This window comes from Salvia splendens, chromosome 4 (assembly GCF_004379255.2).
Source record: "Salvia splendens isolate huo1 chromosome 4, SspV2, whole genome shotgun sequence".
In the NCBI taxonomy this organism is placed as follows: Eukaryota; Viridiplantae; Streptophyta; class Magnoliopsida; order Lamiales; family Lamiaceae; genus Salvia; species Salvia splendens.
The window spans coordinates 26714350-26817040 of NC_056035.1; the positions used below are offsets into that span (position 1 = coordinate 26714350).

The window sequence follows — 102691 nt, forward strand, 5'->3', positions numbered from 1 at the left end:
CGGTCTGATATCCGTTTTTGTCGTGTCTGTCCATTTATAGTAATCCCTCACTTTTCACATGCACTCAAGCAGTCCAGTTCTTTTATTCACGTAAACAGCCACGATCCGATATGATAACATCTTACCAGTCAGGATAGTGTAGGTCCCCTTTCAGTTTCGCGTCTAGATAAAACTCAATCAAGCGTGGTAGCAAACCAACCTTCCAGAATGTCATCTCAATCATATCTCTCCTACATCCATCCCTGTGGGATTCGATCGTTTACTCTATTGTACTAGCCAACAGAAGTGGGTTGAGGTTTTGATAACAGGTATTAGGTCTTCGTGCCAATGATACGACAAGGTCTGGATACCCCTGATCAGTTGAATACACGACCCTACACAAACCTCACTTGGAAATTGTGCATCAAAGCTCACTTAGAATTTAATTATTCCATGAATAATAAATAAGTGTTTCTTGCTGAGTCCACTCTTGGAATAAATAAGATGTTAATTAATTAAGTCCATAGCACACTTTAATTAAATAATGGAAATTTATATCTTAAGCGCGAGAAATAATTTTGTAAAAGAGGATACCCAGATTACTTGTAATTTCGGATATGAATGGGTAAATCAATACTATTACTGTAGTGCTGATAATAATATTCTAATTCAAGCTTATATTAAATTAAGGTTTAATTTGATTAGATAAAATCTAATTGGGTATGACATTCATCCAAACCTTCATGGATCTCTAATCTGACCCATCATAACTTTATGTAAAGGAGACTAGACAAAAGACATTTTAATGAATTCATTAATCATAATTTTCAAAAATTCCTCAACGGGAATTTCAAATTTTTCTTTCTTCTTCTGAGAGTAGCTTTTGTTTTCTTTCTAGTCTAATCCTTTCAGTTTTGATAAGGTATTCCCACCCAAAGATCATCTAATTATTTAATTTATGCTTAAAGTAATAAATATAATAATTGTTATATTTTGAATTATTAATTTATTAAAAAATCTTATTATAAACAATAATTTTAAACAATAACTTTAGTTTAATATTTAAATTAAACATAAAATTTAAGATCTTGATAATTTTTTAAACATATGAAAATAAAATTTTTAGGATTTATTTTCTCGGAAATCATTTTGTATGTTAACTTAATCCGGTCAAACAAAGATAAATAGTGATAAATGAATGAAACATATCCCTGTTAGTAAGTACTTGAGCAGCGCGGGAGTCTGTACGTAACATTGCAATTATTTATTTTCCTACTTAATTATCCCGGAAGAAGCTTGAAGATGATCACAGAGAGAGGTGATCATTATTCCCACCAAATTTGTGGAGTACAAAAGAGATCCAAAAACGATGAAAACACTGATGTAGAGAGAATTCAAGATTTTTGACAAGTCATCTTCTCACCAAATCCCATTATATGACCAATCAATTTTACATAGCTCATTAGGGATGTTTCCAGGCCAACAAACAGCTTGGTCTATATTAAATCCCAGATAATCCAATTTAATATAACGGGACTCTTCGGTTTGATAGATAAAATAATAACTCATTCATTCTGTAGTAATGGAGATGTTTCTTTTCAGTGCACGATCTAAGAAAAATTGTATTAAATTAGTTAAGTAATATAAGAATAAAGTAGGAAATGGAAAAATTAGAGAGATGAAGAACAAATAAAGTAAGAGAGAGTAAAATAAGTGAGAAGAAATATGTTGACTTTTACTAAAATGAGAAATGACCCCACTACCATGGAATGTAACAAAATTGCAAAAAGACTCCATTACTATGGAACAGAGGAAGTAATGAGATAGAGTATGGAATAATTTAAGATGGGCTTTGTCTATGATTAATTAGTACTATCTCCGTCCCACAATAAGAGTCACATTTTGTCATTTCTGTCTGTCCCACAATAAGAGTCACATTTCACTTTTACCATAAATGGCAAGTAGGCCACACATTCCACCAACTTATTGCACTCACATTTTATTATAAAACTAATACTCCCTCCGTCCCAGCCTAATTGAGACGTTTCCTTTTTTGGCAACAATCAACTTACTCCTCTCACATACTTTATCCTCTTATCTCACCTATTTTATCCTCTCTGTTACTTTATTTTCTCTTTCTCTTTCTTACTTTATCATTTCTCTTACTTTTTTTCTTTCTTTCTCTTTCTTACTTTATTTTCTCTTACTTTACTTTCAATAATTTAATACACTAAAGACTACTACCTAAATTCTTGTGCCAAAATAGAAATGTCTCGCTTAGTTAGGCTGAGACAGAGGGAGTATATATAAGTGAGACTCATGGTCCACTAACTTTTTTAACCCACTTTTCTTTACATTTTCTTAAAACTCATGCCAACACCAAATATGACTCATATTATGGGACGGAAATCATATATTTGTTTGGTAGCTAAGATTATGTCTAGGATAATTTTAGTAATGTGTTTGGTTAATGAGATTGAACTTAAGATTAGTACAAATTTAAACTTATATCTTATACTCTATCTGTCCCATAAAAATATGTGCACTTTCCATTTTTGACTGTCACACAAAAATATTTGCATTCCATTTTTGGAAAATTATATCAATTAAATAATGTAAGTCCCACTAGCCATTAACTCTACTTTAACTACCATTCTACTCTTCTCTCTTAGCGGTGGCAAGGTACGGTATACCGTACCGAAAATGTCATACCGCATACCGTACCGTAAATTGCGGTATCAGAAAATGTCATACCTATACCTTACCGAATTTTTCGGTATACCGCATTGCGGCATACCGAAAATTCGGTATGTCAATATTTGAAAACCTTTACCTTACCGACATTGCGGTATACCATACCGTGTTGCGGTATACCGCGGTATACCGCAAATCATACTTTTTTGATTTATAAATAATAAATATATTAAATATTATAATTTTATAAATAATAAATATATTAAATATATATAATTATTAACGGTATATACCGCAAAATTACGGTATATACAGTAATTGCGGTATAATGCTGTATGATGCGGTATATGCAAAATTCATACCTTTGCCTTACCTTAATCTAACGGTAAGGTATCATATCGTACCGAAAAATGCGGTATACCGAAAATGCAGTATTTTCGGTATTTTTTCGGTACGATAAGTGCGGTGTTTCGGTATTTCGGTATATTTTGCCAGCCCTACTCTCTCTTACTTTACCATACCATTCTTCCCCTCTTACTTCATTAATTAAGTAGTTACTTTTGAATTTTGAATTGGTGATTAGGTAATGGACCAAAATATATCAATTCTTTGTTAATCATGACAATCCCATTAATTTCATTAACAAAGAAGCAATAAAATAATACTGATGAATATATAAATTAATGAATAAACTATTTGTGTTGCTAAATGCTTCCTTCGTCCATGAAAGTTTGTCCAATTTTTTCATTTTCATCCGTCCCATAAAATTTGTCCCATTTAACTTTTTATCATTTTTGGTAGTGGACCTCATATTCCACTAACTCATTCCTACTCACATTTTATTATAAAACTAATATATAAAAGTAGGACCCACATTACACTAACTTTTTCAACTCACTTTTCATTAGATTTCTTAAAACCCATGCCGGGTCAAAGTGGGCTAATATTTAGGGGACGGAGGGAGTAATTGAAATTTCCAGCAATTGCGAGAACCCCAAAAATTCAAGTGAAAATTGTCACAACCTTGACTTATGGAACACAAAAATTTCAACAAAAATAGGCCGACTTCTTCTAAAATGGAACAGAGAAATTCAACGAAAATGGCTTAGATTACAACAAATTGAATTTGGCAGAGAAATCATTGTCATGGCTGCAAAGAAATTTCCTTCTGAGTTTTCCAACCAATTAACGACCACCACCCAAAATCAAATCAACAAAGCCAAAAGAGAAGAGAGATAAGACAATTTAGTTGCAGGGGTAGCGATGAGATGGAATGTCACGAGATTGAGGGGCAACCGAATGAGCCGCAACAAAATAGAAATGGGATTATCCAAGTAGAGAGAAGTCATGGCATATCGGGGAAACCGAACAGGAACAAAACATCATTCAAGCTCCAACTCGTGCTATGCACACGATAAAAGATTTTCTAATAATGAAGATATATTTACAGCTAAATAGATTAAAATAAAGAATATAAAGAAAATAATATAAAAATTTATTTAAAATGAAGAATATGAATTAATTAAAAATAGTATTAATAAGATTATAAAAATTTAAAAACATTATAAACTACATCAAACAGACATTTGTAATTCTCTCAACACATCGTAATGAAACATATTATATTCAACATACTAATGAAATATGCAATTTTAATATCAATTATAGGTATATCAAGATTAAATAAAAAATAACAAAAAGGATATGCGTGAATTAAATAGAATAAGATATAAAAATAAAGGAAAATGTATACCTAAATACAAAAGAAAAAAAAGAAAAATATTTGAACTAATAAATAGTTCATGATTTCATTCGATCAACAAATCATAGGTATTCATAAGTGAAAAAAAAGTATTTAGAAAAGCAACAACTAACCATTAGTTCATAAATTATAAAAATCTTCCTTGTAAACAACATTAACAACGGAATCATTTATTATTATTACAGACTTTTAAACTTATATTCTTGATTTTAAATATAAAATCTAATAAATTATTTAACTTTGTTAAATGAGACCTTGCATTGGAAACACATAAATTAATTGCTATTAATTTGTAGGAGTGATTTTGTATTTAATAAGCCGTCCCCCTCTCTCTTTGTCTCTCTCTCGGTATCTCTCTACCACTCTCTCACTTTGTCTTATTTTTCATGTTCTAAAACTGGAATATCATTCTCTCTTATTTTTCATGTTCTAATTATGCAATTTTATTATCTTACTATTCATATCACATGTACTTACATAAAACATAATATCAAATACATATTCCACATTATAGGTTTTACATTTAAAAACTAATATATTTTAAATCTTTGTTCATGTTTTAATTGCAATTGAAATTGCTATAAATTTGTATCTGATAAGGCTCATTTCATGCATTGGTTTAGGGGTAAAATGTACGCTACTTGATCAGTTTATCGCGCAAAGCAAGTGTTAAATGTGCAGGAATGCCGCTTGACCAAGGCAACAAGGCCAAACTGATCAAGCAAGTACAATAGGCGAAATGTCACGACCGCCCTTACTAAGGATAGTGAAGACGGGGAAAACGTGACGAGGGGAGGGACTACGGAGCGGGGAAGAAAAGGGGGACGCAAATATGAAAAACCCAGTTAACTTCAAAAAGAAATATTTTAGTTTATTGAAAAGTTAAGCAACGGATTTTAGCCTCAAAATACTTAATGTCATAAAACAGTATTAAATAGTATGGAAGACTTCTAGAAATTAATTTCAAACACGGCAATGGAAAAACAAGTATTCAAGAGAGTCAAAGGGAGACGCCTATGTATGAAGACACGACGCATCCGGAATTTCTTAAGGCTCGACTCAACATCCACCGCAACATCACCGCTCAACCTGCACATAAAGAAAACATATGCAGGGCTGAGTACTTCATATACTCAGTGGACACACGCCAAAATATTTGATAAAAGTTATGTCATCCATGCCATAGTGAACTCGAGTTTTAACATTTTAGAAAAGAAATATCATCGAGTATCACAAAAACAGTTTCATAGCCTGGCCAGACAAAACAATCTCCCCACTTTCTCAACAATCAATCATTCACATCCTCTTACCATAGTGCGACGAAAGTGTGGCCACACTATTCGCCCACGACACCGGCCGACTAGCAAGGACGGCTCACGATCCCCTCTGTGTACACAACCTGATAGGGTTTGCGGCCATACTCAGACCCGAATTTGTTTATCATAGCCCTATAGCCTAATGGAGCGAACTCACAAACTAGGCATCAAGCACAATCTAAACATAGCCCTATAGCCTAACGGAGCAAGCTCAAACGAACTAGGCATCAGGCAACAATCTCAACATCAAAACAAATATGGCATGACATAACACTTTAAACCACCCTTATAGCTCCACAATCATATTTTTGAAACGTAAAAGAGTTTTAGTAAAGAAAGCCCACCTCGCTTGCTTAGACGACACAATACACAACTCAAAAGCAACCCTCGTTCCTTGTGCTCACGTACGCACAACAACCCTTGTCAACACCACAACACAATCAACTTGTAAACACCACAACACAATCAGCCTTCCATCAATACTTAAATCCTCAAATCAAATAGGAATATGATTTAAATTTGGTAAGGTATAGTAAGATTTAATTGGATTTTAATTCAAGGAAGGAGACAAACAAGATACCAATTAAATCCACAAAATAATTCCTTCTCCTAATTACTAGGAGATTTCGAAAATCTCAAGGGATGGCCAAGGGGTTGAAAATCATGTAGAATAGCATAGGGATAATTTGGTTTGGATTTAATTTGGATAAATATCCCAAAGTAATTAATTAAATCCAAGAAAGAAAGTATTATTTCCAATAAATAGGTGGGCCGAAATTTCAAATAAAATGGCTAGAATGATTATGCATTATCCCATTTAAGTTAATTCACACATTGGAAGCTTAATCACATTAACTCACATAACTCACAACAACTAATTTCACATAATTAACTCAAACACATAGAGACTCAATTTCTACAAAAGAATTTCTTATTCAACATCCACATAAATTAAAAAAAAGCCATCAAATAAAAAATAATAATAATAAAAAGGTCACAATTTTCCGGGGTGCTACACGAAAAGAGGCCAAAAATCGGGGGAGTTGATCAAGAGGAGTAACCAAGCAGGCAAAGAGGGGACCACAGGCTTCTAGAAGAAGGACGCGAGGCTATGAGCTGGATGGTGCGCAGCATTCTGTTATGAAGGACAACGTTCTAGAAGGGGACACGTGCTGATATATGAGACGCAAGAACGGAGCTGAGACACGAATCTGTTACAGAAAAGCGTCGTCGTTCTAGAAGGAAAGCACGTAGCAATCAATGAGTCGCTCACTCTCAGAATGAGCGAATATTCCCTGCCAAGATCGTTATCCAGCTGGAGGTCGTGTCAAGCCTATAACTAGAGGATGCGCCACCACACAAAAAGAATCCAATACTTTACTTTCCGTCTCTAGTTTAGTTTAGCTTAGTTCTCTAGTTTAGTTCAGTTCTCTAGATAGCTTAGCTTAGATAAAGTAATGCTTAGTTAGAAAGGGCGATCAAAGTAGCGCTGCATAATACTTGATATCTGTCGGTGTACTCTTAAGTTTCCCGCCGAAGATCTCCTCGGTTTTACTTACTTTTGTAATTTCCGAAGAGTTAGCTTAGTTTAAATTTCACGCTGTACTGTTCCGAGTTTAAAGTTTAATCAAAGTTGCTTTCATTTTCATCATGGTGTTTATTGTTTCGCATAGTTAATTTTCATTCTAGTCTGAAATGCACTTGACCCAGTAGTTAAAATTCCCTTGATCAAGTTAGTAAGTTAAATTCTGTCTAGAGTAAAACCAGTAGTTAAAAAAAACTCCCAAAGTTAAAGCGTGGCAGCAGCCAACCTCCTGTTCACTACTCACACACTTGATACACCAACTTCTCTATGGGATTGACCCCGAACTTGCCGCTTTACTGTTAAAGTAGTGCAAAATTGGGAGTTATGAGTTACTTTGGTAGGAATCGAGTGAGAGCGAGATTGCATTGATCAAGTGGCAACGACATTTGCTAACTGATCCAACCGGTTCGGTTATCTTCCATATAGCTTGATCCATTCGCGCCACTCGTTTTGCAGCCCACCAAAATGGCGCCGTTGCCGGGGAAGCATGGTGTTATTTTATGTTTGTGTGTAGCGCATAGGTGTATATAATTTTGTTTATTTCTTTTCTCATTTGTTTTTTCTTCTGTTGATGAGAAGGTACCAACGCGGTGGACACTGGAATCATCCCTTTTTATACAAAGAAACTAACGCGCATTGGAGAGTCCAGGAAGTCGGCATTGTTACCACTCGTTACAGAGCAGCACTAGCAGAAGCAGCAGCCGCCGATCAACTGACCAGCGAAGAAGAAGGAGAGCAGAACGCGCAACCTAAACCACCACCACTTGAACAAGCAGAAGCAGAGATGGCCCTCGTCGCCGACGACTCAGGAATTGGCTCTCTGCACGCTCATGACGAGAAGAAGCCCACACATGCCATTGCCATTACTCATGGGATGCGGACCATCGCGATCAAGTCGGGAGTACTGGCCGTTTTATCTCATTTTTAAGGCCTCTCAAAGGAATGTCCGTACGCCTTCCTGGAGGAGTTTTGCCGATACTGTGATATCTAGCATGTACCGGCTGGATCTACGTCTGAGGACTATAGGCTGAAAGCTATCCCCTTCGTTTTGAAGGGTGAAGCTGGAGTTTGGCTGTCGAGACTGCCAGAAGGGTCCATCAAAACATGGGCCGAGTTCTGAATGATATTCCTTGATCGCTTCTTTCCAGCGTAAAAAATGAGTGCCCTCAAGCCGGAGATTACAGAAGCCAGACAGGAGTACGATGAGCCCCTCGGCCAATACTGGGATAGATTCCATGGGCTACTTCAAGCATGCCCCAACCACAAGCTGGGGGAGCGGGAAATCTACTCGATCTTCTATGGTGGACTGACAGTCGACAGCAAGAACGACCTCAACCTCGCAGCTCAGGGGGATTTCTCAAAAACCCCATTCAGTCAAGCCAGGAACATCCTGGAGAGGCTCATTGAGGCCAAACGCTCGTATGAGACATCCCGTGGCCAGTACAGAAGGGGTGCAGTACACGCAGCCGAGGCGCGTAGTGACGAAAAGTTGGAGGCTCGATTTGAGCAGATGGAGAAGAAGCTGCTTGAGGCAGTAGAAAAATCCAGAGCACATCCACCGTCTCCACCGAAGGAACAGCAGTATGTGCCGCCACCACCACCACAAGAAGAACATCACAATTACTATTGCGAGTTTCCCCCTGCGGTGGAGCCGCAAGCCCAAGTGAATGCCGTCGGCCACTGGAATGCGAATGGCAACTGGATCCAGGGAAAATAGAGAGACGCTCCATGGAGAGACCACCCGAACTTCAGGTGGAGTGATTCGAGTCAAAGCCAACTACCTCAACCCTCAACACAACAGATGCAACCTTCTAAAGGGAAGCCCAACTGGCCTACTCGGATCCAGGATAGACCAAATACTGGAGGGAACAGAATACATGGAAGTCAGGCAGGTTGGTCAAATGGACCTCAAGGAAACTGGTCCAGTGGAGGATAGCCCAACTGGCAAGCCAACAATAGGAAGGAAATTAGGGGTAATCAAATGGTGAATTATGGCCCACAGTACCAAAGAGGAAACCAGTACTTCCAAGGGAACCTACAGAATCATTTCCCCCAGAACCAGCCAGAACAGTATGGACCATTCGGCAACCATCAATAAGGCAATGGAGGAGGTCGTTTTAATCAGAAGTATAACAAACAGCAAAATGAAGGGCCAGGAGATATGATGATCCCACATCAGTCCCATGATGCGATGCGAGAAATACAAGAACCCCAGAGAACAGAGGGCTGCACTAGATATGCTTACAAAACAATTATCTCAGGTCGCCATGTCACTGGGCGAGCTGAAGGGAAATGAAGGAAAAATTCCGGCTACAGTGCAGCCACCACCTGAACCCTAAACCCTCAAAGCCCATCTGCGAGTTCTCCAGCACCCACAGACAGACCCGATCATGAGGAAGGCCCTGAGTCCAGCGCCGTTGACCAAGTCACAAAAGAAGGAGAGTCTAGCACCCTTGAACACTGAAGGTGTTGGCAGCGGAAGCGTGCATAACAATCGATCACATGAATTTGATCTATTTAGCAGATTATTTAGATAAATTCTATTCGCGTAATTATCACACGTATCATGCTCACAACTTGAATCATAATCATTCTTTAGAACAAACAATCCCTAAAACATGCATACCACGGAGTTAGCCAATTTACCTCGTTGATTCACTAAAGAATCGAAGATGGCTTGCGTCTTCTCCTCATGAAGATCTTCAGAACTCGACCTCGCATCTTCTGACTGGTGTCCCGGACTGTAGACTGATATTTGTGTGGGCAAATCTCACCAGAGTACTAGGACTTAAATAACGAAGACAGAAACCTACTCGCGGAAGGAGAGAATTTCGATCCTCTCTCAATAATGAGGTGGACGAAAGTTATGCTATTGAAAAGTGTATTTTCTGTCTCATTTATTCTCCTATTTATATTAAATCGCATATTGGGCCCAGTCAGGGATCTAAGGAAGAATTTGGACACGGCCTCACCCAATTAGCTTTATACTAATTAAATTGAACCCACAATTTAATACAAGCTTATATTGGAATATTACAAGCAGCCACTATAGAAGTAATATTGCACTGCCTTTCCAAATCCGAAATTACAAGTATTCCGGGTTTCCTTTTATTTGTTCAATTTATTTCCCGCGCTTAAGATAGAAACATCCATTAATTAATCAATGTCTGCTATGAACTTAATTAATTAACATATTTTAATTTCCAAGAGTGGACTTAGCAAGAAACTCTTATTTATTATTCATAGAGTCATCAAACTCCAACTAGCTAGGTTCTGAATAATAAAACCTTGTTTCGAGCTCCTCTTGTGGGCGTTATCAAACGAGACTCTCCTCGCACACGATTCAATATAATAGCAATCATAACATCGCCAGATAATGATCACCACTACCCAATATACCTGGATCGTTGGGTGACGAAAAACCCGCACCTTTGGTAAGTCAAAGTAGTAGATACTCAATATCGTATGCTCAATGCTAACGTACATTGATTAAGAAATTAATTATCAAGACCTCGTCTTTCAGTAGATAGCATAAAGGCTTGTCTAGCTGTTAGATCCATTCAGTGCTATACCACACCAACGTCATCATATTTCAATAAGTCTTAGAAATAATCGGACTGACATTGCCACCTTTCACGATAGGTAGTCTAGGCCTATCTAGGTTGTGATATTCTTATTTTTCTTTGTTCATGACTGTCCGCGTACCTTAAATTGAGCGCAGCCCACAACCGTTCTACTAAAACAAAGACTTAGACTTTGTTATGTTCACTTATACATTTAAATATGCAATAAACATCCATTAAATCTAAAACATAACAACATTACGACAAAAATAATCTGTTGCATTTATTGGAAAATAATAATTAGAGTTTTACAGTATTCAATCACTCGAAAGGTGATTTCTAGTATACAAACCCTAACAATCTCCCACTTATACTCAAAATAGCTTTCGAGTATACAAAATAGTAGTGCACACGTCTAAATTTCTCCCACTTATACTGAAATCAAGTTGAGGTCTTGAATGAGTCAAACTCCCATCCCTTCAACGTGGCTCTCGAACGGTTTCACCGCCAATGCCTTTGTAAAAGGATCTGCCAGGTTGTTCTCTGACGCAATCTTGACCACTTGTATGTCTCCTCTCTGCACTATATCCCTGATGATATGATACTTCCGCTCTATGTGTTTGCTCTCTTTGTGAGCTCTTGGTTCCTTCAAATTCGCCACAGCACCAGAATTGTCACAATAAACGGTGATGCTCTTGGGCAGATTCGTAACCACACCTAAATCCATAAGGAAGTTCTTGAACTGTACTGCCTCTTTTGCAGCCTCCGAAGCGGCTACATACTCGGCTTCCATGGTCGAGTCCACGATGCATTTCCGCTTCATACTCTTCCAAATTACGGCTCCACCTCCTAAGGTGAACACATATCCTGAAGTAGATTTTCTCGAGTCCTGATCAGCTTGAAAGTCTGAGTCAGTATATCCCAAAGGACAGAGCTCGGCTGCATTGTAAACTAGAGCATAGTCCTTAGTCCGTTTAAGGTACTTGAGTATGTTCTTTACGGTAGTCCAATGTCCTTGGCCCGGATTCGACTGATATCTTGCCACCATGCCAACAGCAAAGCAAATATCAGGCCTCGTACAAAGCATAGCATACATGAGACTTCCAACTGCCGAAGCATATGGAATCCTTCTCATTGATTGTATCTCAGATGGCGTTTTCGAGCACATCTCTTGAGATAGATGGATGCCATGTCTAAAAGGTAAGAAACCTTTCTTGGCATCCTGCATGCTAAAACGACTAAGTACTGCGTTGATGTAAGGTTCTTGAGATAAGCACAACATCTTCTTTTCTCGATTCCGAAGAACCTTGATCCCGATGATGTGTCCAGCGTCTCCCATATCCTTTATCTCGAACTGGTTTGACAACCAAGTTCGCACTGATGACAACATCTTTTTATTGTTTCCAATTAGAAGAATGCCATCTACATACAAAACTAAGAACACTACATTTCCCTTCTCAACTTTCTTATATACGTAGCATTCATTTGGGCACTTTTCGAATCCAAACTTGTGAACAGTTTGATCGAAACACTGGTTCCACGATCTAGATGCTTGCTTAAGGCCATAAATGGCCTTCTTAAGCTTCCAAACCATGTGTTTTTTTGCCCTTTATGGCATATCCTTCGGGTTGTTCCATGTAGATGGTCTCCTCAAGACCGCCGTTTAGAAACGCAGTCTTAACGTCCATCTACCATATATCCCAATCCATATAAGCTGCTATAGACAACAGTATCCGAATCGATTTGAGCATGGCCACTGGGGAGAAAGTCTCGTCGTAATCAACACCTTCCTTTTGGGTATACCCCTTAGCCACTAGTCTTGCCTTAAAGACTTTAACTCGTTCATCGGGTCCACGTTTACATTTATATATCCACTTACTCCCAATGGCAGTACAGCCTTCGGGTAGGACGGACAAATCGTAGACGTCTTTGTCTATCATAGATTGTAGTTCCGAATCCATTGCTTTCACCCATTCGCAATGATCGACGTCTGTCAGCGCCTCCGCAAAGTTCCAGGGATCTAACACATTGCTGTCCGAGGAGTGATCCATGGATTCCCCCAAACCAATGTATCTGTCGGGCTCATGCGAGACCCTCCCACTGCGGCGCGGCTCTACAATACTTGGTGTAGAAGTTGAAGTTTCGGGAATTGTTTGTACACTTGGTACTTGTTCTTGGTTAATGGAACCTGTGACAGAAGTTAGCTCTTCAAGAGCCACTTTACTGCTGGGTTTATGATTCATTACATAGTCTTCCTCTAAGAATGTGGCGTGAGTGCTCACAATAATTTTCTTATTCATAACATTTCGTCCCTTTGGGGTACCCTATAAACATACATACCTCCGTCCTAGATCCAAGCTTAGTTGGATCCTTTTCCAATACATGAGCCGGGAAACCCCAAATCTTGAGATGTGCTAGATTGGGCTTGCGCCCCGTCCACAACTCATAAGGAGGAGTAGGTACGAATTTTGATGGTAAATTGTCTAATATATGGCTTGCCGACAGCAAGGCATATCCCCAAAATGAAGTAGGTAGCCATGCATAACTCATCATCGATCAGACCATGTTTAATAAGGTTCTGTTCCTTCTTTCAGCCACGCCGTTCTGCTGGGGCGTGCCCGGCTCAGTCAGTTGGGATTGAATTCCCGACTCCGATAAGTAGTCCAAAAACTCAGCACTGAGGTATTCGCCTCCACGATCAGATCGCAGGCATTTGATACTCTTACCATGATACTTCTCCACTTGAGCCTTAAAGTCCTTGAACTTGTTAAAAGACTTTGACTTGTGGGTCATCAAATAGACGTATCCAATTTTCGAGAAGTCATCAATGAAAGTGATGAAGTATCGAAAACCACCTCTTGCTACAGTAGACATTGGTCCACATACATCGGCATGAACGAGCTCAAGTACTTCCTTGGCCCTATTGCCCTTAGCCTGAAAAAGGCCTCTTGGTCATCTTGCCTTCTAAGCATGACTCACACTTATGAAAAGGTTCCTCCTCTAGACCTTTAATAAGATCTTGTTGAATAAGAGAATATATCCTCTTTTCATTGGCATGACCAAGTCTAAGGTGCCATAAGTACGTTTCGTTCATTGAACTTGAAGGTTCTTTTCGTTTCTTTGAAATTTTCGATGTTGTATTGAGTTCTGATTTGCGATTATTAAACTGTGTAGATGTGATTGTGTACATATCGTTTTCCATGATACCACGACAGATATAAGAGCCATCTTTCTTAATAACGCAGTTGTCATTAAAAGAAATCGAATATCCATCAAAAACTAATTTAGAAATTGAAATTAATTTTCTTCTAAAAGAAGGCATCAACAAAACATTTTTCAAAATAAAAAATCTATCACTACTAAAACGCAAATAAATGTCTCCCACTGCAACGGCCGCCACTTTTGTAGTGTCGCCCAGCTGGACTTCGATTTCATGATCACGCAGCCGTCTTGTCACATGCATTAAGTCAGGATCAAAACAAATATGATCAGTAGCTCCTGTGTCAATAACCCAAGTGTAAGTAGACTTCGAAGCCTAACATGACTCGACTACTAAAGCTTGGTGCATACCTGTAGCCTTGCCATTTTTAGGGCAGTCTGGCTTCCAATGCCCCTTTTCACCACACTTGAAACACTTCCCCGTGGGCTTCTTGTTTGCCCTCTTCTTCTTCTTTCCCTTAGCCACTTTGCCCAATTTTGAGTTCGGTGCCTGCCTTTTTCCTTTGCTAGGCTTGAAGCCAGAGGAACGAGGCGCTGAAGTCATCATGGCTGCCTTAGCCTGGACCATAAGGTCCTCTGCCGACTGAAGTTCAGTCAACAGCTCTGCCAAGGTGTAGTTTCTTTTGTTCATCTCGAAGTTGAGCTTGAACTGTTGGAAGCTAGGGGGAAGACTCTGAAGGATGATTGTCACCTGGGACTCGGGATCGATCGTCCCTCCCAAGACCTCAATCTGGTTGAGGTGGCCCATCATCTCGAGGACATGGTCCCTCACAGACGAGCCTTCCTTCATAGTCTTCGACATGATACTCCGAAAGGCTTGAGACTTAGCCGTTCGATTCTGAGTACCAAAAAGATTCTTGAGATTCTGCATGATGTCGGCGGGAGTTTCCATGGCAGAATGCTGATGCTTGAGCACTGATGACATGGATGCCAACATATAGAACTTAACCATCTCATTCGCCTTATGCCACCGTCTGTGTGCATCTCTGACTCCTGCCGCTGCGTTGGCCGGCGGCACTGGAGGTCGCGGGGTTGTGAGTACGAAGTTTTACACTTCTGCTGTAAGAACGATGCCCAAGTTTTGTTTCCATTCTATGTAATTTTGGCCCTCGAGCTTGTTTTCTTTAAGAATTGCAGAAAGGGGATTGAACGACATATTGACGATTTGATTTGCACTGAAAAACCGAGTATTTACCATTTGTCATAAACTTATGTAAGAAGTTTGATTAGATTAACCATAAAACTTTTCAAAATCTTACAACTGTAAAATTAAAATGCTCATGTGCTGCTAACAAGATCAAACTATCTCATAAATCCTGTGTGAACTTCTGAATCTCGTAGTTTCTTAGGATTATTGTCCCCACAGAGCAGGTGGCGATAATATTGGAAATCACATTCTAGTTCATACTATTTATATTTGAGAAGTACGCCCTTACGAACTCGCTATTTCTTAGGATTATTGTCCCCACAGAGCAGGTGGGGATAATATTAGAAACAAGCTTCATAAATTGCAGACCAATCGATGGAGACCATATACAAACGTTGAGTTCGTAATTACAACTTAGATATTTTGTGTTATGGTTTTTATTTAATTATCCTTAGCCTTGAGGCAGATTAATGCTTGATTAAATTCTGTTGGTATTTAATATGCTGGATAATTAAATCTTTTGTTCATAATTGGGGTCTTCCTTTAGGAAAATAATATTCTAGTATTTAATTCTTATTCATGTCTACTATAAGATATATCTAAAATAATTAAGTTATTTAATTCTTAATAAGACATGAAAAATTAAATTCAAATTATTTCCATGTTCAAGATTAGGAAGATTAGATTTATTATTTAATGTATTCTTACATGTCTATCCTAATTAGGATTCTAGATATATTAGGAAACTATTAAATTATTCTCATCTATATCATCTAGGAATAATATTATTTATTTCCATAGATATAGATAATAATAAAAATATTCCTAAAATCTAAGTAAATCTTCCAAAAAGATTTTATTTCCATTAAATAATAATATTTCAATGATATACTTTAATTAAAAATTAAATAATCATTAAAATAATCTTTCATCGTTATCTCATCGCATGAGGTTCGCACGAACGATGAACGACGAAAATCCGACGAGTTCGTCGTCGGATCACGACGCATACATTGTCTCGGCCAGCAGCGCATAAGTGCGTGCATACTCTCGGCCTCCTGGCTTGACCACCGCCTCGTCTGTGTCTCGGCAACTCTCGGCCAGCGAGACGCGCATAGGCACCTCAGCTCTCGGCCAGCCGCTGAATCCGTCTCGGTGTCCTAGCTCATCGGGTGCCGCGTCTCTCGGCCAGCAGCGTGCACGACGGTGGCGCTGCTCTCGGCCAAGCGCGAAGACTCGTCTCGGCCAGGCTCGATCCTCCGCTCCCTCTGACTCAGCCAGCGTCGCGCCCGGGGTGCGTCGCTCTCGGCCTTGTCTGGAGTTGATGATCGGATCCTTCCGCCTAAGGTTGGGGTTCGGCGTCTCGGTGTCCTGGTGCGTTCACGGTCAAACCACCACACCGCGCCATCCTCCATGCATCGATCTTGGTATGCGAGCCACCTAGGGTTAGGTCTCGATTGTCGGCGCGCACGAGCCCACGCTCGTCTGCACGTCGCCCCGTGACCCTCGATCCCTCGGCTCCCACTGATTCGACCACCTTACCTCGATCGCGCGTGGTGTGATCCGTCTCGGCGCGAGCACCGACGGATCACACGTCTCGTACAATCAAACAATTCAAGTTGTTTGATTCAATTGTTATTGAGTTCAACATGCATAATAATAAACAAAAACTAACAAGAACATGCTTCGTAATCAAATAACACATGCATACATGAATTCGCGAAATTTAAATCCAAATAATCAGAGCCAAAGACTGGCTCTGATACCAATTGAAGGTGTTGGCAGCGGAAGCGTGCATAACAATCGATCACATGAATTTGATCTATTTTGCAGATTATTTAGATAAATTCTATTCGTGTAATTATCACATGTATCATGCTCACAACTTGAATCACAATCATGCTTTAGAACAAACAATCCCTAAAACATGCATACCACGGAGTTAGCCAATTTACCTCGTTGATTCACTAAAGAATCGAAGATGGCTTGCGTCGTCTCCACGTGATGATTTTCAGAACTCGACCTCGGATCTTCTGACTAGTGTCCCGGACTGTAGAATTTTGATCCTATCTCAATAATGAGGTGGACAAAAGTTTTGCTATTGAAAAGTATATTTTCTGTCTCCTTTATTCTCCTATTTATATTAAGTCACATATTTGGCCCAGTCAGGGATCTAAGGAAGAATTTGGACATGGCCTCACCCAATTAGCTTTATACTAATTAAATTGAACCCACAATTTAATACAAGCTTATATTGGAATATTACAAGCAGCCACTATAGAAGTAATATTGCACTGCCTTTCCAAATCCGAAATTACAAGTATTCCGGGTTTCCTTTTATTTATTCAATTCATTTCCCGCGCTTAAGATAGAAACATCCATTAATTAATCAATGTCTGCTATGGACTTAATTAATTAACATATTTTAATTTCCAAGAGTGGACTTAGCAAGAAACTCTTATTTATTATTCATAGAGTAATCAAACTCCAACTAGCTAGGTTCTGAATAATAAAACCTTGTTTCGAGCTCCTCTTGTGGACGTTATCAAACGAGACTCTCCTCGCGCACGATCCAATATAATAGCAATCATAGCATCGCCAGATAATGATCACCACTACCCAATATACCTGGATCGTTGGGTGACGAAAAACCCGCACCTTTGGTAAGTCAAAGTAGTAGATACTCAATATCGTATGCTCAATGCTAATGTACATTAATTAAGAAATTATTTATCATGACGTCATCTTTCAGTAGATAGCATAAAGGCTTGTCTAGCTGTTAGATCCATTCAGTGCTATACCACACCAACGTCATCATATTTCAATAAGTCTTAGAAATAATCAGACTGACATTGCCACCTTTCACGATAGATAGTCTAGGCCTATCTAGGTTGTGAAATTCTTATTTTTCTTTGTTCAGGACCGACCGTGTACCTTAAATTGAGCGCAACCCACAATCGGTCTACTAAAACAAACACTTAGACTTTGTTATGTTCACTTATACATTTAAATATGCAATAAACATCCATTAAAAGTAAAACATAATAACATTTCGATAAGAATAATCTATTGCATTCATTGGAAAGTAATAATTAGAGTTTTACAGTATTCAATCACTCGAAAGGTGATTTCTAGCACACAAACCCTAACAAATAAGTCACTGAGAAAGGAAGGATGGTCGAAGCAGAAAATGTAGCCGTGGTGATCCACCCAAGAGATCTTCGAATGGAACACGCAATGTGTGACCTAGGGGCTTCCATCAATATTATGCCGTATTTTATATACGAAAAGCTGGGAGAAGCTAAGCTCGTCAAAACCAGTATGATGATACAGCTAGCAGACGGGTCTTGCATTCACCCGAAGGGAATTCTGGAAGATGAAATCGTCAAGGTCAACAAATTCAAGTACCCCGCCGATTTTTTCATCATGAATATGACAGAGCCATGAGCGGAGGAGTCTACCGGAGTCCTTTTGGGAAGGCCATTCCTATCTACAGCCAGCACAGTCATCGACGTCCGCCATGGAACGATGAAGCTGGATTTTAATGGAGAACAACTTACATTCGACATTGATAAAGCTGCGAGAAAGCCACAGGACAGTGAGAGCATACGATCGGTGGATACTATTATGCCTTGGGAGCAAAGGTATTTAGGAAAGGAACTCTTCAAAAGACCGTCCACTGATTATACTGAAGATGAACAGCTTAAGAAGGAAGCAGCTGAATGGTTCGATGCAACAATAACTGGGGAAATGGATGATCAAGCCATTGAGGGGGCAATTATGGATTTCTGTAAGCCACCACGACCTGCTGAGCCAAAAGAGACCCCTCAACAGGCAAGGGTCGAAAAACCGCCTGACCAAGCCGCCCCATTGAGAGAAATGCTGAAGGAAAACACCTCACCTACAAGGCAACTATTGTCGTTACCTGCATCACCAGTTACCCTCAAGAATCTGTCCAACCAGACGTAACAAAAACCAATCAAACCAAATCTGCAAGGACATGGAGGACAATTGATGGAAGAACCGAGGCTGGGTCAAGAGGTGGTCAAGCGAAAAATAACAGAGATTAACCCAGATATGTGCATGCATCCCGCCGTGTTAGAAGAAGGAGAGGCACCCCACCTTGATTGACAACGGAGACTCGACCCCACTTTGAGAAATGAAGAGCTCAAAGTGGGGCAGAAAGAGCTACTCTTCCAGTGTCAACTCAAACTAATATCCAGGAGGCGGAATTCGAAACGAGCGGACCCTCGTACCATGATGGCAGTGACCCCCCAATTCGTTCTCCTTCGTGGAAAAAAGCCACCGGGTTGAGTCCTACAGAGACAAGACCGAAGCAGGCACAGTGGAAGAAATTCCACTGATCCTGTCTAATCCTATCCAGTGAGCAGGTAAAAGGAGTGATCGGGTACTCGTGGGTAGTCTGCTTGATCAAAGCAACAAATTCTTAATCTATTAAACTGATCAAGTGACATCCTAGGGGAACTCGGTCAAATCCTTTGTAGCTAGTGTAAATAATTTTCGTGTGTTAGTTTTTAATTCTTAGAAATTAAAAGTCGGAAGTGGAAGAAAGGAACTGATCAAGTGGAATTATATGAGTTAACCAGTGGCCACAGTGATTTAAGTGATCAGGGCAGGTGATGATAGGATGCATGCAGTCAATGGAGAGGTGTCAGACGGCGCCAACTGTCACAATGAAAGGACGCCCTAGAGAGAAGGAGGAAGCCTATCAAAGAAGCTAAGCCAGCTGGCACTCTGAAAAGGCGCGCCTGTACGTAAATAGTGGCAGAAATCTGAACAGTCGCAGGGATCTCAACGTCAGAGATCCCAACAGTCGTAATATCAGTATAATAGGCATAATTCAGGACCGTATTTCACTTTCACCCAAAGCGACCACAATGCATTCCATTTACTCTCCCATCTTGCTCCAAGTGCCGCACCCTTGCCCAGAAATCATCATCATCTCCACTACCTACAAGAATGTTGATTGAACAAATTCCAACTTCATCCTCAACCTCAGATGCCGGCGCCAAGAGTGGCGACCGGGAAACCTCGTTCCAGGCCCAAGTTGAAAACCCTAGCCCATCCTCTCAACCTCCACCGCAAACCAACGCCACCGCTCCACCTCCCGCGGTGGACGAAGAGACCTTACGGTGCCTCGATAAATGTAACATCCCAAATTTTTGTGACTCTTTTTATATGTTTATTTGAAATTTTCAATTATGAAACTTTTGTTTCTATGAGATTAAGTGAATTGCGTGAAATAATTGTCGTGAGTGATGTGGAATGAAGTGCTTGATATTTTATATTTTCCAATGCGGGGAAAATAATTAGTAGGATCATGCATTTATATTTTTCGAGCCAATTCATGGGAATTTTCGGCCCTTCCTAATTATTGAAATAGTATTTCATTTCTTGGATTTAATTAATTGTTTTGGGATATATATCCAAATTTAATCCAAACCAAATGATCCCTAAATGGTACTACATGAAATTCGAACTCTAGCCTATTATCCTTGGGAGTTTTGAAAATCTCCTATTTAAGATAGGAGGATGAATTATTTTCTTTGATTTAATTGGTGCTTTGTTGACTCCTTTCTTTTGAATTAAATCCAATTAAATCATGCCACCTATTATTTCTTCACCCAAAATAAATAGAGAGTTGAAATATTTCCTTGGCTATTTAAGCCTAATAATTTTCGGCCCCTTCACTAATTTTTGGAGGATAGTTTATTTGTTTCCTATTTTGTGGGATCCCTTTCTATTCAATTAAATACCATACTAATACCTATGCCAAATTAATTGGGGATGTGAACATTTCCTTATGTTGTATCCTTCATGTCACACGCCCTACACTAGTATTTTTCCTTGTAGGAATATAATTATTTGTTACCTATTTTATGGGAGCCTTTTTCCCATAAAGAAATTACCAAATTTAAATCCTATTCTATTTAATTGAGGATTTAAATAATTCTCTTGTGCAATTCCCCTTAAATTTTCTGCCCTTAATTCATTTTTCCTACTTGGAGATTTAATTTATTTTGTTCCCTTGTTTATGGAATACTCATTGTTTTATTTCCTAAATTGTGGATTTATTTCTCCCCAAGTAAAAATATAAAAAAATTCCTTGTTTAATTGCAGCCCTAATTTTCGAAAATTAGGCTTCTTATAATTGTCGAATTTTTATTCATTAGCCTATATTTATTTCTGAGTCTTGTAAAAATTTCAGCCTTATTGGACATCGTATGAATTTGTGATGAATTTTTCAAATGAACTGTGCAATGCTGCCAGAATTTTTATATTCCGACCAAAGAGTTGTATTAATATTTTGACTGATCAAATGACAAGATTTGAGTGTGAAAATTTACCTGAATGAACTTGAATGTGTCTACTATGTTGTGACAAAATTTTAGCTTCATATGAGGTCGGATGAATTTTTGGTGATTTTTACAAACCAACCGCACAGTTCTGCCAGTTTTGCTGATATGTGAAAATATCACTTATTGCTAAGTTTGGATGAATTACTCGGTGCATGTATGATTTGAGAAGGTATCCTATGATGTGATTATGTGTGACGTGTTGAGAAAATTTATGACATGTCCTCTTTGTGTTGGTGAATGATGGGATGGGTAAGAGAACGATGCAAAGGAACAATATGACATGCATGATAATACAAACTTGTGGAAGACTGATTGTGTTGTCGTAGAGAAGGGTGATTGTGTATACGTGAGCTCGAGGAACGACAGTAGCCATAAGTTGGAATTTGATTTGTTAAGCGAACGAGGTGGGCTTTCTTTTCAAACGTCTTTATTTTCTGAAAATATTATGTGGCGTCATAAGGGTGGTTTAACTATTATGTCATGCCATGTTTTTGTTTGTGAGATTGTTGCCTGATGCCTAGTTCGTCTGAGCTTGCTCCGTTAGGCAATAGGGCTGTGCTGTGAAATGAATTCGGGTCTGAGTAGGGCCGTAAACCCTATCAGGCTGTGTACACTGGTGGGATCGTGAGCCGTCCTTGCTAGTCGGCCGGTCTCGTGGGCGAATAGTGTGGCCACACTTTCGTCGCACTGTTATATGATGATTGTGATTGATGGATTGATGTGAAAGTGGGGAGATAAATTGTCTGGCCAGACTTGAAATGTTTTGTGTTCTCGTGATATTTTCTTGCTATCTAAAACTCGAGATCACTGGTATGGATGACATAATTATATTAAAAATGTTTTCGGCATGAGCCCATTGAGTACAACAAGTACTCAGCCCTGCATATTATTTTTCTTATGTGCAGGTTGAGTAGGATGTTGCGGAGGATGTTGAGCTAACCTTAGGATGCATTGTGTCTTCATACAAAGGCGTGATCCTTGACTCTCTCTTTAAACCTTATTTCCGCTGCTATGTTTTTGAACTATGTTTCACTACTTTAATTCTTTTTTTTCCGTACTGTGTTTGAGCATGTGTAGTCGTGTTAGGTTTTTAAACGTTTATTTACATTAATGTCTGAAAATGGTGTTCTTTCCCGTGAAGTAAACTAAATGTTTTTCTTAGAAGTTAATGTGGTTTTTGATACTTAATTATCTTTTTTTTTCCGCTGCTATCTTTTAAAGGTATTTATTGTGAGTCGTTTTCATCGAATAGAAAGGTTATATTTTTAAACTCCTTTAAATTAAAGTGTTTTCATTCTTTTAAGCTAGACTCGGGATTTCCCGGTCTAAAAAGCCTGCTTCGTCTTCTAAAACAAAAATCCTTCCTAGCTCTCCTATATCACCTTCACCATCTACCGTCCAACCTTCACCTCTGTCCCCCATCCAGCCGATGCACACCAACGAGGACACCTCTGACAAAGAAAGTTGGGGGGGGGGGATTATGGGCAGCCGTTTGTCATTCCGTCACCAGCAAACAGTGGCACCCCATCTTCGATCCATGAGCCACATTTGACTGGGGGCGGTGAAATCAACGACGAGGAAGTAGAGGACTTGCACCCATTGTTTGACTATAGGCAAGCTGAGAAGGAGAAAGAGCCACCACACCGGCAGACGCGCCGTATGACAACGAACCAGCTCCTGGAGGAGGTTGAAACCCTGAATACCCGAAGGGAGGAAATAGTGGTGCAGAAACCCCGCACAGTACGGCGGCTGGTTGATGAAGAAGAGCCGGAGGAACCAGAAAGCCAAGAGGCCGGTGAGGAGAGGGAGGCTGAGGATGCCAGCCGTCAAAAGAGAGAGAGAAAGAGGAAGGGGAAGGAAAGTGTTCTTCCCCCTCTAAAGAGAAGTAATCCCGCCAACAAGGGGGTCGACATTACAGATACTTCCAAACCCACTTCCCCACTGTCGAGAGAGAAAAATGAGGGCAGGATTACGGAGGAGGAGAAGTTGCGCTAGACCCAAACATCCAGGAGACAACAAGGAAGGCTTGCAACACCTCCTGCCCCCATCTACTCCCCTCAGCATGTGTCCTTGACCCCAGCTGTGCTCCAACGGATGTTGGAATTTGACGATCCCAAATGGCAGGAAGAGGTTCATCAAAGGGTAACCTCTCAGAAGAGGTTGAAGGCGGGAAAGATGCTACACCAGCCATCCCTGGAGAAGATTGATATGAAAGAGAGGTTTGCCGCCTACATTGCCGGCATCGGATTTGAATGGTTGCTAGAGGTCGATGATACCCCCGTGCCGGAGGACCTGGCCAAGGAATTTTTCACATCCTTCCGATTCACTGGAAACTCAGACCTGAACGACAGAAGTGTCTCCTTTAGAGTCTTTGGCCAGGATCAATTGATGAGCCTCAATGAAATCTCCATCCGGATGGGCATCTACACAGAAGGCCAAGTGGCGAATGGGGTTTGGGTTGGGCGTGATATCGGTTTCCCTCAGAAGAATCCTGAGTTCGATCAGCAGGCCGTCTGGAAGGCCATATGCAATGGGCGTGCCCCCACCTTTACAGCCTCTGAATCCAGAGGTCATCACATTGCCGATCCTGCCCTCCGCCTAGCCCAGATTTACCTAGCTTGCAATCTACTCGGACAAGCCAATACGCTGTCAATCTTCACCATGTCTGAACTCTACTTTATGTGGAGTATTAGAGAGCAGATGAAGGTCCATCTGGGATTCTGGTATCATACTCCATTAATCAAATTGCTACTTGCGTTGCCCGCCATCTTAACATCTGCCACCTCCTCGGAGTCTATTTGAGGAGAAACTGGATTATGGAGTGTGTCGAATGTCCCATCCTTGGCCCCAGTCCTGAATTGTTTGACCTTGATTTCTTTGTTAGAACTCAGGTACTGGAGAAGACACAAGGAGGGGGGTTTCAATTCTATGCAGCCGGTCGGCGGGAGCAACAAAGAAGGCAACCCAAAAGGAGAACGAGGCCGGATGAGACCTCAGCAACTTGCCGAAGGAGAAAAGGAGGATACACATCGAGCGCCCACTCCGAGGATGGAGCGAGAGGAGGCTGCAAGTGCTGATGACGCATGGAAGCTCCGAGTGGAGCAGACGTTGATGCAGCTGGTGGAGAATTCAAATACTCAACTGGTCCTACTGGCCAGGTTGTTGGGCATCACCCACGACCACACCCCCGCCAGGCAACCACCACCTCCCTCTACAAGCTCTCCTCCATCTCGGCGCCCATCATCCACCCGGCCACCCTCAGCATCTCCCGGTCATCCCCCAAGAAGGCATTGAGTATACCCCCCCAATCTTAGTCATTTCAAGTTTAAACAATTTTCTTTTTATTTGTATAACTGATATTTTGCTCAACCTCACACTTAGCCCTGTGTTGGGTCTAAGTGTGAGAAGTTATGCATGTTCGTTTTGCTATGTTTTGCCTACGTGTTTCGTTTGTTGTTTTTCTATTTTGATAGGCATGTTTGATTGTTGGCACTGTCTCACACTTAGCTCGGTGTCTAGTCTAAGTGTGAGAAGTTTTCCTTGTTTTTTCTGTTGTGCCGTTGCCTGTACCTAACCCTTTTTCTTCTGCATCCAGTCCCTCGAGGACGAGTTCATATGAAGTGGGAGGGGGAGGGTTAGCTCCAGAAAATAAAAGTCATACGTGTCAAAATTTTGAAAATACAAAATATCAATTAGTAATAAATAGGCAAAATGCATGAAATCGGATAAGTGGAAGATTTGATTACTTTGGGAAGATTTAGAGAAAGGAATCAGTATGTTTACATGTAGAAACTTGATTGCAAAAATTGATTAGTTTGAACGACGCAAGTATGATGGATCAATTTTAAACTTACTGTGAAGCCTCTCTATATGTGAGTTATAAGCCAAAGTAGAACACTTTCTACTATTTTTACAAAAGAAAAATATTTTTACGAGAGGCTGAATTTAAATATTTAGATGAAAATTGCACAAGTAGTAAGGATTAAAGGCATTAGGACTTAACCAATTTGAGCCTTTTCTTCTTTCGCTCCACGAACCCGCCTCGTCAAGCAAGGCACCCCTTAGTTAGCCAAGTTGAGCCCATACACTTTTACCCTTTCTTTGATAACCAAGACCTACATCCATATACTTTTTATAAACACGTGAGGAAAAGAGGTCAGAGAGATGAGTCAATTTCAAAGGAAAAGGGGGATACGATAGAAAGTAAAAATAAAAAGGTAGCCAGGTTGAGCGAGTTAGTCAATCAGGTTGATCAAGTTAGAAATCAAGTCCCAAAAAAAATGTGTTATTATTGAGAAAAAAGGGCAGGAAAAATTTGTAACCTGACCCAGCAAGTCGGAAGTTAGAAAATAAAGCCAAAAATTCAAGGCTAGAAGTCACCGCTTGACCACGAAAGATATCTTGTGGCGAAATAAATAGTTCAAATCTTTGGTTCCTTGACTCACGTGTTTTTCTTTTTACAGTTTATATTTTTAAAACTTAGAAACCCTAAGACCCTACCTTGATACACCACTACCCTTAACCCCATTACAACTGAAACAAAGACCTTAAGGAACTATCTTGTGCAATCCGATTGGAGGTATTAAATTTGTGGCAATACCAAGTGAACAGTCCTAACATCTCTGGTGAGAAATGAGCGACTGAGTGAATCCAACAGTGGTTTTTAAATTGAGCAATCTTGACGAACTGACACCTTGATCACGTAAAAGCGAAAAGGAAGAAACATAAGCGGCTAGCAAATGGATTGACCTCGACCTCGGGTATGATTGTTGTAAATTTATTCGATCTAATGCATCTATGTGAATATGTGTTTTTGTTTCTTGTCTTGTTTTCCTTTTCGTTTTCTTTTACTTTCTTGAAAATGAGTAAACCATGCCTGAAATTTGCCTTATCTTTCTCTTTTCTTTTTCTTTATATTTGGGGACAAGTATGTTTTAAGTGTGAGCAGTTTGATAAGGCTCATTTCATGCATCGGCTTAGGGGTAAAATGTACGCCACTTGATCGGTTTATCGCGCAAAGCAAGTGTTAAATGTGCAGGAATGCCGCTTGACCAAGGCAACAAGGCCAAACTGATCAAGCACGTACAATAGGCGAAAAGTGGCCAAAAATCGGGGGAATTGATCAAGGGGAGTAACCAAGCAGGCAAGGAGGGGACCACAGGCTTCTAGAAGAAGGACATGCGAGGCTATGAGCTGGATGGTGCGCAACATTCTGTTATCAAGGACAACATTCTAGAAGGGGACACGTGCTGATATATGAGACGCAAGGACTGAGCTGAGTCACGAATCTGTTACAGAAAAGCGTCCTCGTTCTAGAATGAAAGCACGTAGCAATCAATGAGTCGCTCACTCTCAGAATGAGCAAATATTCCCTGCTAAGATCGTTATCCAACTGGAGGTCGTGTCGAGCCTATAAATAGAGGATGCGCCACCACATAAAGAGAATCTGATACTTTACTTTCCGTCTCTAGTTTAGTTTAGCTTAGTTCTCTAGTTTAGTTCAGTTCTCTAGATAGCTTAGCTTAGATAAAGTAATGCTTAGTTGGAAAGGGAGATCAAAGGAGCGCTGCAGAATACTTGATATCTGTCGGCGTACTCTTAAGTTTCCCGCCGAGGATCTCCTCGGTTTTACTTGCTTTCGTATTTTCCGAAGTGTTAGCTTAGTTTAAATTTCACGCTGTAATGTTCCGAGTTTAAAGTGTAATCAAAGTTACTTTCATTTTCATCATGGTGTTTACTGTTTCGCGTAGTTAATTTTCATTCTAGTCTGAAATGCACTTGACCCAGTAGTTAAAATTCCCTTGATCAAGTTAGTAAGTTAAATTCTGTCTAGAGTAAAACCAGTAGTTAAAAAAAACTCCCAAAGTTAAAGCGTGACAACAGCAAACCCCCTATTCACTAATCACACACTTGATACACCAACTTCTCTAGTGGATTGACCCCGAACTTGCCACTTTACTGTTAAAGTAGTGCAAAATTGGGAGTTATAAATTACTTTGGTAGGAATCGAGTGAGAGCGAGATTGCATTGATCAAGTGGCAACGACATTTGCTAACTGATCCAACAGGTTCGGTTATATTCCATATAACTTGATCCATTCGCGCTTCTTGTTTCGCAGCCCACCAGTATCTCTCTCTCTTTGCAGACAAAAATGAATCTCTTGCTCTCTATCTATCTTTCCTATCTATATCTCGGTCTCGTTCTCTGTTTTATTTTTAATGTTGTAAAACTTGGATTTTATTCTCTCATCTTGACATCACCTATTCTAAATCTTGTGATTTTAGACTGCTTTTTCTATTATGTGCATAACAGTCACATGTGCAAATTGTACTTTTAGCTTATTGTGTAATAACAGTCACACGTGCAAACACTATTAGACCATCTGAAACGTCGTCCCTTAACCGTCTCTTAAATTACTATTCATGGCTCCACTATACTTTTTTACTCAATCTCTTAACTAAGGAACAGAACCTGCAACCCTCCGTCCCTTAAATTACTATTCATTCAATTTCATTTTTTATTTTTATTTCCAACCAAATTCAATTAAAAAAAACACACTTCATTAAAAATAAAATAAAATTACAACATAAAATAAAAATACAACTTAAAATTCAAAAAAATAAAAAAAACACATAATTAAAATCCTAAAAAAATAAAAATGACATAATTTAAAATACAATTTTATAGAAAAAAAAACTACTCTGTCGTCGAATCATCCGCCGAAGGCGGTGGAGGTGCACTGAAGCTGTGAGGAGGCAGAATGCCAAGTTGTGCTGCCATAAACACAATTCCGTTAAGATAGGCTTGGTATTGGGGAGGCGTCATGCGGGAAGTGTCCGCCATTGTGGCGGTCATGTACATGGACATAAGGGAGTTCGAGGGCCCCCCCGAGCCCGAGCCCTAGCCCGCCTGGCTTGATTCGGCTCGGCCCCTCCTCCCTCTAGCCGCCTTCGCCGCATTTCTCCCTTGCGGCCGACGGTGCCCACGGGAGGACCCCCCGACATCGTCTGCAGTGCCCTCAACCTCCTGCGAGGCAAACTCGCCTACGGCGCTGCCCGAACCGCCCTCACTAGACGAGTATTGGCCACCCGCCATGTGCTTCGTGCGCTTCGAGGTCGAGCCCGAGCTGGACCTCACACTGCCGGCCCACCTTTCCTCATCTTTGACGACCTCCCAAACATCGACATATTTGAATTGTTTGCCGGTGTCGTCGAAGTAGACTCGCAAAGCCGACCTCAGAATGTCGGCTCCCGTGGCTCCGCTTTGGTAATGAGCCGCTTCATTCTTGTAGATGGCACAAAAATTTTTGACCTCTCTGTCGACTCGGTCAAAGTGAGCGCGGAGCATCTTATATGTGCGGCGGCAGGAGCCCTTCGGCTTAATCTCGTGGTAGGCCTCAGTGACCTTTTCCCAGAAGCACTTCCGGGGTTGTTGATTCCAGATGATGGGATCGTACGAGATGCTAATCCAGACGTTGTACACCGCCAGCGTTTCTTTGGGGCCGTACGACCTAGATCCTCCTCCTCCTCGTCCGCCTCCGCCTCCGCCCTGGAGCTTCCACCGCCTCGGCCTACTCCACCGCCTCGGCCTTCTTCCGGAGTGGGTTCAACGAAATAATTCTCCCGAATCTGGGATAATCCCTGTGAATACCTCGGGGCGTATGCATCCACATCAAAATGGGGTGGTTGGTACCCCCCCGGCGTCGACGAACCGGAACCACCACCGAGGACATTGTACATGCCCCCCAGTCGTCGAACGCGTTGATGTCGAACCCGCCGGAGCCGCCACCGCCAGAGTTCCTGTCGCCGGACATTTTATGATGAGAGGTTAGATGAAAATTGGAGAGGAAATGGAGATGATTTGGGAAGAATAGATGTGTAGTTGTGTGTGAAATGGGGATGAATTAGGAGTATTTACAGAGTAAAAAAATAAAAAATAATAAAAAAAGGAAAAAAACGGTAATATTACTGTTTTTCATTTTTTAATTTTTTTTTTTATTTTTATTTAATTCAAATTTAAAAAAAAAAAAAATTATTGCGTCAACGTGACGATGCCCACTCGCGGGCCGGCGAGTGGGCGTCACGCATGGCGCCGGAGCGCGCCACGTCACCTCGGCGAGTGGCGAGACGTCTCGCCATTCGTCACGGCAGGACAGAATGTGGAACGAGCTGGGGACGAGACAGGGCGCTGCAACGCATCACGCTGTCGTCCCGTCCCTTAGTGACGGAATACGGGCCACCCGCGTGACGCGTTGCGGGTGGCCTTATGAATCAAAAATGTAGAGTATCTATTATGTGCATCAACAGAGCCTACAAAAATTATTAAAAAAATAATAAAAATGACATTTCCCGCCAACATTGTGTCACATGGCATCCAAAAAACTGTTCGTTTAGAGCATCTCCAATAACCGGCGTCACCACCGCGATGCCGATTTTTCGCCCACGCCGGTTTGACGCCGAACCATTGGAATCGGCGTGGGCGAAATCGGCGTCAAAATCGGCGTCGCCATGCCGATTCCCGCGCTGACGCCGGTTCCGACTCCGATCCTCACGGGCGCCATTGTGCGTCCCGGATCGGCGCCAAACCGGCGTCGGATTTAAATTTTTTTTTTTGTTTTTCGAAAACACTATATATACGCGCCTTGAACCTCATTTTCATTCGCACCACTTGTTTTAACGAGTACTCTCTCTCTACCTTACTTTCTGTACAAGATCAATAACGAGCAATGGAGAACAACTACGAAGGTACTCCAGTTAATCCCGGGGGATGGTCTCAGACTCCCCCGCCTCCCGGTGTAGGGTCTCATACGCCCCCGACTCCCGGGGCAGGGTCCCATACTTCCCCGGCTCCTGGGGGAGGTGGTTGGCCTCCGATGAGCGGGTACTACAACATGTACCCGTGGCAGCATATGATTCCGGGGTGGCACCAGGCATGCAGCCCCCTATGCAGATGATGCCGGGGTGGGCACCCGGCATGCAGCCACCGGCGCAGCAGATGATACCACCGACGCAACAGATGATTCCCCCGGCGCAGGGGACGCACGGGGGGGGACAACGCCTATCGGCCGACTTTTGATTTTTCCACCGGTTCTTCGCACACATCGACCCCAACGGATGCACAGTATACGGAGACCTTCTCCTTAGCGGACTTGGGTTTTGATATTAACGAGGTTTCAGAAACTCTCATTCAAAGCCAGGGAGTAGGGCGGGGTAAGAAGAAGGGCAAGGCGAAGAAGGTCGGCGAGTCGTCGCAGCCCCAAGCCAAAATCCGGGGCCGGAGGAAGTGGACAGACGCGGAGAACGTTGCGGTTGCCAAGGCGTGGGTGAGTGTCTGCGACGATCCTCTGGTTTCGAACAACCATAGGATCGTCAACTTGTGGGCCAAGATAGCCACAGCCTACAGGGCATTTTGCCCTGAAGGGAGACCGTGCACCGGGGAGGAGGTCCGGAAGTGCTGGGACCGAATCAGGGCTGGCGTCTCTCGATTTTCGGGTTTGTACGCCAACGCCCTCCGCATGCAGACCAGTGGCCAAACAGAGGAAGACTGCAGGAGGATTGCGGAGAGAGCCTACCCCGATCCGGATAAGAAGTACTATGAGTTCACCTATTAGAACTGCTACGTTGTGCTCAACGAGTCGGAGAAATTCCGGGCAGGCGTCGACGCTGGCTGGCCGAAGAGGCAGAGACTGAACTATACCGGAGATTATAGCGGCAGCAGCGGTGGTTCGTCAGACCTCCCTGAGACGGCCCAGGAAGTCCCGACTCCTCGGTCGTTCGGTCGCCGACCTCGCCCGGTTGGGCAAAGGCGGGCGTAGCAGGTTGCGAGGGGGGGCACCCCGAGTTCCCAGGACGTCCATTCGGCATCCCCCCTCGGCAGGTCTACCGAGGAGCTCAAATTCTTTTCGCGCCAACAAACGCGCGCTCAAATGGTGAAGACCTTAGCCGACTTCCAAGCGGCGGTGGACCCCGAGGTGAAGGATTTTCTTCGTGTATTGCTCCAGAGCCAGCGTGAAGAATTGGAGGCGATGAGGAGGGACACCGGCGGGAATAGCCGCGGCGTAGGTGGCGACGGAGGCGGCGGCGACGACGGTGAAGAAGCGCTGGGCGACGACGGAGACGAGGACGGCGGCGATGAGTGATTTTGTTTTACTTTTTTAAATTAATGTACTTTTTAATTTTTGTATTTTTTTTATGTTATTGTACTTTTTTTTAAAAGTAATGTACTTTTTAAATTTTAATATTATTATTCGAATTTTCCGTATTTGTCTCGTAAATTAAATTCCGTATGTTGATACAAGTGTAAATTAAATTATATAATTGTTATTAGTGATGTGGATAGGTAGTGTGAAGGCTATGTGAGGGCTATTTGATGTCCAGTTGATGTGGCAAGCTGATGTGGCAGGAGAATTGTAGTGTTGATGATGTGGCAGTGTGAAGGCTATTTGATGGCTATTTGACGTCCGTGCTTATTGTTGATGCTCTTATATATGTATAGATTGGGAACTCTATACACAAAAAAAAAAGTCGTGCTACGAAGTAAGCACTCCACAAATGGAAATAACAGTAGTTCCATAAAAAAACCCGTTACAACCACCATCACCATCATCTTCCAAAATCTATATTCTAAAATTAGGCACATAAAAAAACAGTAACAATTTGCATCCTAAAAAAGGCAAAGAAAAAATCAAGAGGGCGAAAGAGAAAGAAGGAAAGGATGGCTGTGTGGGCAGATGTGCCATTGCGACATCAATGCTATCTATTCGTAAATGGCCATTTTTGTCCACCTAAAATACCCTAATCTTCCTTGAAAAAGAATACAAAAATTAGAAATTTTGATCGGAATTCAATCCGACCTTGTAAAAAAAAAAGTAGTGTGTTGAAGAATCTTGAATTAATCCGCAGTTCATTTTTCGCCTATTTAGCGAGGCGAAAAATGGGCGCGTGTTGCTCCTGTCATAGGGGCGCCACCATTGGGAGGTTCGATGTGGAGGAGGAGAGGAGGTTCGAGGACGGAAGCGTTGTGTTGAGAGGCGACGCCGGGGCCCGGGTCCGGCTTGAGGGATCATCCAAATATGTATCCATGTATACACAGCAGGGTAGGAAAGGAGTCAATCAAGATGCCATGACCGTTTGGGAGGTAACGATAGAAATCCATTGGTTCTATCCTAAAACCAATTAGTTATAGGAGACGGGGCCCATGAGACTTATATATTAATTTCAGTTCTTTATTAGCATTGATGTGAAATAGTTATATTTTTATATTTTTTTGTTTCAATTGCCAACAGCGTTAATGTTGATTTGGTGTAAATGTTTGTTTCCCTCAGAGGTTTTCAGGTGAGAGAGACATGTTCTTCTGCGGCGTGTTCGACGGGCATGGGCCTGCCGGCCATAGGGTGTCTCATTACGTCCGCGATTTCCTTCCCGCTAAGATCTCTCAGCTCTACCGAGATCCCACCGCCGCTGATGATGATGAGGATAATGATGATGATGAAGGTCACAATCCGCTCTTTCGGTCGTGGAAGGCTTGCCTCACCAAGTGCTTCCACGACATGGACAATCTGCTCGAAAAGGAGAGCTCGGTTGAGTGCTATTGCAGTGGCACTACTTCAGTTTGTGTCCTAAAAAAGGTAGTATCTCTTTGATAAGGATCATATCCTTATCAAGTCGGAGAAGATAAAGAAAGTCACAGGGAAACGTTCCATTGATTCTAGACGGAAAACTAAATAAAGATAAAAGACAAAATATATTATTTCATTGATGATAGAAGAAAATAACAATAGCCCTATTTATAATACTAATACTAACTTAATGAGCAAGACAACCAACATATAAAAAAGATATTCAATCCCTAAATTATCTAACTAAATAATAATAATAATCATCATCGTATCACTCTTTCTCTTGAATTACTAATTACAACTTCAATATCATATGCATTAGCCACTTTGTGTGTTGTTTTGTAGGGAGAACACTTGATCATATCGAATCTAGGAGATTCTCGAGCTGTGCTTTGCAAGAGGGGTGATAGTAATGAGGCTGTTGCAGAGCAATTAACTGTTGATCTCAAGCCAAATGTGCCAAGTTGGAGTCTAATTTGTTTCTTCTCTTTTATGTTGGCATCATTGTGTATTTATTAATTATGTGATGAATTAATTGGTTTTTTAGGTGAAGCGAAACGGATAATAAGCCGACGAGGACGAGTGCAAGCCATGGAGGAAGAGCAGAACGTGTATAGGATTTGGATGCCGGATGAGGACTGCCCCGGCCTAGCCATGGCTAGGGCCTTCGGAGATTTCTGCTTGAAAGACTATGGCCTTATCTCCACCCCGGTCGTGTCCTATCGGAAGCTCACTGAGCGAGACGAATTTGTAGTCCTGGCGACAGATGGGGTAAGGAGATAAGACATAGTAATTAATTGTAGCTAATATACAGATAAACGCATATACCTTGGAGTTATATAATAAAAAAATGGCCTTTCTATTTTTATTATGTTTTGTTTATTTATCTTCGCGTCGCCTGACCTCCATGTTGGTTAGATATGGGATGCCTTGTCGAACGAGGAGGTGGTAGAGATAGTGGCCTCAGTAGGAGACCGGTCTATGGCAGCACAGACGTTGGTAGAGAAGGCGGTGCAGGCGTGGAGGCATAAGTACCCTCGGTCGAAGACAGACGACTGCGCCGTGGTTTGCCTATTTTTCAAGAGGGCTACGCAAATGGTACACTACAAATCAAGGTATGCGGATTTGGACACACAAAGCTTCGTTGGCAGCGTCAACAGTGTGAATGCCCCTGAGACTGTGTTGAATGTCAACCTTGATGAGCAATCAGTGAGACGACCAAGGAAAAGAAGATTGGGGAAGAGACTTGAGAGTGTCCAAGAGTGAATTTAATAAATTGTAAATATTTTTAACTACTTTTTTCATTTCAAGCAAAGAATGTATATTCATGATTTAGTGTTTTGTAGTCATCAGACTATTTTACCAAGATATTTGAACTTTTCCTATTACTAAGATAAGGAAATGTGGCATCATGTACTCCTCCATCCCATAAAAGATGTCATACTTGTGGATTTAGAAAGTTTTGTTTTGTGTGGTAAGTGGAGAGAGAAAGTATAATTTTTATATTAATGTGAGAGGGAACTTTATTCAAAAATGGAAATATGACATCTTTTGTGGGATTAACTAAAAAGAAAAGTGTGACATTTATTATGGGACAGAGGGAGTATTACGGATGATCCTTTGTCCGAAAAATATGCTTAGCATGAATTTTAAGAAAAGGCTTTGTTCGAAAAATATGCTCAACATAAATTTTAAGAAATTATTTGACGTTATAAAGAAAATGAATTAAAAAATTAATAGCAAGTGTATCCTACTTTAATATTGCTAAGTAAAAGAGTAAATAGAATCAATTTTAAGGCACTAATGAAATGGGAACTCGCATATTTTACAAACTTCAAACTATGATCTGAATCGTTAGAAAATGTCAACAGACGACAAACTAACATCAACAAAAAATATCAATACAGTGTTAGAATTTAGAATTTATACAATATTTAGAATATGCATTTGATTACATCTTATGAATCTACATGTATAGTACTCCCTCTGTTTCATAGTAGTGGAATCATTTTACCATTTTAGTACGTTCCATAGTAGTAAAGTCATTTTCATTTTTTAGTAAAACTCAAACACATTTTTCACATTTATTTTTCATTCTTTTTTACTTTATTCTCTCTACCTTTTTTCTCTCACTTACTTAACTATTTTTTTATTTAATACATTGCACACATTTTTCTTAATCTTCATGCCAAAAAAATACTTCCACTATTATAGAAAGGAGATAGTAGTAAATTTCCTAGCATAATGGATATAATAAGCGGATATATAGAAATTCATTTATTACAAACAGGAAAAAGTAAATACAATTTATGCAAGTACAAGTTACTACTCCCACTCCACGAAAATTTATCATCTCTTTCCATTTCATTCCGTCCATAAAATTTATCACATTTCACTTTTACCATTTTTTATAGTAGATCCTACATTCCACTAATTCATTCACACATATTTTATTATAAAACTATTATGTAAAAGTCGGACCCACATGCCACCAACTTTTTTAACTCACTTTCTATTACATTTCTTAAAACCTATTTGACCCGTCAATGGTGACGAATTAAATTTATCACCTATTTCCGTTTCATTCCGTCCATAAAAATTTATCACATTTCACTTTTACCATTTTTTATAGTGGACCCTACATTCCACTAACTCATTCACACATATTTTATTATAAAACTATTATGTAAAAGTATGACTCACATGCCAGGAACTTTTTCAACTCACTTACTATTACATTTCTTAAAACCTATTTGACCCGTCAATGGTGACGAATTATTAGGGATGGAGGGAGTATAAGTTAGTCAAGTATGACAGTCAATTTATTAAAAAAGGGCAAAATGTAAATAGCATTTTATTGGCGGATGTTCCAAAATAGCAAAACACATATTTTATTCACGGATGGAGCGAGTACATTCTATTGTAGGCATGCATTAGATATTCATTCCTCGTTGTCCCACACATCCACAACGCTCCTAAGAAGCCCTTCCGTCTTGTTGATGAAGAGGTCTTCACCATCCAACACTCGTTTCTACAAAATAAAATAGGAGTTGATATACAGATTAAGTTATAAGTATCTTGATGAATCGGCGAATTTTTGATGTGGTGAATGCTGGAAAACACAGATCACGACACGGTGAATTTACGTGGTTCGATTTACTGAGGTAAATCTACGTCCACGGGAAGAAAAGAGGGCAGAGTTGTATTGCTTGATCTGTTTTCTACAGCTTACAATACAGACTTGCTATTTTGTATTTTATCTCTAGAGATCGAGAGAAAAGTTAGAACGTCCCCCTATCTATCTGATCTAGGTTCTATTTATACATTGACCTAGATCGTGGCATGCAGCCATTTACTAGGTAGTGGATGTCGTGGAGATCGTGGCGATCTTGCATGGGTCCACTATCCTGCATGAGTTAATGACTGCTTGACACCACTAAATAGATCGTGGGTGTAGTGGAGGTGGAAATCCTGCATGAGTCCACTATCTCCTAGTTCGGTCGAATACTGAGACCGAACTACTGAATTATTGCCGAGCAGCTTTTGCCGATCTGAGAGTAGAGCTTGATGCCGACCTGAGAGCAAAGTTTGATTGGTTGGCTTTTACCGAGCTGTAGGCTGGGGCCGAACTCTTTGGTTGTGCCGAACTGAACTCTTTAGTCATGCCGAACTGATACTCTTTCTTGGGCTTTAGGTTGATGGGCTTTGCTGCTGTTGGGCTTGTTTAGTACGTACTCCATCACTACCCCCCCCGAAAAGTGAAGTGAATCACTTCGGCATTCTGGATAAAGGTACGGGGTAAGTTGATGTTTGTCCTCGGTCTGATGAAGTGAACTCTTTTTTGACCGGACTCGTCTTTGGTCTGATGAAATAAACATCTTTGACCGGACTCGTCTTTGGTCTGATGAAATAAACATCTTTGACCGGACTAAGCTTGTGTCCTAATTTGGCGAGTTTTATCGCTCGGATCGGACTTTCCGTTGTCCTAATTTGGGGATCGGACTTTCCCTTGTCCTAATTCGGCGAGTTTTATCGCGTGGATCGGACTTTCCCTTGTCCTAATTCAGGCAAGTTTTATCGCGAGAATCGGACTTTTGTTGCAGTTCGTTTCAGACGAAGTGCTTGATTTTTAAGCCGAATTGTGGTCTTGTATCCTCTTTAGAAGCTTGGACTTCACAATCGTTGGCTTATTGCAGCTCGTTTCAGACGAACTGCTTGTTTAAGCTGAATTGTGGTCTTGTATCTTCTGTAGAAGCTTTGACTCACAATCGTTGGCTTGTTGCAGCTCGTTTCAGACGAACTGCTTGTTTAAGCTGAATTGTGGTCTTGTATCTTCTGTAGAAGCTTTGACTCACAATCGTTGGCTTGTTGCAGCTTGTTTCAGACGAACTGCTTGTTTAAGCTGAATTGTGGTCTTGTATCTTCTGTAGAAGCTTTGACTCACAATTGTTTAGCTTGTATATGTTCTAAGAAGGGGATCAGCCTTCGAAGAACAAGATACCTCAGTAACATTTGTAAGAGACGACACGCACAGAGACAGACAAAACGCATATAGACAAAACGCACAGAGACAAATAAAGACCAAGTAAACCAAATAAAGCACATTGACTGAACAAGACTCAAGACTGACTGACCGGACTGTCTCTTACAAATGGAACTTTTTGAGGTTGGAAATGTGCCATGTTCGGGGTACCTGTTCTCCTGACATGTGAGCCAATTTGTAAGACCCTTTGCCGAGGACTTCTGACACCCGATACGGACCTTCCCATGTGGGTTCGAGCTTGCCCAGCTTTTCTGCTCGGCTCACTTCGTTGTTTCTCAAGACGAGATCTCCCACTTGAAATTGTAGCTTCTTCACCCTTTGGTTGTAATACCGGGCTACTTGCTCCTTGTACTTGGCTGCTTTTATGCAGGCCAATTCTCTTCTTTCTTCGGCAAGATCTAGCTCGGCTCTCAGTCCGTCGCCATTCATTTCTGAGGAGAAATTTAGAGTTCGGGGACTGGGTACGCCGATCTCCACCGGAATCACGGCTTCAGTGCCGTACACAAGACTGTACGGAGTTTCACCGTTGGAGGTTGTGGGTGTAGTTCGGTAGGACCATAGGACTTGAGGGAGATTTTCTACCCATTGTCCTTTGGCTTGTTCTAACCGAGCTTTTAACCCTTTCACCAGGATACGATTTGTTACCTCCGTTTGTCCGTTTGCTTGTGGATGAGAGACCGAAGTGAACCGCTGTTGAATATTCAGCTCTTGGCACCAATTCTTGAACGTCTTGTCGGTGAACTGAGTCCCGTTATCCGAGATGAGGATGTGGGGTATGCCAAATCGGCACACTATGTTCTTCCAGACGAAATCCAATGCTTTCGAGCTCGTTATCGTAGCTAATGGTTCAGCTTCCGCCCACTTCGTAAAGTAGTCCACGGCAACGATTAGGAATTTCATTTGCCGAGGAGCTTGAGGAAGTGGTCCCACTATGTCTATGCCCCATTGCATGAAAGGCCAAGGGCTTTGCATAGTGAATAGATCGGTCTGCGGCATCCTTGGGATATTTGCATGGATTTGGCACTTCGGGCATGTCTTGACGAGCTGCACTGCTTCTTGTACCAAGGTTGGCCAATAATATCCCCATCTTAGAACTTTTTTAGCTAAAGTTCTAGCTCCGATGTGGCTGCCGCACGATCCTTCATGAACTTCTCTGAGGATGTAGTCCGTCTCTTCTGGTCCTACGCACCGCAATAACGGCTGGAGGTAAGACTTTCTAAAGAGGACTCCTTCATGAAGTTCGTACCGAAGTGCTCGGCACGTGATCTTCCGAGCTTCTCTCTTATCCTCGGGCAATTGTCCTTGATCCAGATACTGCAAGATCGGCGTCATCCAGTTCGGCGAGCTGGATACTGAATGTACCTCGGCTTCATCAATGCTTCGATGCATTAATTCTTCCGCCTTTGAGCTCGGATCTGAGGCCAACTTACTTAAGGTATCTGCTCGGCTATTTTCCGCTCTGGGAATGCGGATTATCCGAAAATAGGAGAAACTTTGGCTGATGCTTTGCGCTTTGTCCAAATACTTCTTCATTCTCTCGTCACGAGCTTCACTTGTACCCAACATGTGATTTACTATGACTTGTGAATCACAATGGACTTTGAGAGATTTGACGAGTAGACTTTGCGCTAACTGGAGTCCGGCCAGGAGGGCTTCGTACTCGGCTTCATTATTAGTAGTGGGGAATAGGAACCGAAGTGAGTAGGTTACCTCGTGTCCGTCGGGAGCGACGAGTAAAATACCAGCTCCACTTCCTATCTTGTTTGAAGCTCCATCTACGAATCCGCTCCAGCAGTCTGGCGGCTCTACTTCGGATTCCAAGGGCTGTGCTAGTTCGGCATTGGTAGAATTTTTCTGTTCGGCAATGACAGGGATTGCTTGATCGAACTTGGCCTCTGCAAGAAAATCTGCCAAGGCTTGTCCCTTGATGGCTTTCCGAGGTAGGTACTCGATTGAGTGTTCTCCCAGCTCTATGGCCCATTTGGCGATTCTGCCTGATGCTTCTGGCTTGGTCAAAACTTGCCGAAGAGGCAGATCGGTTAAGACGCATACCTTGTGAGCATAGAAGTATGGCCGCAGTCTCCTTGCTGCATTTACTAACGCCAGAGCAATTTTTTCCAGAGGTTGATACCTTGTTTCTGGACCTCTTAATGCTCGGCTTGTAAAGTAGATGGGAAACTGCTTTAGGCCTTCTTCTCGTACAAGCACCGCGCTGATGGTTTGATCTGATGCCGCTAAGTATAAGAATATTACTTCGGCTTCGGTTGGAGCAGAGAGAATAGGAAGCTCGGCTAGATAACTTTTGAGCTCGTCAAAGGCCTTTTTCTGCTCGGCTCCCCACTCGAACTTTGGTGCCTTTTTCAACACCTTGAAGAACGGCAGTTGCTTTTCGGCTGCTTGAGAAAGGAATCGATTCAGTGCGGCTAGACATCCGGTTAGCCTTTGCACGTCATGTATGGACTTCGGCATTGCCATGTTCTGAACGACTTGAACTTTTGAGGGGTTTGCCTTGAGTCCGTCCTTTGAAACCCAACAACCCAGAAACTTTCCCGAATCTACCAAAAAGGTACACTTTTGGGGATTAAGTTTGAGGTTAGCTTTCTTGAGCACGCTGAGAGTGGACTTGAGGTTGTGCTCGTACTCCGAAGTGCTTTTGCTTTTGACGACTATGTCGTCGACATACACTTCAACCTGTTTTCCGATTAGGTGCCAAAAAAGCTTGTCTACCATCCTTTGATAAGTGGCTCCGGCATTCTTTAAACCGAATGGCATCTTTTTATAAGCGAAAATGCCGAAATCGGTAATGAAAGCTGTTTTCGGAGCGTCACTCTCATCCATCAACACTTGGTGATATCCTTTGTATAAATCAAGAAAACAGAAAATTTCGAAGCCGATCAAAGCTTCTACTTTTTTATCTATATTCGGAAGGGGATAGCAATCTTTGGGACAATGCTTATTTAGATCGGTGAAATCTATGCACATCCGCCATCCTCCTTCCTTTTTCTTGATCATGACAGGATTGGCCACCCACGAAGGATACTTCACTTCGAATAACACATCCGCCTTCAATAATTGACGGACTTCGTCATGGATGACTTGACTTCGTTCTGCCGCAAAGAGTCTTTGCTTCTGTTTTATCGGCCGGACCGAAGGATCAATATTTAACCGATGAGTGATTACCTCGGAGGGCACTCCGGTCATGTCCAACGGAGACCATGCAAAGACGTCTTTATACTCCTTGAGGAGCTGGATGGTTTTTTCCCGAAGTAGAGGCGTTCCCGCGAAGCCGATCTTAACCGTTCTGGATGGATCGTCTTCGTACAGCTGAACTGTCATCGAGTTCGGCTCCGGTATGACTTCGGTCATCGCCTCTGACTCCGGCTGCTGTGATTGCTATGCTTGATGGTGCCGATCTGACTGCTCGGCACTTCTAAGCGCAATTTGTAGACATTCCTTTGCTCTCTTTTGGTCACCTCGGATGACCGCTATCCCTCCTTTAGTAGGGATCTTGATGGTGAGGTGATAAGTAGAGCAAACGGCCCGAACTGTGTTGAGCCAGTCTCTCCCCAGGATGATGTTGTACGGGGACCGAGCTTTCACCACAAAGAACTCGATCATCGTATTGGAGCTTGTAGGCGCTTTTCCCACCGTGATCGGAAGGCTGATAATGCCTTCAGGGCGGGTGTCCTCCTGGGCGAAACTTTTCAGAGGAAGTGGAGCCGGACTAAGCCGAGCTGGATCCACTTCCATTTTATCGAAACATTCTTTAAAAAGAATGCTGACTGATGCTCCTGTATCCACAAATACTCTGTGGATCAGTTTGTTTGCCACTCCGGCTTGAATGACAATAGCGTCTTGGTGAGGAGAGATGGCTGGGACGGGATCGACATCTGAAAATGTAATCACTTCGTCTTTCTTCAGCCTTTTATGTGTTGGCTCCTCTTGATTGGAACCTCTGCGTTCTGCTTTTAGGGACGACTTAGTCTTCCCGGCAGGGAGAGCATCAATAGTCTGGATTACTCCATCATATTGCGGCTCGTCGTCGTCTTCGGGATCCTCATGCCTTTTCGGATCCTGAGGATTGCAGTTCGCACCTCTCTGCCTTTTGTTCTTTTTCGGCTGCTTGCTTTGGTATTTTTTTAACGTTCCTGTTTTCACAAGAACATCAATACCTGCAGCCAAATCTCGGCACTCCTCGGTATCGTGTCCGTGGGCTTGATGGAAGGAGCAATATTGATCCTGAGGTCGCCGCACGGCTGATTTCGTCATCCGCTTTGGTCTTTCGAACATATCGGAATGTAGTTCGAAAATTTCCGCTCTTGACTTGTTCAGCGGTACGAACTGAGCAGGCGGCTTCTCGGGGTTGAGACGGGGTCCCAATCTGTCTCGCACCGGAGCCCTTTGAATTCTTTCAAATGGAGTCCGGCGAGGATGCCCCTGATCGCTATGATCGGGCTTCCTTCTGTCTCCTCGGGACGATGAGCTGTCTAACGACCGTTTGCGACGGTCTGCCTCATCGGCCCGGGAGTACTGGTCCACAATGTCCCACATTTCCTGAGCTGTCTGCGGACCGCACTCAACGAGCTTCCTGTAGAGAGCTCCAGGCAGAATTCCATTTTGGAATGCCGAGATGACAAGCAGATCGTTGAGATCGTCTACTTGCAGGCATTCCTTGTGGAATCTTGTCATAAAGTCGCTGATTTTTTCGTCGCGACCTTGACGAATAGAAAGCAGCTGAGCCGAAGTGATCCGGGCTTCCGCTTTCTGAAAGAACCTCCTGTGGAAAGCATCCATTAGATCTCGGTAGGATCTAATGCTGCCTTGAGGAAGGCTGTCGAACCACCTTCTGGCGTTCCCGATGAGCAGCTCGGGGAACAGCTTGCACATGTGGACCTCGTTGAGACCCTGGTTCACCATGTTATATTGATAGCGTCCCAAGAAATCATGAGGATCCACGAGTCCGTCATAGGTTATCGACGGAGTTCGGTAGTTCCGCGGCAAAGGAGTTCGGGTGATATCGTCCGAGAACGGAGTCTTTAATGCTCCGTACATGGCGAACCCGACATCTCTTCGGTACGGAGGAGATGGAGTTCTCATGTGGTTCCGGTACCGAGGAGGAACAGGAACATGTCGGGGTTGAGGATTCTTTCTCCTGGAAGACACGTCACTACTGCGGTAGTGACTTTCATGCCTAGATGAGGAGGGAGAATCCGTCGTTGTCTTCTCCGGCTGTTGGTTCTTCTGCAGGAAGGTTAAGAACTCCTCCTGCTTCTCGGCCAAGAACAGCTTAACAGCTTCATTTAAATCGGGCTGCTGGGAAGACTCGGTGCGATGACTCCTGGAGTGGCTTGTTCCTTCTTCGTGAGAACCGGAGGTAGATGTCTCCCGAGGCCGTTTTTCAGACCTGCGAGCTGGACTAGCTTCCTCACGGTTATCACGAACGGTATTATGGGTGTTATGTGATCTGGTATGCATTTTTTTGGGGTGGAAAAAGGGTCAAAAATTCGCTTTATCACAAATTTGGTTCTCTGTTTCCCACAGACGGCGCCAGTGATGAATCGGCGAATTTTTGATGTGGTGAATGCTGGAAAACACAGATCACGACACGGTGAATTTACGTGGTTCGATTTACTGAGGTAAATCTACGTCCACGGGAAGAAAAGAGGGCAGAGTTGTATTGCTTGATCTGTTTTCTACAGCTTACAATACAGACTTGCTATTTTGTATTTTATCTCTAGAGATCGAGAGAAAAGTTAGAACGTCCCCCTATCTATCTGATCTAGGTTCTATTTATACATTGACCTAGATCGTGGCATGCAGCCATTTACTAGGTAGTGGATGTCGTGGAGATCGTGGCGATCTTGCATGGGTCCACTATCCTGCATGAGTTAATGACTGCTTGACACCACTAAATAGATCGTGGGTGTAGTGGAGGTGGAAATCCTGCATGAGTCCACTATCTCCTAGTTCGGTCGAATACTGAGACCGAACTGCTGAATTATTGCCGAGCAGCTTTTGCCGATCTGAGAGTAGAGCTTGATGCCGACCTGAGAGCAAAGTTTGATTGGTTGGCTTTTACCGAGCTGTAGGCTGGGGCCGAACTCTTTGGTTGTGCCGAACTGAACTCTTTAGTCATGCCGAACTGATACTCTTTCTTGGGCTTTAGGTTGATGGGCTTTGCTGCTGTTGGGCTTGTTTAGTACGTACTCCATCATATCTCGCACCAAAATACGAACACGAACCCGAACCTGATGAAGAATGGTAGAAAGAGCTTGGAAGTCTTCGGGTGGTATCTCCCATTGGAAAACATGGAGATTCTCTTGAATTGTATCGGATTTCGGACTAATAGTGCTAGTCCCGCTTTGAATAGCCCATTTCGCAAGCACCTGCCCCGGGCTCTTGTTTAGCTTCTTCGCCAATCTATCCACCACCGGATCATGCTCATCACCCTCCATAGCCGAGTACGCCTACACCAAACACACACACACCTTTATTAGGTCTATTAGTAAAAAAACAAATCAAACGAGCCTCCAGCATCTTGTCGTTGCGCCAACCCGGATGCATCTCCATCTGCACTCACCACCATTTCATCATTAATCTTCTAAAACAAACACCATTATTTTTTCACTCTCCCAAATCTCACCTCGCAAACTGAAGGCTTCATCTTAGCAAAACTCAATAGCTTATCCAATTTCTTAAGGGTGAAATTGCAAACCCCAATATCCCTCCACCACCAGTTTCTCCATTTCTCGCCAAACTCCAATACATCATCCCCTCTCTCTCAACCTAAACGCCCAATGTATCTTCAAAACCAACACAAATATCTATCAATTTCAATGTTACATCTCAATTATAGAAAATGGAAAAATAAGACTAGTACTATAAAGTTACAAGATAGAGATCAAGGAATTCTAGCTGCAATTCTTCCAGTGTTCGCAAAAATGCGTGCCCCACTCTTTCGGGTACTAAATCAGTACACCTACCATACCAATTAAACACGCAGTTTTGTATCAGTATTAGTTATCATATAAAGTTGAACTCGAAGATATGTATATATACCATATCTTGGATGTGATAAACAAATGTTTTCTCTCTATTCCAGCATGTATGGCTGCCTTGACTCCTTCACCCACCTATTTATCAATAGATTTTTGTGTGTCAACATTAAAATTAATACTAATATACATCATCAAGTTAGCTACCCACCTCCATTTGAACTCCATATTGGGCCGCGGTTTCAACATGCCTGCAACCAGCCTACATCCATGTAACATCCCAAAATTTTTTTGTTTGCGACTTTTATTTTAATATGTCGATTGGGAATTTCATTATGAAATAAAATTGTTGCTACGTGATTGAGTTGACTATGTGGAATAAATTGTCATGGGTGATTTGGAATGAAGTGTTATTTACTTTTTTTCAATGTGGAAAATTAATTTAAATAAGAGCATGCATTTTGTTCTAGCCAAATAAAGTGGCTATTTTCGGCCCCTCCAATTATTGGAAACTATATTCTTTTTCTTGGATTTAATTAATTGTTCTGGGATATTCATCCAAATTAAATCCAAAACAAACTATTCCAAACTTGTACTACATGAATTTCGAACCCTAGCCTACTCTTGAGTGATTTCGAAAAATCCCCTATTTTAATTAGGAGGATGGATTATTTCTTTGATTTAACTGGTACCTTGTTGATTCCCTTCATTTTTAAATCCAATTAAATCTTGTCACATTTTGTTTCCTCACCATAATTTGATTAATATTCGAATTATTCCCTTGTGGGAATAATACCCAAATTTTCGGCCCCTTTGATTAAGAAGGAAATAATACTTGTTTCCCTCCTTTGTGGAATTCCTTCTATTCAAATAAATACCAAATTAATACCTAAGTCAAATTAATTGGGGATGTGAATATTTTCCTTGTATTGTGCTCTCCATATCACACGCCCCTTATGCTTCAAATTTCTTTGTGGAAATTTATTTAATTGTTACCTATTTTATAGGAGTCTTTTCCTATAAAGAAATTACCAAATTTAAATCCTATTCTTATTTAATTGAGGATTTAAATAATTTTCCTTGTGCACCTATTAAATTTTCGCTCTTTCCCTTTTATTTTCTACTTGGAGATTTAATTTATTTTGTTCCCTTGTTTATGAAATATTCATTATTTTAATTCCTAAGTTTTGAATATATTTCTCTCCAAGTAAATACCAAATAAATTCCTTGTTAATTTAATAGCCAATTTTCGAAAATTCCCTTCTTTTAATTGTGGAATTTTATTTATTGACCTCTATTTTATTCCTCCACAATTAATTAATAAATTAATTTAGTTGGGGATTAAACCTACTATAAAATCACCTAAACCTAACCCTAGCCCCCATATTTTTTCCCCTCCCAACCGTCCACCTCTCTCTCCCTCACTCTCACACGCCTCCTCCTCCCTCTCTACATTCTCTCCAAAACTTTTTGATGAATGAGGAATTAACCCTAGAACTTTTTGAAGCATGATTGTTTGTTGGAAGCATGAATAATTGTGTTTGGATGAATGAGGAATAAACCCTAATTTAGAAATTGTGAAGCCTGAAAACTGTGGCGTTTGGACAGTGGATTCCGACGTATGTTTGACCAGCCAAACGCTCATATTTTGACACGAATTTTTAACTGAGTAAATTTTGAGGTGTTTTCTGTGTTGTGTGTGAATTTCGGCCCCCTTTGACGAAAGATGAATTTTTAATAAATTTTTGAAGTTGACTGCGCAATTCTGCCAGAAACTTGTATTCTCGCCCAGAGAGTTTCGTTTTTGATTTGACCGACCAAATGGCCTTATCTTGATGTGAATTTTTGACTGGATGAAATTTGAAGAGTCTTCTGTGTTTTGTGAAAATTTCAGCCTCATTGAACATCGGATGAAGTTTTGGTAAATTTTTCAATCGAACCGCGCAGTACTGCCAGAATTTTTATGTTCCAACCAGAGGGTTGCATTATTGTTTTGACTGACCAAATTATATGATTTCGGTGTGAAATTTTAACTGGACGTGTTAGTTCTTTCTTTTGGGGAAAATTAATTGATAAATGTAAAATGTTGTGCTTATGAATTGTTCAAAATATATATATATATATATATATATATATATATATATATATATATTATTAAATTAAATTAACTTTTTCGTTTGGAAAATTAAGCTATGGAAGTGTGATGTTATGTATGTTATGAAGTGCGAAGTATGATGCGTTATTCTATGGAGTGTTTTATACGAATGATGGAAGTTGATGCGAAAGTACGTTTTAATTTGAGTCAAAACTTTTACTTTAAAAGTGAGATGTGGAAAAAAAAAACTTTTTTTCGGAAAGTGTGAAAGTGTAAAGAAATTTTGTTTCAAAAAGTTGTGAATATAATTGTGAAGTTCAAAAGTGTGTTGCTATGGGAAGTGAAAATGTTGTGTTTATCTTGAGGTCTGAATGACGTAAATTGTGGTAGATGATGATCTATGAGATGACGAATTGTGTTGTGAACTTAGAGTACCTAAAATATAAGCCTAGTTGACCGCACGAATCGTAGTTCTAAGTTGAAAACTTAACTATTGCTGCTCTGAGCAATGAAACGTACGAGACTATGAAAGTTGAGGCAAACCCTTAAGTCAAGGTGCGAGACAAGAAGAGCTGAAGCTAAGTGATATTTTCATGCAACGACGAGCGGTCATACTCGCGATTTAAATTAGTATAGTGTAATCGTGCGTAAGCGGCAAAACGATGGAGATGATCTTCATACCTTGCTAAGGAGCACGAGGATGAAAACAATATACTATGAGGATAATCATTATGACATGCAGAGAACTTTATGAAGATATGGACTCCGACTATCATTATTAGTGGCATTGACACGAAGAATCTTAGCGTGGAATCCACAGTTCTTAGAGCGATGTTACCAGTCTCGATTTGCGAAAGATGAACGAGGTGGTGCGACTTTAATAGCTATAACAAACTATTTTAATCAACAGTTCTTACTTGGATTCTAAGAAGTTATTTTTCAGTACCTTTCAAATAACCGTGAGCCCTTGTCTATTTAACATCTTGTTTCATTCACCCCTTGCAAGTGATGCATATTATTTCTTTTCCTCCATTGAGTCATAACTCACTTTCAATTCTTGGAAATTGGTGTTGCCTTCATAACTTTGGACACTTGGATTGATTGTAGTCTTCTTTGACTTATTATATATACAAACAATATTTTGACTTTGTGAGCCTTTGCTATTGAACTTCATACCTAAGGCTGCTTGCAGTCATGTCCTTCAATATAGGCACGTTTCGCAGACATGTTTTCTATGGGATATTCTTCTTTGAACTTTTGTTCAATTTTTCATTTTGTAACCATGTCTGTGTCAAGTTCTTTCTCATAGAGTGAAAGTCTTTTTGGATCAGTTCCACTATATGTATTCTTTCCATAATAGAACCTTTCTTTTTACAAAACGAAGTTAAGGCCTACATTTTGTACCTTGCCTTAACAAACTTAATCCACTTGATTTTTTTCAAAAGCCTCTTTGACTTTTGTTGCCTTTCACAAACTTATGAACCCATTGATGTGATTCTATCATTCCATATTATGATTTTCGTTGAACCATGATCAGTACCGCTTTGTGACAACTGCCTACATTTCTCAATCCTCATACAACTGATAATTTTTTTTCTTTCCGCAACCCTTTAAGTCATTATCTCATTGATGTGTTAATCTTTCAAATTTGGTCTAACAACGGAATTATATTGTTGGGTAGCCTACTATGAGAATTAACATTAATTCGATTCCATCCCATATTCATGAACTATCTCATGTTCTTTCAAGCTCCGTGGGGATGATCATAACCAATTGTTACAATACGAAATCGGTTCATATCGAAATGAAGACTGTTTGATTAAAGTTTGCGTTCTTGATACATATTCTGAGTTTTGATGCAACATTGCAAGGAGAGGCAAATTTCTTTTCGAGCCTCTAGCAAAGAGTCGACTAGCTTGTATGGAATTTCCATGAACCAACGAACCTCCATAATCTCTGCTTTACAAGCAACCACGATGATCAGAAAAGGGCGTCCGGCGTATCTTGTGTACTTGAATGGAAAGGAGAAGAAAGACTTGAAGGTGGAAGACGTGGCAGTAGTACGAGACTTTCCCGACGTGTTCCCTGAAACTTTGCCTGGACCGCCACCCGATAGACAAGTGGAGTTTACCATCGACTTAGAACCTGGATCCGCACCAGTATCGAAAGCACCATACCAGATGCCCCTAAAGAGTTGGCTGAATTGAAGATTCAGTTGCAAGAATTGTTAGACTTGGGTTTTATTCGACATAGTGTGTCACCGTGGGGAGCGCCTGTGTTGTTCGTAAAGAAAAAGGATGGAACAATGAGGATGTGCATCGACTATCGTGAGCTCAACAAGATGACCTTGAAGAATAAATACCCATTGCCGAGGATTGATGATTTGTTTGACCAACTTCGAGGAGCGGGCGTATTTTCGAAAATGGATTTGAGGTCGGGATATCATCAACTAAAGGTCCGACGAGAGGATGTGCCTAAGACTGCCTTTCGCACTCGTTATGGCCATTATGAATTCGTCATGATGCCATTTGGGCTGACCAACGCCCCGGCTGTCTTCATGGACTTGATGAACTGAGTTTTCCACGAGTATCTCGATAAGTTCGTGTTAGTCTTCATCGACGATGTTAAGTATACTCGAAGAACGAGGAGGAACATGGAGGGCATCTGCAAACTGTGTTGGAAACATTACGAAGGGAGAACCTTTATGCCAAGTTTAGTAAGTGTGAATTTTGGTTGACTCGAGTGAACTTTCTTGGTCATATCGTTACGGCAAATGGGATTCAAGTAGACCCCGCAAAGGTCGAGGCTGTGCAAAATTAGAAATCGGTGAAAACGCCGAGTGAAATCCGTAGTTTCTTAGGATTGGCGGGATACTACCGACGCTTCATCGAAGGATTCCCTAAAATCGCGAGACCAATGACACAATTGTTGAAGAAAGGAATCAAAGTGGTTTGGACGCCGGAATGCGAGGCGAGTTTCCAACTGTTGAAAGAAAAGTTGACCACAGCACCTGTTCTAGCGGTGCCGGCAGCCGACAAGGACTTCACCGTCTATACTGATGCATCAAAAGTAGGACTTGGATGCGTGTTAATGCAAGATGGGAAAGTGATAGCATATGCTTCCGACAATTGAGACCGAATGAGCTGAATTTTTCGACCCATGATTTGGAACTAGCAACAGTAGTGCACGCACTGAAAATTTGGAGACAACATCTCTATGGAGTGAGATGCGAGATATATACGGATCACAAGAGTCTCAAGTATTTCTTCGAGCAGAAGGAGCTAAACATGCGACAACGACCTTCGTTAGAGATCGTGAAAGATTATGACTGTGGTATTCACTATCATCCGGGCAAGGCGAACGTAGTAGCCGATGCTTTGAGTAGGAAGAACCAACCGTAATTGGCTTATTTCCTAACGCAAGAGGAAGCGTTGATTCGCGAATTCGACCGAATGAAATTGGAAATAATAAAAGCGCCCGAGACAGTACGAGGAAAAATAGCGACGCTAGTGATTGAGCCAGATTTGAGAACCAAGCTCATAGAAGCCCAACGACGTGATGAGAAGTTGGAAGAACTACGTGTGAAGGTGAGAGTCGAGAAACTTGATCATTATCGTGAGGAGGCAGACAATGCTTTGACATACGATGGACGATTGTGTGTGCTGAGCGATGAGGCGCTAAAAGATGAGATTTTGAGTGAAGCACACGACACGCCTTACACTGCTCACCCCGGAAGCACGAAGATATACCAAGATTTGAAACAACGTTTTTGGTAGAATGGAATGAAAGGGGACGTAGCATCGTATGTGGAACGATATCTAGCATGTCAATAAGTGAAGGCCTTACACCAACGGCCATGTGGGAAATTGCAACCACTTGAAATTCCCGAATGGAAGTACTAGCATCTAGCCATGGATTTCATGACAGGTTTGCCAAAGTCACAAAAGGGCAACACTGCGATTTGGGTGATCATCGATCGACTGACTAAAAGCGCACACTTTTTATCAATTAGAATCACTTATGGAGCGGACAAGTTAGCTAAGCTCTACATGAGTGAGATTGTACGTTTACATGGAGTGCCAAAGACCATTGTGTCCGACCGCGATATGAAGTTCACATCAAAGTTTTGGATGAGTTTGCAACGGGAATTGGGCACGCAATTGAACTTCAGCACTGCTTATCACCCGCAATCGGACGGATGGGCAGTCAGAGAGGATGATTCAAACGCTTGAGGATATGCTGCGAGCCGTTGTCCTAGATCAGGGGAAAGTTGGGAAACTGTTCTGCCGTTGGTTGAATTCGCCTACAACAATAGCTATCAAGCGACGATCGATATGGCGCCGTATGAAGCCTTGTATGGCAGGAAGTGTCAATCCCCGCTCTATTGGGATGAAGTTGGTGAGAGGAAGATGTTAGGACTCGACGCCATAAAGGAAATGACTGAAATTGTGCATCAAATCCGTGCAAGGATCAAGGATGCTCAAGATAGGCAGAAGTCGTATGCTGACGTGCGCCGAACAGAGATCAAATTCGATGTTGGTGACAAAGTATTCTTGAAAGTATCCCCGACTAAAGGAGTTGTGAGGTTTGGAGTGAAGGGAAAGCTGAAACCGCGTTTTGTAGGGCCGTACGAGATCATCGATGAAGTAGGTCCTGTAGCGTACCGTTTGGCGTTACTTCCCAGTTTTGGGAATGTGCACAACATGTTCCATGTGTCGCAGTTGCGCAAGTATGTGTTCGACCCCAAGCATGTGATTCATCAAGAGGAAGTGATCCTGACCCTCGACATGAGCTACGAGGAGAGGCCCGAGGCAATCCTAGATCGGAAGGTGCAAGAGTTGCGAAACAAGTCGATAGCATCCGTGAAGGTGTTGTGGAAACACCATGGCTCCGAGGAAGCCACGTGGGAATTAGAGGATAGAATGAAAGAAAAGTACCCCGAGTTGTTTATGAGAGACGATCAAATATCGGGACGAAATTTCTGTTAAGAGGGAAAGGATGTAACATCCCAAAAAAATTTTGTTTGCGACTTTTATTTTAATATGTCGATTGGGAATTTCATTATGAAATTTAATTGCTGCTACGTGACTGAGTTGGCTATGTGGAATAAATTGTCATGGGTGATTTGGAATGAAGTGTTATTTACATTTTTTCAATGTGGGAAATTAATTTAAATAAGAGCATGCATTTTGTTCTAGCCAAATAAAGTGGCTACTTTCGGCCCCTCCAATTATTGGAAACTATATTCTTTTTCTTGGATTTAATTAATTATTTAGGGATATTTATCCAAATTAAATCCAAAACAAACTATTCCAAACTTGTCCTACATGAATTTCGAACCCTAGCCTATTCTTGAGGGATTTCAAACAATCCCCTAATTTAATTAGGAGGATTGATTATTTATTTGATTTAACTGGTACCTTGTTGATTCCCTTCATTTTTAAATCCAATTAAATCTTGCCACATTTTGTTTCCTCACCATAATTTGATTAATATTCGAATTATTCCCTTGTGAGAATAATACCCAAATTTTCGGCCCCTTTGATTAAGAAGGAAATAATACTTGTTTCCCTGCTTTGTGGAATTCCTTCTATTCAAATAAATACCAAATTAATACCTAAGTCAAATTAATTGGGGATGTGAATATTTTCCTTGTATTGTGCTCTCCATATCACACGCCCTTTAAGCTTGAAAATTCCTTGTGGAAATTTATTTAATTGTTACCTATTTTATGGGAGTTTTTTCCTATAGAAATTACCAAATTTAAATCCTATTCTTATTTAATTGAGTATTTAAATAATTTTCCTTGTGCACCCATTAAATTTTCGCTCTGTCCCTTTTATTTTCTACATGGAGATTTAATTTATTTTGTTCCCTTGTTTATGAAATATTCATTATTTTAATTCCTAAGTTGTGAATATATTTCTCTCCAACTAAATACCAAATAAATTCCTTGTTAATTTAATAGCCAATTTTCAAAAATTTCCTCTCTCTCCCTCACTCTCACACGCCTCCTCCTCCCTCTCTACATTCTCTCCAAAAACTCTCCTTCAATCCATGTTCTTGCATCCATTGGAGTTGGAATTTCAAGAGTTTCCGAGGAATCGCATCAATCCTTATTTCTACCGTTTGATTTTGATTCAAGAAGGTATTAAAATCTGTTCCTCACCCTTTCCATTGAATCGTTGTTCTTGAATCCCTCATGCATATAGTGAGTGTAGGAATCATAGATCGCAAAATTAATCGGTGGGAATTTATGTTTGTGTGAGAAAATTTGTGGATGTGCGATTTTGAATGAATATGTGTGAAGTTTGGATGATTCATTGGTGAATGTTGTGTGAATATATGAGAACATGATTGTGAGAACTTTTTGAGCATGATTGTGTGTTGGAAGCATGAATAATTGTGTTTGGATGAATGAGGAATAAACCCTAATTTCAAAATTGTGAAGCCTGAAAACTGTGGCGTTTGGACAGTGGATTCCGACGTGTGATTGAACAGCCAAACACTCATATTTAGACACGAATTTTTAACTGAGTAAATTTTAAGCTGTTTTCTGTGTTGTGTGTGAATTTCAGCCCCTTTTGACGAAAGATGTATGTTTAATAAATTTTTGGAAGTTGACTGCGCAATTCTGCCAGAAACTTGTATCCTCGCCTAGAGAGTTTCATTTTTTATTTGACCAACCAAATGTCCTTATCTTGATGTGAATTTTTGACTCGATGAAATATGAAGAGTCTTCTGTGTTTTGTGAAAATTTCAGCCTCATTGAACGTCGGATGAATATTTGGTAAATTTTTCAATCGAACAGCGCAGTACTGCCAGAATTTTTATGTTCCGACCAGAGGGTTGCATTGTTGTTTTGACTGACCAAAATATATGATTTCGGTGTGACATTTTAACTGGACGTGCTTGAATGTGTCTACTGTGTAATGACCAAAATTTAGCTTCATATGAGGTCAGATGGAATTTTGGTGATTTTTACAAACCGACTGCGCAGTTCTGCCAGATTTCTGTTATGTCAAAATAATACTTGGTACCAAGTTTTGATGAATTATATGATGCATGTATGATCAAGGAATGTATCTTATGAAGTGATTATGTGTGATAAGTTAAGAAATATTATGGCATGTTTTTCCTTATGTTGATGAATGTTGGGGTGGGTAATTTAAGAGAACGATGAAAGGAACGATAGGACATGCATGATAATTTGTATTGATGGAAGGCTGATTGAGTTGTGGTGTTGGCAAGGGGATTGTGTGTACGTGAGCACAAGGAACGAGGGTTGCTTTGAGTTGGGTAATGTGTTGTTTAAGCAAACGAGGTGGGCTTTCTTTTACAAATCTCTTTACCTTTCGAAAAGATGATGTGGTGTTATAAGGGTGGTTTAACTTGTTATGTCATGCCATTTTGTTTTTGTTTATGAGATTGTTGCCTGATGCCTAGTTCGTCTGAGCTTGCTCCGTTAGGCTATATGGCTGTGTTGTGAAACGAATTTGGGTCTGAGTAGGGCCGCAAACCCTATCAGGCTGTGTACACTGGTGGGATCGTGAGTCGTCCTTGCTAGTCGGCCGGTCTCGTGGGCGAATAGTGTGGCCACACTTTCGTCGCACTGTGGAATGATGATAGTGATTGATGGATTGTTGAGAAAATGGAGAGATTGTTTTACTGGCCAGTCTATGAAACATTTTTGTGTTCTCGATGATATTTCTTAACTACATGTAAAACTCGAGATCACTGGTATGGATGACATAACTATTATAAAATGTTTTCGGCATGAGCCCATTGAGTACAACAAGTACTCAGCCCTGCATATGTTTTCCCTATGTGCAGGTTGAGCGGGATGTTGCGATGGATGTTGAGTCGGCCTAGGAATTTTAGATGCGTTGTGTCCTCATACATAAGCGTCATCCTATGACTCTCTTGATAACCTATTTCCGCTGCTATTATTGAAACAGTGTCGCAAGAATTTATTCTATTTCGTACGATTTTTGTCTTGTCAAATACTTTGAGACTTTAACCCGCTGCTTACTTCGTTACTCTAAAATGGTTTTCGTAAACTAAAACAAATGTTCTTTTGGGAGTTAATTGAATTTTTGATATTTATTTTTCCACTGTTTTCTTTGAAAAATTGTTTGCTAGAAATCTCTGCACTATTTGATATTGTAATTACGACATTAAGTATTTTGAACTAAAATCCGTTGCTTAACTTTTCAATGAACTAAAATATTCCTCTTCTTAAGTTAATTGGGTCATTCATATGAACTGTCGTCCTTTAAATGTTGTCCTTTATTGCTTTCTCGTGGTCACGACCTCCTCGTTTTATTATCCCTAATATGGGCGGTCGTGACAATCCCATATAAAGTATAATATCATGTCACTTTCATTTACTCAAAGTGTACAAATACATAGATAAACGCAATATTTTTTAGTAGGTGACTAATATTAGCGGACAGACAAAAATATAAATCTAAAACTATTTTTTCTTATGAAAAAAGCAATATTACTACTACATCTTAATGAGTTTTAAATCCAAACCCGACTCAATCCAAAATCATCAGATCTTTATCGGATCATTCTGATAAAGATCCAACCCCAACAATCCAAACACATTTAACTTAATTTCATGTGTGTTCGTATTAGATTTTCATATCGGTATCCTAAGTTGAAACTATGAAAAAATCAAAGATGGGAAAACCTAACCTCAATAAGAGTAGTTTGAACAGAATATCGTGGAGAATGAGATTTCCAAGTGCTAAGTCCGACAACAGGGATGAGATATGTTGAAGAGAATAAATCACGTGTGCATGAATGTGAAGCCGATGCATACGGATGCATGAATGTGAAGAAGGGATGCAGTGAAGCCGATGCATACGGATGCATGAATGTGAAGAAGGGATGCAGCCGAAAATATCTTGGTCTTAGCTGTCGTACAGCTGGCTCCTAGTCAGCTTCGTGTCAGCATGGTGTGAACACAAGGGGAGTTAATTGCTAGTTAGTTAGACGTCTCCTTCTTAGCTTTCTTAGCTTAGTATGTTTTGTATAAATAGCTCCTCTTAGTTTGTAAAATGTAAGCTCTGAGATTTGATTAATGAAAGTTCAGTTTTCTCCCATCTTTGTTCAACATGTTTGATTTCATTATTATCAACATGGTATCAGTGATATTTTTTTAAATTCCGTTGTAATCTTTTTCATCTCCGATGGCTCCTCGCGGCGGCGACGCTCAGATCTAGCCGGTGGAGGACTTCTCCAGCCCTTACTACCCTCATCCGAGTGATAATCCAGGTCTTCAACTGGTATCTCAACCTCTTGTTGGCTCAAATTACATCAATTGGAGCCGATCTATGACCACTGCTCTCGTGGCTAAGAACAAACTTCCTTTTGTTAATGGTGTTCTATTGAAACCTACCGATGATGATCTTCTCTATCATGCTTGGATCCGATGCAATAGAATGGTTGTCTCCTGGATTAGGAACTCGTTATCTCCTCAAATTTGTTCTAGCATCATGTATCTTGATGATGCGAAGGAGATATGGTCTGATCTCCGCGATCGAATTGCTCAGTGTGACTCTGCTGGTGTTTATCAACTCAAACAGAGGATTATGTCTCTGACTCAAGGAGATGATGATATCAACAATTATTTTACCAATCTTCGAATAATTTGGTATGAATATAATCATACTCAACCGATCTTATGGTGTATTTGTTCAAATTACAGATACCACAGTGCTAATAAATGGCACAAGCATCAAGAAGAAGAATGTGTCATGCAGTTCCTGATTGGATTACACTCATCATATTCACAGATCCGATATCACATACTATCCATGGTACCTTTACCTACTCTATCTAAGGTTTTCTCATTGGTTCTACAAGAAGAGAGACCACGCACCATTGGTGGAAACAATGAATCTATGAAATATTCACCTGTGTTACCAAGTCTAAATGAGCAGCCATATTCTGTGAATGCTTCCTAATCCCAGTTTAACCGAGGGAGATTGTGCTCTCATTGTGGAAAAACGAATCATACGGTTGATAGATGCTTCTCTCTTCATGGTTTTCCTCCAAGTTTTGGAAGAGGAAAGTTCAAACAGACTTCAAATTCAAGGGATTGTGGTCCTCCAAAATCTGTCAATTTTGTGGATGAGTGTACTCCAGAATCATCTGATAAGGTTGTTGCTGCACCAGCCATGCCTACTTTTGATCAATGTCAGCAGCTGATAACTCTATTGCAAAGTCAGCTTGCCACCAACACTCCATCCACATCCAATTCTGCCGCACAACATACTTCATCACCAACACAATCTCCACCTTTCACAAGTACTACCCTATATAATCCTATCATAGTAAACATGTCTCTACAATCTTCTATTTGGCTCTTAGATACAGAAGCTACTCATCACGTTAGCTGCAATAAATCCTTTTTAGCTCATGTTCTCCAGTTGGCAATGCTTCTGTGAAATTGCCAAATGAAGCTACAACTTCCATTACTCACATTGGCACCATCTGCCTAACACCATCAATTACTCTCTATTCTGTTTTATATGTGCCTTCTTTCTCATATAATCTCATCTCTGCGAGCTCTTTAACCAGTTCCATCTCATGCTCCTTAATTTTCACTGCTGATTCTATTCAAATTCAGGAAGCTTCTCAGGTCATTGTGATTGGGAGGGGTAGAAGATTTGGAAACTTATACACACTAGATGTAAGTCCTGAGCTTCATCACCTACAAGGTTCACAAGGTTCTCCAAATTCTTCATTTGTTATCCCTTCTTCTTTATCTGTTTCTAAACCTATTGCTGTCAATTCTGTTGTTAATGTTAACATTTGGCATAAAAGGTTAGGACATTTATCTTTCAGTAAGTTGAAATCTATGTCAAACACTCTCTCATTCTCAAATAAAAGCCACCCATTGTGTGATATATATTTCCTCTTGCCAAACAACAGCACTTCCCTTTTCAATTATCTGAAAATGTTGCTAAAGAGCCTTTTGATCTCATTCATTGTGATGTTTGGGGCCCTTTCTCACCAAACACAAATCATGGATATAAATACTTCCTCACTATTGTTGATGATCATTCCAGATTTGTATGGACTTTTCTCATGCAGAACAAATCTGATGTTAACCCCATTCTGATTCAGTTTTTTAATACCATTCTTACACAGTTCAGTAAAAAAATCAAAGCCATTAGATTTGATAATGCTCCAGAATTCAATATACCTTCTTTATATCACTCTTTTGGCACCATTCTGCAACACTCTTGTGTGGAAACCCAACAGCAAAATGCTAGAGTTGAAAGAAAACACAAACATCTTCTCAATGTGGCTAGAAGCCTTTTTTTCCAATCACACTTGCCTATACATTTTTGGGGGGATTGCATCTTGAGTGCTTCTTATCTGATAAACAGAACCCCTTCATCTGTGTTTCCAGATAATTTCACTCCTTTTCATATGCTCTTTCATAAACCTCCTTTCTACACTCACTTTAGAATCATAGGTTGCCTCTGTTATGCTTCTTCATTGCATAGAGGCAGGGATATATTCTCACCTAGAGCCATCAAATGTGTTATTCTAGGATATCCCACAAGGTATAAGGGTTACAAACTTCTAAATCTTGACACCATGGAAGAAATTATCTCAAGACATGTTGTCTTCCATGAGAATTCTTTCCCTCTGGCTCATCATCCCTCTTCATACTTTCCTGTTCCATCAACATCTTCTCACCATCGAAACTGGTTCCACGATCTAGATGCTTGCTTAAGGCCATAAATGGCCTTCTTAAGCTTCCAAACCATGTGTTCTTTGCCCTTTATGGCATATCCCTCAGGTTGTTCCATGTAGATGGTCTCCTCAAGACCACCGTTTAGAAACGCAGTCTTTACGTCCATCTGCCATACATCCCAATCCATATAAGCTGCTATAGACAACAGTATCCGGATCGATTTGAGCATGGCCACTGGGGAGAAAGTCTCGTCATAATCGACACCTTCCTTTTGGGTATACCCCTTGGCCACTAGTCTTGCCTTGAAGACTTTAACTCGTCCATCGGGTCCACATTTACGTTTATATATCCACCTGCTCCCAATGGCAGTACAGCCTTCGGGTAGGACGGATAAATCGTAGACGTCTTTCTCTATCATAGATTCTAGTTCCGAATCCATTACTTTCACTCATTCGCAATGATCGACATCTGCCAGCGCCCCGCAAAGTTCCAGGGATCCAATACATTGCTGTCCGGGGAGTGATCGATAGATTCTCCCAAACCAACGTATCTATCGGGCTCGTAAGATACCCTCCCACTGCGGCGCGGCACTACAATACTTGGAGTAAAAGTTGAAGTTTCTGGAATTGTTTGTACACTTGGTACTTGTTCTTGGTTAATGGAACTTGTGACAGAAATTAGCTCATCAAGAGCCACTTCACTGCTGGGCTTATGATTCATTACATAGTCTTTCTTTAAGAATGTCGCGTGAGTACTCACAATGACTTTCTTGTCTCAGAGACTAAAGAATTCATATGCTTTCGTTCATCTAGGGTACCCTATAAACAAACATACATCCGTCCTTGATCCTGGCTTAGTTGGATCCTTTTCCAATACATGAGCCGGACAACCCCAAATTTTGAGATGTGCTAGATTGGGCTTACCCCCAGTCCACAACTCATAAGGAGTAGTAGGTACGGATTTTGACGGTAAATTTGTCTAAAATGTGACTTGCAGAAAGCAAGGCATGTCCCCAAAATGAAGTAGGTAACCGTGCATAACTCATCATCGACCGAACCATGTTCAACAAGGTCCTATTCCTTCTTTCAGCCACGCAGTTTTACTGGGGCGTGCCTGGCGCAGTCAGTTGGGATTCAATTCCTGACTCCGACAAGTAGTCCTAAAACTCAGCACTGAGGTATTCGCCTCCATGATCAGATCGTAGGCTTTTGAGGCTTTTGATACTCTTACCATGATACTTCTCCACAAAAGTCTTAAAGTCCTTGAACTTATCAAAAGACTCTGACTTTTGGCGCATCAAATAGACGTATCCAATTTTCGAGAAGTCATCAATAAATGTGATGAAGTATCAAAAACCACATCTTTCCTCAGTAGACATTGGTCCACATACATCGGAATGAACGAGCTCAAGAACTTCCTTGGCCCTATTGCCCTTATCCTGAAAAGGCCTCTTGGTCATCTTGCCTTCTAAGCATGACTCAGACTTATGAAAAGGTTCATGTAACATCCCAAAAATTTGTGATGTTTATTTAATAAGTTGATTTGAAATTTCAATTATGAAACTTTTGTTTCTATGCGATTAAGTGAATTATGTGAAATAATTGTCGTGGGTGATGTGGAATGAAGTGGTTGATATTTTTATATTTTCCAATGTGGGGAAATAATTTAATAGGATCATGCATATATTTTTCCGAGCCAATTCATTGGAATTTTCGCCCCCCCCCCCCCCCCCCCCCCCCCCTCTATTTTGTAGAGGAGATTATAATTGTTACCTAATTTATGGGAGTCTTTTCCTATAAAGAAACTACCAAATTTAAATCCTATTCTATTTAATTGAGGATTTAAATAATTTTCTTGTGCACACTCCTTGAATTTTCGGCCCCCTCATTATTTTTCCTACTTGGAGATTTAATTTATTTTGTTCCCTTGTTTATGGAATATTTATTGTTTTATTTCCTAAATTGTGGATTTATTTCTCTCCAAGTAAATACCAAATAATTCCTTGTTAATTCCCAGCCATAAATTTCGAAAGTTATGCCTTCTTTTTAATTGTGGGATTTTAATTATTGGCCTCTATTATATTCCTCCACAATTAATTAATTTTGTGGGATTAAACCTAGGACTATATAATCACCTAAACTAAACCCTAGCCCCCATTCCCTCAAAATTTTCGCCACTCTTCTCTCTCCCTCTCTCTCTCTCTCACGCCTCTCCTCTCCCACACACATCCTCTCCAAAAATCATCCATTCAATCCTTGTTCTTGCATCCGTTGAAGTTAATTTTCAAGAGTCTCCGACGAATCGCATCAATTCTTGTCTCTACCGATTCGTTTTCATCAATAAAGGTATATTTGATTCACTTTCCCTCAATCTTTTCATATAATCCTTGTTCTTGAACCCTACATGCATATAGTGAGTGTAGGAATGATAGATCACAAAATTAATCGGTGGGAAAGTATGTTTGCATGAGAACTTTGATAATAATGCATTTTGATTGAGTTTATGTGAAGTTTGATTTGAATCTCCGGTGAATGATGTGAGTTTATGTGCAAACATGATTATAAGAACCTTTTTGAGCATGATTTTGTGTTATAAGCATGAAAAATTGTATTTGGATGATTGAGGAAGAAACCCTAATTTCGAATTTGTGAGCCTGAAATCTGTGACGTTCAAACAACAGTTTCTGATGTGTAATTGACCTATCAAACGATCGAATTTTGATGTGAAAGTTTTACTGAGTAAATTTCAAGGTGTTTTCTATGTCTCGTGTGAATTTAAGCCCTTTTTGTCTAAAAATGGAATTTTAATAAATGTTTGAAGTTGACTGCGTATTTCTGCTAGAAACTTGTGTTCTCGCTCAGAAAGTTTCGTATTCTGTTTGACCGACCAAATGACCTCCGTTTGATGTGATTCTTAAACTAAATGAACATTTGAAGTGTCTTCTGAGTCGTGTAAAAGGTTCAGCCTCATTGCACATCGGATGAATTTATGGTGAATTATTCAAATAAACTGCGCAATGCTGCCAGAATTTTTATGTTCCGACCAGAGAGTTGTATAAATGTTTTGACTGACCAAATGCCATGATTTGAGTGTGAAACTTTAACTGAATGAACTTGAATGTGTCTACTATGTTTTGACCAAAGTTTAGCTTCATATGAGGTAGGATGAATATTTGCTGATTTTTACAAACCAACCGCGCAGTTCTGCCAGTTTTGTTGTTATGTGAATATATCACTTGTTGCTAAGTTTGATGAACTATATGATGCATGTATGATTTGGGAAAGTATCCTATGACGTGATTATGTGTGACACGTTGAGAAATATTATGGCATGCTTTTCCTTATGATGATGGGATGGGTAATTTAAGGGAAACGATAAAAAGGAACAATAGGACATGCATGATAACATAAGTTTATGGAAAGCTGATTGTGTTGTCGTTGGCAAGGGTGATTGAGTATACGTGAGCTCGAGGAACGAGAGTTGCATAAGTTGGAATTGTGTTGCTAAGCAATCGAGGTGGGCTTTCTTTTCAAACCTCTTTATTTTCCGAAAAAATTACGTGGTGTTATAAGGGTGGTTTAACTGTTATGTCAAGCCATGTTTTTGGTTGTGAGATTGTTGCTTGATGCCTAGTTCGTCTGAGCTTGCTCCGTTAGGCTATAGGGCTGTGTTGTGAAACGAATTCGGGTCTGAGTAGGGCCGCAAACTGTCACGACCGCATTTTCTAAGGATAGAAAACACGGTTGATCGCGACTAGGGGAAGACTAAAGAAGAGGGGAAGAAAGGGGAAAAGCACACAACTCGACCATAGCTCCAAATAAATGGGAAAAGCTCGAAATAAAATTAGAGTATCATTTCAACAATTAGCAACTCGAGATAAAATTATCTCAACAATACTGCGGAAGAAACCATATTTAGCGGAAGCATTCGAGAGTAGAATACTATTATGTATGAAGACATAATATATTCAGAAAGTTTTATTTACCATCTTCTTCACTTTCATGCTCAACACCCACCGCGCTCGTCACCGCTCAACCTGCACATAGGGAAAACATATGCATGGCTGAGTACTTGATGCACTCAGTGGACAAATGCCAAAGCAATTTTATAAAAACAGTTATATCATGCCACCATTAAGTGACCTCGGGGTTTTAACTTGAAAAGGCCCGAGACACTAAAAACAAAAATATCTCCAACATAACTTTCAAATCATCCTCAAATCCTTTTTCCTCATTATTTCAAAACACGACCATTTCTCCTTGAATTATTTAAGAAACTGCCATATCTGTTCTTTAGGGTGCCGTGTAAGGGGCCACTTTCCACGAGCACGAAAAACCGGCCAACCCGTTCGATGACTCACGGTTCTCATCGTGTACACTAGTCCGAGTAGGGACGCACCATTGCTAGGACCTGAATTCGATTAAACTCATAGTAGGGACTCACTCCCCACTAAGCAATCATCAACATCAATATCAATCTCATCAACATCAACATCAACATCATGTGAACGAGAATGTGGCCGCAAACTCGATCACTAGACCGGCCGACCCAAAAGACGGCTCACGATCCCCATTGGTGTACACTAGCTTGAATAGGGACTCACTCCCTATACAAACCCGAATTTGATTTCAATAGGTCTAGTAGGGACAACTCCCTTGCTAAACAAACAGATATGCATTTCTCAAAATAAAAACATGGCATGACATACCCTTTTGAAAACTTTATTTTCCTCAAAACGTATTTAAAACACAATTCACTTTTCTGTCAAGGTCGAGCATCATCATATCACATCCACAAAGTCGAGCAATTCACAACCACTCAAAGGCTATCACTTTCACAATCAATTCACAACATATGACAATTCACTTTCACAATCAATTCACAACATATGACAATTCACTTTCACACTTTAAACATATATATCACATTGTCATGGAATGAAATGATAATTGGCAATCACACTTAGAAAGCAATTCATCACTAAAAAGATGCTCAAACCGGATATAATAAATCGCAAGCTCTTGAAAGTAATTTAGTTCGAAAGCCCACCTAGTTCGTTTAATTTTTTTTTCTGAGTTTGAAATCCTTACTTCGACTTTAATTTTGTTCGTGGAGAAATCCCTTGCTTGAGTCCATGCTTATCTTCTCATTCATTTATTTTTCTAGCCACCCGAGCTTCCTATCTCCATCGACCCAATTAATCAATTCCGTTGATCCAGATGCCAGCCCATAATGATTGAATATTCTCAGCCCAAAAGTCATAATCAAACTCTTAGCCCATAATTTCAATTTGGATCAACCGGCCCAAGTATTTAAAATCCCAGCCCACTTTTATTCTTCAAATTATTTTGTGAGCCCACAAAGTAGCCCAACAATTAAAAAGGTCTACATACTCCCCTCTCCACCATCGTCTATCTCCTTTTTCTTCCCAAATTAGAAAATCCCCCAAATTGAGAAATCCCTCGTACCGTCGTCTCTCTTCCAAAATTCACTCATCCTCCGTTCAATTCAGCGCCACCTCCGGTGGCTGGTTCGGTTCCTCGCCAACGCTGATGTCTGCACGAAGCAGGCACCGAGCTGCCCTCGCCCGCTGCGTCGTCGCTGAACGCCGCCGTTCGCCGAGAAGATATGACGCTGCCGCCACGGTGCTGTCGCTCTTCTTCTCCGTGTCAATTCGCCACCGCTGCCTCGTGTAATTCTCCGTCATCATAGCTGCTGTCCGCGAGCTGCTGTCGTCGCGGTTGAACGGGATCCATCACGCTCTAATTTTCTTTGCTGCCTCTGCTCAGCGCCGCCATCCACCGCCGCCTCTCTCTCTTTCCCCCTCCGTCTGTCCCTCTCTTCTCTCCTGGCACTGCACCGTACCATCAAGCCGCTGTGAGACCGCCGGCGTCATCGCATCACATCGCCCTTTACAGAGCTCACTCCCTCACGCCGATCTATCCCCTGTCGCCATTGCCAACTACTGCTGCTCTTCGAAATTTCGTGAACAGCCGTTCCGTCGAAGACTTCTTCTCCCAAATCCCTCTCTTTTTCCACTCCTACTATTCTCGTTGGTCTTCATAATTTTGGATTGAAAAGTGAGAGAATTTGTGGAAACATTAATATGAAAAAAAAAACAAATACTTTGGGAGAGGATATATCACCACGGATATGCGTAACTGTCAAGATTTGATTTTCTGACTTGGTGACCAAGTTAGCTTAATTAATTAATTTTAAATTTTTTTTGGGTTGTTACACAAACCCTATCAGGCTGTGTACACTGGTGGGATCGTGAGCCGTCCTTGCTAATCGGCCGGTCTCGTGGGCGAATAGTGTGGCCACACTTTCGTCGCACTGTGATATGATGATTGTGATTGATGGAATGATGTGAAAATGGGGAGATAAATTGTCTGGCCAGACTTAAAATGTTTTTGTGTTCTCGTGATATTTCTTACTACATATAAAACTCGAGATCACTTGTATGGATGACAAAACTAATATAAAATATTTTCAGCATGAGCCCATTGAGTACAACAAGTACTCAGCCCTGCATGTTATTTTTCTTATGTGCAGGTTGAGCGGGAAGTTGTGGAGGATGTTGAGTTGGCCTTAGGATGCATTGTGTCTTCATACATAGGCGTTATCCTTGACTCTCTTTAAACCTTATTTCTACTGCTATGTTTTTTTTGAACTATGTTTCACTACTTTAATCTTTTTCGTACTATGTTTGAGTATGTTTTGGTTGTGTCAGGCTTGAAACGAGTATTTACAATGTTACTTGAAAATGATGTCTCCCGCTCTTTAAACTAAATTTTTTTCTTAGGAGTTGATTGAGTTTTAATATTCATTGTTTCTCCGTTGCTTCTTTTAAAAGTGTTTATCATAAGTCGTTTTTATTTAATAGTAAAATTATAACTTTAAGCTTCTTTAAAACAACAAAAAAAATTCATCCTTTAAGTTAATTAAGTTTTCATAAAAGGCTATCCTTGCATGTTGTATCACGATCGCCGCATTTATAGTACCCCTAGTATGGGCGGTCGTGACAGTTCCTCCTCTATATCTTTAATAAGATCTTGTTGAACAAGAGAATGGATCCTCCTTTCATTGGCATGACCAAGTCTAAGGTGTCATAAGTACGTTTCGTTCATTGAACTTGAAGGTTCCTTTCGTTTATTTGCAATTGTTAAACTGTGTAGATGTGATTGTGTACAGATCGTTTTTCATGATACCACGACAGATATAAGAACCATCTTTCTTAATAACACAATTGTCATTAAAAGAAATCGAATATCCATCAACAACCAATTTAGAAACTGAAATTAAATTTCTTCTAAAAGAAGGTATCAACAAAACGTTCTTCAAAATAAAAAATCTATCACTGCTAAAACGCAAATAAATATCTCCCACTGCAACGGTCGCCACTTTTGTAGCATCACCCAGCTGGACTTCGATCTCTCGATCACGTAACCGTCTTGTCACCTACATTAAGTCAGGATCAAAACAAATATGATCAGTAGCTCTAGTGTCAATAACCCAAGTGCAAGTTGATGTCGAAGTCAAACAAGACTCGACTACTAGAGCTTGGTGCATACCTGTAGCCTTGCCCCGTTTAGGACAATCTGGCTTCCAATGCCCCTTCTTTCCGCACTTGAAACACTTCCCCGTGGGCTTCTTGTTTGCCCTTTTCTTCTTCTTTCCCTTAGCTATCTTGGTCAGTCCTGAGTTCGGTGCCTGCCTTTTTACTGCGCTAGGCTTGGAGCCAGAGGAACGAGGCGCCGAAGTCATCATGGCCGCCTTAGCCTGGATCATAAGATCCTCCGCCGACTGAAGTTCAGTCAACAGTTCCGCCAATGTGTAGTTCCTTTTGTTCATCTCGAAGTTGAGCTTAAACTGCTGGAAGCTAGGGGGAAGACTTTGAAGGATAATGGTCACTTGGGACTCGGGATCGATCGTCCCTCCCAAGACCTCAATCTGGTTGAGGTGGCTTATCATCTCGAGGACATGGTCCCTCACAGACGAGCCCTCCTTCATAGTCTTCGACATGATACTCCGAAAGGCTTGAGACTTAGTCGTTCGATTCTGAGTACCAAAAAGATTCTTGAGATTCTGCATAATCTCGGCGGCAGTATCCATGGCAGAATGCTGATGCTTGAGTACTGATGACATAGATGCCAACATGTAGCACTTAGCCATCTCATTCGCCTTATGCCACTGTCAGTGTGCATCTCTGACTCCTGCCGCAGCGTTAGCTGGTGGCACTGGAGGTCGCGGGGTTGTGAGTACAAAGTTGTACTCTTCAGCTGTAAGAACGATGTCCAAATTTTATTTCCATTCTATGTAATTTTGGCCCTCGAGTTTACTTTCTTTTAGAATTGCAGATAGAGGATTGAATGACATTTTGACGATTTAATTTGCACTGCAAAACAGAGTATTTACTATTTGTCATAATCTTATGTAAGATGTTTGATTAGATTAACCATAAAACTTTTCAAAATCTTACAACTGTTAAATTAAAATTTTGTACCCTCCAGAGGAAGTTAATACACATTAAAATCTTACATTTTTACTGGTCACAACACCGACGAATAGTCCAGAGACCACAGAGTGACATGGCCGCCTAATATTGCCTAAGCAAGACCATCTCTTTAGCATTACAGAGTCTCATTTCTACAACACACTCTTATAACAATGCTTATGTGCTGCTAACAAGATCAAGCTATCTCATAAATTCTGTGTGAACTTCTGAATCTCGTAGTTTCTTAGGATTATTGTCCCCACAGAGCAGGTGGCGATAATATTGGAAACCACATTCTAGTTCATACTATTTATTTTTTAGAAGTCCGCCCTCATGAACTTGCTATTTTCTTAGGATTATTGTCCCCACAGAGTAGGTGGCGATAATATTATAAAAAGGCTTCATAAATTGCAGACCAATTGATGGAGACCATATACAAATGTTGAGTTCGTAATTATAGCTTAGATATTTGGGTTATGGTTTTCTTTAATTATCCTTAGCCTTTAGGCAGACAAAAGCTTAATTAAATTCTATTGGTATTTAATTTGCTGGATAATTAAATCTTTAGTTTTATGTTGTTATCTTCCTTTAGGAAACTATCATTCTAAAATTTAATTCTTATTCATGTCTACTATAATGTATATCTAAAATAAACAAATTATTTAATCCTTAATAAGACATGAAAAATAAATTCAAATTATTTCATTGTTCAAGATTAGGAAGAGATATTTTATTATTTAATGTATTCATACATATATATCCTTATTAGGATCTTAGATATATAAATATTAGGAAACTATTAAATTATTCTCATCCATATCATCTAGGAATCAAAATAATATTATTTATTTCCATAGATATAGAAAATAATAAAAATATTCCTAAAATCTAGGTAAATCTTCCAAAAAGATTTTATTTGCATTAAATAATGATATTTTAATGATATCTTTTAATTAAATAATTAAATAATCATTAAAATAATCCTTCATCGTTATCTCATCGCACAAGGTTCGCACGAACGATGAACGACGAATATCCGACGATATCACGACGCATGAAGCATCTCGGCCGTGGCACGCAGGTGGCGCGCCAGTGTCTCGGCCGCCTGGCTCGTCGGGTGTCGCATCCTCTCGGCCGATAGCGCACATCGGTGCCGCTCCTCTCGGCCAGGTGCGCTCAGCCCCTCTCGGTGCGTTGATCCGTCAGGTGTCGACGCTTCTCGGCCAGGCGCGCACGCAGCGGCGCGCGCCTCTCGGCCAGCGTCTCAACGCCCGTCTCGGCCTTCCGAGCCGTCGGGGTGGCGCGAGCTCTTGGCCAGTGGCGCGCACGGTGGCGCGCCCGCTCTCGGCCAGCTCCGACCACCCTTTCTTCCGCCTAGGGTTCCAGCTCTCGGCGCCTGGTGTCTCGGTGGTTCTCGGACGAACCACCACTCCGTGCCAGCCTTCACGCCGGCCTTGGTGCGGGGGCCGGCTCGGGGTTGCGGTCTCGGCCGGTGTCGCGCTTGAGCCCACGCTCGACTGCGCGTCGCCCCGTGATCATGATCCCTCAGCTCCCACTCAATCGACAACCCTATTTCACGATCGCGCGTGGTGCAATCTGTCTCGGCGGGAGCGCCGACGGATCGCACGTCTCGTACGATCGAGTAATTCAAGTTCTTTGATTCGATAGTTATTGAGTTCATCATGCATAATAAATTAAACAAAACACCAAGAACATGCTTCGCAATCAAATAATACATGCATACATGAATTTCGCGATATTTAAATCTAAATAATCAGAGCCAAAGACTGGCTCTGATACCAATTGAAGGGGTTGGCAGCTGAAGCGTGCGTAAAATCCGATCACATAATTTGATCTATTTAGCAGATTGTTTAGACAAATTCTATTCGCGTAATTATCACATGTATCATGCTCATAACTTGAATTAAAACATGCTTTAGCATATTAAATCCCTAAAACATGCTTACTACGGAATTAGCCAGTTTACCTCGTTGATTCAATCAATAATCGATGATGGGTTGCTCCGTCTCCACGTGAAGATCTTCAGTACTCGACCTCGGATCTTCTGACTGGTGTCCCGGACTGTACACTGATATTTGTGTGGGAAAATCTCACCAGCGTAGTAGGACTTGAATAACGAAGACAGAACTTAGCTCCTGGAGGAGGCAAATTTCGAACTCTCTCTCTCTCTCTGAGGGGGACGAAAATTCTGAGTAATAATTATTATTCGTATTGTCGTTGTTGTCTAGTTCTGTCTCCTTTATTCTCCTATTTATATTAAGTCACATATTGGGCCCAGTCAGGGATCTAAGGAAGAATTTAGATCAGGCCTCACCCAATTAGCTTTTTACTAATTAAATTGGACCCACAATTTAATATAAGCTTATATTGGAATATTACAAGCAGCCAATACAGAAGTAATATTGCACTGCCTCTCCAAATCCGAAATTACGAGTATTCCGGGTTTCCTTTTTAAGTAAGTAATTTATTTCTCGTGCTTAAGATGGTTATGGACTTAATTAATTAACATATTTTAATCTCCAAGAGTGGACTCAGCAAGAAACTCTTATTTATTATTCATAGAGTAATTAAACTCCAACTAGCTAGGTTCCGAATAATAAAACCTTGTTTCGAGCTCCTCTCGTGGATGTTATCAAACGAGACTCTCCTCGCGCACGATTCAACGTAATAGCAATCCTAGCACCGCTAGATAACGATCACCACTACCCAATATACCTGGATCGTTGGGTGACGAAAAACCCGCACCTTTGGTAAGTCAAAGTAGTAGATACTCAATATCGTATGCTCAATGCTAACGTACATTGATTAAGAAATTAATTATTAAGACCTCATCTTTCAGTAGATAGCATAAAGACATGTCTTGCTGTTAGATCCATTCAGTGCTATACCACACCAACGTCATCTTATTTCAATAAGGCTTAGAAATAATCGGACTGACATTGCAACCTTTCACGATAGGTAGTCTAGGCCTATCTGGGTTGTGAAATTCTGCTTTTTCTTCATTCAGAACTGACCATGTTACCTTAAATTGGACCACGCCCACAACCGGTCTACTAAAACAAAGACTTAGACTTTGTTACATTCTTATACATTTAAATATGCAATAAACAACCATTAAATGTAAAACATAACAACATTATGACAAAATAATATGTTTTATTTAATGGAAAATAGCTTATAGAGTTTTACAGTATTCAATCACTCGAAAGGTGATTTGTAGTATACAAACTCTAACAACCTTATGGTCCAGGCTAAGGCGGCCATGATGACTTCGGCGCCTCGTTCCTCTGGCTTTAGGCCTATCATAGGAAAAAGGCAGGCACCGAACTCAGAAGCGGCCAAGATGGCTAATGGAAAGAAGAAGAAGAGGGCTAACAAGAAGCCCACGGGGAAGTGTTTCAAGTGTGGGGAAAAGGGGCATTGGAAGCCAGACTGTCCTAAAAAGGACAAGGCTACAGGTATGCACCAAGCTTTAGTAGTCGAGTCGTGTTTGGCATCGACGTCTACTTGCACTTGGGTTATTGACACATGAGCCACTGATCATATTTGTTTTGATCCTGACTTAATGCAGGTGACAAGACGGCTACATGTTCGTGAGATCGAAGTCCAACTGGGCGACGCTACAAAAATGGTGGCCGTTGCAGTGGGAGACGTTTATTTGCGCTTTAGTAGTGATAGATTTTTGATTTTGAAGAATGTTTTATTGATACCTTCTTTTAGAACAAATTTAATTTCAGTTTCTAAATTAGTTTTTGATGGATATTCGATTTCTTTTAATGACAACTGCGTTATTAAGAAAGATGGTTCTTATATTTGTCGTGGTATCATGGAAAACGATTTGTACACAATCACATCTACACAGTTTAATAATCGCAAATCAGAACTCAATACAACATTGAAATTTTCAAAGAAACGAAAGGAACCTTCAAGTTCAATGAACGAAACGTACTTATGGCACCTTAGACTTGGTCATGCCAATGAAAGGAGGATTCATTCTCTTGTTAAACAAGATCTTATTAAAAGTCTAGAGGAGGAACTTTTTCATAAGTGTGAGTCATGCTTAGAAGGCAAGATGACCAAGATGCCTTTTCAGGCTAAGGGCAATAGGGCCAAGGAAGTACTTGAGCTCGTTCATTCCGATGTATGTGGACCAATGTCTACTGAAGCAAGAGGTGGTTTTCGATACTTCATCACATTCATTGATGAATTCTCGAAAATTGGATATGTCTATTTGATGACTATATGGATGCAGTTTTTAATTCAATTGTGTTGCTGGAATTTGTGAGTTGTTTAGATAAGGTGTTTGTGATATTGCCTAAAATATTATTGTTGACATAAGTTATATAAGTTGTTGACATGAAAATGTTTGTTGTTGAGTACGAAAACAATGTCAACTATATATATAATTCATGTCAACTACATATAAAATTTATATCAACTACACACATGTAATGTCAACGATATGTAGAATCCATGTCAATTACATATATAATACATGTCAACTACATATATACAATTGTCAACTATATATATACAATGTCCATTATATGCAAAATGTTGTTATTGACATAATTTATACGTAAAATGTTGCTGTTGACATTAATTATATGTAGAACGTTGCTGTTGAATTTAATTATATAGGCCGTTCACATGAAAATGTTTATTCTCGATATGAATTATATAGCTCGTTGACATAATAACGTTTGTTGTTGACATGAATTATATAGGTCGTTGACATAAATTTTATGAAAAATGTTGTTGACATAAATTATATGTAAAACGTTGTTGACATAAATAATATAGGTAGTTGACATGAAAATATTTGTTGTTGACATTAATTATTTGTAAAATGTTGTTGTTGACATAATAGTTGGCATAAATAATGTTTGTTGTTGACATCGTAGTTGACATAAATAACGTTTGTTGTTGACATCGCAGTTGACATCGCGCGAAAATGACAATTATGCCCCCTAATTGACATAATGTCTCAGTAGTTCACATCACGCGAAAATTATGAATGAGTGGCTGAAAATATATCTTAGTTCTCAATTAGGCCCAAAAATCTCAACCTAAAAAGACTCTGTATATATATATTTGGCCTTCCATTTTCTTTGAATTTGCGTTGACACGTTGAACCACACCTCTGCTAATTCTAGGACACGTTTCTCTATCAACAAGAACTCATCCTCTACTTTTCCATAATTAACTAACAAAATATATATCGGTCGGTGAAGCTGAAATTCATCTATATTCCATTGCCCTATATGTATTTCCAATGCACAAATTCTAGTAAAGTAATTAAAATAGAAATTACTAAGTTACAAAAATACGTTCCCTCCGTCCCTAAAAATTTATCACCTATTTTCATTTTTTTCCGTCACTAAAAATTTATCAACTTTAACTTTTACTATTTTTGGTAATAGACCATACATTCCACTAATGCATTCACTCTCACATTTTTATTATAAAACTAATATATAAAAGTAGGACATACATGTCACCAATTTTTTCAACACACTTTATATTATATTTCTTAAAATCTGTGTCGGGTCGGGTCAAATGATAATGAATTATTAGGGACGGAGGGAGTATATGGACGAGACATAACATATAGACCATAGAGCTCAGAGTAATACCAACTCTAATCCATTTGGGGATTACCATATCGTGCAACCTTTATGTTAAAATAGGTTTAAAATTCAAATCCAAATTTTCCCTTGCTAACAATGAAAAATAATACTACTCATTGATTTTTATTGGAATAAAAGTTGAATAATCATAAATATTTGATTATATAATAAATTTAAAATCAATTATTCTAACATTAAAGTGTGATTTCCCTAACTTAATTAGGGGTTAAGTCCCGGGAGGCGAGATGGGGTAGAACTTGTTGCGAGCGTCTCATCTCTCTTACTTTATTCACTATCCACTTAACACACTATTTCTTAATCTTTTTGCTTAAAAGAAACGGAGAGAGTATGTCGCATGGCTCTAATCCCTAGGGCAAAGTCCATTTTTGATCTCACATTCATACCATACCGTCCTTGTACTCCCTCCGTCCCAAGGAAGATAACCCCTTCCTTGGGCGGCATGAGAATTTATGCAATTTTATTTTGTGTGTGAAGTGGAGATAATAAAGTAAGAGAGAGAAAATAAAGTAGAGATAAAAGTGTTTCCATATATAATAATGGGTCATCTTTATTGGGATAAACTAAAAAGAAAAATAGGTCATCTTTAGTGGGACGGGAGTATTATTTCTAGAAACTTGTCATTTTTTGGATAATGTTTGTATCATTTCTATCATCGTTAGCTTCAAAAGTAGATCTTGCCAACTGGTCGATTGGGCACTCTTTTCTTCATACCCTAGCACCTGTTTCCTGAGCACACCGCCCAATTGGTTTAATGCCCTATTCTTGTACGTGCAACTAATTTGCACTTTTCATCTTGTAAAACATGGTGAATTAACCCTTAAACCAATGCACTAAACTAATCTTATCATAGTATATTAGCTATGTACTTAAAAAATAAAAACTAATTTCCATTTTGGTCTATTTCTTGAAATTAGAAAATTTCTATTTTAGGATATTTTATTCTCTCTCATGAGGTGACACTCATTCATCGCTAAAATACTTCAATCACTTTTTCTTTCTATATCTTTCTTAGTCTCTTACTTATCAATTGTGCATTAAAGCTTATGTCGTTTCAAAAGATCATGTTTTTAAAGGACATATAAAGTACTTCCTCCGTCCCTTAGTAGTTGAGTCATTTTTTTTTGTCCCACTATAGCTGAGTCATTACCTTTTTTGACAAAAAACAACATCTTTTCTTCTATTTTATTTTACTCTCTCTTACGTTATTCTCTTTTCATCTTTCTTCATTTTCTCTTTCCTACATTTTTATTCATTTACTTAACTCATTTAACACAACTTTTCTTAAATCGCGTGCCAGAAAAAAACGTCTCTACTACAAAGGGACGGAGGGAGTACTATTATAATAACATAGTCATACAAATTATTATTAAAATTATACTTCCTCCATCCCTTATTAAGTGAGTTAGTTGTATTTCTTTTTGAAACTTTTCAAGATAATTGAGTCATTACATTTTTTGAAATTTTCTTTCTTACTTTATTCTCTCTTATGCCGAGAAGAAAATTCTTACATATCTCTTTTAATAATAGACTAAGGCAGTATAATACAATAACAATTAAAAATTGAATAATGAATAATATAAAAATGGAATAAAAAATAATTAAAATATAATTTTATGGGTAGCCACATAAATTTATTGATAGAAAAAAAAAAAGAATAGCCATAAAAAGGAAAATATTGTTAGAAGAACAACGGCCAGGACCCAAAGAAACTGGCAAAGTCAAAGCATCCAATAGGTGATTATATCGTAACAAACTTGGCTTATTACCCCATTTTCAGTTAATCTGAAACAATGGCATTAAATCCCTCCGCCGGCGATCAACAATCCTCCTCCACCTCGGCCGTGGGCGCTTTTTTATCCCGCATCTCCCAAACGATCAACTCCGGCCTCTCCGACCGCCGCCCCTGGTCGGAGCTCGCTGACCGGACCGGCTTCGCGAAGCCGGAATCCTTCAGCGACGCAAACCAGCGCCTCCGCAAAAACTACGGTTATTTCCGCACCAACTACCTCATGATCGTGACCACCGTGTTGGCGATATCTCTCCTGACGAATCCGCTGTCTCTCCTCCTCCTCGCCGCCCTCCTCGCCGCCTGGCTCTTCCTCTACGTCTTCCGCCAGCCGTCGGATCCTCCTATCGCCCTTTTTGGCCGCCAATTCTCCGATCGGTCGGTGCTCTGCGGGCTGATATTGTGCTCCGTCATCGTTCTCTTCCTCACCAACGTCGGATACGTGCTCGTGTCGGCGCTCATGGTCGGAGTCGCGGTTGTCGTCGCACATGGGGCGTTGCGTGTTCCGGAGGATCTGTTCCTCGACGAGGCGGAGCCGATCGTGAGGGTGCCCAGCCTCCTCTCGTTCCTCGCCGGGGGCGCTGCTCCCACGCCTCAGCCACCCATCGCCTCTAGGGCTTAGATTGGTTTGTTTGGTTCCATTAAATATGAAACGTTCATTTTTTGACTAGTGTTGTTTTGTGAGTCAATGAAAAAGGAATAAAGTAAAAAAGTGAAAAAAGTAGAGATGGTGATATTTCCATTTTAAGAAACTGTTTCATTTTTAATGCGACAATACAAAAAGGAAAATATTTCAATTTTAGTGGAACAGAGAAAGTACTACTACTTTGAAGAAGCTACTCTTACTGGCTGTGTAACACCCGTACTTTTTAAAGTGCTAAATTAATATATGTCATGAAATAATTAATAAAATTTTATCGTCATGCTATGCTTCTCTAATTTTTTTTTCTTTGGAATGAAGTATAGTATTTATGTGTTTTAATGTGGAATGAGACGTCCCTTTTAATTAAGTGTGGAGTTTTTCTAGGAGACGTGTTGAAAGTCTCGTTGAAGTAACGATGTTGTTATTGTTATACTTGGCATGATTGAGTGAGATGGTTGAGATGGATTTTTACAGTACTGGGCGCGTTTAAATCAAGGATCGGTTGAGGAATTTATATTTGGAACAACACCAAATATTAACTGTTGCGTTGGGTGATTTTAATCCTTGTTGGAAACAAGATGACGAAATTAATTAAAGTTTCCGTGAATTGTAATTAATAGAAAGGAATACGAGAATGTAAAATATATACACTTGGGCTTCTCAAATAAAATTGAAGCCCAAATGTTTTTATAAAACGGCTTTGGGCCATAACAATCAAAAAGTCTAACAAATAAATAATACAAATTTGGGCCCTGCAACTAAATGAGCCCAAACAATTTAATTAAAGTTGTGGGAAATGTCTTTGAGCCCAATTCATTTCCAAAAATGTGGGTGCAAGCCCAAAGTCTTTTTCTTCTTTTTCCTTCTCCCCTCTTGGCCTATTCCCTCCACCTCCATCTTCCAGAATAAATTCTGCAAATCAAAGGTCACACATTAATCCACAAGTTCCTTCATGTATCCCCTCCCCTACCTCCTCACAATACACTTTACATCTTCAAACAAACTTGTGAGAGAGAGAGAGAGCCGAGAGAGAGAGCCGAGAGGTTTCAAGAGGGTGCCTTATTCTCATTTCAACACCCAAGTTTACATCACGAGGTATAATTTCTTCCCCTTTCCCGAATCATGAACTTTTAGCATTTGTTCATAGCATATCATCACACTTTAATCCCACAAGTAATCCGATCAACCAATTTAATCTAACACCTTAAATCCAAATGCCAAAAAGAATATAACTTTGTTTGAGAACTTATCTTGCGGGTTGAATCGAGGTGGTTTGGAGTTGTTCCGGGCTTGTTCAGAGTGATTTCGGGGGAGATCAGCCGACAGTGCCGGCTGGGAACAGCAGAGTCGTCGCCGGACCCTGCGACGGCCAGGGGCGGACACACATAAAAAGAGGGTAGGGCTGAAGCCCTTAACCAATTTTTTTATTTTTTTTTTTCTACTTTCAAAATTTTTAAAATTTTAAAAAATTATGTTAAGCCCTTATCAAAATAATGCTACCGAAGAACAAATTATTTTGGATGCATAACTGTACGGGGCTGAAAATTAAAGAAAGGAAAAGTTAAAATCTAGAGAAAAAACGTAACAATGGTGTTGGAGAAGTAAGGAAGAAGAAGAAGACTATTTTCATATATAAATTAATATAAAAGTAATAATCACATGGACCCCACTTTAAATGTTTGACAGGCTCGTAACTTGTAAAAAATAGTGTATTGTAAAAGTGTGGTTGCTTTTAAAAGTTCAACACGTTTTTGTATTAAATTTTAGTAAAGGAGATTACATTTTAGTTGGCCCACAGCCTACACGTTTTTTAGATTTTAAAAATTAAAAAGGAGAAACAGAGGGTTTCATTTTGAAGTTTACAGAGGGCGCCGAAACAGAAACAACACCATTTTATAAAAGTGGGGTTTGAGTCTTTGAAACTTTAGAGAAATTAATATTCAAATTCTTCACAAAGAGGTAAGGAGTTTATTAAAGTTGTTAATATTATATTCTATTTCTTGTTTTTGTAAAATTTTGATAGAATAGTTGCAAGCTAAAAAAGTTATAACAATGGTTAATTGCAAGCTAATATTTGTGATTGTCGTATAGAATACAATTTATATTAGTGAATGTTGATAGCATCTTTATATCTTATGGAGTTATGTATATAAACTTATATTGTACTTCTCTCGTTTTTGCTTAGATTGACCGTAGAGGATGGAACGCTTCTTTAAAAAAAAGCGTCGGGATGAATTTTCTTCTCCAAGTGAACCCATTGTTGAAGCAATGGAAAATCAGCCCCGAAGAGAAGTTGGGTTGAACTTGAATGATATTGTTGGTGATCCGGGAAAACGCAAGCCAATTGAAGAGTTCGATGTTTCAATTCGAGATAGAGTACGAAGAGAGTACTTGAATATGGGCCCTTGTCAACCAATTGGACATAAGTATGAAAAAAAGAAATATGGTACTCAAGAAAGAAGTTTTCAAGATATTTGGTTTAAAAGGTATACATGGTTAGAGTATAGTGTATCAAAGGATGCAGCTTTTTGCTTTTGGTGCTACCTTTTCAAGAAATCAGATAAATGGGGTCGACAATCAGATGATGCTTTTACAAAGACAGGTTGTAGCAACTGGAAAAATGCATTAGAAAGATTCAATTATCATGTTGGAGGCGTGAATAGTTGTCATAGTAATGCTAGAATTCAGTTCGAAGCTTTTCAAGATCAAAGGAACAGTGTGGCAAGTATATTACGGTCAAATACCCGTGAGATGGAAGTTGCATATCGCATTCGGTTGACAGTCTCATTGAATGTGACTCGGTTTCTCTTAAAGCAAGGATTGTCTTTTCGTGGACATGATGAGTCAAGTAGTTCTTCAAATCGAGGTAATTTTATTGAGTTGCTTCTATGGTTTAGTGAACTTAACGATGATGTATCCAAAACTTTGTTTGCAAATGCTCCTGCTAACAACCAAATGAATTCACCACGAATTCAAAAGGAATTGGCAAACGCTTGTGCTTCAGAGGTTACACTTGCCATAGTTAATGATATTGGAGATAAAGTTTTCACTCTTTTGGTTGATGAGGCTCGAGACGTTTCAATGAAGGAGCAGATGGGAGTTGTTTTAAGATATGTGAATAACGAAGGATATGTGATTGAGCGATTTATTGGAATCGTGCATGTAACTGACACTTCCTCTCATACTTTGAAATGTGCTATTGATGATTTATTGGTGAAGCATAATTTATCTCTATCTAAAGTGAGAGGGCAAGGATACGATGGAGCTTCTAATATGAGGGGTGAGTTTAATGGATTGAAATCCTTAATATTGCAAGAAAATCCATATGCCATGTATATTCATTGTTTATCTCATCAACTCCAATTAATTATTGTTGCGGTTGCCAAGGGTATTAGAGTTGTGAAGGATGTTTTTAGCTATGTCTCCATGATTGTGAATATGGTTGGAGCATCTTGTAAGAGAAAAGACCAACTTAGGCAGTTGCAACATGACAGATTAGTTGAACAACTTAATGATGGAGAACTCATAAGTGGAAGAGGTAAAAATCAAGAAACTAGTTTGGTAAGGCCTGGAGACACTCGTTGGGGCTCACATTACTTTACATTGCTTCGTCTATGCTCTATGTGGTCTTCGGTTGAGAAAGTGTCGGAAGTTGTACGTGATGATGCTACTCTCCGTGATAACAGAAGTACCACTGAAGGATTGATTGAAAGGATGGATAACTATGAGTTTGTTTTCACTTTGCATTTGATGAAACATTATTGGGAATAACCAATGAATTATCCATTGCCTTGCAAAAGAAAGATCAAAATATTATTCAAGCCATATCATTGATCCAAAGTGTGAAACATCAGTTGCAAAGTTTTAGAGAGAATGGATGGGAAGACATACATGATCAAGCAACAAAGTTTTGTGAATTGCATAATATTTCACAAGTTGATATGGATGAAATTATACCACGCCGTGGTTATAAGAAGTATGGAGCAGAGTTGATCACGAATTTGCATCATTATCGTGTAGAGATTTTTAATCAGGTATTATAATATTCCTATTCATGTCTTATATATATATATATAGGGTCCCCTTATATGCACAACACCTCCTTAGTGTAGAACTAGAGACCAAATATTAGCCATTAGATCTAATTTTTTATGGATGAGATGAGATATTGCACAAATAATTTCCGCATTCATCCTAAGAGCAATTTACTTCATCCCAGGGGCTATTAAGTCATAATACATTATTATAAGTTATTTTCAGTTCTCGAGTGAAGTTATTCCATTATAAGATGAAGCAACGTGGTTATAAGATGAAGATATTAATATCACAAGATGAAGTTATTTGTTTTGGACTGCTCAAATTTTGTTCATTTTAATCGAAATATTTTCATTTCTCGGGTGAAGTTATTTCATTATAAAATGAAGCAATGTGATTATAAAATGAAGTGAGTGCATAATTAATTTCTAATTTCGATTCATTTTTAGTGTATTTGTGGTGAGTTTTGATTTCTCAGTGGTTTTCAAGATATAAGTTGCGATTAGTTTGATAGTTTAAATTTGGTTCTTTTAGCTATATATCGTGAATTAATTACATTATAAGATGAAGTTATTTCGTTAAAAGATGTAGAAATTTTATCATAAGATGAAGCTATTTGTTTTGGACTATTCATAATTGGTTCATTTAACCAAAATATTTCCATTTCTCGGGTGAAGTTATTTCATTATAAGATGAGGTACAGTGATTATAAGATGAAGTGATTGAATGACGGCAGTGTAGAAGCGGCGGCGGTGGCACACTACATTGGGGTCGAGTTGCGGGTGAATTTCATCCCGAGACTGACCTCGAGTCGCTGCCCGATCTGATTTCGCGATATGGAGTTACAAAAGGAGAGGACCTCTGGAAATTCAACCTCAGCGGATTTCTGCAGGGTAACAGATTCACGGTGCTGCATTTGGCGGCTATTGAGAAGCTGATCTTCAACGGATCTGACGATGTGGCGATTAAGATCTGGAGGAGGGAGAAGGGGAGTTGCTTCCATGAATGCCTGGCGGTGCTGGACGCGCATCGGAGGTCGGTGAAGTGCCTCGCGGCGGCGCTGGAAGTGGAGAAGATGGTGATGATGGGGTTATTGTTGTATTGCGTGGGATTGGAAGTTAAAGTGTGGAGGAAATAACTGATCTTGTATGCTAATTTCCATAAATACCCTCCAGCAACTATTTTGTGAATAAAATAATGTAATTATGGTGCATTATTTATGACCACAAGATTATTTCAGTCAAGACTAGATTATAAAAATGGATGGACAAGATTTGGTCTCTAGTTCGGTCCTTAAAATTGGTTCGACATTGATCATCTCCATATATATATATATATATATATATATATATATATATATATATATATATTATAATTTATGTTATTGTGGTTGCAATGTCAAGGTGGTTGATTTAACTATACAAGAGATGGATAATCGATTTTCTGAAGCTAGCACCGAGTTGCTAGGATGCATATCATGTCTTGATCCAAGAAATTCTTTCTCTCGATTCAATGATGATCAAGTAATCCGTCTAGCTACTTTATATCACGAGGACTTCTCTGCAATTGATTGTTCACGGCTTCCACTTCAACTTAGTAATTTTATTGCTAATGTACGATGTGATCCTCAATTTGCTGCCTTAAGCAACTTAGGAGACGTTGCTACGGAAATGGTCAAAAGTGGTAAGCATTTGGTTTTTCCGTTGGTTTATCGGATTATGGAGTTGGCATTGGTTTTACCTGTTGCTACTGCTTCTGTTGAGAGAGCATTTTCTGCAATGAAGACTATCAAGACCGACTTGCGAAATCGGATGGGAGATGAGTGGATGAATGATAGTTTAATTGTGTACATTGAGAAGGACCTGTTTTCAACGATTGATAATGAAAAAATCTTGCAACGTTTTCAATCGATGATAACGCGTAGAATTCAGTTGCCATCGCTTTAGACGTAAAACCGCAACTATGACATGTTATTTTTAATAGATATATTTTGGACTACTTCGTATTAAATATATATGCATTTTATAGTTTTTACGGTTTTTATATTGTATAATTATATATATATATATATTATGTTTGACCGTTAAAAAATATATAGTGAAGTCCAGCCCTTACAGTCAATTTTTTCTGCGTCCGCCCCTAGCGACGGCCAACCTGGCGGCTGGACGATTGGTGGCAGCAGCAGCGTCCTCCGGCTGCTGGTCCTCCCACTGCGACGGCTGGCTGGCGGAATTGGAGGAAACCTGCGAACAACAGCGGCGACGGAGTGTGACGGTCGTAGAAACAACGATGGCAGCGATTTCCGGGACACAGCAGCGTGGGCCGGTGGCAGGAATCCCCTCACCGCGCCGGCGGCTCCGAAGGAAGGAGAGAGAGAGAGAGAGAGAAAAGAGATTGAGAAGAAAGGGAAGAAAGAGGCGTGAGAAATATGGGAGCTTTTGGGCCTTTTGCTTTTGTTTTTTTTGGTTGGGCCTTTGTTTTGAGTAAGGATTTTGGGCTAATTAATTGAGATGAGATGATGGGTTAAAGATGGGCTCTATTTAGTTATGTGGGGCTTCTTGATTAAATTGGAGATATAAGGTGGGGAATTATTTAATTAAATCCCGGATATTTAGAAAGGCGATTAATATTATCCCAAGTGCGAAATAAATATAATTGCGAAGGGAAATAGTTGCGATAATTTAATTATGCGCTTAAATAATTTTTGGAAATTTATTCCGACGTCATGGAAAATACAAGGAGCCAACGGAGGAAAGTATGGGCGTAAGCGGCCGACCGGCATCGCACGCGACGCCTTGGGAGACCGCCGAATAATCGAAAATGCTCGAAAACCGAGAAAATGAGATAAAAGACTTTAATTAGAGTGCATGCATTCTAAATGTCTTCGTTACTGAGATTGATGTATACTTTATGTATTTTTTCGAAAAGGTGGTTCGCACGTCCGCTAAAGTTGGATCGAGAAGTTGTTTAAGGAAATCACTAAGCTTTTGAGGTGGGCTTTATTACTTAAACTCCTTTACTTGCAATGATATGTATATGGTGAGATAAGGGTGGTTTAAATGTTATGTCATGCCGTATTTTATGTTTTGAATTGCCTATCTGATTGTCTACTAGGATAATGTCCTACTAGACTTTGATGGTTAACGAATTCGAGTCTAACTAGGGTCTAAGCCCTACTTAGGCTAGTGCACTGATGGGGATCGTGAGCCGTCCTTTGGGTCGGCCGGTCCAGTGATCGAGTTTGTGGCCACATTCTCGTTTCACATGATGGTTCAGATATGGTATATGATGGAGGATGACGATGACATTGTTCGCGCGGACACTATTTTATTTAAGGAATGATTATAGTGTTTCTCGACCCTTTTAAAGTAAAACCCGAGTTTTACTCAATGATGGCTGACATAACTTTATCGATAAAATGTATTTCGGGCATGAGTTCACTGAGTGCATCAAGTACTCAGTTCCTGCATGTGTTTTCCCCATGTGCAGGTTGAGCGTGGACGGGAGACGGAGGATGTTGAGCATTGGACCGAGACCATATTCAATAAATGTTCCGGTTGCTATTGTGTCTTCATACATAGTAGTAGCTAACTCTCAAATGCTTCCGCTATTCTAAGTCTTAAGATCTCTTATGTTTTCTTAAATCCGTTGGACTATTTTTATTCAAACTATGTTGCTTCGTGATCTGAGACTAAGATTTGATAATGAAGTCTCGTCTTTTGATCTACATGTCGTATCCTTTTGATTGTTTTCCCCCTTCTTCCCCGCTTCTTAATTCCCCCACTAGTCACGACCCACCGTGCTTTCTATCCTTAGGAAGTGCAGTCGTGACAGGCTGCTACTGTAAATGCAATGATATGCATTTTCATTATTATCATCAAAGAAACTTATTGGATGCAACTTAACCGGAAAATCGCAATTTTAATTGAATTAACCAAAACTGGTTCGCTAAAATATGTATAGGAAATGTTAGGGGTCACTTGGTTTATTTGAATGAAAATCAGTTAAAAAGTTAAACCCTCAGATGCAGTGAATTTATTTTTACACGAGACATTGATTACCATCTACAGTGAATTTATTTTTACTGAGACATTGATTACCATCTACAGTATGTAAATCATTACCCTTTGAATTCTCTAACCTAAATATGTGCACATATAGAGTTGTCAACTGGGCCGGGCTGGGACATATAGAGTTGTCAACTGGGCCGGGCTGGCCCAGCTCGGCCCAGGCCCGGCGAGGCCCGAGGGTGTTGAGGCCCAGCTCGGCCCAAGACCAGGGTCTGAAAAGAGCTGTGCCGGGCCGGGCTTATTTTCATATATCTCAACCCAGCCCAGCCCAGACCCACTTGGTCAGTGGGCCGAGCTGGGCCGTTGAAAACTTGGAATTGGAGAAGTAGACCGACCGCCGACGAATGGAATGAAAATTGAGAATGAAGCTGGTGGGTTGAAGCTAAGCTGGATCTAGAACGCCTCTTTTATTTACCAAATCTTGGAATCTGGTTCTCTTATTAAGAAAACTTGGAATCTGGTTCTCTTATTAATAGTGCACGTCACTTTTTAATTAAGGCCCACTTGCAATTAAATATATTAGTTTTAATTAAATCTACACCTAACCATATTTAATTAAGTGGTGGGTTGAAGCTAAGCTGGGCTGAGCTGGGCCTGGGCCGGGCTTGGGCTGGGCTCGGGCTGGGCCTGGGCTGCTAGCGGGCCTGGTCCCGGGCCGGTTCTGGGTTTACAAATAGGCCCAAATAGAGCCCGTTACCCTCAACAAGCCCAGCCCGAGCCCGTTCCATTTCTCTAACGAGCTGGGCCTGGGCCGAGCTGGGCTGGGCCAGCCCGGCCCAGTTGACAACTCTATGCACATACAACATATACAAAGCAAAGGCAGTTCATCAATACTTTCTTTCTAAAGCTATACAGCGTTACTTCATCCGTCTCACAATTAGAGTCACATTTTGGCATTTCAGTCCGTCTAAAGAGTCATATTTCACTTTTATCATAAATGGTAAGTAAATCACACATCATATTTCACTAACTTTTCTAACTCACTATTCTTTACATTTCTTAAAACACGTGTCCACACCAAATATGACTTTTATTGTGAGACGGAGGGAGTAATATCTTTCTAATATTAATTCCCATCATTGGGTGCTGAAGTGTGGGACAATCCATGCAACCACAACATTTATTCATATACTCCCTCCATCCCAATAAATATGACATTTGGTTTTCGGGCACAAGATTTTATGTAGTATTGTTTTGTGAGTTAACGAAGAGAGGGTAAAGTAAGAAATATGAAAAAGCTGAAATTGAGTTATTTCTACTATAAGAAACGTTTCGTTTTTAATGAGACAATAAAAAAAACGTTTTATTTCTAATGGAACCTAGGGAGTACTACCAAATACTGAAATACCAATCTGTATTCATATGAATTCCCATGTGTTATGTGTGTGAGAGAGAGACTGAAAAAAAAAGAGAGTATAAGATTGCAAGAATATGCAAGGCATTTCATCGATGGTGCATGATCAGTGTAAGTCTTTACAGCTTGAACAAAATCAATGACTCAACTATTACTACTACTCCCTCCGTCTCACAAAATCAATAACTCAACTATTAAGTTGGATCATGTACAAGTTCATTTTTCCTCATGCTCAGTGATAGAACTCTACATGTTCCTAAATCCCATTGTGCAAACCAACTTAAATCAAGTTCAAGTTCACAAAAAGCACAACAATTGATATTTGAACTATTGGAATTTTCTTTGAAAGGGTGGTAGTAAATACATATATGGAAACTTCATAGAAACTTCATTCATTCGCAGATACAGAAATTTTGCAAATGAGGAGTGATAGATATACCTATTAGCTCAACTTAAATAGTTTGAGGTGCCTCCGTATCCCCAATGCTCATTTGCATTTGAGAGTCAAAGTCCACGTAGTTCTCTTACCTTACTTACCTATTTGGCTTGGCCGGCGGTTGACGGTTGGCCTACGATTCATCCCCGGTGAAATCTTCTTGTAATTCCTCCTAACGATCATCCCAATCATTTTCTTGTTCTCTGACATCAGTTTTGGCTCAATCATCAAGTAACATCACGACTTCCATATTTTTCGCGGAGAGCTTACATCTTGATTCATCCAACACACGTGATCCAACACTGAAAGCGGACTCGACGGCGACAGTGGAATCCGGAACCAAAAAAATCTCATTGGCCAATGACGCAAGTATGGGAAAATCCTTCTCGTGTGTTCCCCACCAATCGAGGACGTCGATTTGGGCGGGAGGAGTAGGATCTTCATCACCAAAGGAAAAGAGTGAATCGAAATATAAATCTAACTCACTTATCATACCTGAGGTCGACCTTCCGTCGGTGCTGTAGTTGTATATGTCGGCTAATTCGGATTGCGCGTCGGGGTAATCATAATCAGTTTGAAATGCGAAGCCAAAATTATGTTGTTGAGGAGGGTTAGGTCTTCTGACTTGGTGGGTACTGTTATACTTGGTTTCATATTTGGTGTAGAGACCACGCAAGTTAAACTCGAAGGTTTGTTGGACAATTGACCGGTCCGGGAGGTTTATTTGAAATGTTTCGATTAGGTTTACTCTCCATTGGTCATTGGTATCCGCTTGCAATGCTTCAAGTGGACCAAAATCAATAGAACTCAAATCGGTATAATAAAAATCTAAAAACCTGGAGGTACCGGCTAATTTCCATTTTGGATCCAAGACCATTGCAATCAAAAACACCGTTGGAATCTCACTGAAATACTTAAGCCATTTGTCAATCATATAATATAAAACACACATCAATTCAGGAAAAGAGTAGGCGTTTTTTATCGCAGTTTTAAAACCAAGTGATATATACATGCAATGCTCTAAACACGAACAACAGTGTAATAATAAACACCTGATAATTCAACAGTCGCATTTTTGAAATATTTGAACAATTTAAATAAACTCACGTTATAATCCCAACAACTATGCGACAGATATAAATCAGAAATGGAATAGGTTCTAAAAAAATCACACAAATAATCTTTATGCTCCAAAGTAGAATTCAGACAATCATATGTAGAATTCCATCTATGAGACACATCCATGGTAAAATTCGTATATCTTATCTTCTTTTGATAGCAATACTTCTTCCAAGTTTTGCCAATAGGCAGCTTTTGATGAATTAATCTAACTGCAAATCTAATATGACTAATATGCTTTTGCCATAATTCAAGCGCATCTTGTACATATAAATTCAAAATATGACATATGCATCTTTGATAAAAATACTTACCACCAATAACCTGAGCACAAGCCGCAGTCAAGTCATTAATACTTGCAGTGTTAGCAGTTGCATTATCAAAACCAATAAAAAATATCTTATTGCATAATTAAAATTCATTCAAAACTTGAATAATTAAATAAGCAATTTCGGGTGCAATGTGTGGTGTCTCAAATTCTCTCAAACCAATCAAACGTTTGTTCAAAGTCCAACTATTCAAACCAATCAAACGTTTGTTCAAAGTCCAACTATTGTCCACAAAGTGAACCGTAATACCCATGTATGAATGTCTATTAAAAGAATCAGTCCATACATCTGAGCAAATGTTCACTTTGCGTCCAAAGTTGAGTAAATAACATGATAATTCAACTTTTTTCTTCAAACATTGTCGAACGATAGATCGTTGAACGGTCATTTGACCTACTCTTTTGACAGCTACGTTCAAACCACTTTGCATAGTAAACTCAAATTTTTTGTCATCATAAACATTAAAAGGAAAATGCTTCATTGCAGTTCATCTAGTCATAACGTCAGTAAAATTTTTAGGATCATATTTAAAAAGAGGCGTATCTGACGAACTTGAGCCACCGGGTTTGAAGTTTAGTTGGGTTTGGGTAGCGGCAGTGCCACATTCTACCGGATGCTTTGTCACCAAATGACGACGGAGGGTGTCATATCCCCCACCACTCGCAAATTTGTAGACTTTATCACAATAGCTACAATATGCATGAAACACCGATGTCTCTTCTTGAGAGAGCGGATCATTAGGACTTGAAATTACCACTGAGACCTTCTTGTAGTGTTTAACAAAAATATCAGATTTCAATGCTTTTTTAGTGGGTGGAGGGGGAGGCATGTCATTTCCGCCGGTGCTAGACGAAATACGAGAACGAGATCTATCATCATTATTGTCCGAATCCGACGATATAGCCACGTCGTACTCGTCATCTTGTTGCACAGAATTACCACCACCCCCCGCAACCTTGATGCATTTGAGCGAGTAGCATGGCGCTCCTATGATCTTCTTCTATCTATAAATATTATATAAGTTGAAGTTTTAATTAGGAACATAAAAAAAATTAAAAAACTCAATATTATAAAATTATAAATTGTAAAAATAATTTTATTTTTTAGAACTTATTTGCATGCGTTCAGCCGCTACTCGGGAAACCTCTTCCATAACTTCTCGACGACTAGATCGCTTTAATTTTTGGGGGCGACTACTTTGATCTTGGGAAATTCCTTTGCTCCGATCACCATGTCCCGGTCCACCACGAGGAGAAGATATAATGCAAAATGAAAGTAGTATGGAATATGGAGTATTGAATAAATGGTAATTACGAATACAACAACAAATATAGTAGTAAACAACTTCAGTCCACGATTTCTGACGGAAATCGCCGGTTTCTGGTTGAAAACGACGGTTTCTGACCGGTTTTCAAACCTATACACTGCCACCTGAAAAAGGACCTGAACCGTCGGAAACTGGCGGTTTCTGTCGAAAACCGACGGTTTCTGATATAAACCGCTGATTTTTCTGCACACCTAGCCTGAAAACGCCTGAAAACCTACGCCCTAACCGAAATCCTACCGTTGGAACCTGTAACGCCCGTACTTTTTATGGAAGATGATGCGCGTAAATCGAGGAACGGTTGAAGAAATTATATTTGGAACAACACCAAATATAAGTTGTGACGCTAGGCGTTCTTTAATTTGTGTTGAACAAGATAACAAAAGTTAATAAAGTTTTGTGAATTTTAATTATCGAAAAAAATGCGAGAATATAAAGTACGTATATTTACATTTGGGCTTCTCAAATTAAATTAGAGTCCAATGAGTATATATAAAATGGCCTTGGGCCATAACAATATATACCTAACAATTAAATAATTATCAACTTGGGCTTTCAACTAAATGAACCCAAACTAATTTAAATGATATATGTTGAGCCCAATACAATTTTCAAAGATATGAGAGCAAGCCCAAAAGAAAAAAAAAGTCTTCCTTCCTTCTTCTTCTCCAAGTAGTCTACGGTCTTTCACCATGGGGGCTCTTCACCTCCAACTCTCTTCACTTTCCATCTTCTCACAATTAATTCTAAAAAATCAAGAGTCACCCATATTATAACCTATGTTCATTCATCTTTCCACTACTCTTCTACTTCAACTTCAAACAAAACAAAATTAGAGAGAGGGCCGAGAGATAGAGAAGAGAGCCGAGAGTGAAGGAAGTGGGTTGCTACCATTCTTGCTCCTCCACCACCAAATTCAATCCTTCTTGAGGTATAATCTCTTTTCAAGTCTCAAAGCATGAATCTTGTATATATATTTCATACATCATCGCATAATCCACTTCCATTATCAAATCAAACAAAATAACAATCAACAATTGAAATTAATTGAACACTCGCCGTATGCAATCGAAAGTCCCAAAGAACGTAACTTGATAATAAAAATACACCTTGCGGGTCTTTTCGGAGTGTTTCCGAGCGGGTTCGGAGTGGTTTTGGGGAGGAGGGAGCGACGGCAGCGGCTCGACGGGGAGGGACGATGGCGCGACAGCAGCTATGCTGTCCGGCGACAGCAGCTGCGCTGTCCGTCGACTCCAGCAGCAGCTCCCGTTGGCGAACAGCAGCAGCGACGGAACAGCCACGACGGCACTGTGCAGCGGCTAAGTAAGCCGGCGGCTGGACCCCCACCGCGACGGCGACGCTGACGGATCGAAGGCGACAGCGGGAGTACAACGACGCTGAGCGACGCTCGGCGGCAGCACTCCTCTCACCGGGCAGGCGGCTCCGACGCGAAAAGGGAGGGGCGGCGGAAATTTTAAATGAAGAAGAAGAAGAGAGGAAGAGGAGAAGAGAGAGATAAAAGAAGATGAGAGAGACGTGTAAAATGGTGGAAGAAAAAGGGATGTGGGCTTTTGTCATTTGAGCCTCTACTTGTTTTTTTTGAAAGTGGACCTATTAATTAAAATGGGATGTTTGGTTAGTTGGGCTCCAAATCTTTTTGTTGGGCTTCAAAATTTTAAATTTGGAGATAAAAGGTGGGGGAATGATTAGATGATTGGGCCGATAATTTAATCGTGAATAAGGATTTAATTAAATCCCGGAATAATTTGAAGCACGAATAATACTACCCAAGTGCGAAGTAAAAGTATTTACGAAGAGAAATAATTGCGATAAATTAAGTATGCGTTTAAATAATTTTAGGAAATTTATTTCCGACGTCATGGAAAATACGAGGAGCCAACGGAGGAAAGAACGAGCGTAAGCGGCCGACCGGCGTCGCACGCGACGCTTTGGGCGGCCGCCGAATAATCGAAAATGCACGAAAACCGAAAAAACGAATTAAAAGATTTTAATTGGAGTGCATGCATTCTAAATGTCTTCGTTACCAAGATTGATGTGAATTTTATGTATTTACTGAAAAGGTGGTTCGCACGCACGCTAAAGTCGGAACGAGGAATTTTACGGAAATCCTAAGCTTTTGAGGTGGGCTTTATTACTTAAACTCTTTTATTTGAAATGATATGTTATGGTGAAATAAGGGTGGTTTAAAATAGTATGTCATGCCGTATTTTATGTTTTGAATTGCCTATCTGATTGTCTACTGGGATAATATCCTACTAGACTTTGATAGTTAACGAATTCGGGTCTGACTAGGGAGTGAGTCCCTACTCGGACTAGTGCATTGATAGGGATCGGGAGCCGTCCCCTAGGTCGGCCGGTCCAGTGATCGAGATTGTGGCCACATTCTCGTTTCACATGATAGCTCAGATATGGTACATGATGGGGGATGATGATTGCCTGCAGGCACTATTTTTATTAAAGGAATGATTTAGTGTTTCTCGGCCTTTTTAAAGTAAAACCCGAGATTCACTCGATGATGGCTTGATATGTCTTAAATGATAAATGTATTTCGGGCATGAGTTCACTGAGTGCATCAAGTACTCAGCCCCTGCATATGTTTTCCCTATGTGCAGGTTGAGCGTGGACGGGGGACGGAGGATGTTGAGCATTGGACAGAGACAGTATTCAATAAATGATCCGGTTACTATTGTGTCTTCATACATAGTAGTAGCTAACTCTCAAATGCTTCCGCTATGTCAAGTTTTAAAATTCTGATGTTTTCTGTATTCTGCAGAACTATGTCATTCACACTATGTTACTTCGTGATTTGAAACTTTGATTTGATAATGGAATTTCATCTTTTGATCGATATGTCGTACTCCTTTTGATTGTTCCCCCTTCTTTCCCGCTTCTTAAATCCCCCACGAGTCACGATTTCCCGTGCTTCCTATCCTTAGGAAGTGCGGCCATGACAGAATGGTATCAGAGCAATTTTTCTTTCCGCTCTAGACCGAGAGTCTTTTATTCAATCTAGTCTAGACTCGTTTGCTAGACTAAAAGAGTATTCATTGAAGGCTCAACATTCCGTCTCGCCGCGCTCAACAAAAGAAAAGGTAAAATGTTTTGAAATGAGAAAGTTTTCGAGAAAGCAAGGTGATAAAGTTTCTGAGAAAGAATGATAGAAGAGTTTTTGAGAAAGAAAGATGAGAATAGTTTGAGAAAGAAAGATGATGAAGTTTGAAGAGAAACGATGGATTGTTGTTCTACATGAAAGATGAAAGTTGATGTTAAAGTAAGTTTTGAGTTTTAAAGTTGAAAGTGAGATGTAGAAATTTTGTTGAAAGTGCGAAAGTTTAAAGAAAATTTTTATTTTAAAAGTTTTGAATGTTAATGAAGTTCGAAAGTGTTTGCTTTGGAAAGTTAGAATGTTGTGTTTTATATTTGTTTATCCTGAAGTATGAATGGTTTGATGTTGGATGTGATGATGATGAGGAAATGTTTTTGAATCCCGACTTGGTGATGAGGAGACAACATGGGAACTCGAGGATAAAATGAAAGAGAAGTACTCGGAGTTGTTCGTTAGAGATGAGCAAATTTCGGGACGAAATTTCTGTTAAGGTGGGTAGAATGTAACGCCCGTACTTTTTATGGAAGATGATGCACGTAAATCGAGGAACGGTCGAAGAAATTATATTTGGAACAACACCAAATATAAGTTGTGACGCTAGGCGTTCTTTAATTTGTGTTGAACAAAATAACAAAAGTTAATAAAGTTTTGCGAATTTTAATTATCGAAAAAAATGCGAGAATATAAAGTACGTACATTTACATTTGGGCTTCTCAAATTAAATTAGAGTCCAATGAGTATATATAAAATGGCCTTGAACCATAACAATATATACCTAACAATTAAATAATTATCAACTTGGGCTATCAACTAAATGAACCCAAACTAATTTAAATGATATATGTTGAGCCCAATACAATTTCCAAAGATATGAGAGCAAGCCCAAAAGAAAAAAAAGTCTTCCTTCCTTCTTCTTCTCCAAGTAGTCTACGGTCTTTCACCATGGGGGCTCTTCACCTCCAACTCTCTTCACTTTCCATCTTCTCACAATTAATTCTAAAAAATCAAGAGTCACCCATATTATAACCTATGTTCATTCATCTTTCCATTACTCTTCTACTTCAACTTCAAACAAAACAAAATTAGAGAGAGGGCCGAGAGATAGAGAAGAGAGCCGAGAGTGAAGGAAGTGGGTTGCTACCATTCTTGCTCCTCCACCACCAAATTCAATCCTTCTTGAGGTATAATCTCTTTTCAAGCCTCAAAGCATGAATCTTTGTATATATATTTCATACATCATTGCATAATCCACTTCCATAATCAAATCAAACAAAATAACAATCAACAATTGAAATTAATAGAACACTCGTCGTATGCACTCGAAAGTCCCAAAGAACGTAACTTGATAATAAAAATACACCTTGCGGGTCTTTTCGGAGTGTTTCCGAGCGGGTTCGGGGTGGTTTTGGGGAGGAGGAAGCGACGGCAGTGGCTCGACGGGGAGGGACGATGGCGCGACAGCAGCTATGCTGTCCGGCGACAGCAGCTGCGCTGTCCGTCGACTCCGGCAGCAGCTCCCGTTGGCGAACAGCAGCAGCGACGGAACAGCCACGACGGCACTGTGCAGCGGCTAAGTAAGCCGGCGGCTGGACCCCCACCGCGACGGCGACGCTGACGGATCGAAGGCGACAGCGGGAGTACAACGACGCTGAGCGACGCTCGGCGGCAGCACTCCTCTCACCGAGCAGGCGGCTCCGACGCGAAAAGGGAGGGCGGCGGAAATTTTAAATGAAGAAGAAGAAGAGAGGAAGAGGAGAAGAGAGAGATAAAAGAAGATGAGAGAGACGTGTAAAATGGTGGAAGAAAAAGGGATTTAGGCTTTTGTCATTTGGGCCTCTACTTGTTTTTTTTGAAAGTGGACCTATTAATTAAAATGGGATGTTTGGTTAGTTGGGCTCCAAATCTTTTTGTTGGGCTTCAAAATTTTAAATTTGGAGATAAAAGGTGGGGGAATGATTAGATGATTGGGCCGATAATTTAATCGTGAATAAGGATTTAATTAAATCCCGGAATAATTTGAAGCACGAATAATACTACCCAAGTGCGAAGTAAAAGTATTTACGAAGAGAAATAATTGCGATAAATTAAGTATGCGTTTAAATAATTTTAGAAAATTTATTTCCGACGTCATGGAAAATACGAGGAGCCAACGGAGGAAAGAACGAGCGTAAGCGGCCGACCGGCGTCGCACGCGACGCCTTGGGCGGCCGCCGAATAATCGAAAATGCACGAAAACCGAAAAAACGAATTAAAAGATTTTAATTGGAGTGCATGCATTCTAAATGTCTTCGTTACCAAGATTGATGTGAACTTTATGTATTTACTGAAAAGGTGGTTCGCACGCACGCTAAAGTCGGAACGAGGAATTTTACGGAAATCCTAAGCTTTTGAGGTGGGCTTTATTACTTAAACTCTTTTATTTGAAATGATATGTTATGGTGAAATAAGGGTGGTTTAAAATAGTATGTCATGCCGTATTTTATGTTTTGAATTGCCTATCTGATTGTCTACTGGGATAATATCCTACTAGACTTTGATAGTTAACGAATTCAGGTCTGACTAGGGAGTGAGTCCCTACTCGGACTAGTGCACTGATAGGGATCGGGAGCCGTCCCCTAGGTCGGCCGGTCCAGTGATCGAGATTGTGGCCACATTCTCGTTTCACATGATAGCTCAGATATGGTACATGATGGGGGATGATGATTGCCTGCAGGCACTATTTTTATTAAAGGAATGATTTAGTGTTTCTCGGCCTTTTTAAAGTAAAACCCGAGATTCACTCGATGATGGCTTGACATGTCTTAAATGATAAATGTATTTCGGGCATGAGTTCACTGAGTGCATCAAGTACTCAGCCCCTGCATATGTTTTCCCTATGTGCAGGTTGAGCGTGGACGGGGGACGGAGGATGTTGAGCATTGGACATAGACAATATTCAATAAATGATCCGGTTACTATTGTGTCTTCATACATAGTAGTAGCTAACTCTCAAATGCTTCCGCTATGTCAAGTTTTAAAATTCTGATGTTTTCTGTATTCTGCAGAACTATGTCATTCACACTATGTTACTTCGTGATTTGAAACTTTGATTTGATAATGGAATTTCATCTTTTGATCGATATGTCGTACTCCTTTTGATTGTTCCCCCTTCTTTCCCGCTTCTTAAATCACCCACGAGTCACGATTTCCCGTGCTTCCTATCCTTAGGAAGTGCGGCCATGACAGAATGGTATCAGAGCAATTTTTCTTTCCGCTCTAGACCGAGAGTCTTTTATTCAATCTAGTCTAGACTCGTTTGCTAGACTAAAAGAGTATTCATTGAAGGCTCAACATTCCGTCTCGCCGCGCTCAACAAAAGAAAAGGTAAAATGTTTTGAAATGAGAAAGTTTTCGAGAAAGCAAGGTGATAAAGTTTCTGAGAAAGAAGGATAGAAGAGTTTTTGAGAAAGAAAGATGAGAATAGTTTGAGAAAGAAAGATGATGAAGTTTGAAGAGAAACGATGGATTGTTGTTCTACATGAAAGATGAAAGTTGATGTTAAAGTAAGTTTTGAGTTTTAAAGTTGAAAGTGAGATGTAGAAATTTTGTTGAAAGTGCGAGAGTTCAAAGAAAATTTTTATTTCAAAAGTTTTGAATGTTAATGAAGTTCGAAAGTGTTTGCTTTGGAAAGTTAGAATGTTGTGTTTTATATTTGTTTATCCTGAAGTATGAATGGTTTGATGTTGGATGTGATGATGATGAGGAAATGTTTTTGAATCCCGACTTGGTGATGAGGAGACTACATGGGAACTCGAGGATAAAATGAAAGAGAAGTACTCGGAGTTGTTCGTTAGAGATGAGTAAATTTCGGGACGAAATTTCTGTTAGGGTGGGTAGAATGTAACGCCAGTACTTTTTATGGAAGATGATGCGCGTAAATCGAGGAACGGTGGAAGAAATTATATTTGGAACAACACCAAATATAAGTTGTGACGCTGGGCGTTCTTTAATTTGTGTTGAACAAGATAACAAAAGTTAATAAAGTTTTGCGAATTTTAATTATCGAAAAAAATGCGAGAATATAAAGTACGTATATTTACATTTGGGCTTCTCAAATTAAATTAGAGTCCAATGAGTATATATAAAATGGCCTTGAGCCATAACAATATATACCTAACAATTAAATAATTATCAACTTGGGCTTTCAACTAAATGAACCCAAACTAATTTAAATGATATATGTTGAGCCCAATACAATTTCCAAAGATATGAGAGCATGCCCAAAAGAAAAAAAAAAGTCTTCCTTCCTTCTTCTTCTCCAAGTAGTCTACGGTCTTTCACCATGGGGGCTCTTCACCTCCAACTCTCTTCACTTTCCATCTTCTCACAATTAATTCTAAAAAATCAAGAGTCACCCATATTATAACCTATGTTCATTCATCTTTCCACTACTCTTCTACTTCAACTTCAAACAAAACAAAATTAGAGAGAGGGCCGAGAGATAGAGAAGAGAGCCGAGAGTGAAGGAAGTGGGTTGCTACCATTCTTGCTCCTCCACCACCAAATTCAATCCTTCTTGAGGTATAATCTCTTTTCAAGCCTCAAAGCATGAATCTTTGTATATATATTTCATACATCATTGCATAATCCACTTCCATAATCAAATCAAACAAAATAACAATCAACAATTGAAATTAATCGAACACTCGCCGTATGCAATCGAAAGTCCCAAAGAACGTAACTTGATAATAAAAATACACCTTGCAGCATTTTTGCCACCGGTTATAATGGCATTCAAGAAACAGTTCGTCAATCAAGCAAATCGCTCTCGTTTTAAACAACCTGGGAATCAATTCAAATTCAGTCCCTTCAACGTCCATCTTCATCACCACATAGTCACTCTTTGTAACACTATGCTACAACCAGTCAGCAAAATCAAACCCCTGAATCTGATAAACATTGCTAGATGATGCAGAACCACCGCCTGAGGCTTGAACCGGCTGAATCCTGCCCATCCCTCTACCTTTCTCGACCTCTTTGTGGCTCGGGTCCTCGTTGATTTCAAAGAACAAGGACTCGTTCCTCACCCACGTTGCATAAGGCAGCAACGTGACGCCTTTCTTGAGCTTGTAGTCGCCATGGAAAGTCTTGTCTGCTTCAATGGCGTATATCTCGAACGTCTTGTTCTGCTTAGGGTATTGCTTCTTGAACCAGCTCACAATGCTCAAACCGTAGCTTCGAGCTCCAACATCAACGTAAACATATCGTGGCTTGAAACTGATATCAACCATTGAAGCCAAATACTTTGTGAAAAATGGAGGAGATGATGGATAAATCTCCATTGAAGGAGAATGAAGGAAAAATTGCAGATGAAGCTTGACGAAGATAGAAAATGAAAGAGGAGAGTTTTTCATTATAGACTACATTTTTAACAAGTGGTAATTGCAAAATACAATAAAAGCCATTTATATAGGCTTATAAAAGTAAGAAAATGCTTATCTAGTTTTTCAATTTTAACAGCCTCCCTCAAGATGGAAGCATATCAAATGCAACCATCTTGACAAAAATATCAATACAAAAAGAAAATAGCATCTCAATCTTATTCTAACTATTCTAACTCAATCTTCGAGAATTTCCTCATACTCTCCATCATCCATCAATTCATCAGTAGTAACAACCTCAGTCAAGCACAAAACTTTTGTTGGAATTTCCACACTTGTAGGGGGCTGTTTCCACTGGGAATATTTAAAGCTCCAGCTTCAGCTGCTGAAACCATTTTATGCACTGCTATATGTTGTTGTGCCTGAGTTAGTACATACTCATGTTTTGGTTTTAACTGCCCACTAACAGTGGCACATCTAACTGTAAGTGTTTTATCACCCACTTTTAGACCATTCAAAGCAGCACAAGCAACATCTATGACAGATGGATCCTAGTAGAAGCAGAAACCATATCCTTTAGAATTTCCAGTATCTCTATCTTTTACAAGATCAAATGCACGCCGAGGTCCAAAACTCTCTAACAACTCTTTCCATCTTGAGCATTTGCAAACCATCACATTGCAGCTGGAATTATAGTAAAACCTTGATGCCTCAAAGCATTCACAAGTATCGAGTACATCCAAGATCACCACACAAACCATACAACAACTTCTAATCCCCCAATCATCCATTAGACTGCAGTCTAGCTCAAGCAATTGTCTCCTGCTGCACAGAATTTTCAAAGACATGATATGCTCAAAGGTTCCATACTTGGATCTCCAGGGACAATATCACCTAGAAGTTCACAAGTCCACATACAATTGGCTCCAGCCAGCAGTCCCCACAACTCCCACCCTCAAACCAGGCACAACGTCATTTTAACCAATAACTACACAGAGAGCTGAGGATGTCGACTGTGAAACCTTTCCGGTGAGAGTGAGACTCTGGCACTCCAACTCAAATTCGAGGACTATTCCGCACCATCGAAAATGTGGCAGCGGCTCCGTAATGGCTGGTTAGAGATTCTGAACATTCAGAAGTTCAGGAGAATCGTGTCTTGCCCTGGCTTTTTCTGTTTTTCTACGCTGATCAACTTTGCTTACACCAACTTCTAAAAGATCCACCAAATCCACTCCACAAGGATCTCAAAGAAACTCAAACATCGGAAACATTCTGATACAATCAGAAAACAAAGATAGATCTGAAAATATATTCAGAGATTCTATCAACAACAAATTTGAGAAAACATATTCTCAAACTGAAACACTCAACCGATTTTAATCGGAGAGGTACAAACTTGGATCATACAAATCCAATGAACAAAGGATTGAGAAAATCGGAGCACACAACTCCATACTTCAACATATTACACCAAACACGAACTTTGAATCGGAGAGAACCGATTACAATCGGAAATGAGAAAATTGAAAAACTCAATTGAGATCAGAAGATAGAGAAATCACCGATCAATTGGTGAAAAACACAACAATTTCAGTGAGAAGAAAAAAAGGAGAAGAATAAACCTGGAGTACATCGGCGGTGATGAGAACATCAACGAACTCTCCGCCGACAATAATCCAAAAGAAAATCAAAGTTTCCATAGATTCAGTTCTGAACAGAGATAAAACCCTAGTTTTAAGGAAATCAAGTGGAGATTCAATAAAAAATAGAAGAGATAGAGGTAATCAGAGGCGCGCAGCGGATTTGCGCTTTGATACCATGTGAAAAATGGAGGAGATGATGGATATCTCCATTGAAGGAGAATGAAGGAAAAATTGCATATGGAGCTTGACGAAGATAGAAAATGAAAGAGGAGAGTTTTTCATTATAGACTACATTTTTAACAAGTGGTAATTGCAAAATACAATAAAAGCCATTTATATAGGCTGATAAAAGTAAGAAAATGCTTATCTAATTTTTCAATTTTAACGTACTTGATCTTCGGCGCATTCCTCTTGAGAGTAATCCAAGGCTTTAATGGATTTTTTCTCAATAAACACTTCTTCTCCACCAAATTTTTGCAGAACAACTTCTCGAATAAATGGCATTTTGTAATTCAATCCCTCAATCTCCCTACTCCTCACCAATTTACAAGAATTAAACAAACCGAGTAATGATTCAAAGCTGTAAGTATCATTTACCAGCGTGTGGACGACCAGAAACACCCTTCGGGTTTCATCGTCCGCTGCGTCTCAGCCGCGAAATCGCCCAGCTTCGTCGACTTCTCCACCGCGCCTCCGCCACAAAACACGAAATCAAAAGTGGAATCACTGAACGGTTGGTTTGAACCCTGCCCTGGAACCACCAGCGGCTTGAACCCCTTCTTCGAAATGCCAATTGAATCCTCCACCCCCAATTCCCTCAGCGCGAACACATCGGCTCCGGTCGGCGTGTCGATGCATAGGGTTTTGAAATTAGGGCTCAGAACAGCCTCGGACATAAGATCCTGAAACACCGACGATTAAAAATGCACCGATTTCTGGAACCCCCCGTCGCCCATAGATCGGGAATTTTCTTCTTCTGCTTCGAAATAGTTCCTGATTCGGTCACCTCGCCGACGTCGACATTAGCCGAAAAGGCGAAGAAGCAGAAATCGGCGACGTCGCATGATTCGCCGCGGATTGTCACCACGTATGCAGATCGGAGAGCAATCACAAAGACGCAGAAGAGAAACAGCCGCACTAGAATATTCCTCAGGAAGCTCGGCTTCCCCGAATTCGGCTCCATTAGACAAAAAATCACCCCCAAAATTAAATAAGAAATAAATCAATCAATCGAATTGTGCAACTAGCGGCAGCAGAAGCGAGCGGAAGTGTGGTTAGCACCAACGAGAAAGCGGAGACTGGGGTAGGGGAATGATGATTTTGAGGAAATCATGCTGCGGCGTAACTTACTTGGAAGAACTGATTGAACTAATTCGCATAGTAGGAGTATAATTCTTCTGCGAATTCAGGGATTATCGAAGAGATTGTTTTCCTGTGAAAATGGAATATTTGGTGCGTGTTTTGTGTGTGAGAAAGGAAAAGGAAGACGTGGGCGGTGGGTGACTGGATGAACCGGTCTCCGCCCATATTAATTGTTTATATTTATTTTTATCATTTTTGGACCTATTAACTAAGGGCATCCGCAGTAGTGCGGATGTCCCGGCGAAATTCTCAAAAACACCTCCTGCCACGTTATAAGGACTTCCCACTGCACAGTAGCAGAATTCCCCTGTGGAATTCCCGACGGAATTCCCACATTAAAAAAATCACAAATTCACAAATTAAATAATTTCCGCAAGTAAACAATTTACGTAATTAAAATTTCGATGAAAATAAGGAAAAAATCCATTAAAACAAGAAAAGTACATTTCACCAAAAAAAATACATTTCAATAATTAAAAACTACATCAACGACGACCCCTACGCTGGCCACACTTCTTCAATAATATCATTCTGGAGTCGAACGTGAGCTTGTTTTTGGCGCATGTCGGAAAATGCATGGACTCGATCTACATCGTCATGGGGAATCCCCATGCGTACATTGCTAGTGGCCACGTCGTGGCTTGGACCCGCAGCATCAGCATCATCATTGGCCCAATCGGTCAGTGGTGGACCTTCATCTTCGACGATCATGTTGTGCATGATAATACATGCGTACATGATGTCGGCGACGCTGTCAACGTACCACAGCCGTGATGGACCCTTCATTGTCGCCCATCGAGCCTGGAGCACACCAAATGCCCGCTCCACATCCTTGCGCGCTGCCTCCTGACTTTGCGCAAAGTATACCTTCTTCGCATCCGTTGGGCATCTGATCGTCTTCACAAAGACGGGCCACATCGGGTATATCCATCCGCCAAATAATAGCTCATGTTGTGCTGGTTGCCATTGGCGACGAAGTTGACGGCCGGACCGACGCCCATGCACTGGTCGTTGAAAAGGGGCGACGACTGGAGGACGTTGATGTCGTTGTTCGACCCGGCTACTCCAAAATAGGCATGCCATATCCACAACCGGTAGTCAGCTACCACTTCAAGGATCATCGTGGGATTCTTGCCCTTAAAACCGGTAGTGTACATCCCTTTCCATGCAGCGGGGCAGTTCTTCCATTCCCGGTGCATACAATCTATGCTGCCCAGCATCCCCGGGAAGCCGTGCTGAGCCCCGTGCATATCCAGCAGAGCCTGACAATCTTCGGGGGTAGGCTTCCGAAGATACCTATTCCCGAATATCTCCCTAACGCCCTGACAAAATACTTCAGGCAGTCGCGGGCTGTCGACTCGCCGATGTGGAGGTACTAATCGAACATGTCCGCCGCACCTCCGTACGCCAACTGCCTGAGTGCAGCAGTGCACTTCTGAATCGGTGTATGGTCGGGTTTACCCGATGCATCCTCCCGCACCCTGAAATACCCGTATCGACGCTCCAAAGCGCCAACGATACGCATAAACAGCGGCCGCTGCATCCTAAACCGTCGCCGGAATAGGGTCTCCCTAAACCGTGGCTCCGGCCCAAAGTAGTCCTCGTACAACCGACGGTGGGCAGCGAGGTGGTCGCGGGGTACTATAGTGCGACGGTGGATGGGTCGAGGCACCGCCGGCGCCGAGGCCTCTTGTTCCTCCCTCTTCGTGGCCTCCCGCACACGTGCCCAAATCGTAGCCATTACGTCTTCATGATGGCCACTACCACTACCACTACCACTACCACCACCAGCCATTACTATTATATAAAAGAAATTTAGAGAGAGAGAAACTTGTTAAAACAAGTGGTGTGAAATGAAACGAAGTTCAACGAGCGGTATATATACACATTACAAAAAAATGAAATAAAGCGGAATTCCGTGGGAGTCGACGCAATGGCGGACGTCCGCGCAGAATTCCGCTTAACGCCGCGGACCTGCGATGTCCTCAGCCCAATTCCGTATCCGTGGTGGGCACGCCTAATGGCGGACGTCCGCGACGGAATTCCGGGACGTTCGTGGGAATTCCGTGCGGAAGTCCGCCATTGCGGATGCTCTAATCTACCCTACTCTCATTTTGTTATAAATCTTATATTTTCCTAATATATTAAATTTTTTGAATGGCATAGAGATATTATTTATAGTTGTTAAATGTAGTAAAACAAAATTTAGATATTGAATGAGAGAAACATTATTCCTAAGAGCATCCCCATGCTCTTAGGCAAGAATATGGAAGGGGCCCGGACCCACTTTTATTCATTTTTTATTCTCTGCTCTTTCCCAAGAGCACAACACTCACATCCATACTCTTCCGTAAGGACATGCTCAAGGGTCCCACCATTCTATTATTCAATTTAAATAAAAACATTTCCACAATATTAGAATGCATTAAAAATACCCGGAATACTATTACAAATTACTAAAAAATTAAAAATTACATAATTCAAATCCTAAAAATTAAAAATTACATAATTAAAGTCCTAAAAATAAAAAATTACATAATTGAATTCATAAAATTAAAAAAACCCACTACTCGTCGCCGAATTTCGCCCAAATGTGTTTGATTAGATCTTCTTGTAGCTTAATGTGGGCTTTGGTATCGTGCATTGTGTGTCTTGTTTTGATCATCTCTCGCACCGTCGTATGCACACCTCGACGTGGGGGAGACCTTGCGGTTGAGCTTCCGGCTTCATCCTCGTCGTAAAAGTTAGCCGCCCTCGGTCCTTCGTCAGCTATAATCATGTTGTGCAAGATAATACACGTGTACATGATTCGGCAATATTCTTAGAGTACCACAGCAGAGACGGGGCCTTCACAATGTTGAATCGGCCTTGGAGGGCCCCAAAAGCTCTTTCAACGTCTTTCCGACCAGACTCTTGACGCTTAGCAAAAAGAACCTCTCTCGGGTCTTGCGGATTGCTGAGCGTCTTCACGAAAGTCGACCACCTTGGGTAGATACCATCGGCGAGATAGTAACCCATGTGGTATGGAGTCGACCACCGGTGCCTCACCATTCAAAACATCATTGAAGAGTGGTGAAGAATAGAGCACGTTCAAGTCGTTGTTGGATCCGGCAACACAGAAATATGAATGTCAAATCCATAGGCGGTAGTCGGCAACCGCTTCAAGGATAAGCGTTGGGCCACCGCCTTTGTGGCCGCTTAAGTGTTGCCCCCTCCAAGCATTCGGGCAATTCTTCCACTTCCAATGCATGCAGTCAATGCTGGCAAGCATACCGGGAAAACCGTGAACTGTTTCGTGAAGATGAAGCAACCGTTAA

At 40.4% G+C, this 102691-nt stretch overlaps 4 protein-coding genes, 1 long non-coding RNA gene and 2 pseudogenes across 8 annotated transcripts; 4 read left to right on the forward strand and 3 right to left on the reverse strand.

Moving 5' to 3' along the window:
• Positions 1 to 32551: 32551 nt before the first annotated feature.
• Positions 32552 to 34648, forward strand: LOC121799706 (probable protein phosphatase 2C 65). Its single transcript, XM_042199151.1, has 5 exons — positions 32552 to 32781; positions 32969 to 33271; positions 33608 to 33725; positions 33810 to 34033; positions 34181 to 34648. Exons 1-5 carry the CDS (start codon positions 32578 to 32580, stop codon positions 34526 to 34528), a joined length of 1197 nt encoding a protein of 398 aa, XP_042055085.1. The 5' UTR covers positions 32552 to 32577; the 3' UTR covers positions 34529 to 34648.
• A 1555-nt stretch (positions 34649 to 36203) lies between these two features.
• LOC121800893 lies at positions 36204 to 55733 on the reverse strand (annotated as a pseudogene).
• Positions 55734 to 74503: 18770 nt separating this feature from the next.
• Positions 74504 to 75268, forward strand: LOC121800327 (PRA1 family protein B4-like). Its single transcript, XM_042199902.1, has one exon. The coding sequence runs from the start codon at positions 74577 to 74579 to the stop codon at positions 75192 to 75194; it is 618 nt and encodes a 205-aa protein (XP_042055836.1). The 5' UTR covers positions 74504 to 74576; the 3' UTR covers positions 75195 to 75268.
• Positions 75269 to 75925: 657 nt separating this feature from the next.
• Positions 75926 to 80352, forward strand: LOC121800249 (zinc finger MYM-type protein 1-like). Of its 4 annotated transcripts, none has more exons than XR_006050461.1 (3): positions 75926 to 76310; positions 77401 to 79249; positions 79928 to 80352. XR_006050461.1 is itself a non-coding variant. In XM_042199822.1 (2 exons), exon 2 carries the CDS (start codon positions 77415 to 77417, stop codon positions 78984 to 78986), a length of 1572 nt encoding a protein of 523 aa, XP_042055756.1. In that variant the 5' UTR covers positions 75926 to 76310; positions 77401 to 77414; the 3' UTR covers positions 78987 to 79481. The 4 variants fall into 4 exon arrangements, 1 of the variants encoding a protein (XP_042055756.1); XR_006050462.1 differs by having other exon boundaries at positions 79987 to 80352; XR_006050463.1 differs by lacking the exon at positions 75926 to 76310 and adding an exon at positions 77143 to 77174.
• Positions 80353 to 80677: 325 nt separating this feature from the next.
• On the forward strand, positions 80678 to 81196 carry LOC121800894. The gene has a single exon (XM_042200385.1). It carries the CDS (start codon positions 80678 to 80680, stop codon positions 81194 to 81196), a length of 519 nt encoding a protein of 172 aa, XP_042056319.1.
• Positions 81197 to 95168: 13972 nt separating this feature from the next.
• LOC121799266 lies at positions 95169 to 95867 on the reverse strand. The gene is made up of 2 exons (XR_006050229.1): positions 95530 to 95867; positions 95169 to 95384 (listed from the first exon to the last, which is right to left on the reverse strand). It is a non-coding gene; the product is annotated as an uncharacterized LOC121799266 (long non-coding RNA).
• A 505-nt stretch (positions 95868 to 96372) lies between these two features.
• LOC121799265 lies at positions 96373 to 99501 on the reverse strand (annotated as a pseudogene).
• Between the last annotated feature and the right edge of the window lie 3190 nt (positions 99502 to 102691).

Bases quoted from the DNA above. Each gene is read 5' to 3' on its own strand.
- LOC121800249 (XM_042199822.1), top strand. From the start codon at position 77,415: ATGGAACGCTTCTTTAAAAAAAAGCGTCGGGATGAATTTTCTTCTCCA.
- LOC121799706 (XM_042199151.1), top strand. From the start codon at position 32,578: ATGGGCGCGTGTTGCTCCTGTCATAGGGGCGCCACCATTGGGAGGTTC. The intron at 32,782-32,968 runs GTAACGATAGAA...TGTTTCCCTCAG, and splicing joins ATGCCATGACCGTTTGGGAG to AGGTTTTCAGGTGAGAGAGA. The intron at 33,726-33,809 runs GTTGGAGTCTAA...TTGGTTTTTTAG, and splicing joins TCTCAAGCCAAATGTGCCAA to GTGAAGCGAAACGGATAATA.
- LOC121800327 (XM_042199902.1), top strand. From the start codon at position 74,577: ATGGCATTAAATCCCTCCGCCGGCGATCAACAATCCTCCTCCACCTCG.
- LOC121800894 (XM_042200385.1), top strand. From the start codon at position 80,678: ATGGATAATCGATTTTCTGAAGCTAGCACCGAGTTGCTAGGATGCATA.